At 37.3% G+C, this 144,179-nt stretch overlaps 2 protein-coding genes and 1 pseudogene across 5 annotated transcripts in view; all 3 read left to right on the plus strand.

The window, feature by feature from the left end:
* Nucleotides 1-3,009: 3,009 nt before the first annotated feature.
* GOLM2 (golgi membrane protein 2) lies at nt 3,010-109,513 on the plus strand. 2 transcript variants are annotated; one of them, XM_080807884.1, is made up of 10 exons: nt 3,010-3,644; nt 37,035-37,089; nt 43,339-43,441; nt 45,169-45,259; nt 49,185-49,329; nt 49,842-49,922; nt 65,314-65,412; nt 67,447-67,617; nt 99,571-99,738; nt 107,415-109,513. In XM_080807884.1, exons 1-10 carry the CDS (start codon nt 3,318-3,320, stop codon nt 107,483-107,485), a joined length of 1,311 nt encoding a protein of 436 aa, XP_080664010.1. In that variant the 5' UTR covers nt 3,010-3,317; the 3' UTR covers nt 107,486-109,513. The 2 variants fall into 2 exon arrangements, with proteins under 2 accessions (XP_080664010.1, XP_080664011.1); XM_080807885.1 differs by lacking the exon at nt 99,571-99,738.
* Nucleotides 87,589-91,430, plus strand: LOC308346042 (elongation factor 1-alpha 1-like; annotated as a pseudogene). Its single transcript has 2 exons — nt 87,589-87,712; nt 90,071-91,430. The product of its transcript is annotated as an elongation factor 1-alpha 1-like (transcript).
* Nucleotides 109,514-117,410: 7,897 nt separating the features above from the next.
* Nucleotides 117,411-144,179, plus strand: part of CTDSPL2 (CTD small phosphatase like 2) — a 76,907-nt gene continuing 50,138 nt past the window's right edge. For both annotated transcript variants that reach the window (XM_080808202.1, XM_080808203.1), the window contains exon 1: nt 117,411-118,018. The gene's annotated coding sequence lies outside the window, so the exon portion shown is untranslated. The remainder of the gene's footprint in view (nt 118,019-144,179) is intronic.

Below are 144,179 nucleotides of genomic sequence, written 5' to 3' on the forward strand. Positions count from 1 at the left end.
ACAGAATTCCTACATACCCCACATCCATCTCCCCCATTATCAACATGCTATATGAGCATGGTATATTTGTGACAATTAATTAATATATTATTATTAAATGAAGTCCATATTTTATTCAGATTTCCTTACTTTACCACTAATGTTTTATTTGTGTTGTTGTTGTTGTTTTTCTGTTCTAGGGTCCTATCCAGAATGCCACACTGTATTTAGCAGTTACGGCACCTTATGATTCTTTTGCCTGTGGAAGTTTCTCAGATTTTCCTTGTTTTTGATGACCTTGATAGTTTGTAAGATTACTGGTCAGACATTTTGTAGACTGTGCCTCAACTGGAATTTGTGTGATATATTTTCTCATGATTAGACTAGAGTTATGGGTTTGGGGAAGGAAGACCACAAAGTGCTATTCTCATCATATCATATCAAGGATATATAATAATAACATTATTTATCGGGGCACCTGGGTGGCTCAGTGGGTTAAGCCTCTGCTTTCGGCTCAGGTCATGATCTCAGGGTCCTGGGATTGAGCCCTCCACTGGGCTCTCTGCTCAGCAGGGAGCCTGCTTCCCCCTCCCTCTCTCTCTGCCTGTCTCTATGCCTACTTGTGATGTCTCTCTCTCTCTCAGTCAAATAAATTTAAAAAAAAATCTTTAAAAAAATAACATGATTTACCAATTTTGTTATGAATCTCCTTCCTTAAGGAATTGACTTTTACTTCCATTTATTTAATGCCTAACCCAGAACCATCTTTAGGAGAGAACTCATACAGTGTCTTCTTGATGATATGTGGATTGGGCTCTTTTCATAGGGAGAATAGGTTGAAGAGGTAACCACAATGGAATAAAAACTTTTTCACTGGGGGAAGAGTGGAAAAAGGACTGGTTTTCAAGATTCAGCCCTGCCACCTGCTAGACATGTAACTTTGGACAAGTTACTTTTGCATCTGTAAAATGGAATAATGGAATAATAACTACCAAATAGTTCTTTTAAGCATCTGCAGAAAAAAATGTATGTGAACGTGTTTTATAAAATATTAAACTTTTACAGGTCAGAATCCCATATAAAAATGAAAACATTTTTGAAAGAGTGACATCTTAAGCAGTTAACACTACTTTATAGTTAATTTTCAACTGCTGGCTACACAAAGCAAGGCCATTATGAAGTTGAGGAAAGGATACATGGGAAGGCTCCTTACAGTCAGTGATTTCCCATTATGGCTTTGTTCCCTCTTGTCAAATTCTGTTTGCCATTTGAGACTGGAGGGGGTTTCTTTGATCTCATTATTTTTTTTTTAAGATTTTATTTTTTATTTATTTTTTTGAGAGACTGCACAAGAGCATGAGAAGAAGGAGGGGCAGAGGGAGAAGCAGACTCCTCCCTGAACTGGGAGATGCCTCAGGTGTCCTGATTTCTTTGATCTTAGGAAACCAGAGCAAAAGGCTCAAGTGTGATGTGAACTAAAGATTAATAATTTTGGTGTTACTTGTTTTTCTGTATCTATGAGAGAGAAATCATCATTTTTTGAAGGTGCAATAAATCTTCCAGGCTACTCTGGGACCATTAGACAAGTAATTTCATTTTTTTTTAAAGATTTTATTTATTTATTTGACAGAGAGAGAGATCACAAGTAGGCAGAGAAGCAGGCAGAGAAAGGGGGAAGCAGGCAGAGAGAGGGGGAAGCAGTCTCCCTGCTGAGCAGAGAGCCAGACGTGGGGCTCCATCCCAGGACCCTGAGATCATGACCCGAGCTGAAGGCAGAGGCTTAAACCACTGAGCCACCCAGGCGCCCCAAGTAATTTCATTTTTGAAATGGACAGGAAGCAAAGAATAATTATATATATAAGTCTTCTTTCCTCAAAACCATACCACTCTGACTTGAATGAAAACACCAGAGCTTTTTTGTTCTTGGGGTTTTATGCTCATGGAAGTTCTTGAACCTAAAGTTTGAAAAATAAAGCAATTCCATCTCCTTAAACAGGACAGAGCTAATGACTTCCAAATTTTTTTATGTCAGGACAAAGGAAACCTGCAGGAAAAAAATAGAATGAGGGGAGTTTTTCTGTGTCATTATGATTAATGCTGAACATCTAGCAATGGTTAGCCTGGTATAATGCAAAAAGCAATGAAGTTTGAGAACAGTGATCTGCATCCAAGCTGAACTCTGTCTCAAACAAGATATGGGACTTTGAGAAAGTTTCTCGAACACCCTGTGTCTTGGATTCCTCACGTGTAAAACTGTGTTGAGAGGGAACATGAGAGCAGGCATGCAAAAATAATTTGTAAAAGAGCTGTTATTTCTAACCCAGAGTGTTTCAGCTGTCAGTAACAGCATTAGTTACCATTTATTGAGGGCAGGTTCTGGATTTTCTGTTTGGAAGTCTGGCTCAAAGCAAAAGCAGCAGTAAGTTTAAGAACAGAGCTCACACATTCTTAAGTTCTTCTCTTTCTTGAAAGCAGTAACCTTGGAAACCAGGCTGGCACCACCCTCTTCAGTCATAAATCTTAGTTTCTCTTGATTTTTCTCTGTAATGTTGGGGGCACGCTATTTTATGGTCTTTTTTTGTTTACTCTCCATATCATGAGCACAAACGAGAACATCTCTTTTTACTGAATTATGTACAAAACCTTTCTAGTCGCCCTTTCTGCCCGCACCTCACCTACGGTTTTCACTACAAAGCGGTCGCAGCCGCAGATGTCTTCGAAGACAAAAACTCTCACTAGGACCACGGTAGGGCTGACACTCTCTAAACCCTGGGTCAAAGGAACCGAGAGCGCAAAAACTGAACCGACCGGAACTCCGTTCCAAGAGCCAACACAAAGCGCCAAAATTAACACAACACTACCCAACAGCGATAACACTCGCGAGATAAGAATGCAAAGGGCGAGAGAAACTCACTATCTCGCGAGAAGAGGGGGCGTCGGCGGAAACTAGGCAATGGCCCCCTAAGCGACCCGGACCCAGCCAATGGGCGGAGCCAGAGTTAAATCCGCCTCCTTCCGGCACCTTTCCCCGCCCCCCAACTCTGAGGTGTTGGGCTCCGGGTGCGGGCAGCTGGGTTCTCCTGCTTCCACCCGGCTGGTGCGGGTCGTTTTCAAAGCCTAGGGAACGCGCTTTGGCCGGATTTGAGGAGGGGGGGCGGGGAGGGGCCTGCGGCTTGCGGCCCCGCCCCCTTCTCCGGATCGCCGGCTGGCAGATTGGCCCGCCTCCTCCTTCGGCCGGCCCTGGGGCCGCGTCCCCCAGGCAACTCAGCTTCTGAGGCCTGAGCTTCTGCCCGCAGGTGTCGGCGCCCAGGCCCCCGGGCACAGCCTAGTTCGACCCCATGGTGGGTTTTGGAGCTAACCGGCGGGCCGGCCGCCTGCCCTCCTTCGTGTTGGTGGTGCTGCTGGTGGTGATCGCGGTTCTCGCCTTCAACTACTGGAGTATCTCCTCCCGCCACGTCCTGCTTCAGGAGGAGGTGGCGGAGCTGCAGGGTCAGGTCCAGCGCACCGAGGTGGCCCGCGGGCGCCTGGAGAAGCGCAATTCCGACCTCCTGCTCTTGGTGGACTCGCACAAGAAACAGATCGACCAGAAGGAGGCCGACTACGGCCGCCTCAGCAGCCGGCTGCAGGCTAGGGAGGGCCTGGGGAAAAGATGCGAGGATGACAAGGTAAGGACGAGCCCTCTCCTTTCAAACCCCATAGTTTCAACCCCGGGGTTGGTGGGGGGGAGGGGTGTTAGCCCGCCGCGGCTGCTTTTTGCCTTCCAGGACCGCAGCCCTGGAGGCTCCCCTTACCGTCAACAACCCTGTTTCTGTCGGACTTTTCCCGGTTTATCACTGCCACATTCTCCAGTCTCTGCCAGACGAAACTGGCCGTAAGTTCTGGTTTTCTAGAGTGGCCTGTGTGTGGATGCCGCCTTTTCTCCAGGCTCAGCTGCTGAGCTGGCAGTAGTAGTCATCTGGCCTATGTGGCAGCCTTAGGTTTACACAGACACCAGTCTGGAGATTGCCAGATTTGGTGTTGGTATTGTTGCCTTATCCTTATTCCGTGCATACAGATCAATATTAATTTCTTTAATTAAAGAAGTTAATTAAAGAAAGAAACCTCTAACTCCTGTTCTTACATATTTTTTAAGCAGTTATGACTTTTCTTAAACTGTGTAGGTTGGTATGTTAAGTAGTTGAAGAATCAGATGTTACTACATTTTTTGTGATCAAAGGGTTATAGTAAATGGGCTCTGGAGCCACATATGAGCCACAATTGTGATTTGGACATAGTTAATACAAAATTATGTACTCAATTTGAATTGTTAGTGAAATTAGCCAAAAAGGTAGAATCTATAATTATGTTCTAAGCAACAGAATCTCATGTTAGTGTCGTTGTTGAGAGAAATAAACATGAAAATTTTTATGCTTAAGTGGCTCTTAGGGTTGGTGTGGAAAGCCATACAAAGTTTAAGTTTAAAAAGTTTGAGGTTGGACTGTAACTAGACCTGCTACTGAGTAGTCTTTTTTCTCACTCACCAGCATATTGGAGTTACATTATTAATTTATGACTTATGCAACTTCTGTTGGTACAGTAGAGTTGTGAAAATTTCTGGGTAGGCTAAATAGATGCCTTTTTTCTGGACACTTCTATGGTAATCTTCACATTTTTTTTGTGATCCTATTGTTATTGTAAGTTTTTATTTTGTATGTCAAAATCATATGTACCAAGTCATTATAAATTGGAGCTCCAGCTTCCTTCTTTTCATCCTCTTCCACCTGACTTACTTCATGCAGATTGGGGCCCTCAGGTAACTGCTGCTCTATAACCCTCTTCTTTTGCCCATAACACAGACGTCCTCTGAGAGGAACAACATATCATCAAATTTATATACATGCTACACACTGAACTATAAAGACTGAAAAATTCTCTTGGGTGGAGTATGCAGAAATCTGTGAAATTTTGGAGTATTAAAATAAGGTCGTTAGACTTGGCTAGGCATTGCTCTTCAAATTCTCTCCAATCTAAGAGGAAAGATAAGTTTTTTCTAGTCATTGTACTCTGTTCCATTTCTTCCAACTACTGGTCTGTGATTATGTTTCAGCATGTTTTCCCTTTTACCTTCAACCAGGTACAGGTGTCCCCCATTCCAAATTTTTTTTCATTCTACTATATACTGCCTTTTTCCAGCCAACTAATTTCTTTTTTTTTTTAAGAGTCATTTTCACTTAAGGATGTCTTTTTCTTTCTTTCTTTCTTTTTTTTTAAAGATTTTATACATTTATTTGACAGAGAGAGAGCACAAGCGGGGGGAGCAGCAGAGGGAGAGGGAGAAGCAGGCTCCTCAAAGCTGGGAGCAGTATGCAGGGCTGGATCTCAGACCCCAGGATTACAACCAAGATGAAGAAAGACGCTTAACGGACTGAGCCACCCAGGCGCCCCACCAATTTCTCTTTTTTTTTTTTTTTCCTTTCACTGCTAACCTATAGTTATTGGTGGTCTAGAAATGCTTCATCTACTTCTTTTTTTTTTTTTTTAAATATTTTATTTATTTATTTGACAGAGAGAGCAAGATCACAAGCAGGCAGAGAGACAGGCAGAGAGAGAGAGGAAGGGAAGCAGGCTCCCTGCTGAGCAGAGAGCCTGATGCGGGGCTCGATCCCAGGACCCTGAGATCATGACCTGAGCTGAAGGCAGAGGCTTAACCCACTGAGCCACCCAGGCGCCCCTTCATCTACTTCTTTTATCATTTCCATCCTGATCTTTTTTTATTATGCTTGCCAGCCTTCTTTCCTCCCCTTTTCTGAAGCTGTTCTCTTAAAGGTCACAAGTGACAGTTTTCCTAATCCAATCCAAAAATTTTTTTTATTATCCATCTATTTAATCTCTCAGTAGTCTGGTTCTGTTGACTCTTTTTAGAAGCCATCTCCTTTCTTGCTTCTATAATAATGAACTCTCCAGATTGCTTCCTACCTTCTTCACTGTGTTTCTTCCAGGTCCCTAATAATGGACTCTGTTCTTGGGCCTTTGCTTTCCCTGTAGAATAGTGTTTCTCAAAATGGTGTTAAACAGAATACTCTCCTAAGAATTGTTTATAAGTGGTCAGGATTAAAAAGGAAAACTATTTTGGAGGGAAATGTTAAACATTATAAGTAGAATATACTCTTCTTGGAGTTCATAATGCCTGCTAGCATATAAAGGCTCTCTTGGTAAATAAGCCTATTTAATTTTGTTTAACCTAATCTCTCAGTGATCACAGATTACTATTTTCATGGCCTACTTGTTAGCATGGTACAGAAAAATCCAGCGAAGCACAGTAGTTTGGGTAATATTACCGTAGGTGTCTTAACTACTTTTGTTTCGAAAATTTATGCAGCTGGCTCACGCATCTAAATCTCTCACTTGTATGTCAGTTCCATATTTTGAGCTAGCTACAGCAACTTTGTTGGAGTGTTTGTGCATGTTTGTTCTTGGGGTTGAGGGGGCTTTGAGCCGCTAATAGGGTAGTTTTGGTCTAAATGAGCTATAGGTGAAAGTTCTCTTGGAGGTGTTTCCTTTATATATATCTGGGGAAGTGTATGGTAGCTTAGAAAACATTTCAAGTTTTGAAGACTGCAATATAGTTTAGAATTGTAACTCAGTTTCTAGCTATGTGATGTTGGGCAATTTATTTAACTACTTTGGGTTCATTTCCTCATCTGTAAAATGGGGATCATAATACCTACCTATGTATTGTACAGATCTGAGATCACATATATGGAAATATCAAACTTGACACATTACAAATCAGACTGTAGAAAAAACAAAGCCCTAAAGCTTTATTATTTTCTATAACTGATGTAAAAATTGCTCTGGGTGGTGATAGTGTTGGAGGAAGAAGTAAATTAGTCAAAGAAAAGTATCTCGTTCATTTTAAAATGACTTGTTCATTTAATGTAGTCTCTTGAATAGAGGCTCTGCCTTTTAGGATTTTTACCTATAGACACTGGTGGTGGCCTGCTCAGTGTCCACTCACACCCCACTTCATTTTTGCAGACCAGCCCTATTTTGTCTGATATATATCCTTCCCTTGTGACTCAGGGCTAAGTCCTGATAGATCTAAACTGATTATAGTAATTTCATTTTTCTTCCTAGTGATTAATTTAATGAGGGGCTTTTGATGTGGCTGGTGAGTTGTGAGGGGAAGTTTTTCTTGCTCCTTAAAGAATGACATTCTAAAATATTCTTACCCCAAATCTAAAATCCCCAGTCTAATCATGAGAAAGCATCAGACAGATTCATACTGAGTGACATTCTGCAAAATTCCTGACAAGTGCTCTTCAAAAGAGTCTCACTTAAGCGCCTGGCTGGCTCAGTTGGTTGAGCGTCTGCCTTCAGGTCAGGTCTTGATCCTGGGGTCCTGAGATGGAGCCCTGCTTCTGGCTCCCTGCTCAGCGGGGAGCCTGTTTCTCCCTCTGCCCCTCACTCAGCTTGTGCTCTCTCCCTCTCAAATAAATAAATAAATAAATAAAATCTTAAAAAAAAAAAATCCCAAAACAAAAAAAACAAGAATATCACTTGAAGAGATGGGCTCTTCTTCTGTCAGATGTTTCTTCTGCATGTGATACCTGAAATGGAAAGGTCAAGAGTGCCAGGAGAGTTAACCTGAGGAATGGCTGAGGCACTGAAGGTTATAGGGTAGAATATTGTAATAGAATAATTGGCACTTGTTACTTGAGATAAAAAATTTTCCTATTGTTTTAAGTCAGTCAAATTGAGATTTCCTTAACTGCATCCTAAGGTGTTCTAGTAACATTCTTATTGTCATGGTAGTCTGAAGTGTAGGTTAAGTTTTGTATGTTCCCAGGGCAGTGTGGGCAGTGACCTCAGAATTGCATGTCATTTTGGGGGTCTTCTAGAGTCTTTTTCATAAGTATCAACAGTGGTGTTTGGGTGCCTGATGAGGCATTTCTTTTATAGTCTTTTGGAGACCATGATCCTATGGAGGCATCACGCCCTATATGCCCACCTCCTTCCAATGGATGTTTCACACCAAAAATCCCTTTGCCCTGCTCAGTTGCTTTAGTTAGTATGCATGTGTAGGGGGTGTTGGCAAGGCAGTTCTTGCTCAGGCTTTTTCTTTTCTTTTTTTAAATAAACTTTTAGAGGCGCCTGCATGGTTCAGTTTGTTGAGCAGCCTACTCTTGGTTTCAGCTGCGGTCATGAACTCTGGGCCTCTCAGAGTGATGGGGTGGGGCCCCCTCTTCAGGCTTCACGCTCAGTAGAGGTCTGTTCCCCCTCTGCCTCTGTCCTTCTCCCCGCTCACCACTCTCTCTCTCTGTCTCTGTCTCTGTCTGGAATAAATAAACAAATCTTTAAAAAAATTAAATAGGGCACCTAGGTGGCTCAGTTGGTTAATAAGCGTCTGCCTTTGGCTTAGGTCATGATCCTGGCATCCTAGGATGGAGCCCGGCATCTGGCTCCTTGCTAGGCAGGGAGTCTGCTGCTCCCTCTGCCACTCCCTCTGCTCGTGCTCTGTCTCTCAAATAAATAAATAAAATCTTTAAAAAAAAAAATAAATAAACTTTTATTTTACAACAATTATAGATACATGAAATTCCTGCAAAGATAGTACAGAAAGGGCACCTGGGTGGCTCAGTGGGTTAAGCCTCTGCCTTCAGCTCAGGTCATGATCTCAGGGTCCTGGGATCAAGCCCCACATCGGGCTCTCTGCTCAGTGGGAAGCCTGCTTCCCCCTCTCTGCCTGCCCCTCTGCCTACTTGTGATCTCTCTCTCTATTAAATAAATAAATAAAATCTTTAAAAAAAAAAGTACAGAGAGTTTCCATATACCCCACACCTCGTTTCATTATTAACATCTTACATTAGTATGGTACATTTGTCATAATTAATGAACCCCTGTTGATACATTGTTATTAACTAAAGTCCATACTTTATTCCAGTTTCCTCATTTTTTCCCTAACATCCTTTTTCTGTTCTAGGATCCCATCCAGAGTACCACATTACATTTAGCCTCATGTCTCCGTAGGCTCCTTTTGGTTGTGACAGTTTTTCAGGCTTTGTTTTTGATGACCTTGGCAGTTTTGAGGAGTACTGGTCAGGTATCCCTCAGTTGAGTTTTGTCTGATGCTCTTCTAAGGATTAGATTAGGATTATGGTTATTATGGTATTTGGGAAGAAGACCACAGAGGTAAAGTGTCATTTTTATCACATCATTTTAGTAGTACATCTCTCAAAATGACTTCTCACTGTTGATGTTAACCTTGATCACCTGGCTTGAAGTAGTGTTTGTCCTGTTTCTCTCCCATAAAGTTACTCTTTTTTTCCTCTTTTTCCATACTGTACTCTTTGGAAGGAGGTTACTATGTGCAGCCCACACTTAAAATGAATGGTGGGAGTTATACCCTTACCTCCTTAAGGTCAAAGTATTTGTATAAATTATTTGAAAACCTTCTGCATGGACCTTTGTCTCTTTTTCCTTAATTAATTAATTTATTTAGTCATTTATTTATATTAGTATGGACTCATGGATATTTATTTTATACTTCAGGTTATAATCCAATGTCACTTTATTTTTTTGCTCAAATTGTTCCAAGTTTGACCATTGGGAGCTCTTTGAGTTGCTTCCTGCATCCCTTTGATATAATACCCATTGCTGTGACATGCCCCTTCCTTACTTTCTGGCAATAAAAGATGCTCCAGGTTTACCTTGTAGATTTCCTGCCCTAGTCCTCGAATCAGCAATTTCTCCAAGAAGACTTGGTTTCTTTCATTGAAAAATGGTACTAGAGACGAAGATCTAGGTGCTAGGTGTGCTACTGTCAGGGTAGCTTTGGGAGTCCAGAAATCCCAGCTCCAAAGGAATCAGAAAGGTGATATCGGACGTCTTCCAACTTATTGTACTGTCCTGCCATTTTCAATCTGTTACCTCTGTTATCTGAGCTGTTAGAACACAGAAATAACTTAAGAGAGCATAAGTTGTCTGGGAAGGTAAGAAACAAGGCCCATTTCTGTGGGATTCCCCCATATTTATCTTATTTTTTGCCATCCTCTAAAGGAGTTTCCCCAGAGGGTTCTGTTAGTTTGCTAGGACTCCCATGCAAAATACTGCAGACTGGATGGCTGAAAACAACAGAAATTTTATGTTCTCACAGTTCTGGAGACTAGAAATCCAAGGTTGAAGTACCGCAGATTTGTTCCTTCTGGAGCCTCTCTCCTTGGTTTGCAGATGGCTGCCCTCTTGCAACTTTGTTATCACATGGTTGTGGTCCTCCCTCCCTGCCTGACCTGCTTTGCACACAAATCCTTAGCGTCTCTTCCTTTTCTTATAAGGACACGAGTCCTAATGGATAAGGGCCCCATGCTAATGGCCTCATTTTAACTTAATCACCTCTTTAAAGACCTTATTTCCAAATAGGTTACATTCTGAGGTACTGGGGTTTGAGACTTCAATATGTGGATTTTAGGGGGAACACAGTTCAGCCCATCAGAAGGGGAATCTATGATACGCACAATACCTTTCTTTCCCCTTTGCGTCAGAAAGGACTGTCCTTCTGTTTCCCGCGTATAGGGTATTTCTCTTATCTGACCTTGAATTCTTCCTATGTGTATCTTATATTAAAGCTGTGTGGTCCACATGAGCCAAGTCAGGTTCTTGCAAATTAAAAGGAGCTGTTAGAATGTACTCCCCCAAATTGTTGCGTTATTACAAATGCAAAAAAAAAAAAAAAACCACACAAAAAAGTCAGTTTTGAGGTTTGGAGCTGAACAATAAATAATCTCTTTTGCCTTTAACAACCACAGTCTTCCCTGAGGCAGTATATACCTGTGGTTAAATAGGGAAAAAATTATGTGCCAGAAAGGAGGATGGGAAGCATATTACCTTTTTTCCCCCCAAATATGCTCAGTGTGTGTGTGTGTGTGTGTGCACGCACGTGCGCATAAAACCTTGGCACACAGTGGATATTTATTGCTGTGGACTCAAATCCTGGTGCTGCCATTTAGTTATATGTGTAACTTTGGGCAAGTGATTTCTCTCTCACTCACTTTCCTCATCTGTAAAATGAGGATAATAATGGTTACCTCTTTTTCTTATAAAGTTTAAATGAATAAATTTATTAACATGTTCAGAATAATGCATACCATATATTAAGAAAGAAAGAAAGAGAGAGTGAGAAAAAAAGATAGAAAGATCAACAGATAGATAGATTGGTTCAGTAAGTGTTATACTAGCTATTATTCCATAGCTACATCCTGTCTTCTTCCCAGGATGTAGAGAGTTCTTGCCTAGAACTGATCCCACCTCCAGCCTACTGGCCTCACCCATTGCCCCTGGTTGTTTGACTTTTTTTTTTCCTCCCCCATTTCCTGGTCCATATTTAATTAGGTTTCATTGACTCCTCCCATATTTTTCTTAGCTGACTGCCCTGGAGCCTGCCAGTTCCTCTGTGATTTGAGGATCAGCCTTCTACAGTTCTTGTAATATGCTGCACATGATAATTCCTGCCTTGGCCTCTGCCTCATCAGTCATAATCTGGCCAAATTCTAGCTGTAATTTAATTGCTACCTCAAATTATTCATAAACCATACAAAATTCATACCTCTTCTCCAAACTGTATCACTTTCGTATTTTCTTGGCCATGCAACCATTATTAAGACTGAGGTTAGGGGCGCCTGGATGGCTCAGTGGGTTAAAGCCTCTGCCTTCGGTTCAGGTCATGATCCCAGGGTCCTGGGATCAAGCCCCGCATCGGGCTCTCTGCTCAGCGGGGAGCCTGCTTCCCCCTCTCTCTCTCTCTGCCTGCCTCTCTGCCTACTTGTGGTCTCTCTCTCTGTCAAATAAATAAAAATAAAATCTTTAAAAAAAAAAAAAAAAAGACTGAGGTTAGATGGGGCGCCTGGATGGCTCAGTGGGTTAAAGCCTCTGCCTTCTGCTCAGGTCATGATCCCAGGGTCCTGGGATCGAGCCCCACATCGGGCTCTCTGCTCAGTGGGGAGCCTGCTTCCTCCTCTCTCTCTGCCTGCCTCTCTGCCTGCTTGTGATCTCTGTCTGTCAAATAAATAAATAAAATCTTAAAAAAAAAAAAAAGACTGAGGTTAGAAATTTTGGTGTCGGGGCACCTGGGTGGCTTAGTGGGTTAAAGCCTCTGCCTTCGGCTCAGGTCATGATCCCAGGGTCCCAGGATCGAGCCCCGCATCGGGCTCTCTGCTCAGTGGGGAGCCTGCTTCCCCTCTCTCTCTGCCTGCCTCTCTGCCTACTTGTGCTCTTTATCAAATAAATACATTTTAAAAAAATTTAAAAAAAATTTATGGTGTCATCTTTGATACCTAGCATCAGAGGTGTTCCTTGATCAGACTGTGTTAAAAAACATCTTCCTGGTTGCAGAATAGAGAATTGACTGGAACGGAAACAGCAGTAGCTTCCTAGCTAGTCTCCTTGCCCAGGTCTGTATTTCTTTCAGTCGGTTCCTACCCCTAAAGCAAATCTGATCTTCCTCAAAACTTATATTGAGTGGCTGTTTCACTGCATTAGTTCTGATGTCTAACTTTTAAGGTCTTCCATGGAGTGGCTTGAGTGACCTTTGGCTCCCATGATCTCCTGACTCAAACTGTGATCCAGACATGTTATTTTGTTTCCTTTTGTTTCCACCTGCCTCTCTGTGTCATGTTAATTACTGTTTTGTACTTTTGTTCCTGGTGTTTGACTCTTAGTGTCTTACCTCTGTTCTGTATACATATTTTATCCATCTTTTACCCAGCTTAAAAAAAAGATTTTATTTATTTGACAGGGGTGAGAGAGAGAACATGAGCAGGGGGAGCAGCAGAGGCAGAGGGAGAAGGAGGCTCCTGGCTGAGCAGAAAGCCCGAGGTGGGGCTTGATACCAGGATCCTGGGATCATGACCTGAGCGGAAGACAGTCTCTTAACCAACTGAGCCAGCCAGGCTCCCCTTTACCCAGTTTTTTTTTTTTTTTTCTATGTCCAGGAATTCTGCCCCAGAGCATGCTTTTCCTTCCTTATATACTATTTACACTTAGAATATGAACCACACTAATTTGTTTTCTTTTTCATTTTTCACTAGTAGCTTCTTATATGTTAATGTTGTCTTCTCAAAAAAAGTTTAAATTCCATGAGGAAGGACCATATTGTAAATCTTTCCTATGAGTTCTTAATAGTCCTTAGTGCTGATACAAAGTGTTATGGGTTACTGGATTAGTATGGACCCTGATCCACTGTCTTGTATCCTTATAAGAGGACGTTTGGACGTGGTTACACAAAGACACACAGGAAAGAAAAGCATGAGACAATGGATGCCTTGACTGGAGTGATGCATCTGCATGCCAGGGGATGACAGGGATTGCTAGCAACCACTTAGAAGCTAAGAAAGAGGCAAGGAGGGGTCTTGCCCTAGAGCCTTCAGAGAGAGAGCATGGCCCTCGTAATTTTGAACTTTTAGCCTCCAGAACTGAGAGAGAATAAATTTCATTTGTTTTAAGTTTTAGGTACCACTGAGTTTGTGGCACTTCGTTACAACAGCCCTAGGAAAAGACTAATACAAGATTCAATAAAAACTCCAGTAGGCTTTTTTATTATCGAAACTGACAAACTGATTCAAAAAAGTATCTGGAAGTGCAAATAACCTAGAATAGCCAAAGCAATTTACCAAAAAAAAAAAAAAAAAAAAGCTGTAATGGAGAAAAGAAAGAGAGAAAAGTCTTTTCTACCAAAAATATTGAAACAATTCAATATATTGAAACAATTTCAATATTTTTTATTTTTAACTGCCACCTTATAGCATGTGCAAAATTAACTTGGGGCGCCTGGGTGGCTCTATCAGTTAAGCGTCTGCCTTTGGCTCAGGTCATGATCCTAGGGTCATGGAATGGAACCCCGCCTTGGGCTCCCTGCTCAGTGAGGGGTCTGCTTCTCCCTCTCCCTCTGCTGCTCCCCCTGCTTGTGCTATCGCTTTCTTTCTGTTAAATAAATACATAAAATATTTAAACAATAACAACAACAGAATTAACTTGAAATAAATCACAAACCTAAGTGTAAAAGGTGAAACAATCTTCTAGAAGATAACACAAGGGAAAATATTTGCAATTTAGGATATGAATGGATTTTTGAGGACGCAAAAAGCATGAGCCATAAAGAAAAATATTGATAAATTGGACTTTCAAAATTAAAAACTCAAAAAACACTACTTTTTAAAAGAAAGTGAGACATAGATTGGGAGAAATATTCACGGTACAGAATATATAAAAGCTTTCTAAAACTCAGTAATAAGAAGATAACCCATGGAGAAAATGGGTAAAGAGGATTAGGAGGTACAGGCTTCCAGTTATGGAATGAGTAAGTCACAGAGATAAAATTACAGCATAAGGAGTATAGTCAGTGGTAGTGCAATACCATTGTTTGGTGACAGATGGTAGCTACACCTGTGATGAGCGTAGTGTAATATATAGAGTTGTCCCATCATTATGTTGTATACCTGAAACTAATGTAACATTTTGTGTCAACTATATTTTAATGAAAATAAATAAATAAGACAATCTAATTTTTGAAAATGAGCCAAGGATTTGAAAAGACACTTCATCAGAGAAGACTGAATGGCAAATGAGCACGTGAAAAGATGCTCAATATCATTAGTCATCAGGTAAATGCAGATTAAAACCACAATGGGGCACTGGTACAGAGCCATTAAAATGACTATCATAAAAAGACTTAAAATACTGAGTGTCAGTGTGGAGTAGAGAAACTAGAGTTCTCATGTATTACTGGTGGGAGTATAAAATGGTATAAACATTTTGGAAAACTGCTTAGCAGTTTCTTATAAAGTTAAATATATATCTATCATATGACCCAGCCATTCCACTCCTAGGTTTTTACTGAAAAATAAAAACACATGACCACAACAAAAAAATTTATACACAGACATCCATAGCAGCTATATTCACAAAAGCCCCAAACTGGAAAAACCCAAATGTCTATCAACAGGCGAATGGATAAACAAAATGTGATAAATCTGTAGAGTAGAATATTTCACAACAATAAAAAAGAATGAATTACTGATACACCCAACAACATAGATGAATCCAAAAACCATTGTGCTGGGTAAAAGAAGCCCAACTAAAACAGTACATAGTTAGGATTCCATTTATATAGTTTTCTGGAAAAAGGAAACTAATCTATAGTAATAGAAAACAGAATTGTTGTCACCTGAGGCCAGAGATAGAGGAAGGGATAACAAAGGGACAGAAAGGAAACTTTGAGGGGGTGGTAAAAATGTTCGCTATCTTGATTGCAATAGTGGTTACACAAATGCATAAAGCTATCAAAAGTCATTAAATTGAATGCTGTAAATAAATGCGGTCTGTTGTACGTAAATTATATATCAATGAAGTTATTTAAAAATAAAAATTAAGCATGTCATAAAAGGAGATGAAGAAGCCAGTCAATTCCTTCCTATTGCCCTAAACATAGCTTACAGATCTTTTCACACTCTGACTCTAGCCTTGCAGTCCAGCATCAGATATTATTATTCTCCCTTTGGTTCCCTCCTCTGCACTACTGAACTTTTATATCCTCTAACACTCCATGGTTTTTCCTCTTCTTGCTTTGAAACATGAAGTGTCCTCCATTTGGAACTCTCTTCTCATCTTTTCCAAGCTTCTTATTTCTCCAGACCTCTCTCTTTTTCTTTACCTCACTAAAACCTCATCTTTTTTAGGACTCAGCTAAAACTCTCTTTCTCAAGAATGTCTTCCCCAAAACTCTTAAATTGGGTTAGGTCTCCCCTTCATATTCTCTGCTCAATTGTAAACTCTATAATCATGTATACTGTATTTGCTCTCATTCTCTGATTCACTGCTGCAACCATAGTATATAGCATAGGTACTGCTCCAAAATAGAAACTCAAATGTATTTGATGAATAAAGTAATGAAATTAGGGTTAAAGATGGAAGCACAGGATATATAAACATTCAATAGGAGACAGATATGATGAGAGAGGAGTAGGTGTTATTAAAGCCAAGGGATAAAAATTTGAAGAAGGAAGGAAGGGCAGGGCAGATCAGTACAAAATGCTAAGTAGGGGGGCACCTGGGTGGCTCAGTGGGTTAAAGCCTCTGCCTTCGGCTCAGGTCATGATCCCAGGGTCCTGGGATCAAGCCCCACATCGGGCTCTCTGCTCAGCGGGGAGCCTGCTTCTCCCTCTCTCTCTGCTTGCCTCTCTGCCTACTTGTGATCTCTGTCTGTCAAATAAATAAATAAAATCTTTAAAAAGAAAAAAAAAAGCTAAGTAGGGTCAAGTTTAAGAGTGAAAAATGTTAGTTGATGAGGTTTCTGTTAATCATCTAATGAGAAACAGTTTTGCCCCGAGGTGAATTTAAATTATATATATAGGATTGAAATTATAAGGTGCAAATATATCATTTTATATTAAATAGAAAAGGCTTCCTGTAGATAAGGTTTGAATTCATCCTTATGGGAAGGACCTAGTTTGCCAGAGACAAAGAATCAGACATGGAAGGTAACAGGCAACATTGTTCAAAGGAGGACCTACCTGGCCAGGAAGAAATAATGGCAGGAAAGTTAGATAAAGTTATTTAGGGATCAGAAAGAGAACCTTGAGGCAGTGGGGGAAGCTGGAATTACTGCATACCTAGCTAGCTGTGTCTAAAGGGAACCTTGGACTTTCAGTCAAAGGAAATACTAATTTTCATCCAAGGAAGAAGCTAAAATGGGGGAAATTTAGGTCTTAAGCCACAAAAAATTAGTTCTTCTTGCTTAGTGAAGTCACAATCTACAAAGTTCTCCTTATTACTCAGAGGACAGGTATCATACCACACAATTAAGGATTGTTTCTCTTCCTCTATCAAGCAGGTGGAAGGAAGCTCCTTGAATGTCCTTTTACCTTTTCTCTGCATAACTAAATCGTAGCCATCAGTTTTCTTTTCTTTCTTTGTTTCTTTTTTTTTTTTTTTTTTAAGATTTTTTTATTTGTTTGAGAGAGAGAGCATGCATACCCAATTTGAGGGGAGGGGCAGAAAGAGAGGGAGAAAGCAGAGTCCCCACTGAGCAGGAAGCCTGGATCAAGGCAGACACTTAACTGAGCCATCCAGGCACCCAACGTAGCCATCATTTTTCAAGGATCAATTTATGATCTCCTTGGAACCTCCTGGGGATCACTGTTCCTTAATATGGAAGCAAAAGAAAGTGGAGAAATACGAAAATAAAGGGAGACAAAGAAGAAAAATGGGGACAGGTTTCAAAGATCTTTTTAGTATAGAGTAGGTGCTCAATATATTTTTTTGTCAGTTTAATTGATATATTCAGGCTTAAAGAGAACAGTACAAGACTAACTATACCAATATACCCAGGAAAAAAAGGAACTAACAATACTGAATGTCAAACTCTGGACTGGACAGGTGTTAGCATATTTTATTTCATTATTCTTCTCATTTTATGAATGAAGAAACAGGCTTAAGAGGTAAGGCAGAATTCTAAACTCAGGTCTTTGATTACGACAACGCTTGCTCTTTCCAGTAAACTGTGTTGCCACACAGTATTTTATATGTATGTTTATAAGTATATAAAATTAGGGGCACCTGCGTGGCTCAGTTGCTTAAGCCACTGACTCTTGGTTTCGGCTCAGGCCATGACATCAAACCCCGCACTGGGCTCAATGCTTAGTGGGGAGTCTCTTCAACAATTCTTTCCCTCTACCCCTGCCCTGTCTCTTTCATGTGTGCGCCCACTCCCTCAAATAAATAAATAAATAAATAAATCTTTTTTAAAAAGAGAAAATGTAAAATTATATATATAAAATATATTATGTGATGTTATATAAGAGCAGTATCTCACCAACAAATTAAATAACTTTAGAGTATTCACTATGTGTATTAGTTGCTTAGGACTATAACAAAGCACCACAAACTGAATGGCCTAAAACAACAGAAACTTGGGCTACCTGAGTGCCTCCAACTCTTTGTTTGGATTCAGGTCATGATCTCATGGGTGGTGGGATCAAGCCCCATAGGGGAATCTATACTTAGCAAGGAGTCTGCTTGAAGAGTCTCTCCCTCTGCCCCTACCCCACTTTCAGTCTTTCTCTTTCTCTGTCTTCTAAAATAAATAAATCAATCTTAAAAAAAAAAAAAAAAAACACCCAAACTCAGAAACTTTAAAAAAAACTCCAAAACTTGTTATCTTACAGTTTTGGAGACCGGAAGTCCAAAATTAAGGTGTTGTCAGCATCATATTCCCAGTGGAGCCTCTAGGGGTAAGATTCTTCTAGCTTCTGATAGCATCAGGTGTTCTTTGGCTTATGGCAGCAGAACTTTGGTCTGTGTCTGCGTCTTCTATAGCTGTCTTCCCAATATGTCTATGTATCTTTGTCTCTTCACATGGTGTTTTCTTCCCTAATTCTGTTTTCTCTTCTTCTAAAGATACTGGCCAAATTGGATTAAACTCTGCCTTAATCCAATATGACTCTGTTTTAACTTGATTACATCTACAGTGGCTCTCTTTCCAAGTAAGGGTCATTCACAGGTACAGGGAGGTTAGGACTTCAACATATCTTTTTGGGCACACAATTCAGCTCATAGTAAATCTAGAAATCAATTTGGAGTGAATTGAATCTTAATAAGATAGAATATTTCAATCCATGTATGTGGTGTTTCTCTGTTTTTTAGCCTTCTTTAAATTCTTGCAGCAGCGTTTTATAATTTTTAGTATTTAGCGCTCCTGCATATTTTACTACATTTATTTCTAAGTATTCTGTGTACTTGATGCTATCAAAAATGAAATTATATCTTTTATTTTACTTGTTCTTTGCATAGAAATGCAATTAATTTTTGTATATTGATTATTTCTGTGCATTAGAGCTCATTCTAGTATTAATGGAATCCAAGGAATTCTAAGGAATCTACCAGTAAAAAGCCACAATACTCATTAAATTCTACCAGTAATTAATTTAATTTAATTTAATTCTACCAGTAAAAAGCCACAATACTCATTAAATTCTAAGCCTGCTTAGAATTTGGAATTCTTTAGTGTATCATCGTGTCATCTGCATATAATTCCTTTTTTTTTTTTTTTTAAGAGAGGGGGAAGGGATGGGACAGAGGGAGAGGGAGAGATAGAGAATCTTAAGCAGTCCTCACATCTAGTGTGGAGCTTGATGCAGGGCTTGATATCACAACCCTGAGATCACAACCTGAGCCGAAATCAAGAGATGGATGCTTAACCGACTGAGGCACCTGGGTGCCCCTCTCCCCTTTTCAGTTGCGTGATTTTTATTTTTCCTTGCCTTACTACAAAGGCTAGAACCTCTAATACAATGTTAGATAGAATTGGTGAGATTGGATATCCTTGGAGAAAATGCATTTGACAAAATTTAATACCCATTTATGATAGGAAACTCTTAGCAAAATAGGAATGAAAGGAAACTTCTTCAGATTCATAAAGGGTATCTATCAAACCCCCAACAGCTAATGTTATATATATATATATATTTTTTTTTAAAGATTTTATTTATTTATTTATTTGACAGACAGAGATCACAAGTAGGCAGAGAGGCAGGCAGAGAGAGGGGGAAGCAGACTCCCTGCTGAGCAGAGATTCCCGATGCAGGGCTCGATCCCAGGACCCTGGGATCATGACCTGAGCCAAAGGCAGAGGCTTTAACCCACTGAGCCACACAGGTGCCCCACTAACGTTATATTTAATGGTGAAGGACTAAATACTTTCCCCTAAGTCCAGAAACATTGTGGATTTTGAGTTATTACTTGATCAGATTAAGCTTAAAACATTTATTCTGGCTGCAGAATAGAGAGTTGATTGGAGGGAAGAAAAAAATAGATGTAAGGAAAATAATCAAGGTTTTTATTTAAAATTTTTTTTTAGTAGTGCAGATAAGAGATAATGGAGTCTTCAGCTAAGCATAGTGCAATTCTTAGCCTGGTCAGTACTAGCCTTAGGGAGCATTTTTATTAGTATTAATGACAGGGGAGCATTAATGGCATTTAGACATTGAGGTAGGAATGGTAGATGTTCTGTATTGCAGGAGCAAATTCCAACAATGAGGAGCTGTCCTGCTTTTATACAATTAAGATTTTATAATACATTTGATGTGTGATGGGGATTCAAAGATGAATCCCTTGATACTGCTTTGTGCAGCCCAGCTGATGGTGGTGCTATGACCTGAGGTAGGAACCTTAGATTAGAAGTTAGTTTGAGAAAAGTACAAATTTAGGTAAGTTGCGTTTGAGGAATCTATGAAATATCAAGTAGGTATTGGAAATACACTTCTGGAACTCAGTAGAAACGATGGGTTAGGGACAGATTTAAATCTGTTATGGTTGTTAAAATCATAGGAATGGTAGGCTATAGAGGGACATGCATATATAGTGCAGAGCTTTGCAGCAGATAAAGGTTTAGTAGAGGAGGAACAGGTTTAAATGATTGAGAATGATTAGCCAGACAGAAAGGAACGAAAAACCCCGGATACTGTGTGTCATGGAGGCCAAGGGAAAAGAGTTTTGAGAAAGAGTTGTCAGTGTTAATCGCCATATTTGTTTATTGTAATTGTCTCTCCATATCTAGACTGTAAGCCAGGCATGGCTGTATATTCTGTTCATCTGTGTATTTACACAGTTCTTGGCATAACATTACTTAATAAATGTTTAAGGTTCTTGAGGGCAGGGTCCATTTCTTTTTATCTGCTGTGTTTAGAGTATCTGGCTTATACCCACTTAATAAATAATTGTTTAATGAGTGACCAGATCTGCATGTTTATACGGCATGTCCTTTTTTTTTGCATCTTTTTTTTCTGTGTCTTCCAACTTTATATTATGAATTTCTTGACTATAAAAATCTAGTCTAAAGCATGTAAACATGTACATATTTGGTATTGTACCCTATAGGTATAATACTTAAATAAGTAAATATTTGGTGATTGATTGAGTAGTTTGCACTGGCTCTCAAAGCGTGCATAAATATGTGCTAAGGCTACCATAGATATCCATATACCTGATTACACTACTTTTCTGGAAGGCATGGTCAAAATTGTCTGATGTAAAACTACTCATTATTAACTAATTTTCTTTCTAGACAGAATGTATCTTCTCTTTGTAATGTATGCTAGTACATTTAGATTAGTATTTTGTTCCTGTAAAAACCCCAAAATACTTTTCTGGTTTAATTTAGCATCTAAAAGAATAGAAGAAAACCTTGGGATTAATTTAGTGGGAGTATAAAGAAAAAAATTATTATATATTGCATATCTTCAGGGACTTGTTTTGTAAACTGGAAGCTAACTTGAATAAATTCACAAAGAGTAAAATAAATAAGTCCTTTTCCTGACATAGTACTTTCTGATTTTTTCAAAGCATGATATATACATAAGTCATTTATTTGGGAAAGTTGAGTGTCTACCATGGGCTCGGTGCTAGGCATAGAAAGATGGTAAGATTCAGTACTTGTTCTTAAGGAACTCAATGTAATTGAAGAGATACGCATCAAGAAATAATCCATATGCAGTAATGCAATAATCCAAATGCAATAATCCATAATGCATTTTTTAAATGCTACAGTAGAACTATTTACGAAGGGATTTGAGAGTACAAAGGAAAAACTAACTGCTTCAGGAAGTCAAGAAGGAAAGGATTCACTGAAGAATGAATCCTGATGAATGAAGAGTAGTTCACCAAACTTAGAAAGGGGTAAAGCCAAAGAAACATAAGTGAAGCCAGGAAAGATTGAAAGTCTGCTGTACCTTCACAGGTGAGGCAGTTCAGTAGGAGAGTGGCATGCAGGGTGGTGAAAAGGAAGGGAATTTGTGGCTGGAAATAAAGCTATTTAGGGTCAGACTTTATCATCATTTTTTTTGTTGTGGTGGTAAAATATACTTAACATAAAATTTATTATTTTAGGATCTTAGGAGTGCTTGGGTGGCCCAGTTGGTTAGGCGTCACCTTTTTTTTTTTTAAGATTTTATTTCATTTATTTGACAGAGAGAGAGAGAGAGCAGGGAGAGTGGCAGGCAGAGGGAGAGGGAGAAGCAGGCCCTCTGGGATCATGACCTGAGTTGAACGCAGACACTTAACCGAGTGAGCCACTCAGGTACCCCAAACATCCAGCTCTTGATTTTGGCTCAGGTCATGATCTCAGGGTTCTGAGATTGAGCCCCACATTGGGCTTCATGCTGGGCATGGAGCCTGCTTCAGATTCTCTCTCTCCCTCTGTCCCTCCCCTCCTCCCTCTTTAAAAAAATTTTTCTATTTTAACCATTATTTTAAAAGATGTTATTTATTTATTTATTTATTTGACAGGGAGAGAGAGAGAGAGAGAGACTGTGAGAGAGGGAACACAAGCAGGGGTAGTGGGAGAGGGAGAAGGAGAGGGAGTAACAGGTTTCCTGCTGGGCAGGGGGCCCAGTGCGAGGCTGGATCCTAGGACCCTGGGATCATGACCCGAGCCAAAGGCAGACGCTTAATAAGTGAGCCACCCAGGGGCCCCTGTTTTAACCATTTTTACGTTTATAATTTAATGGCATTAAGTACATTAATGATGACAAATAACCATTGCCACGATCTATTTCTAGAACTGTTTTTATCATTTCAAACAAAAACTCTGTACCCGTTAGGCAATAACTATTCCCATAAACCAGCCCCAGATAACTTCTATTTTACTTTAGTCTCTATGAATTTGTCTATTCCAGATTCTTCATACAACTGGAATCATACCATATTTGTCCATTTCTGTTAGCTTATTTCACTTAGCATAGTGTTTTCAGGGTTTACCCATGTTGTGGCATGTATCAAAACTTAATTCCTCTTTATGGCTGAGTAACATTACCATCTTTTTCTCTCTGTATATATATATCATTCTGTTTATGCATTTATCTGTTGCTGAACACTTGATTTGTTTCCACCTTTTGGCTATTGTGAATACTACTACTACTTTGAACATTGATGTAGAAGTATCTCTTTGAATCTGTTTTTAGTTCTTTTGGATATTTACCTAGGAGTGGAATTGCTGAATCATATGGTAATTCTATGTTTAACGTTTTGAGGAAGCACCAAACTGTTTTTCACAGTGCCTGCACAATTCTACATCTTACCAGCAATGTACAGGGGTTCCAGTTTCCTTTTATCCTCATCAACATGTTTGTTTGTTTTGTTTTTAATAATAGCCATTGTACTGGGTATGAAGAGATACCCCATCGTATTTGCATTTCTCTTAAACGATGTTGAATATTTTTTTATGTGCTTCTTGTCATTTTTATCTTTGGAGAAAGATCTGTTCAAGTCTTTTGCCCGTTTTTAATTGGATTATTTGGTTTTTGCTAAGTTGTAGGAGTTCTTTATTTACTCTAGATGTTAAACCCTTTTCAGGGATACCCGGGTGGCTCAGTCTGTTAAGCCGCTGCCTTCGGCTCAGGACATGATCCCGAGGACCTGGTATGGAGCCCCGCACCAGGCTCCTTGCTCAGCAGGGAGCCTGGTTCTCTCTCTGCCTGCTGCTTTTTCTGCTGTGCGCTCCCTCTCTCTGACAGATAAATAAAATAAAGTCTTTAAAAAAAAACCTTTTCAGATAGATGATTTGCAGATATTTTCTCCCTTCAGTATGTTGTTTTTTCACTCTGTTGATAATATCCTTTGATGCACAAAAGTTTTTAATTTTGATGGAATCCAGTTTCATCCATTTCTTTTGTTGACTTTGCTTTTGGTGTCATAGTTAAGAAACCATTCCCAAATCAGAGGTCATGAAGATTTCCCCCTGTATTTTCTTCTAAGAGTTTTATAGTTTTAGCTCTTAAGTTTAGGTTTTTGATCCATTTGAGTTAATATTGAGTTAATATTCCATTTATTTCTCAAACGTTAACGGTTCCTGGAATGCTTTCAATTCGAGATTTGAGTTAACAGCATAATGTCTGTATTTTCCAAATTGAAAATCAGGACATCATGTCTGAAAAAGAAAAAAAAAAAAAAAAAACTATGGAGAAAAACTGCATAACATAAAATTGACCATCTTAACCATTGTTAAGTGTACAGTCATGTTAGCAATATGCATATTGTTGTGCAACAGATCTCTAGAACCTTTTCATCTTCAAAACTGAAACACTGTACCCCTTGAACAAAGCTCTCTTTTTTCCCTTCCCCAGCCCCTAGCTGAAAGAGAATTTTCTTGATTTGAGAAAAAAAATTTAAAAGCTATTACTGTGGGGGTGCCTGGGTGGCTCAGTGGGTTAAAGCCTCTGCCTTCGGCTCAGGTCATGGTCTCAGGGTCCTGGGATCGATCCCCATATTGGGCTCTCTGCTCAGCGGAGAGCCTGCTTCCTCCTCTCTCTCTGCCTGCTGCTCTGCCTCGTGATCTCTGTCTGTCAAATAAATAAATAAAATCTTAAAAAAAAAATCTATTACTGTGGCATGAAATTACATGTTTTATTGCACATATAAGGAGTCTCTTTCATCAACAGAAGGAAATTATATTAAATTGGAACCTTTAGAAAATCTAGGACATATACTCACTCAAGGTGCTGAGGACTGAAGTGAGCTTTCTAGTACAATGACTTCTGGGGAATTAGTATCAGAAAACTAAGGGCTGACTCCACCACCATCAGTTTTTTTTTTATTTTTATTTGGAAGTAATGAGTATGATCACTTGAGATAACTTTCATAGAAAGTGAGGCTGAAACCCAGTTTTGGTCTTCTGCTAAGGAGGTTGTAGAAGGATTATTGCTGGAAGTAAGTCTGGTAGCTTATTCTGAAAACAACAACATATTCCCTTAAATACACTCTAATCAGGCTTTTGCCCTCATCATACCAACTGTGGTCCAGTATTTGAGTTTTGGCTAAATCCAGTTGTCAGGTCTTAGTCATCATTTTACTTCACCTATGAGCAGCATTTGATACAGTTGTTTACTTCCTCTTCTTCCTTGAACCATGTTCTTCATTTGGGCTTACAGGAAATACTGCTTTCTTTCCACCTCACTAGTCATTCCTTCTCATTCTGTTTTTCTGGTTCCTCCTCAAATAGAATACTCCAAGGCTTAGTCCTTGAACCTCTTCTTTATCTACATGTAGTCCTTTAGAGAGCTCACCCTGCCACCTCTTTTAATACCATTTATATACTGATGATTTCCAAATTTATATCTCTAACCCAGACTGTTCTAAGTTCCAGCCTTGGTATTTAACTCTCTACTCATCATCTTCTCCTGGATGGCATATATGGTTTTGGACGTAACCAGTCTAAAGCCAAATTCCTGATCTTTCCCCTTCCTCAAAACTTCTATGCATAGTTTTTCCTAGCTCAGTTTTTCCTAGATCTTTCCCCTACCTCAAAACTTCTATGCACAGTTTTTCCTAGCTCAGTTAATGGCAACTCCTTCCTATCAGTTTCTCAGGCCAGAAGCTCTGGAGTCATTCTTGACCCTTTCTTAGCCCCACATCCAGTTTGTCAGCAAATCTCGTTGGCTTAGCTTCCAAATAAATCCAGCATCCAGACACTTCTCTCTACCTCCTTTACTACCACTCTGATCTAAATTGTCACCATCTCTTGCCTAAATTATTGGTGATAGCTTAACTAGATTGCTTTCTTCTTGTTCCTTGCTCCTACTTCAATCTGTTTTTAACATAACACTATGTTAAAATGCCAGTTAGGTTATATTCCTTACTTGCCTAAGATGCTCCAGTGGCTTTCATGTCAATTGCAGAAAAAGTCCCAAGTCTTTCCAGTGGTCCACAGGCCCTAGACCCTCTGCTTCCCTTACATTTCTCTGACCTCTTACTAGCCTTGTTGCTCATTTCATTCACACCATGCTGGCTGTTTTGATCAGTTCTTTGACGTATCAGTCATTTTCCTGTGATGATGCTTTTACACTGTTATACTGGCTATACCTTCTGTCCTGGACCCACTTTCCCCACGTAGCTTCATGGTAACTCTCATTCTTAAAAGTTTTCATTTAAATGACAGGTTTTTGTTAAGGCCTTCCCCCCTTTTCCATCTCTAATGTATTTTCTCCACAGCACTTACCACTTTCTGTGCTATTGTAAGACTCCTTTGTTTATTATAAATAACCTTATACATTAAATATTATAATCTTCTACAAGAGCAGAGATTTTTGTCTTTTGTTGTGATCTGCTATATCCCTAGTGCTTAGAACAGTGACTTGCGTGAAATAGCTGCTCAATAAATATATGTTGAATAAATTAACATAAGAAGAAATTAAATGCACACTTAAAACCTAAAAGGGAATTTGACAATGGTGTTGGGTAGTCTTGGTAGGAGGTGGCTGGGATATGACTGAGTTAGAGGGGACCTGGAAGTGGATGTTATGACTAGGGCCTAATAGCATAAAAAATGGGGAACATGTTGGAAGGATGGGAATAGTGAATATAATGAAATTCTTAGTTATAGAAATTAACATTATGATATTGTAGAATCAGCTTAAGTCTTGGTTTTTAATTTATAGTAGTAAAAAGGAAAGGAAAGGGCATTCTGATGAACCATGGACATAGGAAAAAGTAGTTTAAATTAGAGATGGTTAAAACTAGCTTGACTATGTCAAGGAGATCATTTTTGATAAATGGATAAAGTGGTTCCCACCTTTTGGAAGGCAGTAAATGCTTGGTAGAAGAGTTTTAGATTTCACACTATGGGTAATAGTATTCTATTATTGGATTTCAACTAGAAGAAAGATTTTTATGGAAAACAAGTTTTTGCCAAGATGTTTGTCACTACCATATGGAAATAGATAAAAGTGGGAAAAAGACTGGTGATAGGTTAGATTTCTTCATTTATTTATTCTGTCACAATGTCGAGTGCCTGAATTGTGCCAGGGGATAAGGGGTGACCAATCGAATAAGATCTCTGCTCTTACAGAGGTTCTGTTCTAGTTCAGCTAGATGAAAATAGTCCTTGTAGATTAAGGTGGTTGCCATGAACATAGAATTAAGGGTCAGATCTGAGAGAAATTGCAAAAGAAGAATTGGCTGGACTTGGTGAAAGCTTGTGTGGAGTGTGAATGCATGCAGTTCTAGGCACTAATGGGCTGGTTAATAAGATGAAGAGAGGGAAGAGGCAGGAGAACCAAAAGACTGAAGGTAGTGTGGAAGCTGAGAAGGGTTGCTAGTTTGTGGAAAAACTCTTTTTATTTTTTATATTTTAAGTTTTAAGGATTAGTGAGGTGTGTAAGTAGAAATGCTTTATGAACTGGAAATGGCAGATGGGGAGGAGACTCTTCCTCTCATACCTTAAAGTATGCCTTTCTTTCCCTACCGACCTCTCCTCTCCTTTCTGTTTCTTAGTCCTCCATCTGTATCATCTTATGTGGCTTAAAATTTATCACTGACTTGGGGTACCTGGCTGGCTCAACTGGTAGAGCATGCAGCTCAGTCTCAGGGTTGTGAGTTCTAGCCCCACATTGGGTGTGGAGCCTACTTAAAAAATCAGCTGGTTAAGCATTTGACTCTTGGTTTCAGCTCAGGTTGTGATCTCATGGGTTGTGGGATCAAGCCCTGCTTGGGGCTCCTCTATCAACAGGGAGTTTGCTTGAAAGAATCTCTCCCTGTGCCCCTTGCCCCACTGGTGCACACTTTCTCTCTCTCCTCAAAATAAATAAATAAATCTTTAAAAAAATTATCACTCACTCAACATGCTCTTTGTGGTTTGACTGAAGGTACTGCTCTACATCTTCCTCATTCTAGGAACTAGGCAGGCGGAACAGCCCCCATCTGAAACATCAGTTGCTATGGTAGAATGAGAGAGTGATGAATTATGCTCCTTATAATTTCTTATATTTGGGAGTGGTTCATGTCATTTTGCTCATATTTATGCAACCCTTGATCTTGGGATTGTGAGTTTGAGCCCCATGTTGCATGTAGAGTTTACTTAATTAAAAAAAAATTAAAGTTTGTGAACTTCAGACTTGCATATTCTTGGGAGAATATATCAAAAAGAAATTGGGGGTGCCTGGGTGGTTCGTCAGTTGGTGGAGTGTCTGACTCTCAGTTTTGGCCCAGGTCATAATCTCCCAGTTGTAAGATTGAGCCCCTTGTTGGGGTCCACACTCAGCATTGAGTCTGCTTGGAATTCTTTCCCTCTTCCTCTGCCCCTCTTCCCGCTTGCTTGTGCACTCCCCCCACCCCCCAAATGGGTGAATAAATAAAATCTTTAAAGAAAAAAAAGAATATTAGAACTGCCGATGGACTATATTTGTTTTTCAGCTTCACCTGGACCACTTATCCTTTCCTTCTTTTCCAGCAGACTTGTTCATTCTTCCTACCTATGCAGCTAAGATTCCGTGGTCGGTTGTTTCAGTTTAGTTTCTCTCTTGTACATGCCATTATTCTCTCTTGTACATGTCTATTTCAAGCATAGCTGGAGAAGAGCATATAACCAGACTGGTACTTGTAGAAATTTATGTTCAGCTGCCCCAAATGGGTTTTCAGCAGCCGTTACAAATTACAATACTCTCTAGACAGCCTTATCTATTCCAATAGCTTTCAAACTTCGACCCTCCTCAAGCCTTCCCCACCTTCTTTCTCCCATTTAAATTCCTCTTTCCCTTCCTACAGCCCAGCAGATGATCTTGTCTCCTTTTTGACCAAGAATTGGACAGGAACTGATAAATTTTTTTTACCAAATCTGTAGGCATACCTACTTCTCTAACCATATGTTTTCCCTCCTTGTTGGGGTTAAAAAAAAAAAGTTCCTACTTTCTCTAGGACCAGCCTCTGTACCTGTTTTCTGGATTTAATTCCCTCCACCTTTACAAAGACCTTGTAATATTATTAATCCAGTCTCCCTCTTATATTCAACTTCTCTGTCTCTTCTTGCTCCTCGGCACTTAAAAAATGCTTGCATCTTTTCTTCCTTTCTGAGTTACATTTCTTGAAAAGAGAATTGTCTTTGTTCACATTTGGATTTTCTCTTCCTACTCCTGATATCTCACCATCTTTTCACCCAGCTCTCTGTGCTCTTGGCTTCCATGACACCAGACTCTTGTTTTTCTTCTCTCAGTTCTTTCATCTTTAAAGATTTTATTTCTCTATTAGAGAGAGCACATGAGCAGGGGCAGAGGAAGAGGAAGAAGTAGCTCCCTTGCTGAGCAGGGAGCCTAGTGTGGGGCTTGATTCCAGGACCCTGGAATCATGACCTGAGCCTAAGGCAGACACTTAACTGACTAAGCCACCCAGGCACTCTGTGAAGTTTATTTACTTCTGATCTAGTATATGCACAGTGTCATGAGCACAGACTCTTGTGTGGCACTGCTTGGGAGAATATTCAGAATCTACTGTAGGCATATGAAATAGAGTATAGTTTCCTTATCTGTAAAATGTAAAGTCTACCGCATAGGATGTTTGTGAGAATTAAATGTAGTGATACTTGTAAAACACTTAGCACAAGACCCAACACAAAATAAACATTAAAAAAAAAATTTACACCCATCAGTTTGTATCAATATCCCATTTTGATCCAGCTGGTATAGGTGCCGGCCAAAGACATACTATAGATTACTCAATCACTAAACCTGGCTGCTTATCAGAATCACTTGAGCTTTTAAAAAAAGATTTCTGGGCCCATTCCCAGACTACTAAATCACATTGGAGTGAGGTGGAGGAGGCAAGAATATGTATTTCTTACGGCTCCCTAGGTGATTGTGAGCATGATCCAGGTTTAGCAGTTACATTACAGAAGATAGAATTGCCTCTAGAAATCATCTGAGTATGAGATATAAAGAAAAATGTTTCTTGTGTGGAGAAAAAGGAGCCAGAAATGACATCTGTAAAAAGCCAATTATATATAACCTTTGGGATCAATGGTCAAAGTTGTGCTGATTGCCCAAGAACAGGTCATAATGAAAGTGAAGCATGCACAGCTGAGCCATTTTCAAGGTCCCAGAATGAAAAGAGAAGCAGAGCAACTGATCTAGTAACAGCTGCCAAAATTAATTCAAAGTAGCCATGTGGGATGGGGAAAGCACTAAAAGAGCTTCAGAAAAAGTTGGTAAAAATATAGAGATTAAGTGTTAGGTATTGGAGGAAGAAAGATTAGAGGAAAATAGATGAAATAGCTGGGGATGAGTGAGAAGTGCTATAGGAAACTATCAGAAGATAATTGTTACTAAAGAAAGAGATAAAGAACATATGTCTTGGAAGAGAGAAAAAAAAAGGTTTCAGGAATGATAGTAAACACATTTTAAGAGATTAATGTGGGAAAGGCCAAAGAGAGCGTGCATAATCCGCCAATTATAGATCGACTTCAAATCCCAGAGAAGAAAGCATTGCAGAAGAGGAGAGGGAAACTAAGGCCTATGGCAATGAAGTTGATAACAAGGGGAAATAAATGAGGGAGTTTAGAAGTCTTGGAGGATAATTAGAATTATACAAATATGAATAAAGTACAATTTAAGTAGAAAACTATGTAGTACAGAGAGTATGGAGCATGAAAATCTAGGGAGTCATTCAGCAAACATTTACCGGGACGGATGCACAGGGATGAGTGAGAGACACAGTTACTGTTCTCATGGAATTGTCATTTCTGATAAACCTTGGGAGTAGAAGACAAACAAGGTGACATTCTTGTTGGAAATAGGACTGTGTGTGATAAAAGAATGTTTAGTTTTTGACAGGATTGAATATGAGGTTCTTACCAGTAGCCTTGAGTCAGGCAAGGTATTTTGAGTATTGTGGGTTTTTGAAGGATATGTTGGAATCCAGGTTGGAATCTATCTGATAGATGTAAATTAGGCAAGGGCCTGGAGCTGTGTTTGTGTGCACACGTGCATCTGTGTGTGTGCATGTCTAACACATACCTCTCATCCCCAAAGAAATTTGATAGAGAAATTATTTGAGATCTTGCATATTGTAAAAAAGGGAATTTTGGCAAAAGTCTGAAAGTGACCAAAAGGGACCTGTATAGCCAGACAGTGAGAGTCCTTTCATAAAATAATGATTAAATAATACTTCTTAGAGTTTATGTACTATTACCTGTCTGGAATATATTTAGGGGGAAAAAACGTATTCCTATAGCATTGCCAGTTCCAACAGAGTTTTGTGGTAAAATGAAATGTCTTTTTCTGATCATGCAATAGTGAGAACTTAAATTAGTTTCAAAACAACTGGGAAGTTTTATCAGAGTCATTTAAAGGTAAGCAAATTCATGTTAGAATACCAGAAAATTAAAACTATGAGGAGGAATAATCAGAAGGGAAGCCAAGCTTCCTTTTGAAGATGATGAGATGGTAGAAGTATTAAAAGAAGTGAAGACTCTCAGAGGGTTAAAGCCAAAGGAGTTTAAAGAACTGATTAATGAGAAGCTTAAAAGAAAGGAAGACAAAGTTGAAGAAATTAGTGCAAGTAAAAAAAATAGAAACCAAATAGGAAAAGTTTTCATAAACAGACTCAAGATGGTGGAAAACATAAGATTAAAGCCAAAATTAAGTCATTGCTTTATATTAGATTTTGCAAGAATATAAAAAAGTTTCATGTTAGCTGAAAACACATTCACTTGAAAGGATAACATTGAATGTTAGAAGGATTCTTTATGAAAACATTTTAGAAGCTAGATAAGAATTGGAGGGGGTGATGAGGTATATATGGAGAGAAGAGAGATCAGACGCCTATGATATTGCAATGTCAAAAAGATGAACAGATTAGTAGCAGACATCAAGAGTCTGAAAGTGAGCAATACAGTAAAATTGCTGTAGAGGGAAGAGAACTTCTGGGTTTAATGATCTACCAGCTGGGCTCTGCTGAGATCTTTGAGCAAATCCTTGGCACCTCTGTTCAAAGGCATGTGGAAGGTGTGATAACTTGCACAGTGAAACTACTCTTAATAGGAAGTGAGAGAAATTGGGAACTGGTACTTGCCAGTAATACTAAACATTAAATATAAGATTATTGTGAGACTTCTGCTGGAAAGATTGACAGGAATAATAGAGAACACGAGATGCTAAGGGAGCAATGTGCCATAAGGGGGTGTGGGGTCTGAGAAGCTAACTGAAAAATTCTTCATGGCAAAGGAATGGGGTAGAAAATTTATTATGCTTGGAGTAAGTAAAGACTTATTTAGACAAGCTATGATTTTTCTCTTTAATACCATGTAAAATACATCGTTCCAGAGCAGCTTTTGAAATGTGAGGACTTGATATATAAGCTATTGGGATCACCATCTCCATTCTCAATAAAGAATATTGAAGGGAAAATTAAAATGATAAGAATAAAGCAGTACTGCTCATATAATCCTGTATTATTTTTGTGGTCTATAGACTGAATTTCCCTTCCTCCATTAAAATTTTTTTTAAAGTATATAAGGATACAAAAGAGGCAGTTTAGGGAAGCTGAGCACTCATAGCCTAGCATTTAAGAACAGCATCTCTCTAGCAATTTAAAAAGCAAGTAAAATAGAGTGTAGAGAAGTTAGAATAACATCATAAAAATGGATTTAAAAAGTCATGCTAACTTGTTGAAAACAATAAAAAAAGATGATTATGTTCTTTGGAGTGGCAAAAAATGCAAAGAAAAAGGAGGGGGATCCTGAAAATAAAGGAAGTGAAAATAAAGGAATGTAAACAGAGGCTAATTACAAATGATTGGAGAGTAGTTCTTAGTGATCGGCTGCAGGAATTGGTATCAGTTTCTCCTGCTACCTTTGCAGCTTTCCATCAGTGATCTCACCACAGTTCCCTTGGCTTTAATTGCCTTTCATATGCTAATGAGCCTCAATTCAGTGGTGCAGAAGCTCCAGACCTTTTCTAGATCTCTTTTGGGGTGTGTCACAAGTGGCCTTAGGTTCAAACCTGAAAAAAATCATTCCCCCACTTCTTCCCACCCCAAGTCTATTTTTCTTGCTTCCCTATTGGGGTGTATTCCAGCCTTACTCATTTAGTGTCCTACTTTAGAAATCTAAACATTGTCCCTGGTGTTTCTTTTTTTACCGCTGTTATCTAATCAGTCAGCAAGATTATTCATTCATTCTCTTTCATATTTCCTACATATATTTATTTCTCTATTATTCTATTAGTTTAGACCAGAGGTTGGCAAACTATTTTTTTCCATAAAGGGCCATATTGGAAATACGTTAGGCTGTGCAGGCCATATGGTCTTTGTCACAATCACCGTAGCTCCAGCCAGAGATAATATGTAAATGAATGGATGTGGCTGTTTCCCATAAAACGTTATTTATAGACACTGAAATTTCCATTTCATTTAATTCACAAAATATTATTCTTCTTTTGATTTCCCAACCATTTAAAAATGTATAAACCGACAAACCATAAAAGACTCAATCTCAAAAAACAGACTGAGGGTTGCTGGGGGAAGGGGGGATGGGAGAGGGTGGTGGGGAAATGGACATTGGGGAGGGTATGTGCTATGATGAGTGCTGTGAAATGTGTAAACCTGGTGATTCACAGACCTGTACCTCTGGGGATAAAAATACATTATATGTTTATTAAAATAAAAAAACATTTAAAAAAAAATGTATAAACCATCCTTAGCTTGACATCCCTCCCAAGACAGGAAGCAGGCCAGATTTGGCTCACAGGCCATAGTGTGCCCTTCCCTGGCCTAGACCATCATTTTCTTACCTGAAATGCAACAGTGGTCTCCTGTTCTCCTACTTTCCTTACCTGGTCTCCCTCTCTCGTCTTGTCCCTCTGGTCCATTCATCACACTGAAACCAGGTTGCAAATTGGATCTCTTTACCTTGCTTGAAGTCCTTTAAAGGTTGACCATTGCCATTGGAATGTATCCACATTTTTTGGCAAGACCATTCATAATGTGGACCTTGCTTACGTTTGCATATTTCTTGCTATTTCCTTCTGTCTGTTACAGCTTCTTAGAACTGTTTGAAGCTTTTGTAATGTGTGGTATTTTTCACTTCAGAGTTTGACACATGCCTCGAATATCTTTCCTCCTTACCCTCAGCCCACTTCTACCTGGCAAAACATTACTCTTCCTACTGGACATATTTTAGCTATCATCTCCAGAAGCTACCCCTCATTCCCCTAAGGCATTTCATCCTCTAAGGAGTTAAATGTTTCTACTAAATTTTCCTGTCATGTCTGTAGGACCTAATAATAGCATTTATTTTACTGTATTAAAATTGACAAGTTACTTGACTGCCTCTCCTAAATAATAAACTTCTTGGGTGCCTGGAGTTTGTCCATTATTTTATCCCCAGTTTCATATCCAGTCCCTGTAATACCTTTGGCATTTTCATTTCTATTTCTTTGCATTAAAAATTTGAGATACAATTTTTATATCATAAAACTTAACCTTTTAAGGTGTGCAGTTCAGGTTTTTTTCTCCAGTTCAGTTTGGTTTTTAATAAATTCACAGTACTATGCAGCCACCACTAATTCCAGAACATTTTCATCACCACCAGAAGAAACCCTATGTTCTTTTGCAACTGGCTTCTTTTACTTAGCATATATAATGTTTTAAGGTTCACCCATACTCTAGCATGTACAAGTACTTCATTCCTTTTTATGACTGAATGTCAACATCATATTTTAAACTTCATTCTTCAAAGCTACCAGGACTCTAGGGGAAAAAGAAAGAGGGACTCCTAGATTGCCACTTCTGTTTTGACTAGAACAGGTATGCTTTCATTAGTTATTTGTTATGGATAAACTTTCACTTGAAATTTGAAAGTCACTGGAAGAGTATACTCTTCTTAGGGCTGAAGGACTTTTTTCTAATCTTCTTTCTCACTGTTTTTTTCCCTTTATTATGTGCTATAACCAAACAGTATTTTGATCAGGTCTTCATATGTGCCTCATGCTTGCTTGCTTGCTTGCTTTCCTTCTTTCTTTTTTAAAGATTTTATTTATCTATTTGAGAGAAAGAGAGAGAGAGCGAGAGACAGCACAAGTTGTGAGGAGAGGGAGAAGCAGACTCCCTGCTGAGTGAGGAGCCTGATGCGGAACTCAATCCAAGGACCCCAGGATCATGACCTGAGCACCGAAGGCAGCATTTAACAGACTGAGCCATGAGGCACCTCATGCCTCATGCTTTCTTTGCTCTTTAACTCTTCTTACGCAATCCCCTCTATCTAAAATGTCTTTTTCTACCAATTTACAATTTTACTTAGCCTTCATAGCCTAAGTCAGATAAAATCCCATCTAGAAAGTTTTCCCTGATCGCATCAGCTAAGATTCATCCCTGAATTCCTACAGTAATTATACTGCTTTAGGTGCTGCCTTGTCTACTGATTCCTTGAGGCTGCTCTCATGTTTTCCAGTTGTTTTATATTCTCTCATCCAGTACCTTGGCATAGTAATTTTTTAAAATGTAAATGAAAGTGACATGGCCTTTAGAAAAGGAGCAACCTCACTCCTGGGCATTTGTCTCAGAGAAGTGAAAACTAATGTTCATGTAAAAATCTGTACATGATTTTTCATAGCACCTGTATTTGTAATTACTAAAAAGTAGAAACCACAAAAATATACAGTAGTTGAATTTTTTAAAAAAACAGTAGTACATTCATATCATGGAATACTACTCAGCAATAAAAAGGAATGAACTGTTGATATATGCAATAATTATGTGTTATGCTGAGTAAAAAAATCTTAAAAGATCACATGTTGGGGAGCCTGGGTGGCTCAGTGGGTTAAGCCACGGCCTTCAGCTCAGATCATGGTTTCAGGGTCCTGGGATCGAGCCCCCAGTTGGGCTCTCTCTGCCCAGCAGGGAGCCTGCTTCCCCCTCTTTCTTCCTCTGCTGCTCTGCCTACTTGTGGTCTCTCTCTCTCTGTGTCAAATAAATAAATAAAATCTTTTTTTAAAAAAAAGATCACATGTTATATGATTCCATTTATATAAGATTCTTGAAATGACAAAGTTGCAGAGATGGAGGATAAATTAGTAGTTACCAGGGATTAGAAATGGTTTGAGGAAGGAGGATAGATTTGAATATAAAGGACAGTATGAGGGACATCTTGGTGATGATAGAGTATAGAGTATTCTGTATCTTGGTTTTGGTGGTGGTTACATGAATCTATACATATGACAAAATGACATAGAATTATGCTTACATGTTGTACCAATGTCAGATTCTTGGTTTAGATGTTATTCGTGGTTATATAGGATGTACGCACTGGGGGAGTTGTGTGATGGGTACATGGGACTTCTCTGTGTTGTCTTTGCAATTTCTTACAAATCTATAATTATTTCAAACTAAGAATTTTAAAGCTTTCTCTTCAGAGATTGAGGAGGTATTTATCATAATCATTTTGGTACTCATGGTGCTGCTTCTGATCAATATGAATCTGTAAAGTAAAGTTACTCTTGAGAGTGACAAGGGAACCTGTTTGTAGCGATATTTTAGTTGCATTTAACAATTCAATGAAGCCTTTTTAAGCAAGAACTGGTACAGTAGTTCTTTGTGGATGAATCCTAGCTCTCCAAGGCCTTTTTAAAAAATTTTTTAAAATTAAGTGCTAAGCCTGGGGTGTCTGGCTGGCTCAGTTTTGGTAGAGCTTGTGACTCTTGATCTCAGGGTAGTGAATTGGAACCCCATGTTGGCTGTAAAGATTACTTAAAAAAAAAAAAAAAAGATTTAAATGAAGTGCTATGCCTTAATTTGAGTCATATTTTGGTATACTTCTAAGTTCTTACTGTTCTTTTATACTGGCTCTCAAAGGGCAGTGACCACAATTATAGGTTTTGTGTAGTATATGTTATCTTATGGGAGCTTAATAAGCATTAGTTATTTTTGATTTGCCATTAATAATTAATTCTTTTCTTAATACAGAGTTAATAAGAGGTCTCTTCTGGTAAGATTTTGAAAAATCCCATTAAGCAATATTCAGCTCAAACTTTTAAATGTTTGAAAGTTATTAGACTATATATTAAGTAAAATGAATATTCTTTTGCAAATTTAAAATGAGTATTACAAAATCAGAATTTATCTCTTAATTCTTTTTGTAAAGAGGTGGGTTTATATAAGTTAAGGATTTTTCTTTTGCATTTATGATCAAGCTCAAAGTGAATATGAGCCAAAAAAAGGAAATATGAGCAAAACTGTATATTCTATAGTAAAATGAAACTTAATTTTTTTTTCAGGTTAAACTACAGAGCAACATATCATATCAGATGGCAGATATACATCATTTAAAGGGTAAGAAACTTAATTGCAGATGAAAGATAAATAAAGTTCACTAAATGTCTAAAATCCTCAAGAATTAAATAGTTAGCTAAATGAAATAAAATTTTTTGAACAGAGCTCCTGTGATGGCAAGGCATTTATCCTCTGTCTTAAGATAGAATAAAAGATTATAATGTTGCTTTATATATAATAAATACAAGTTAAAATTTGCATTTAAATCTTGCATGGTAGACTGGTTTCATGCAATGAAATGTTGTTAAAAGAAGCATCAGAGAAAATTGAGCTGTAGTTTCAGAAGCTATCAGATTTCTAGGGAAAAGGTTAAGGGATAATCCCTCTGTACTGTTTCCAGCTGCTAAAATAATCCATTCAGGTCTAGAGGAGCTTTGGACAGGTCCTCCATGCTTAGTGTTTTAGATACCGTGGGAATAGAAAGAAATTTAGAACAGAAAGAAAACTTGGAAAGAAGGAAGCCAGGAAGGAAGCATCTGGGTGATTCAGTTGATTAAGTGACTGCTTTTGGCTCAGGTCATGATCCTGGATCCCAGGATCTAGTCCCACATTCTGCATCAGGCTCCCTGCTCAGCAGGGAGTCTGCTTCTCCCTCTGACCCTCCCTGCTCTTATGCTCTCTCTCTCAAATAAATAAATAAAATCTTTAAAAAAAAAAAGGAAAGAAAGAAAGAAGCCAGGAAGAAACCTGGAGATATATATATATATATATATATTCCCCCTTAGGTGAAATAATATATCACTAAAGCTTTTATAAAAAATAATAATTGTTAAGGAGAATAAACTCTATATACTTTCCTTACATTACTTCACACCATCACTGGCCTTTGGAATTTGGGGTCTGAAGAGCACCCCCCTGTCCCTCTCACCCTTTAGTTACAGCACTATATTATTTTAAAACTTTGCAACAATGACTCTAAGATTTTGTATGTGGTTAATAAATGCTTTGTAATTTCAAAAATATATCTTTATTCTATAACCATTTTAATACTCTTTAGGTAGAATTAGATGTTACATTTTTTTTTTAAGATTTTATTTATTTATTTGACAGAGAAAGATCACAAGTAGGCAGAGAGGCAGGCAGAGAGAGGGGGAGAAGGAAGCAGGCTCTCCGCTGAGCAGAGAGCCCAATGTGGGACTCGATCCCAGGACCCTGAGATCATGACCTGAGCCGAAGGCAGCGGCTTAACCCACTGAGCCACCCAGGCGCCCCTAGATGTTACATTTTTATTATCCACTTGAAGAAGCTAACCTGAGCTGGCTTTGTAGTTTATTGAAGTTTTGCTCTTCACCTAGCAAAACCATCATTTTGTGTGTGTGTGTGTGTGTGTGTTGTAACTTGAAAAAAAAATTATTTTTTACTATCTGTGATTTAGAACAGCTTTGACGTTCTCTTAGAAGTTTAGTTCCTGGGTGGCCATATCTGTTTTTGTTGCCTTTGTGTCCATGTTTTACTCTTTTTGACTCACAGCAGTACATCAGGAAGACACAGAAGATGCCACTCTGTCAGTGCTGCTTTCTGCTTGCTATTTTTTTTTAAGATTTTATTTATTTATTTGACAGAGATCACAAGTAGAGAGGCAGGGGAGAGAGGGGGTGGGAAGCAGGCTCCCTGCCAAGCGGAGAGCCCGATGCGGGGCTCAATCCCAGGATCCTGGGGTCATGACCTGAGCTGAAGGCAGAAGCTCAACCCACCAAGCCACCCAGGCACCCCTCTGCTTGCTATTTTAACAAATGATTCTGTTTGTCATCAAAGTACTTTCCTATTAAATAATCATAGATCAGGTGAATAAGAAGTCCAGTGGCTTCTGCTAGTCAATGCCAAAGTAAATGACAACCCATGTGACTGAGTAAAAATCTTTATTTATTGTATTGTGTGCAATGAAGTAGATCTTGAGATGTTTGGAAATTTTCTGTGATAATCTTTAGAAAGAAAGGTAAGAAAGGCTTTGATTTGAACTCATAACTGTACAACTTCTGGTCTTCGTGCAATTACTGAAGTTTGGACTCTTAGGAGTGAATATTCTTTTAAATGGACTTTTTGCACTTTAGGAACTATTTCTACTGAAACAACCTTCAGATCAACTATAAAATTCAAATTGGACTATTTTCATTGAAATTAATAGTGGGTGTAATGGAATTAATACTAAGACTCTAAAAAACCTTATGGTAGTTAATATTTTTTGGGAAATGAAAGGAATGAGAGTTGGTTTTTAATCCCTGAGATAACAAAGTAACATTTTAGTATATACCCACTTATCTTGAATAGCTCACCTTATTTTTATGCCTATTACTAAAAGGAAATTTGAAATAAAAATTTTCTAGGAGTAATTTTTTTTTTTTTGCCTTAAGTGTTGGTTCTAGGCAACCCATTTCTTAACTACATCCCTCTTGAAGGAACATGGCCATGCCTTTCTGTAATATACCCTGGTGTTACTGTCAGAAGTAGAACATTCTGCATGATCAGCTGTGGACCTGATCTCTTGTTAAGTTACTCTGAGAATCCTGCTGTGGTTTTCAGGGAGAGCCACAGTAGACACAGAGTATCTTTGGGTTTAAAATAAAGAAAACAAGGGTGCTTCGTTGGCTCAGTTGGGTAGAACATGCAACTCTCAATCTTGGGGTTTGAGTTTGAGCCCCATGTTGAGTGTGGAGCCTATTTAAAAAGTAAAATAAAATATACTGCAAGAAATGAAGTAGAATAAAGACAATTAAAAAAATTTTAAAAACATGGCCATTGGCTGAAGGTAAAATTGAGATATAGGAAAATTTTTCTTTAGTTTTGCTCTCCGATCTATTTACTTCTCCCCTTTTCAGGTCTTTGTGTTAAAGCACCAATTAGCTCCCGGCTTTATAATCCTTTCCCTGTATTCAAACAGAAAAGAATCTGATATTTTACATGGACTGGAACTCACTGATGTTTTATTTTTCTTTGGCAATTGTATTTTAAGCCTTTTATTTCCAGTTAGAAATAAAACTTTACTTCTTTATAAAGGAATTTCCAATGTTGTTAGGGAAAAACTGTATGGGGAGGAGGAGAAGCCATCCCAAATCTTTTTTTTTTTTATTTTTTAAGATTGTATTTATTTATTTGACAGAGAGAGACACAGCGAGAGAGGGAACACAAGCAGGGAGACTGGGAGAGGGAGAAGCAGACTCCCCGCTGAACAGGGAGCCCAATGCGGGGCTCGATCCCAGGACCCTGGGATCATGAGGGATCATGATCTGAGCCGAAGGCAGACGCTTAACTGACTGAGCCACACAGGCGCCCCACAAATCTTGAAATCATACTAAGCCTCAGTCTCATTCTGAAGATAAACTTAGCTACTTCAATTATTTTACTGTGTGGGGGAAAAGAAGCCTAAAGACCACCAGTTGAAGTACATTCTCTAGTGGCTAGCTGCTTAGTGGTGCTCATTTTTTTTAATTGCAATAACTTCTCAGTTTTAGAATCTTTCCTGCCTGAATACAGGTTCACTGAACTGGCTGACCATACATCTACAAGGCTTTTTTGCCTCTTGCTGAGATCTCTTTGTCTCTGTAGAATCAACATCCATAGCTGAGGCCAGAGTTTGTCCTACCTCTAGTCCTCTGTGTCTTAGGAGATGGGGCCAGGGGTCAAGTAATAAGCAGAATGTGTTATTCAGGGATACCTGACATCTGATTTGCTATTTTTATCTGACGTGGTTGTAATAGGTGAAAAACTATGAAGATCAACCTTGTTTACACATTGGAGAATTAATAGAGTAAAAAGAAAGTTAAAATGTGGCTTAACTAAACTTACAGAAACAGAATGGAATGGTGGTTACCAGGGGTTGAAGTTGGGGTGGGGAAAATGAGGAGATGTTGGTCGAAGTGTACAATCTCTCAGTTATAAGATGAGCAAGTTTTGGGGATCTAATAAACAACATCGTGATTATAGTTAAGAATACTGTATTGTGTACTTGAAAATTGCTAAGAGAGTGTATCTTAAATGTTCTCACCACAAAAAAGAAGTGATGATTATGTGAGATGATGGAGGTGTTACTTAATGCTTTAGTGGTAATCATTCATAGTATATAAGTGAATTAAATCAACATGTTATACATCTTAAACTTATACAGTGTTCTATCTCAAAAATATATTTTTTAAAGATTTTATTTACTTACTTGACAGAGAGAGACAGTGAGAGAGGGAACATAAGCAGAGGGAGTGGGAGAGGGAGAAGAAGGCTCCCCACTGAGCAGAGAGCCCAGTGTGGGACTTGATCCCAGAACCCTGGGATCATGACCTGAGCTGAAGGCAGATGCTTAATGAGTGAGCCACCCAGGTGCCCTCAAAAATTTTTTTTAAATAAAAAACGTGGCTTGAATATATAAACATAATTATCAGTTACAAACATTTTATGTGAATCATTAACTTTTCACCCCTGGTTATTATACTATAGTATAACTATTAATATGCATGTTGTTAAATGTTTTATTTATATACTTCAGCAAGTGTCCATCTGACTTTAAAATTTTTATTTGTTGTCATTGTCACAGTTATGATTCCACAATAAAATTTAGAAAGTAGAGAAAAAAATATGCTCAGAATCCCACCACTAAACATGATCACTGGTAGCACTTTGATATGTTGTTATTCTAGTCCAGTTTTTTACATGTATATAATTACATTATAAATATATTTTTACCTCTGCTTTTTGAAAACTTATATCCCAAGCATTTTTGGAGTGCCCTTAAAGTAATAAAACTAATTTTAGAAGCCTTCCATGAGAAGTAGATGTTATAATATTGGTACATTATGATTAGATATATTTAGTCTTAAGAGATGTTACTTTATATAGAAAAGACTTCTATTGCCATTTATAAAAATTAAGACTTTCTTAACTACTACTTTTGCTTACTGCTAAGGCTGTTAGCTAATTTTTTTAAAAAAAGATTTTATTTATTTGAGAGAGAGAGAGAGAGAGCATGAAAGGGGTGAGGGGCAGAGGGAGAAGCTGGCTCCCTGATGAGCAGAGGGCCTGATGTGGGACTTGATCCTGGGACTCCAGGATCATGACCTGAGCCGAAGGCAGTTGCTTAACCAACTGAGCCACCCAGGTGCCCCAATTTTTTTAATCCTCCATTTAAGAAACTGATGTTTCTCTTCTCTGGCTGCATTTCTTTTATTTGTAGGGTCACGTGAAGAGGGAGCAATCTACAAAATGTGGGGCCAGTGATTGTGGATTAAATGTGAACAAAAGAGTATCTGGGGCACCTGTGTGGCTCAGTCAGTTAAGCTTCCAACTCTTGATTTTGGCTCAGGTTATGATCTCAGGGTTGTAAGATCAAGCCCGGCAGGTTCCCACTCTGCATTGGGCGTGGTAAGATCTCTTTCCTTCTCTCTCTGCCCGTCCCAGCCTCCCTTCTCTGGGGGGACAGGGGGTGGGGAAGAGCATCCAGTCCCACTTTTAATCTACTCTTCAGCTTGGAATTTCATGGTATTCATTACAACTAAAACTTTGAGCTCTTGTCCAGGAATTACAAGCTTTGAAAATATAATTATAGTATATGTGAACCTAGCATTAGTAGCAGAACTAGAAATGAGATCCATAGTGATTGGCATTTAACTTGGGAGTCAAATGTGATTTAGAATGAAAAAGAAACCGTGAATTCTCTATCCATAGCCAACACATTGATTCCCTGCTCCTCTTTTATTTATTTATTTTTATTTTTTTTTAAAGATTTTATTTATTCATTTGACAGACAGAGGTCACAAGTAGGCAGAGAGGCAGGCAGAGAGAGTGAGGGGGAAGCAGGCTACCCACTGAGCCACCCAGGCACCCCCCCCTACACACTCCCCTTTTATAAAGCAGATAGATTTAAAGAGTTAGGGTTTTTTTGTTTTTGTCTTAGTTGCTATTAAGCATCTGACTCTTGGTTTCATCTCAGGTCACTATCTCAGAGTCAAGAGAAGAGCCCCTATCTTGGGCTCCTGCTTAGTGCAGAGTCTGCCTGAGATTTTCTCCCTATTCCTCTCCCTCTGTCACTCCCCCTGCTCACTCTCTCCCCCACCTTAAATAAATAAATAAATCTTAAAAAAATTTTATTGCCCATGCTTGTGTTATAAAAGACAATTAAATGTGGTACTAATTATATAATTTAACTGCCCGAGAGTTTGAGTAAATAAATTGAGAAGTGTATATAAATTTTTAAAATCCCGTAATTTCTTGATAAGAAGCATTAGAGTGAGTAAACAGTATTCCTTTGATTCTTTCTGTGGCTAGAGCAACTTGCTGAACTTCGTCAGGAGTTTCTTCGACAAGAAGACCAGCTTCAGGACTACAGGAAGAACACAACTTACCTTGTGAAGAGATTAGAATATGAGAGGTAAGATGCTATATGCAACAAATAGTTATGAATCTGGAATATTTGTCCAACTTTTGGACAATTTCTTTCTTTCTTTCTGATTCCTGTTTTTTTCTTTTATTTCCTTAGGTCTTTTAAATTCCTTTTCTGTTGTCTTCCTTTGCCTCTTTAAAATCTACTCTCTTTTATTTTGGTATGTTAAACACCATGAAAATATCTTTTACAAGATATGTTTAGTCTGCCCATATAGAGGAATTCATTGTCAGCCAGAAAATCTTGCAAGGCCTGAGTTTCATTGCATTAGATGTGCAAAGACTGACAGGAAAATCTGTGGTTCTCTTTGAGGGGCATCCAGAAGACAAAGCCCATGCTGGGAGGTGTCCCCAGAATGGCTGAGGGACTGAGTTCCAGCAGCTCCTGCTTTGTATTTCAGTCCTCTTTTGTACACCTCTACACTCAGTTGGTGAGGAGGTCAGGGAACCTCTTTCTAGCAATCACTCTTTAAAAATTTGTTATTTCTTTAATCAGTTTTACAATGAAAGGTATCTTTTGGATCTGCATACCCAAAACTAGAAAGATGAACCATATTTTAAAGCACCATGTATCCATTTCTGACTTCCTACTCTTGTAGGTAATCAGTATGCATCGACTTACGTACATGTATTTTAACCCAGTAGTATTCAGTAGTTTTCAGTTTATCTATAAAATTAGAGAGTTAGCATATTCAAGGGTAATATATTATTCCAGCATGTTAGTGTACCAAATTGTTAGTGTACCAATTGTTAATCTCTCCCAATTGCTGGACTGTTGTAGTTTTCCTTATCTTACTGTCGTAAACACCAGCTATAGAAATTTTAATGCAAAAAGGATTTCTCTCTCTTATGTTATTTCACTGGTATATCTCACTGGTATATTTCACTGGTATCTCAAATACAGTATTCCTGAGACAAAATGTTTTATTGGTTTTGTTTGTCTCACATATATGAAAAATCATTGTACTAATTTATAATGTAAATATTTTCCTATACCCCTACCAGTGTTGGCTTTTATAATTCAGTCTTAATTTTGCTAGTATAGGAATAAGGTACTATCATATATACATATAAGAAGTTTAATTGTACTTTTAATGGTTAAAGTTAACATTTTTCTGTATATTTTACAACTATTTGTTCCTTTTTGCATGAATGATATATTTGTATTCTATGACCATTTGTCCAGTGGAAATTCCCAATCTTTATCTCTTCTGTTCCTTCACGTTTTTTCTTGATGGCTCCATTCTATCTTATTTATTGGTTGCTTCCGTTCTTGTTCTTCTTATGGTTTAGACTCTTACTGTTGTGTTGAAATGCTATCTTTTGGATGAATCATCTGCTCCTATTCCTTATCAACTCATAATTCTTTGTTTTCTCATCTGTTACTATATATTGGTCTCATGGTTTTCATTGTAATGTTTTTTCTCTTCTGTGTTTGAAATTGGCTTTGATAGTTGTTTCTTTATAAATGTAATTTATAAAAATAATTTTTCATCTTTCTAATTTCTGTTATTTTAATTAGCTTTATAGTATTCTTTATCCTAAATATTCTCAGAATTTTGACTGTGAGCTATTTTTATGTCTTTTCTTTGTCCTGTGCCCACCCTCTTGCTAACTGAATACTTTATCTTAGTAAATGTATGTTTTCAACTTCTAGACAACTTTGAGAAGTCAATCCAAGATAATATAGCTTAAAAGAATGACTCTGTGATTTAGTTTTCAGTGTGGACAACAGATCAAGGAGTTAAGAGCACAACATGAAGAAAATATTAAAAAGTTAGCTGACCAGTTTTTGCAGGAACAAAAGGTAAATTTAAAAAATACTTAGAATACATTCTTGTTATAAATCTTGTAATTTAGAAATTAAAATATGTACTTTTGTCATAAAGCATTATATTTTTAAGTATTCTAGCTTGCCAGTATCTAAAATTGACTTGCAGTGTTTTTATTGCTGAGTAAATTAGACATTTGCAAAAATATAACCTCAACTCTTGTAACTAATTTTGCGTTAAATATTTTTTATCTGACTTTTAAAAATAAATTTGCTATTAATATATTTCTCAGATTGTAAAGTGGATATTCCATCAGTTACTTCTTACTTTATGCTTTTGAGAAATAGAAAAAACTTGAGATACCTGTTCATAAAGTATTAATCTCTGTTACTTTAAATTCTTTTCTTAGAACACAGAAATGAAACATTAGTCATTTTGATTCATGTTTTTGGGGGTGGCAATTTCTTTTATTAATTTATCCATTTTCGTTTGCTATATATTATGAAGGCCCTGCTAGAAATGGAAGGAATTTGAAAATTACTAGACATTAGGACATGCATTTTTTTTGCATCTTATAATCTTACCTGATTAACCATGATTTGTAAAAAGTCTTGGGATTTAAAGAGAGATGGAATAGTGAAAAGTGTTAACATCTTACCTACAGGACTAGAAGTTAAGGAAACCAGGGGCACCTGGGTGGCTCAGTGGGTTAAGCCTCTGCCTTCAGCTCAGGTCGTGATCTCGGGGTCCTGGGATCGAGCCCCGCATCGGGCTCTCTGCTCAGCGGGGAGCCTGCTTCCTCCTCTCTGCCTGCCTCTCTGCCTACTTGTGATCTCTCTCTGTGTCAAATAAAAAAATCTTAAAAAAAAAATAAAAATAGAAGTTAAGGAAACCAGATTTGTTCTTGGCTAACTCACTATTTTATAGCATAATATCGAGGGCATTGTTCTTTCTGTTTCATTTTTTCAATCTACAAAGTGGAGTAGCTGCTGCTCATCTGCAGTCTGCCTTGAAGAAGTGTGAGCATAGATTGCTGGAAGATGACAGTGAGTGACTGAGTGAGCTACCATCTTAGCATAGAGGCATTGAAGGCAGCCAGAGGTATTATTGAGACACTAGATGGCTAGAGGGGCATAGTAGAACACGAAAGAAAGAGAGGGGTTTGCTGTTGCAATTGAATTATTATAAGATCAATATATCAGTAAGGGGATAAATTTACTCTCTTCTGTTCTCCCAAGAAGCACAGATGAGAGCTTTTCCTTTTTTCCAGGCAAGTGTGTACTAGGCTATTTTTATATTATTAGTTAACTAATGTTCTCTCCAGTTCTTATTTACCCTTATTTTGCCCTAAATGGAACAAAGAGGGGAGGAACTTCTCCTTTCTAGGGTAGCGCACCAGCCCTTACCCTTTGGCCAGCTGCTAGTCCTACTCCCTATCCTTCATTCCCTGTTCTACTACCTTAATAAATTGATTCTTTGAAATTTCAGTTGTTTTTCTCATTGGAACAACTCTAATGGAAACTGTATGAAACAAGCATAAGTTGTATTCAGGGATTTTTTTTTTTTAACCAGCCACATGCCTACCTTAGAAATTACTGTGATGAAGAGGTCTGCAAACTAAATCCAACCTGCTGCCTGTTTCCATACGACCCATAAGCAAAACATGGTTATTACATTTAAAAATGGTTGAAAAAAACCAGGGAATATTTTATGACATTGGAAAATTAAAAGAAATTCATATTTTAGCATCTGTAAATACCGTTTTTTTGAAACACAGCCATAGTCATTTGTTTACTGCTTTCATGCTATAAAGTAGGAGCAATTGTTGTAGAGCAGAGAAAACTAAGGAGACCTGAGGGCTTAAATGAAATACAGTATTCTGGATTGGATCCTAGAACAGAAAAAGGGCATAATGGAAAAAGAAGTGAAATCTAAATAAAGTCTGGAGTTCTGTTAATAATGTACTAATGCTGGTTTCATAGTTTTGCAAATGGACTGTGCCAACATAAGATGTTAACATTAAGGGAAATGTGGTGAGGAGTAGTAACTTCTCTGTAAGTCTAAAATTATTTCAGAATAAAAAGTTTTATTTAAAAAACATTTAGGTGGCCCTCACCAACATTGCATTTAGAAAGCCATCTAATTTTATTAAGAATATTTGCTATTGGGCGCCTGGGTGGCTCAGTGGGTTAAGCCTCTGCCTTCGGCTCAGGTCATGATCTCAGGGTCCTGGGATCGAGTCCCGCATCGGGCTCTCTGCTCTGCAGGGAGCCTGCTTCCTCCTCCTCTCTCTCTCTCTCTCTCTCTTTCTCTCCCCGCCTGCCTCTCTGCCTACTTGTGATCTCTATCAAATAAATAAATAAAATCTTAAAAAAAAAAAAATATTTGCTATTGTCCAATCATATCAAGGTACTATCTTTAATAATTCATCTTCATTAACTATTTTAAATGGGAAAGTATTTTTGAGCAGTAATTTGTTGACTTTAAGTTTTGCTTAGTATTAATTGTTTTATCCACCTCTACAAGGAGTACTATAGAAATAGCCTTATGATATAGCATTATAGTGAAATGCACAGAGATGCAGCCTGGCTCTTCAGGTTGTACCTCATGGATTTTCTTACCCTCAGCCTTCCTATTGACATGTTCAAAAATTTCAGTGTTATTATTTCACTCATCGAATATTAAGCTCAGAATTGGCTCCCAGGAAATGTGAGGAAGACTGTGGTTTGAATCCTTTCTCTGTAACTCTCTATCTTGGTAACCTTGGATAAGCTACTGAACTTCTTCAAGCCTCAGTCTGACTTCATTATTGCCAAAGCTGTTCACTTTACTAGAGGATAGATTTGAAAGCAGTTTGTAAACTATGAAGCACAGTGCAAATGTTTATTGTTAATTTTATCTGCCAACCCCACTGGAATACCTATACCTGATTGTCAAAACACCTTTTCTTCTTTATTGTGACAGGTTTTTATAATTTGACTTGTTTTTCTAGATTTCCTTTAGATATTTTGGTACTATTGTTTTTTATTGATTTCCTTTAGATTTTTTAGTACTATTGTTTTTTTATAACGAATTTTTATAATTTGGCTTGTTTTTCTAGATTTCCTTTAGATTTTTTAGTATATTGTTTTTTGTAACATTGCATAGTGCTTTAGAGTTGACAAAGCATCTATATATGCATTAAATATTAAGTAGAAGGACCTAGGTGGCAACACAAGTATGTGTATTTATAACTCCTTGCCTCTCTCAATTTTCCACTGAGGTCACTCAACCAATATGAAAGGCAAAACTGACCCACCAATAGAATTGAGTCAGGCCTAACCAGGTATCTGAAGATTCAAGTTTCCAAAGAGATGATTGGGTTAGAAGCATGTTAGAATACACTGACCTGTGTATTGTTCTGCCATTACTTCCTATTCTTGGGTGGCCATTGCACCTAGAAAGAAGTCTGCCTGTTTTCCACCTTTGCTGTTTCTGCTTCTGGAAAAGCCTGGCAGGGTCACTAGCCATCTGTCACACTTGAGGGGGCACCCATGTGCCAGCCTTCTTTAGTCCACCATCCTGCTCGATCACACCATAGGCCTTTAGAGAACCCATCCTGCCCGTAGCACCTAGGATAATGCCCAGCTGTAGTCCTCCACAGCAACCTACAGTGCTCAGCAAGACTATCTTGCAGCATCACTCCCTCAGCATGGCCAAAGAAAATTACCTCTGCCTAACACTTTAGACCAATTACTATAATTAGAGACTTTAAAAAGTGTTATTCTTTTATTTCATATTAGGTCTAAAAACTGAACAGAAAATAGTATTATATCCCACATCTCCAAGTGTTTGGAATTTGGACCCATAGTATATGCTTCAGAAAATGAACTGTTTCAGAACATTTAATTGGTAGTTGTGTCAATTGCTTAATCTTTTGAACTGAAAAATATTTACTGTTACCAAATCTTTATTTAACAGCAAGACTCAAACAACTTTGAATCAAAAGATGAAAATGATTTGGGTATAAACAATCATGCAGTACCTAAAAACATTCCCAAAGTAGCTGAGAATGCTGCAGATAAGAACGAAGAACCATCAAGCAATCATATTCCACATGGGAAAGGTATTACTATTTTGTTTTGTGTTAATAGGATATTAACTTTTTCTATTCACTTTGAAGTGAACATTTTCAGTCATAAAGAATATTGCTTGATTTTAGCTCCGCTATGATTAGGTGTCAGTGTTGTTTCAAATTTGGATTTTTTGATAGAAAAGAAAAAAGAGTAAATTGTTTTAGAGTTACAACTGTGTCCAAAGCAAGATATAATGATATGCAGTCAATGTAGCCTATTGCTTTAGAAACTGATTATTACATTTGTTCAAAACCTTTTCAATTATGTAAGGGAACAAAAGAATTATTGGGGTGGCTCAGTTGGTTAAGTGGCTAACTCTGAATTTTGACTCAGGTCATGATCTCAAGGTCACGGGATCAAGCCCTGTATCAGCTCCACCCTCAGCGTGGAGTCTGCTTGAGATTCTCTCCCTCTTACTGCACCCTTTCCCATGGTCTCTCTCTCGTCTCTAAAATAAATAAATCTTATTAAAAAAAAATCATATCTTTTGTTACCTGGGCAGAACAAATCAAACGAGGTGGTGATGCAGGAATGCCTGGAATAGAAGAGAATGACCTTGCAAAAGTTGAAGATCTTCCTACTGGTAAGTAAAAGTTATCAGAGTATTTACCCTACCCTCTTTTTTAGTAAAAGTCATAGTCATTTGAGAAAAGTCATAGATCTCTGGAAGATTATATTTTCTGTTAATTAACTACCCATTAATTGCCAGGACTTGTTTAGGATCCAACTGTTTTGAAAAATCTTGCTAAAATTTTGCTAAAGTACTGTTTTTGTGTTGATAAGAGTCAACTATATTTGAACATTTTCTTAACTCAGAGTTATTGCTCATGACAGTTACCCTATGTTAGAGTCATTTGTGTTTACTAAAAGTATATATGGCTCATATCTTTGAGACAAAATGTTCCCAGATTGCTGTATTGTTGGTGTGCTTTAATATGGCATGGTAATATCCTTATATAGGCTTTTAGGACTTGGCTTGTCCTTTCAGTTAATTACCCCACACTTTAATAGTTTATTCCCTACTTTTCTTTTTCTTCTTTTATGGCCATTGCTGTTCAGTGTCTGTTTCTTTCTTCATTAATGTGTCTGCTTCTTACCATTTCCACTTGAAGTCACTTCTGGGTGACTTCTAGTCCTGTTCAGTGGTTGTTTTTGTTTGTTTGTTTGTTTACATGTCTCTTTGTTTTTCTTGCCATTTCTGTTTCTTGGTTGTCATAAGCACCCCTTCCTGCTGACTCCAATTTATTGTGGTGAAAAATTGGAAGTAACAGCATGTCTTTTATTCTTCCTGGCTATTTTGATTCCTTTTCCAATCTTAGGAATCACTTCTTTTGGTTATAGCTCATTGTGTGTGGCTCAAATTGCCAAGTGTCCGAGGTCCAAATGAATGAATATTAGTCCTTTTATTTGTATAGTTTCGTCATCTTTTCAAATTCTTTTATGTCTTTTCTTTTGGGTTTCCACTTCACAGTATATGCCTCTAAAATAAAGGCAAGGACAAGAGCAGTAACAGGAATTTAAAAATACAGAGTTAGTATGAGCATGATTTGTTTGTGAAGTAATGAAGTCATCCAGCAATTCTTAAAGTGTGGTCCTTGGACCAGCAGTATCAGCACTACCTAGGAACTTGCTAGAAATGCAAATTCTTAGGTTCCATTTCAGACACTGAATGAGAGGTTCATGGGATGAAGCCCAGTAATCTGTGTTTTCACCAGCTTTCCAGGTGAATCTGATCTATGCTAAAGTTTTAGAACCACTAACTCAACTTTAACTTAATATTGAGAACACGGACCATGTATTATTCTGAATTTTGCAGCACTTACTCCAATCCTAGACTTACTGAGCTTTAGCTTGATTAATCTCTTTCACATTGCCCTTGATTGTTTTTTAAGTTTCACCCCAAATTTTGCAAAGGATAAACTGTAGGTTTTTAGTATATAGAAGTACCCTATTCAGATATGAACAAGGGTTGTTTACCAACTTGCATGCATTTTCTTTTGTTAACATATAATGTATTATTTGCTTCAGGGGTACAGGTCTATGAATCATCAGCCTTACACAATTCATAGCACTCACCATAGCACATACCCTCCCCAGTGTCCATAACCCAGCCACCCTATCCCTCCTCCATTCCCACCCCCCAGCAACCCTCAGTTTGTTTCCTGAGATTAAGAGTCTCTTATGGTTTGTCTCCCTCCCTGGACCCATCTTGTTTCATTTTTTTCCCTCCCTTCCCCCCACGACCCCCCCCCACCTTGTCTCTCAAACTCCTCATATCAGAGAGATTGTATTAATATTGTCTTACTCCTATTGACTTATTTCACTTAGTGTAATACCCTCTAGTTCCATCCATGTCATTGCAAATGGGAAGATTTCATTTTTGATGGCTGCATAGTATTTCAGTGTGTTTGTGTGTATATATACATATATACATATGTGTGTATGTATATATATATATGCACATATACACATATGTGTGTGTACACACACACACACCACATCTTCTTTACCCCCTTATCTCTTGATGGACATCTAGATTCTTTCCATAGTTTGGCTATTGTGGACACTGCTGCTCTGCTATAAACGTTCAGGTGCATGCGCCCCTTTGGATCACTACATTTGTATCTTTGGGATAAATACTCAGTAGTGTGATTCCCGGGTCTTAGGGTAGCTCTATTTTCAACTTTTTGAGGAACCTCCGTACTGTTTTCCAGAGTGGCTGCACCAGCTTGCATTCCCACCAACTGTGTAGGAGGATTCCCCTTTCTCCACATCCTCTCCAACATCTGTTGTTTCCTGACTTGTTAATTTTAGCCATTCTGACTGCTGTGAGGTGGTATCTTGCTGTGGTTTTGATTTGTATTTCCCTGATGCCGAGTGATGTTGAGAACTTTTTCATGTGTCTCTTGGCCGTTTTGATGCCTTCTTTGCCTGCATGTGTTTTTGATGTCATATATATAAAAAATATGTTTGCATTGAAATTTATAATTTTTAACCTCTTTTTGTGTATAGTTTTCAAGTTAAAATTATATAATTGCTATTCTAAGTATGTAGTGTCTCCATTTATTTTCTTATTGGTCCACTATCATAATTTATTACCTGGCCACCAAAGAATTCCAGAGTTAGAATTGTATGATATGAAAATGCAAGAGGTCTTCAGGATCTTATCTTCACCATTTTTAGGTATATTGTGCTTATCAGACAGTGGTTTTCAGATGTCTTTCATACACGAACCCCTTTAGTAGGGCAAAAATCCTGTCTTGCTACTTGTGCTTGATTACGAAAATCACACAACCATTTCATTAGAATGAATAGAGATGAATAATGATACTTTTGATGAGATGCCAACAAATTCTTGTCTGATTTTTACAGTATGAATTTGCTATCTTGATTCATATAATGGTTGTAGCACTATAGCTTAGAACTGGGAAGAACACCAAAAAATGGTATACGTTTAATATAAATTTAGCATTAATGCCAAAAATACCTGTATATGTAGACACTGTCTACACTGTCGTGGCCTATTAGGGATCTTCTTCTGGATTAATTTTTCTTTATATTTCATTTTCTGTAGTTTGAATGTGATATGCTTTGATGTCGTTTTGGGGGGGCACTTATTATGCTTGGTGTTCTCTGAGCTTCCTGGACCTACAGTTTAGTGCCTGACATTAATTTGGGGGAAATTCTTCATCATTATTGTTTCAAGTATTTCTTCTGTTCTTTTCTCTGTTCTCTTTCTAGTATTCCCGTTATGCATTATGTTATACGTTTTGTAGTTGTCTTAGATACTGGCTTTTTTCCCCTCATTCTCTTTGCTTTTCAGTTTTTTTGAGGATTCTGTTGATAGATCCTTTAGCTCACAGCTTCTTTGCTCAGCTTTGTATGGTCTACTAATGAGCCCATCAAAGGTACTCTTCCTTGCTGTTACAGTGTTTTCTTATCTCTAGCATTTCTTCTGGGTTCTTTCTAGGATTTCCATCTCTCTATTTACATTGCCTATTTGTTCTTGCATGCTATGTACTTTATCCATTAGAGTCTTTGGCACATTAATCATAGTTGTTTTAAATTCCTGGTCTGGTGTATTTCCTTCTCTGATGCTAGGTCTATCTCTTCAAATTGTGCTTTTTTGCCTTTTGGTATGACTTGTAATTTTTTTCTTGATAGTCAGACATGATGTACGAGGTAATAGTTATTGCTGTAAGTAGGCCTTTAGTAATGTGGTAGTGAGGTATGAGGTAGTGGAGAGTCTGAAGTGTTCTTTAGTCCTATGATTTCTGTTCTTTTAGGGCAAGTCTGTGTCTCTGGTCTTTGAACTTCACAAGTTTTTTTCAGTTTTTTTCCTTCCCCTTAGGTGGGACAAGATGCCTAGAGTGGGCTGAAGTTGGGTATTTTTCTAATTGTGGTCACTCGCTCTGATAATACCCTAGCAAATTAGGCTCTGCTTACCTAGTTTCTCCTGAGGGCAGGCCTTGTTAAGAACAGAGTGCTCTGGTGTATTTCAAAATGGTTTCTTTTTCCTTTCCTCCTGCCTGAGGGGATTCTGCCTACCCCCGCCCCAGTATTTCCTTTGGGAATATAGTTGAGCTCCTGGAGGTAAATCTCACAATATTGTGGGGAGCCTCCCTGTAACTGAGTCCCCCTGGAATTTTTAACTCTCTGAGTTACCACACTGAGCCTCCAGTGAGTTGTTCACACTGAACATCAATTACAGTTCAGGTTTTCCTACCCTGCCACTGGCTCCTGTGGCACTTTCTGCTTATGAGTCTTTTTTGCAGTCTGTGACTTCCTATATTCATTCACCTTTCTGTTTCTCCATTCTTAAGAACAGTGGTCTGCGCTGTGTCCTCTTCTCTCTTATCCAGGAAGAGTTGTTGATTTTTCAGCCTGTATAGCTTTTTACTTACTAGGATAGTGTGGCAACTCCTAATCTCCTTTCTTGTAGAACCAGAAACCAGAAGTACTATAGATTAATTTTTGAACTTCATTAAACTGTTGGTGCTTTGCTTTAAAAATCACTGTTCATGACAGTTACCCTTAATTATTTAGATATGTATCTTGAGTATAAAGATTATTTTGATATAGTAACTGTTGAAAAGAAACTTTGAGCTGTGTAGTCAGTCAGATGCACACAGAAAGGAAGTCATGTGATATCTTTGTACCTTGAGCTCCTAGCTTGATGCCTTAGACGTAACAGGGTCCCAATAAATGTGTCTGCTTGAATTACCAGAATATCCCCACCTAGATGGGACAGTGGTATCTGGAATTAAACTGCCAGGATTCAAACCCTTGGCTCCCATCTTTTAATAGGTGTGTGATGATCATTTATTTGCTCTTAACATTATCTGTAAAATAAGATAACAACAGTTCCAACCTTGAAGCGTGAATGTGAGATTTCAATGTGAAGCAGGTAGGACAGGGCCTGGCTTATTGCTGCAGCTATATAAATCTTAGTTACTATTGTTATTATTATGATTATTGCATATCATTAGAAACATATTCTTGTCATTCCTTTTACTGAGTGTTGTCTTTTTCTTTCTGAAGTAGTCTGTGCTGAAATTCTTAATGCCAGTGCAAGTTCTGGTGTATATGTGGAGTCCCTAATGGCTGTAGAGGTAGTAACCCCACAGAAGAAGTTGAGAAAAGGACACATCCTTGTCATTTTAAAGTAGATTTTTATCTGTTAATGACTGTTTTATTTATGATAGCCAAGACTCTACCAGAAACTATAACAAAGCAGGGCTGAACTGTCTTAAAATGTAGCTCTGAAACAGTCAAGGGGCATATAACATGTGACTATGATTAACATGACATTTCAGCTTCTGAGCTCCCTAAACCATAGAGCCAAACCTCAGTGGATTTTGTTTGTTTTTAATGTTGATTTGAGTTAGTCACCAAGATTTTATGGAGTCTTAGAATTTAATCCTTTACCAAACCCTTACCTGGATATTTACCTTTATGCTGTTTTAGGCACCTGTTATGCTAGACAGCTATATATTTTTATATCACAAGTTTTTAAAGCTTTTTTAGATTAAAAAAAAATCCCAAAATACAGAAAAACAGGATAATATGATAAATAGCCAAGTACCTACATCCCCCCAAAAGAAAGCCACAAAAATAACATAACATTTTGCCACATTTGTTTCAGATATTTCTGTTATTGATGTTATTATTAAAGAAATAAAACATTACTGATAAGTTGAAGCCTCCTTGTGTACCCTCCAGATCCTATTCCTGTCTCTTCTTCCCCAGAGGTAACTACTATGCTGAGATTGGTGTGTATCAATTTCCATACATGTTTTTAGACTTTACTGTATTTGTAAGCATCTGTAAAACTATAAAGTATTGTTTTGTTTGCTGCCTTAAGCTTTAAATAAATGGTGTCTTATTGTGTATATTATTCTATAACTTGTTTTTCCTCCCTCAGTTTTATGCTTTTGCAACTTACCCGTGTCATACCTGTGGCTTTTCAACAGTTATAATTATTTCATTGTATAAATATATCATGATTTATTATTCACATATAATAAACATTAAGACTGTTTTTAGTTTTTTGTTATTTCAGACAATACCACAGTGGATGTTCTTGTTTACATCTTCTTATGCACATGAGACTCTCTGGATGCTAATATTTGAATAGTATATTGAGTTACAAAGATGAGCCTGCTACTGGCTAGAAAACGTGACTAGGGATCTACCTATCCTCAGTCACAGAGTTGTGGGGATCAATAGCTCAGCACACTGGTAACCCATAAACAATTCTCAGCACAGTGGTTGCAAAACTGTGTATAAGGGTATGAACTTAAAAGTGGAATGCTTGCATGATAGAATATCTTCAACTTCAGTAATATCAGTTGACATTTCTTCTGGTAATATAGGACAGTATCTGTTTATCCACATCCTCACTAACATTTGGGTTTGCTATATTTTAATTTTTTGCCATTCTGAAAGTTATAAAATGCTATCTTATTTCAACTTAAATATGCTGTGGTACTAGTGACATTAAGCATCCCTTCATATATTAGCCATTTTGGTTGTTGCCTTCTATAAATTACCTGGTAGTCAATTTTGCCCAATTTTCTCTTGGATTGTTGGTATTTTCCTTATTGATCTTTAAGAGTTCTTTAGAAGTATGTGATGCAAATGTCTTCTCCATGTCATGTGTGTCAACAGAGAGAAAAATCTTATTTCTTACATGGAAATTTTTTTCTAGTTAAGATCCAGTTACTCTTGTAGTAAAAATTGCCTCTAATGATTTACTTTGGGGAAAATCCTGATAGATACAAAGATTTTTAGGTTCCTAAACAATTGGAAGTTCTTTTCTAATAATAACTTAGAAAGAAAAAATTACTCCTTTTGGTTTATACCTGTGTATTAGATAGAGCTACTCTATGTGTAAGATATTTAATTTTCTGAAATAGAGGCTTTTGACCTTGGCTGTATATTGGAATCATTGGGGAGTTAAAATAAAATTATGTCTTGGTCCCACTCCAGAGATTTTGATATGTTTGGTCTGAGATGCAGCTTGGGCACTGAATGTGCAAGTGTTCTGTAGGTGATTGTATTATGTAACTAAGGTTGAAAAACACTTCTCTTGGGGGAATTTTCTAGATCTATACTGTCTAATACTGTAGCAGCTGGTCACATGTATTTATTTAATTTCATTAAACTTAAATAGAACTAAAAAATCAGTTCCTAAATCTAGAGATACTTCAAGTGCTTAATGGTTGCCTGTGGCTAGTGGCTACTGTACTGGACAGCTCAAGTATAGAACATTTTCATCATTGCAGAAAGTTCTGTTGAACAGTGCTGCTCCACATGATAATAGTGATTGATTACTCTTGGGAAAGAAGACTGAGGACAGAGATTAAAAGGTGACTAAGTTTTCATCATACAGTCTTTCGAACTTTTTGGATTTTGGTTTCAAAATTTTATAAGGTAATTTCATAAATTACCTATTAAAAATAAATATTTTTTAAAAAATTAAAGAGAGGTAATTATAGTGATGTTTGAGAGGAGAAAAGAAGATTTTTTTTAAAGATTGTATTTATCCATTTGATTTTATTTATCCATTTTTCTATGATGTTTAGACTATTTTTCAAAGCCTATCCAGTGATTTTTTATTTCAGACATGTTTTGAGTTCTAGAATTTCTATTTGGTTCTTTTTTTTAGTTTCCATTTCTCTACCCTCTATCCCAAGCAGAGGGAGTGACAGGCAGAAGGAGAGGGAGAAGCAGGCTCCCCGCCAAGTGGAGAGCCTGACATGGTGCTCAATCCCAGGACCCTGGGACCATGATCTGAGCGAAAGGCAGATGCCCAACTGACTGAGGCACCCAGGAGCCCAGAAAAGATTATGTTCTAAAGAAGCAATGGGAGCACCTGGGTGACTCAGTTGATTAGGTGTTCAACTCTTGATTTTGGCTCAGGTCATGATCTTGGGGTCTTGAGATCCAGTGCTGCATCAGGCTCTGCACTGAGCATGGCGCTTGCCTGGGATTCTTTCTCCCTCTTCCTCTGCTCCTCTTCCCCTCCCTCTCTAAAAATAAATAAGTAAATAAAAAGGAAGGAGGAAAGAAATGATGTAGTTACTATTATTATTATTTATTTTGGTGAAGTTTCTTAAATGATTAGAGCTTTTAGAGGAAATATCTATATTTATAAAAATACATTAAAAGTTTTTTCAAATAAGTGTAGATATACTTAATTTTTTCTCTTAGGCATCCTTTAAGACAGTAGTGGGACACTGTAACTTTGTTGCCTGTTTTAATAAACCATTTATTGAAACATTACCTTGCTTATTTATTTGTATTTTGTCTATGGCTGCTTTTGCGCCAGAACAGTTGAGTACGGCCTCCAACCCTAAAATATTCACTCTGACCCTTTAAGAAAAAGTTTTCAAAGAAACAAGTTATATAAAATTGGGCATGGTTTTTGGGGGTAGGAAAAAAATACTTAAGTTAGCATAATATCAAATTCTATTACTGGAAATTGCTACTAAAGATACATAAACTTCTAATGGTACATTGGTTTATAATTTCTTTCATTGTCATATTTTATAGGGCCACAGTTAAGAAAAAAGGAATCAAAATAGCGTCTTGAATTAGAAAATACCTAGGGAGAGTAGGATAGTTAGTACTCACTGGGTTTGAGGGTTTAATTGGTGTCTGTTTCTCTCGCTTTTTAAGAACTATACTTAAAAAGTTCTGTGTTTTAGTGGTTTTTCCAGGGATTACTATATGCATCCTTTCTATATCAAAGTCTACTTAGAAATAATCTTGTAGTCCTTCATGTGAAATATAGAACTTTACCGAGGTGTGATGCCATTAGCATTGCCTCATCTTTTGTTGTGTATTTTATTTATATATAAATCCTAATATTTTTAGTATTATTTTGCTTTAAAAAGCTTTATTTTAAGAACATAAGAGAAATGGGATCGGGAGGGAGACAAACCATGAGAGACTCTTAATCTCACAAAACAAACTGAGGGTTGCTGGGAGGAGGGGGGTAGGGAGAGGGTGGTTGGGTTATGTACATTGGGGAGGGTATGTGCTATGGTGAGTGCTGTGAAGTGTGTAAACCTGGCAATTCACAGATCTGTACCCCTGGGGCTAATAATACATTATATGTTAATACAAAATTAAAAATTAAAGAAAAAATAGGGGAAAAAAAAAGAGAACATAAGAGAAGAATATATTATGGTCTCTTGTATTTACCATATTCTTAACCTTTTCTAGTGCTCTTCATTCCTTCCTAAGGATTCTAGTTTCTTTTTTTTTCTCTTTTTCTTTCTTCTTTTTTTTTTTTCTTAAGAGGGAGAGTGAGAGAGAGTGTGTGCGAGTTGTGGGGGCAGGGGCAGAGGGAAAGGGAGAGAGAGAGTCTTCTTTTCTTAAAGATCTTAAAGATCTATTTATTTATTTGAGAGAGAGAGCAGGGGGAGGGGTAGAATGAGAGGGAAAGAATCTTAAGCAGACTCCTTGCTGTGTGTGGAGCCCCACTCATGGCTCGATCTCACAGCCCTGAGATCATGAGCTGAGCCAAAACCAAGTGAGTTGGTTAACTAACCGAGCCACCCAGGTGCCCCTAGGTTCTGATCTCTATCTTGATCATTATTTTCCCTTCAGCTAAGAGAACTTCCTTTAACATTTCTTGAAATGCAGGTCTTCTAACAACACATTTTTTTCAACTTTTGTTTATCTAAAAGCATTTTTATTTCATACTCATTTTTGAGGTATGTTTTTACTGAATATAGAAATTCAAGAAACCCCTGGGTGACTGGCTTGGTGGTTAAGTGTCTCCCTTCGGCTCAGGTCATGATCCCAAAGTCCTGGGATTGAGTCCCGCATCGGGCTTCCTGCATAGTGGGGAGCTTCCCTGTACCTCCGGCTGCCTGTACTTTCTCTCTCTGACAAATAAATAAATAAAATCTTTAAAAAAAAAAAAAAGAAAGAAAGAAAGAAAGAAAGAAATTCAAGTTGATTTTTTTTCTATCATTTTAAAAATACAATTCCACTGTTTTATAGACTTCGTTGATTCTGAGCTAGCCATCATTATTTTTGTTGTGCCTTTGTATTACTGTGTGGTGGTTTTTTTTTTGTTTTGTTTTTTGTTTTTTAAGTAAGCTCTATGCCTGTGTGGAGCTTGAACTCATAACCCTGAGATCAAGCATTGTGTGCTCTACTAACTGAGCTAGGCAGGTACTGATAGTATGCTTTTTTTTTTTTTTTTTTTGTAACTGCTTTTTAGGTTTTTTCTATAGCTTTGGTTTTCATGAGTTTCACTAAGATATACCTTGAAGTGGTCTCCTGGGTTTTTTTGTATTTGTCCTGCTTGAGATTCCCTGAGGTTCTTCAATATGTGGGTTGATGTTTTCCACCAAATTTGGGAAATTTTCAGCCTTCATTCAAATTCAGATATTATTCAAATTTTTTCTGCCCTGCTCTCTTTTTTTTCCTTCTGGAATTCAAGATACATGCATTTCAGACTGCTTTATATTATCCCATAGATCACTGAAGTTCTATTCAGTTTTTTTGCAGTACTTTTTCTCTATCAGTTTGTTTAATGTCTTTGATCTGTCTTCAAATTCATTGACCCTTTTTCTACGGTGTTTAGTCTGTTGTTCAAAACCCATCCAGTGTATTTTTCATTTGAGACGTGTTTTGAGTTTTAGAATTTCTGTTTGGTTCTTTTTTTAGTTTCCATTTCTCTACTGGATGTCTCCATTTTTTTCCTTTAAATTGTGTGTGTGTGTGTGTGTGTGTGTGTGTGAGAGAAACAGTTGTTTACAGGTCCTTGTATGTGGTTTCAGCAGGTGGGTCATCTTTGAGTCTGTTTCTGTTGATTGCTTTTTTCTTTGATTATGGGTATTATTTCCTTCTATGTCTAGTAATTTTATTGTGTGCTATATGAATGCTATAGTATAGAAGTATGGTTTTGTTTTTAAAGGGCGCTGAGTTTTATTCGGGCAGACAGTTAAATTACTGGTGAATGCTCTTGATTCTGTCAGACTTGATTTTATGCTGTCAGGACAGGTTAGTTTTGATTTTGTTTTTCATCTGAAGGCATGGCCCTTAACTATACGGTATGGTCCCTACTTCTAAAGTAGGCCTTGTAGCATCTGATCTTAATGCCCAGGATGGTCAGTAAAGATTCTCTATTGTGGCTGGCCCAAAGATGCATTGTTTTCAAGTGCTTTATGACCTGTTTCTTTTCAGCTCTCAGCCCTGCAGCAGCAAGTGCTTTCTGTTAGCCCCTCTAGAGTCTTATCCTGTGTGTATATTAGCTGAGGCCTCAGCCAAAGACCCAAGAGGAATATCCATGCAGATCTCTCTCCTCCATTTCACCCCACACAGCTTCTTTCTCTGTAGTATTCTGTCTTACAAATTCCAACCATCTTAGCAGCCCAAACTCTGATGATCTCTGCCTCCTCTGCTCACTGAGATTGCCCATCTCATGTGTATAGCCCTTCTTTCAAGACTTAGTCTTGTGCTGCTGGTTGTCCAGTGCCTGAAAACTGTTGTCTTATATATTTTTGTCCATATTAAAAGAAGTTTGGGGTGTGAGAGGGTTAAGTCCAGTACTGGCTTCTATGTCATGGCTAGTAGTGGAAATTTGTGTTGCTCTTTTGAAATTATATAAATGGATCTCCAAATTTGAAGGATGTGGAGTTCACAGGCCAGGTCTTACGAGCCACATGAGAACATCATTTTAATAGTCTCTTTAGATATGTATCTGTATTGCTCAGAGGGTGGGGATGGTTCTACTGGCTCGTATTTGAACAGTATGCAAGCATGTTATATCTGTTTGTATATGCAGAACAAAGGAACATTAAAATGTTGTATCATTGTTTTATATTTAATGTTCATACTTCAAGATGATTAATATTTTTATGGGCACTTACCAATTAGAGTTTCATAACTCTACTTTACTTATATTACTGTAAGTAAACATTCATCAGGATCCCCTGAATATGAGCAAACTATGTATTCATGAAGCTCAATATATTGGCTAGGGCCAGTAGTTCTACATTTAAATGTTTTTGTTTTTTCAGCATGAATCTTGGATTCTTTTTTCATTTAAGGATTAACACTTAACTTTGACAACTTCAGTATATATTGAACACCTACTATTTTCTAGCTTATATCATAATTCATTAGTTAATATTCTTACTTAGCCTCCAAAACAATCATGCAGGGTAAATGGCATTATTCCTGTTTTTCAGATGAAGACTAGGGCTTTTAGAAGTCACTAACCCAAAATCATACAGTTAATTACAGAATCGTGATTTAAGTCCTGGTCTAATTCCAAAGCTTATGCTTTTTATTCTGTCTTTTATTCTCTTGGCTATGCAGCAGAACCACTTTTGGAGCTTTTAATGAATATAGATACCTGCGTACCACCCCCATATGCAGTATGTCCGGGGTGGTATCTGTAATGGCACAGTGCTTCCAGAGTTGAGGACTGTTGCTTATTAGTACCATGTAACTTCTCGCTAGTCATAGTCACTGGATTGTGATGCCCTGTAAGACAAAAACTGGAAGGTTTGAACATTTTTGAGGTTGTAGCCCTGTTGTTGGAAAAAGGAAATGCGGACAGTTCTTTTTCGGCTCTCAGAGTAGGGACTGCAACTGAGGTCTAATAGAGAAGTGAAGGAGGATTAACCCTAAACCTTCTATCACCTTTCATAAGCATCTCAGTGAGTTTCTCCAGAAATGACTACTTTGAATTTTTAAATCAAGTGAAATGTATATCTTCTGTCATGAGTTTCAGTTTCCTCATCTGTGAAAGGCTTATTTATCTCACATAGATTTGAGGGTGACATTAGTGCCTGTTTTATACCAAACAGTCAGAAAATAGGAACTACTGTTATTATTAGCAGTACATTATTGCCTCCTTTGGAATTGCCAAATGTAGTCCCAGCCATCAGCCCCCCACACCCTAACCAATTATTCCTAATATTTTAACTGTTGTGTCTCTAATATAGATCCTTCTTTCTTCTCTGACCTCCTTTCTAACACTTCTCCCTCACTCCTTTCTTTGCAGTTCCTCAGATATGCTATGTATCTCCTGTCTCAAGGCCTTTGTGTGAACTTGGTGGTCTTTGCCTGAATGCTTTCCCTCCGTGTTGGTTCAAACATGATTTAAAGTGATTTAAACACTCTGCTCAAATGTCTCTTCTTTGAAAATGGCTCTCCTAAAAAAAATAATAAATAAATAAAACAAATAATAATAATAAAAAAAGAAAATGGCTCCCCTGACCAAGCTATATAAAGTAGAATCTTCCACCACTCTCTGTCATATCTCCCTGTTTTACTTTATACATAGCACTTTTCACTCTGACATTTATATTTTATACATATTCTTGTTTACTTATTATCTACCCAACAAGAATGTAAGCTTCATGGGGACAGTAACTTGGTCTATTTTGTTCACTGTTGAATCTCCAGCTTTTTATAACAGTGCCTAGCATATAATAGAGACTTAATAGATATTGTTGAATGATTGAATTTTCATACAGATAGCTCTCCTTTATAAAAAATATAAAACGCAGAACCTGAGTAGTAGGGTAAAATCTCTGTGCCACAATTTTGTTTCCTGTGTTTTGTCTTTATCATAACTAGGCTTTGTCATTTTATCTTTGGTACTTTTCCTTAATAATGGCTTTATCAGTGATATATATTTTTTAGTAGCCTAGGTGTTAATATTATCTGATAGCAGCCTGGTATTATCTGTTGATTGGTATACTTTCCCCTGGCTCTTAATGATCCTCAATGGAGAGGACCAGGGTAAAATACATAGAAAGTTAGAAATGCTTTGATATAAATTATTGTTTGCTCTTGCCCTACTGCTTAGTACTTCCCTGAGAATTTACTCTATCATGTAGATGTAAAAAGGCATAACACAAAATTGTTTATAATGACAAATTGAAAGTTATATGTGTTAATTCATTAAATTTATTATATCCGTAAAGTATGGTATATAGTTGTTAAAAATGATAATGTTGAACTGTATTTATTAACATACAAATATATTTATGATTTTTTAAATGAAAAAAGCAGGGTACAAGAAAGCAAGTATAATATCTCATTTTTGTGGAATAAACATTAGATACTTACATGTATATAGAAAAAGAATTTGAAGAACTCTGTAGAAATTGGAGAGTGAGATTAGCACTGTCACTTATCTTCAAGCCCACTAGTAGTTTTCTAGGTCATCATTTGTTCTGACCCCTGGGGGAAGTCTCTAACTGTCTTGTCCTAGGTCATGATCTCAGGGTCATGAGATTGAGTCCCATGTCTGGCTCTGTGCTGAGCATGGAACCTGCTTAAGACTCTCTCTCCCTCTCCCTCTACCCCTCCCCGCGAAAAAAGAGAGAAAGAAAGAATTCATCAGGTGTGTTATATTAGCAAACAACCCCCCAATTGCAGTCACTTTATTTATTTATTGTTCATTTTACAGTCTGATATAGGTTGGATGATTATCTTGTAGCTGTCCTCCAAGTAGTGTCTCTCTCATTATTTGATAACATTCATCTTCACATGTAGCATTCTGAGTTGCAGCAGGGAGGGAAGAGAGATTGTGGGTGATTTGCACAGATTTTATTGCCATACCTGGAAGTGGCACATACAGTTTTGCTTATATGCTCAGATCAGAACCTAGTCATATGGCCCCTAACTGTAAGGAAGGCTGATCTTCCTCTGATGAGATAAGAGCACATTATCTCTGCCACCAAAGTTTTAGAAGAATAAAATGTGCCACTAATCATATCTTACAGATGGGTTCTCTGTTTTTTTCTTCTTACCTGTTTCCGTTCTCTCTAATTTCTTTGCTTTCTTGTTTCTATCTTGTTAAGCTGCCCAGGGAAACTATAGCGTTAGTGATAGTGAGTGGAAAATGATCTTTCACTGTTGCCTTCATTTCTTAAGGGAGAATAAAGTCCCCACTAGAAGTATGTACATCTTTCTTAGTAAAGCTCTTTGTACAAAATATAAATTTTCCCTCTTCAAAAATAAAATGCATTGTTCCATCAGTCATATTTAATTTTTATTTAAAATCTGAGCAACTTAGAGTAGCATATTCTCATTGCTTTACCTAATCTGTAAATGTCGATTTTTATTTGTACTATCAATAGAAAAAGATCTTGCTGTATCTGAAGAGATTCATTTATTTTTTCATTCATCAAATCTTAGTTGAGCTTTTGTTATGTGCCGTTTATTCTGGGTGATGGGGGTATAGTAGTGTCCAAAACATATGAGTTCCATCTATTTTATATCCTGGTCAGATTTATTGGTCACCAAAATCTGTGATGGATAGTACAATGTATCACTTAGTAACCGTAAGTTAATTAGTTAATATATCAACTATAAAGATTACAAAATTAAAATAAGCATCATAGGATTAGTGCAGTGCAGATAGATTCATGGTGGTTGGTTTTTGGAAATCATATTGTCAGGAATAATATGGATCTCTTTTCTTTTAGCTCTAAGGAAACCCTCTATTTCCGTTTCTCAATATGAAAGTCATCAAGCAATCTCCCATATTCCAACTGGACAACCTCTCTCCCCAAATATGGCTCCAGGTATGAAGTCTAATTCTTAAAATTCCATTTGAAAACCAGTTTACTGGTCAAGTGTTATTAGATAGTGAATAAAACATGTCATTTAGTAACATGGTGAAGTAGCATTCATTCTTCTAGTTAATGTTGCATATTTCCCAGTGATTGATCAAAGCTCAGGGATAAATAATCCTTTAAAAGTACACTTTGTCTGAAGTGTTCTGAAGAGCAGAAGAATTATTTGTTCTGCCTGTCTGGACTATGTTCCCTTTCATCTCTGCCAGTCTGTTTGTGTTTACCCTTTTCAAAATGTGTTGAAATTTATCTCACAGAGTCCTATTAACAACTACATCCATCTGTATTCAACTCCCTACTCCTTACTTATAAACGTATCTGTCTTCTACTGAATATGTATTTGATTTTATAGAAATGTTCCTCTAAAATGAGAATTGATATGATTAAAATTAATTATAGTAAGGATCTAAATCAAGGCTTTGATGAGGAAGAAAGGGAGTGGGGGGAAGGAAAGTTTTATCCAGGAGTTAACTAATAAGAAAGAATCAAGAGTTAGCATGGGGGCCTGGCAGGTTCGGTCAGTAGAGCCTGTGACTCTTGGTCTCTGGGGTTTGTGAGTTTGAGCCCCAGACTGGGTGTAAAGATTACTTAATAAAACCTTTATGGGGTGCCTGGCTGGCACAGTCCTTTAAGTGTCTGCCTTTGGCTCAGGTCATGATTCCAGGGTCCTAAGATCCAGTCCCACATCGGACTCCCTGCTCAGAAGGAAGCCTGCTTCTCCCTCTCCCTCTGCCTGCCACTCCCCCTGCTTGTGCTCTTTTTCTCTCTGTCAAATAAATAAAATCTTTTAAAAATATTTAAACAATCTTTAAAAGAGAGAGAAATAATCAAGATTTAATACTGGCTTACTCAGTCAGTAGAGTCTATGACTCTTGATCTTGGGCTCCTGAGTTTCAGCCCCACATTGGGTGTAGAGATTACTTAAAAATAAATAAGTGAAAAAAAATTAACAGTTCTGAGTCACTGTGTAGATGAAAATGAGATGGGATGCCTGGGTGGCTCAGTTGGTTAAGCATCTTCATTTAGCTCTAGTCATGATTCCAGGGTCCTGGGATCAAGTCCCACATTGGATTCCTTGCTCAGCGGAGAACCTGCTTCTCTCTCTCCCTCTGCCTTCCTCTCCCCTGCTTGTGCATGCACACAGTCTCTCTCTCCCACCCCCAACAAATAAATAAATAAACGCTTTAAGAAAGAAAAGAAAATGACTTAGAGACCAGAGATTTCTGATAGCAATACAGAGTTTGAAGGGAGAAGAAGATACAGGTCTTTTTTCTTTTTCAATTTTTTAAAAGATTTTATTTTTTTATTTGACAGAGACATAGTGAGAGAGGGAACACAACCAGGGGGAGTGGGAAAAGGAGAAGCAGGCTTCTCGCTGAGCAGGGAACTCATGCGGGGCTGGATCCTAGGACCCTGGGGTCATGATCTGAGTCGCAGGCAGATGCTTAATGACTAGGCCACCCAGGTGTCCCAAAGATACAAGTCTTTTTTTTTTCTTTTTCAAAGATTTTATTTATTTATTTGACAGAGAGATAGAGAGAGCAAAGTAGGCAGGGAGGAAGGCAGAGGGAGAGGGAGAAGCAGGCTTTCTGCTGAACAGGGAGCCTGACATGGGTCTCAATCCCAGGACCCTGGGATCATGACCTAGGCAGATGCTCAACCAACTGAACCACCCAGGCGCCCCCAAAGATACAGGTCTTAATCCCATTTAAATCTTTGGGTTTCTATTATGTATTTCTCTGTTGGATACGTCTATAAAATCAATACTAGAGATACTTACCTAGAAATGATTAGTGAACTTCTCACAGCTAAAATCACATTAGCTGTCATATTTGATTAAAGAAGTTAGAATAAACCCTCCTCCCCCCAAAAACCCTACCTGAGTACTCAGTTTCAAACAACAGTTGTCTTACCTTTTCTAAAGCAGGTCTTGTGAAATTCCTCAGCAAAGTATGACTTTGGTTTGATGTTTTTATGCTGTAGATTCTCATGGACATCACAATGGAAATGCTGGAACTTCAAAACAGAACCCTTCCAACCCTCTTCAGCGTTTAATTCCAGGCCCGAACTTGGAGAGTATACCCAGAATTCAAGCAGATATACTAAAGCAGGCTACCAAGGATAGAGTCGGTGATTTCCATAAGTTGAAGCAAAGTAAGAATCAGTTGATGAATGTTATGCTGAAAAGATTTAAATATAATATGTTTACAAGGATTAGTTAAGATCTTCATTATTATAGTCTCTAATGAGTGTGAAGTTATATGCATATAGAGAGAAGGTATGATGGTGATGAAATTAAAAGGAAAGCAAGTTTTAAATGGATAGACACATATTAAAGAAGACTTTAAAAAGCTTCTCATGTTTTCCATTATTAAATAATGAACTTCAGGTGAGTTGATTTTTTTAAAATGCTGTTCTTATGACTATAAAATTTTTTTGAGAAGTGAAAAAAGATATGTTTTGTTAGGCTAATGAATGAAAACTTTGCTTAGGAGGAGAAGATAAGTAGTTTTGATAAATGGATTCTCGGAGATATGCAGATCTGGGGAGACTGCCATAGTAGAAGGCTCAATGCTGCTTCCTTTTCTGTTCCCTCCAGTTGCAATTTGCTTCATTTAAGTGTTAGGAGAGAAGTGAAAGAAATTGAACACATTTGTAGTACCATGTAATGCATTATCACTGCTTAATTGTTTCAGGGGTATCAACTTTGATAAGTGGACAGTAGCTGTTAATCTGTGTAACTCTCTAATTGGCAGGTTCTTAGGAAGTGCGAGAAATTCCGGTAGTAAAGTTTGAACAGGACATATCTCTTAGGTCAGTTTTCTTAAAGTATACTTTTCACTACTTTTGCTTTACAAAGCTTTTTCCCTTCAACTTCTGAACAGACAGAATGTCTCAAAGCTGCAGTTTGCCTTTGTTGGCTTTTTATGATGGCTTCTATGGCAACAACTGTTCAGAGCAGTGTTTAGGCAGGTACTTGTGCACAGGTTCCTTGTACAGTGAGGACTGCACAGTGTTATATTTTTAAATCTATTCAACATATTTTTATTGGTCTCTTGACAGTTGTTCATATTTCTTCATCTATATGAATATATACTTTGCATATATTATTTCCTTGGTCTTTGGTTTTTTTTTCCCTAGTGATAGTTTTTATTTATTTATTTGTTTATTTATTTTTTATTATGTGCACTGGGTGTTATACTTTGCATACATTTAACTCATTTTCTCCTTCCTTGATATTTTAAAGTGTATCCATGTAGACTGAATGAGGTATCATCTGAAAAACATTTTTTTAAAAAGTCTTGCTTATTTTATTTTTGGACACACGTCAGAAAGAGAGATTGAGAGAGAACGAGTGGAGGGAGAGGAGGAGAGGGAGAAGCAGACTCCCCACTGAGCAGGGAGCCCAATGCAGAACTCGATTCCAGGACCCTGGGATCATGACCTAAGCCAAAGACTGATGCTTAGCTGACTGAGCCACTCAGGCACCCTGAATTTTTATCAAACAAATGTGGCTAATTTTTTTTGAAGATTTTATTTGCAGGTAATCTCTACACCCAGCCTAGGTCTCAAGCTCACAACCCTGAAATCAAGAGTTGCATGTTTTTCCGACAGAGCCAGCCAGGTGCTCCTAATGTTTAAATACAATGAAGGGCGCTTGAGTGGCTCAGTTGGTTAAGAGTCCGACTGTTGATTTCTGCTTGGGTCATGGTCACAGGGTCGTGGGATCGAGGCATGACCCTCTGAAATAAATAAATCTTTAAAAAAAAATACACTTAGAGGAAAATATTTTCCTCTAAGTCTTGTTGAGGAATTGGCCTGAAAACTTTTATCTGAACAGAAAGAGATAGTAAGCGTAAAACAAAATACCTTTATTCAATATCTTAATTCATTTAAGACTTTATTCTAAACTTATAGTTTATCCTGAAAAACTTTTTATTTTTCCCATATCTGTATTTTTTTTTTTACTGATCTTTGAGTAAAGAATGTGATTGGAAAATAATTGCCAGGAAATTAGTATTCTCTACAACTTATTTAAAAGAGCCTGTTGAATTTTAAAGTCTTATTCCAAATTCTTTTCATTGTATATATAGAGTTGAAATCAATGGGAGCACTATTTTGTGCTTTATATTAGCATTATCTTTACATACATTTTAACCTATCAAATAGTTACACAGTTGTCGTATTAAATAGATACATACATATACACACATGTATAGACACATACATTCCATTGTGCTTAAGCAATAATAAAAGTTCATTTAGCTTAACTCTTTTTTATTGACTATTTAAATTATGTCATATTTTTTCATGTTAGTTGTCATGGCTGTCAATATCTTATCTTCATATTATTTCCTGCTTCTCCTACTTTGAGGATATTCCTTTAAAAGTAGTCCCCAAACTGAAATTCCTAGGTCAAAGTACCTGACAAGCTTCTTTATAGTTCCAGTTACATATTGTCAGATTGTTCTCCAGAACAGTTTCACTATGTCACTGGAGATTTTTTTTTTTTTTAAATAACTGTATCCTTTAATGGCAATAATACAATTATTGGATTAAGAGACCACAGGAGAAAGGGCAGGTGTCACCGGAGATTTTAAACTTATTTATTTCCCTGTGGCCTGACCACATTAGCTTTTTAACTCTTTTATGAGACATTTAGAATATAATGATTCCTTAAAAATGTTTTAATAAACATTTACTTCCTAGTAGCTTCTCCATTTTTATGTGAGGAATTTTACTGTAATTATTTCTTGGTATATAATCTGTGTATCAGTTTGACCACTTAGCCTGATAACTTTGGATATTGATCCTATATCTTTGTGTCAAATCTTTATATGTAATTCAGATATTAACCTTTTAAAAATTACCTTTGCCACAGTTTTACTCTTCCATTGCCTTTCCTGATATGAGACTTTATTATATTTTATCATGCAAGAATTTTTTTAATTAAAAATAATTTTTAAACTGTGGCAGAATGCACATAAAATTTACCAAAGTGTACATTTTGTGGCATTTAGTACATTCATAATGTTGGGTGATCGTCACAATTATCTAGTTCTAGAACATTTTCATCACCCCAAAAGAAAAACCTGTATCCATTAAGCAGTCACTCCTGGTTCTCTCCTACCCACAGTCCCTGGCAAAGATTAATCGCTTTCTGACTTGAGGGGTTCACCTATTCTGAATCTTTCATATAAATGGAATCACAATATGTGACCTTTTGTGTCTGGCTACTTATACTTACCATGATGTTTTCCAGATTCATCCTGTTATAGCATGTATCAGTATTTTATTTTTATGGCTAAATTACATTCAGTTGTATGAATACTTTTTGTTTATCCATTTATCTGAATTTCAATTGTTTCCACTTTCGGCTGTTATGAATAGTGCTCTATGAACATTGATTTGCAAGTTTTTGTTGAATACTTGTTTTGATTCTTTCAAGTGTATACGTAGATATGGAATTGCTGGGCTATATGGTAATTCTATGTTTAGCTTTATAAAGGAACTGCCAAACTATTTTCCAAAATGGTAGCTGTACCATTTTACAGTCCTACCAGCATGTAAGACAGTTATTTCTCCACATCCCTGCCAAAACTTAGTACTTTCTGGGGTTTGTTGTTTTATTTTTCACTGTTGTCATCCTAGTGGATGTGAAGTGGTATCGCACTGTGATTTTCTTTTCTTTTTTTAAAGATTTTGTTTTCAAGTAATCTCTGCGTCCACTGTGAGGCTCAAACTTACAACACTGAGATCAACAGTCATATGTTCCACTGTCTGAGACGGACAAGTGCCCCTCATTATGATTTCCATTTGCATATCCCTAATGACTAAGGAAATTGAGTATCTTTTCATGTACTCATTGGTCATTTGTATAAATCTTTTCGGGAAAATGTCTATTCAAGTCCTTTGCCCACTTTTTTTTTTTTAATTAAAATATTTTATTTATTTATTTTACAGAGAAAGATCACAAGTAGGCAGAGAGGCAGGCAGAGAGAGAGAGGGAGAAGCAGACTCCCTGCTGAGCAAAGAGCCCGATGCAGGGCTCGATCCCAGGACCTGAGATCATGACCTGAGCTGAAGGCAGCGGCTTAACCCGCTGAGCCACCCAGGCGCCCCCGTTTGCCCACTTTTAAATTGGGTTGCTTGTCTTTGTTGTTGAGTTTTGAGCATTCTCTCTTTTTTAATTTCTATTTTTTTTAAAGATTTTAAACATTTATTTATTGGACAGAGACAGAGAGAGGGGGAGCACAAGCAGTGGGAGCACAAGCAGTGGGAGTAGGAGAGGGAGAAGCGGGCTTCCTGCTAAGCAGGGAGCCTGATGTGGGGCTCGGTCCCAGGACCTCAGGATCATGACCTGAGCTGAAGGCAGACATCCAGTGACAGCCACCCAGGGGCTCCTTGAGCATTCTTTTCTATATTCTGATACTAGACCCTCATCAGATACATGATTTACAATTATTTTTGCCCATTCAGTGGGTGGTCTTTTCACTCTTTGGTAGTGTCCCTTGATGCACAAAGTTTTTAATTTTGATGAAGTTCAAATTATCCCTTGTTTTGTTGTTCATGGTTTTGGTGTCCTATCTAAGAAACCTTTGCCTAATCAAAGCTTATAAAGATTTCCTCCATGTTTTCTTCTAAAAGCTTTATAGTTTTGCCCTTTATATACAGGTTTTGATCTATTTCTTATATTATTTTTAATCTAAGTTTTATATATGATATGAGGTAAGGATCCAGCTTCATTCTTCTGTATGCAGGTATTTGTTGTCCCATACTATTTGCTGAAGAGACTTTTCTTTCTCCATTAAACACTTGTGGCATCCTTGTTCAAAGTTCATGTTTGAGTTTATTCTGGACTCTCAATTCTGTTCCCCAGATGCCCCTACCACACTGTTTTGTAACTTCGTGTTAAGTTTTGAAATCAGGAAGTATGAGTCCTCCAACTTTGTTCTTTATAAAATTATTTTGATGATTTGGGATCTCTTACAATTCCATATGACTCTTAGGGTCTGCTTGTCTACTACTAAAAAGGCAGTTGGCATTTTTTTTTAATTACGTAAGCTCTATACCCAGTGTGGGACTTGAACTCATGAACCTGAGATCGAGACTCACATGCTCTACTGACTGAGCCAGGCAGGTGCTCTAAGGCAATTGCTGAATCTGTAGATTACATTGAGGAATATTGGCATCTGAACAATCGTTAAGTTTCCAGTACATGAAAATGGGTGTCTTTCCATTAATTCAGAGTATCTTTAATTTCTTTCAGCAATGTTTTATAGTTTTCAGAGTACAAGTCTTGTGCCTCCTTGGTTAAGTTTATTCTTAAGCATTTTATTCTTTTTGATGTTATTGTAAATTTAATTCTTTTTCCCTTTCAAATTATTCATTGATAATGCACAGAAATAAGACTTTTTTTCCTTGGCTTTTGAGGTTTTAATTTTTATGCAAATTTCTAAAAATATGTAATATTTGGTTTCATCTTAAAAATTTAGAATGGTATTTTATCTTCATTATTGTAGCAATATAGCTCTGGATCAGTGTTTTTATATATATTATATGTGATATACCTATGTCATACATCAGCATATATAAAGATGTGTGTGCATGTATATATATATACACACACAAAGTCAGTACTTTGAATATGATTCAAAATTTTTGTGCCTATTTTCTATCAACTGCTTTTGTTTTTTTGTTTTGTTTTTTATGTTTTGCCCTCCTTTACCCATTTTTCCCATCCCAACTTCCACCTCTGGCCAACTACCAATCTGCCCACTCTATCTATAAACTTGGGTTTTTTCCTTTTTAAAAAAATTTATAAGAGAAATCATATGGTATTTGTCTTTCTCTGACTTATTTCACTTAATATAATGCCCTCGGGGTACATCCATATTGTCCCAAATGGCAAACTTTCCTTCTTTTTTATGGTTGAATAATATTCCATTGGATATCCGTTTATCCATTGATAGACACTTAGATTGTTTCCAGCTCTCCCTTTTTTAAAAAAAGATTTTAGTGGAGAGAGAGTGCATGTGTGTAAGTGGGGGAGGAGCAGAGGCATAAGCAGATTCCCACTGTGCGTGGAGCCCAGCATGTGGCTTAGTCTCACAACCCTGACATCATGACCTGAGCTGAAATCAAGAGTTGGACGTTAATGCACTGAGCCACCCAAGCACCCCTCCATCTGTTGAGTATTATAAATAATGCTGCAGTGAACATGGGGGTGCATATATCTTTCTGAATTAGTGTTTTCGTTTTCTTTAGATAAATACCCAAAGTAAAATTGCTGGATCATATGATAGTTGTAGTTTTAATTTTTTTTTAAGATTTTATTTATTTATTGACAGAGAGAGATCACAAGTAGGTGGATAGGCAGGCGATGGGGGTGGGGTGGGAACAGGCTCCCTGCTCAGCAGAGAGCCCGATGCACGGGGCTCAGTCCCAGGATCCTGAGATCATGACCTGAGCTGAAGGCAGAGGCTTAGCCCACTGTGCCACCCAGGCACCCCTAGTTTTAATTTTTTGAGGAAATTTCATACTGTTTTCCATGGTGGCTATACCAGTTTACATTTCTACCCACAGCGCTCAAAGATTCCCCTTTCTCCACATTTCTCCAGTTATGGCTGATTTTTGTTTGTTGATCTTCTATCCTGCACCTTACCTGAATTTGATACATTAGGTTTTTATTTGTATGTATTCAGGTATATCCATCTTGACTTTTATGAGAACCTTCATTTCTTTTAATCATCTATTCTTTATCTGGGCATAATATACTCTACTCAGTCCAGGTTGTTGTCTGTGCTTCTGACCAACTGATAGTAGATCTGAGGTTCCAACAACCCCTTCCATAAATTCGATTAATCTGGTAAAGTGGCTCACAGAACTCAGAAACATTTTATTTCCTAGATTACAGGCTTATTATGAAAGGATAGAACTCTGGAATAGCCAGACAGAAGAGATGTATTGGAAGGTATGGAGACAAGGTAGAGTTTGGCTTTCCTCGTTTAGAAAATTCCAAATATTTTAGGAGCTCTCTGCCAGAAAAGGGATGAAGACAAATACATATTTCTTAGCACAAATCAGAATATCACATATGGGTTTGAAACTGCTTTATAATAATTTGAACTTAGAAACTTAAAAAAAAAGTCTAATTTTTTCTCTATTCTTCCAGAATAATTTCACTACATAGTCCTCAGTAACCTTACTGTAGGGGTACCCAGGTGGCTCAGTCACTTAAGCATCTGACTTGATTTTGGCTCAGGTCATGATCTCGGGGTTGTGCAGTCTAGCTGCGGGTAGGGGCTTCGTGCTGAGCATAGAGTCTGCTTGGGATTTTCTCTCTCCTTCTGCTTCTCCCACCCCTTTCCCTCTCTGAAAAAATTAAAAAACAAACAAACAAAAAAAGAAACTGTATTATTTGCTATCTTTAGTCTTTACATCTAAGCCTCCATTTATTCATGCTTTATTGTAGTCTTATGCTTTTCTTTGAATAAATATCTGACTTCCCAAGTTATATTGATGTCTGAATATGTAACTGTTTTTCCTCATTATTTAAAAATGGGATTGTTTTTCTTTATGTTTTCAAATTGTACATCACTATTTTGTAGATTATAATTTACTTTTTGGTATTTCTTATTTCTTGCATCTTTAAATTGCTTATTCAATATGTCCAATAAATTCTTTTTATGAAGATTTTGAGAGATATATTATCATGGTAATTGTGAAAGTGATTTTATTAAATATTTATTTTTCAGAGAGTAAACACTATTTAGTCATAAAGGAAAATTACTTTTTAAGTATAGTTTTGCCTTATAGTTTTCTTTCTTTTATTTTTCTACCTTGTAACTTTCTTGTTTAGTTTTATCCTTCTCAAAATCATATTAAAATCAAATTTAAAAATTTCAAAATAATAGAAAAATGATTTGAAATAAACTTCTAAGATACAAGGAACCTGTAGAGATGACCTAATGCCCTATTACACGAAGTATATAGATCAGTGACCAAGAGCATCCATATCACCTGTTAGGATTTCAGATCTTACCCTAGACCTTATTTATTTATTTATTAAAGGTTTTATTTATTTATTTGACGGACAGAGATCACAAGTAGGCAGGCAGAGAGAGAGGGGGGAGCAGGCTCCCTGCTGAGCAGAGAGCTCGATGCAGGGCTCCATCCCAGGCCCTGGAATCATGACCTGAGCCGAAGACAGAGGCTTAACCCACTGAACCACCCAGGTGCCCCATAGACCTTATTTATATTTACATTATAGTTTGAGACTCTTCTCTAATATGTGAGTCTCTCATTTCCCAGAAAAGAAAAATTAGGTCCAGAAAGTTTAATTTGCTTAAGATAAATAGTGGAACAATCAGGACTATTATCTGTCTTTAGGTTCACTGTTTTTCTGCTTTATCACAGCACCTCCTCTACTTTTGAAGTTTTAGAGAAATTCTTCAATATTTCCTTTTCTTGTTCTTTTTCTAAGAAGTTCCTAATCATACTTTAAAGCCATGCTCTGCTGTCACCTGTTTGGTAAAGTCCTTCTTCATATTTTTACTAATCTTGACCATGTTAATTACTCCTTTCTCATATTTTTTTCAATCTATTGAACATACCTTCATTAGTGTATTTGCCACACTTTTCTGTAATAAACTGCTGTAGGGGAGGAAAAGTTTTCCTTGACCTTCTTAGGGTCTATGATCAGGTCTGAAATTTAAACTGACAAATACTAACGAGAGGAAAGCATACAAATTTATTTAATGTAAATTTTAATGATGCAGGACACTTCATAAGAAAATGAAGACCTGAGAAATGGTTAAACCTGAGTGTTTTTATGCTAGGTCAGATGAAAAGTGGAAAGTTGTGGAAAGATGTGATAAGACAAAGGGTATGAGGTAAGCGTAGTAAGCTGGGGGAAATGTAGCAAGGTCTATTTGTTCAGATTCTTCTTGGTGTTGCTCTGTCTTGGATATAAAAATGTTCCTTCCCTCTAGGTCCAGGGAGGGTACCTTTCACGTGAGGGTTTTATGACCTGCTTCAGGAAAGGTCAGAAAGTCCTTCCTTCACATACCATTTCTCATATTCCTTCAGCTTAAAATATTTAATATGCCAAGGTATTGTATTTGGGCGTGGCGTGTTCTGAATCCTGTCATTCCCCCATCTGAGACTTCAAGAAATATCATTCCAGAAGCTGAGTTGGTAGACTGTCCCATAACCCATTGAACCTGTCTCTGTCCTGAGACAAAGACAGAGTCTTTCGTTTCAAGGGAAACGAGAGAAAAATAACAGTTAATGATTGGAACCAGTTTTTAGCCCAGAAGACAGTCAGCTAAGAAGATTTTCTAGATATTGGACTTGAAGCATGTTCAGGTGAAATAAGGACAAGGCACTGGAACTATGACATATTTTCCTGGTTTACACTTGGAATGTCTCTGACAGTGTCATCAAGTGATCTGGAGAATTTTCTTTCTTTTTTTTTTTTTTTTCCTTTTTAAAGATTTTATTTATTTGTTAGCCATAAGCAGGAGAAGAGGCAAGCAGAGGGAGAAGCACACTCCCTGCTGAGCAAGGACCCCACTGTGGGACTCCATCCCAGGCCTCTGGGATCATGACTTGAGCTGAAGGCAGACACTTAACTGACAAAGCCACTCAGGCGTCCCGATCTGGTGAATTTTCAAGGTGACTCACATAGGAACGCACAAAATTTTTCTTTTCTTTTCTTTTTTTTAAAGACCCTATTTATTTATTTGACAGACAGAGATCACAAGTAGGCAGAGAGGCAGGCAGAGAGAGAGGAAGGGAAGCAAGCTTCCTGCTGAGCAGAGAGCCCGATGGAGGGCTCGATCCCAGGACCCTGGGATCATGACCCGAGCCGAAGGCAGAGGCTTTAACCCACTGAGCCACCCAGGCACCCCCCCAAAATTTTTCCATATATGAACTGTTGTGGTGATTTCTCTGAAGTTTACATTTAAGTTGTCCAGCTTCAGTTTGCACGGCTTTGGGAAAAGGACACTTTCAATTTTTAGTAATTCAAAGTCAGAGGGTGGGGAAAAATTAGAAACTAGAAGAATTCAAGATGCGATCTGGTTAACAAGTAGGTAATCTTTTTTTAAAAGATTTTATTTATTTATTTGAGAGAGAGAGTGAACAAATGCGAGCTTGGGATGGGGCAGAGGAATAGGGACAAGCAGATTCCCGGCCAAGCAGGGAGCCCAACACAGGGCTCCATCCCAGGACCCTGGGAGCATGATCTGAGTTGAAGTCAGATGCTTAACCGACTGAGCTATCCAGGTACCCTAGTAGGTAACAAAATCTTAAAGACAATGAACAGGATTAGAATTAATACCCATGAAGGTGTGCTATAGTTTTTTATTGAAGCATCATTTTTTCCTCTATAGTCACCACCATTTCTATCAAAGTAAGACTAATCCGTTTGCAAAATAAAGCTAGTCTCATTAAAATTGATCTGATTATTTATATAAGTACAGCAACAATAGTGATTGCCCACATAGGTCTTTTGAGTTTGTTTGCTGGGACTTTTCATAAGAAATCTCAGATTCGAATTTTAAAAGCCTTTAGAGGTTAGGAAGCCAAGCCAAGGAAAACCCAATAAATAAATACTAACACCTGCAGTCAACCTTAGATTTGTGAAGCTGGTCATACTGAATTTTATGCATCATTCTGAAGTATGATATTTAGTCAGATCCTTGGTAATATAACTAAAGTTTCCAAATATGTCCTAATAGCAGGAGAACAGATTCTTACTGAATTTTCCCAACTAACTATATTGCATGAAAATGAGATTACTCTGTTTCTGAATTTTCTAGTGATCAGGTAGGGGGAAAAATTACTTCATCTTTATTAACAAAGGTATATTTTTACAAACTGCTGTAAGTTATAGATTGCTTAAGAGAAAAGAGAAAAATTTTTCCTTAAATCTGAAAAGCAAAACCAGCAACGTTGGATAGTGTGTCATGAATCCTGTAACTATTCATTTACCCGCATTCTTTATTAAAGTGGTAACTTGTTGAGAACTGTCTTACTCTTTTTTATTTTCTCAGACTTCATATACATAGTGAGCATTTGTTAAATACTTGTTAAACTTATTGTATCAGTTTTGTGATTTTTATTTGTAGATAGTGACAATCAAAATGATAGCTTGATCATAAATTATATCAATATATAGTTATAAGAATTTCCTAGTTTTAATTTCTTTATTCTAAAATTCTTAGTCCTAGAACTATTGTAGTCACTCTTTTTTATTTTATTTGTTTTAAAAGATTTATTTATTTATTTATTTGACAGGCAGAGACACAGAGAGAGAGGGAACATAAGCAGGAAGAGTGAGAGAGGGAGAAGCAGGTTTTCTTTTTTTTTTTTTTTTTTTTTTAAAGATTTTATTTATTTATTTGACAGTCAGAAATCACAAGTAGGCAGAGAAGCAGGCAGAGAGAGAGAGGAGGAAGCAGGCTCCCTGCTGAGCAGAGAGCCCGACATGGGGCTCGATCCCAAGACCCTGGGATCATGACCCGAGCCGAAGGCAGAGGCCTTAACCCGCTGAGCCACCCAGGCGCCCCGAGAAGCAGGTTTTCCACTGAGCAGGGAGCCCGATGTGGTCCTCGATCCCAGGCCCCTGGGACCATGACCTGAGCCAAAAGCAGATGCTTAATGACTGAGCCATCCAGCCTGCCTGTAGTTACTCTTTTTTTTTTAATTGTAGTTTATCAGCTGTTTAAATTCTTCTATTTTTCTAAAACCTGACTACTAATTTTGCCACTGTGTAATATTTTTAAAGATTTATTTATTTATTTTAGAAAGAGAAAGCGCGTAAGAGCATGGGTTTTGGGGCAGAGGAAGAGGGAGAGAGAGAACCTCAAGCAGACTCCCAACTGAGTGCAGAGCTCGGGTTTCATAGCAGGGCTTAATCCCATGACCCTGATATCATGGCCTGAGCCAAAATCAAGAGTTGAATGCTCAACTGACTGAGACACCCAGGTGCTCCTGCCACTGTTTAATTTCTAATCTATCTTATACTTATTTTATTCTTTGCTATTTTTTTTTAAGTTTTTAGGTTTTAAACTTTAATTTTTAGTTTTAGATACTTAAATCTTTATATTTCTTTTTCTTACTAATACATTTAAACTAACTTTTCTTGAATGCCTGTTAGGCAGAACCTTATGCATTTATAGCTATAATTTTTCCTGACTAGATATGGGAGGAATAATCTTAGATTTTATGCAATAATCACCACAAAAATTTTGGCACTTTAAAATTTAGTATTTTTTTGTTTTTTAGGTTAGCATATCATATTTTTATTGATGTATTTTTATAAATTTAATTTTGTATTGCCACATCATTTGGAAATGGCTGTGTTGGCATGTTTCATTAAATTTGGAAGATCTCTTTGGGTTGGTTTAATTTAAAATGTAGAATGTAGGCTATATTGTGACATAACATGGAGTCTAGGGGATATTTCAAAGTATCCTGGAGGCATACTCCAAGGAGGGAGTCAGATATTCTCCAAGGTAGTTGAAACTGAAAATTCATGTAAGGCCTACCTGTTTGCCAGTAGGAAGGACATATCCTGTATATTTAGATGCCTTGAATAGAAAAAACTGTTCTTTTTAAATGTCAGCTTTATCCTGAAAGTCACAAAGACAGTTACTCAAAACAGTAGGCAATGATCAGGCTGCCTTTCATATGGTTTTTTTCTGTATAGCATATGTCAGGGTAAGTAACAGCAGGAGTTCGTTTATTTAACCAAGGTTAATGATTCTCCTGAACAGCACTGGAGAGACAAGCTAGAGTATCAGAGAGTATATCATTTTTCTATATATGTATATTTATGGATTTTTTTTTTAAAGATTTTATTTATTTGACAGACAGAGATCACAAGTAGGCAGAGAGTCAGGCAGAGAGAGAGGAGGAAGCAGGCTCCCCGCTGAGCAGAGAGCCTGATGCGGGGCTTGATCCCCACTGAGCCACCCAGGCGCCCCTATATATATGAATTTTTTTTTTAAAGATTTTATTTATTTATTTGACAGACAGAGATCACAAGTAGGCAGAGAGGCAGGCAGAGAGCAAGGAGGAAGCAGGCTCACTGCTGAGCAAAGCCTGATGCGGGGCTCGATCCCAGAACCCTGAGACCATGACCTGAGCCGAAGGCAGAGACTTAACCCACTGAGCCACCCAGGCGCCCCTATATATATATATGAATTTTTAAAAGTACTTTTCAACCTCTGATCCTCATGGTTTAGTGAGTTCGCCTTTGATATATCCACTCTGCTCACACATGGTAAACAAAAATATAAAAAAGAGGGCTAAGAAGTTACAGATAATCTCAAAACAATGCTAACATTTCTGTGGTCAAGAAACAAAAATACTAGATAATGTAAAGAACTGAATTATTGCACTTATGATGCTCAGGTCTGGAAATGTAGGTTTCTAGGAATTCAGCTTTTAAAAGCAACCAGAATGATACAGGAGCCTCACTTGTTGCTTAAAGCCAAGACCTGGTTATTGCTCCATTTCACTTGGCAAAGGAAACAGAAAATAAAGCTGTTGCTGGCTGTTATCAACATTATCTGGTATCTGATAGTATTACTGCTATCAGTATTTAGCAACCTGAAGGCTTACGGGGACAGGAATTTGGGGATGCAGCCTTGTAACCATGCTACATGGTCCTACCACACCATCATTGGTTTTATACTGAATTTGTGCTATCCCCAGTAGCATCATGCAATAGAAACTCTGAAATGTCATTATAAATCTCATTCTAGACTGGGGAACTGGGTAAAAATATCTTTAACCTTACCAGATAATATGAGTTGACATAGAGAAGGAAAAAGAGAGAAGATGTGAACAAATACCCCACCTACATGGAAAATCTGTCAGCAAACCAAAACTCGAAAATGTATGAAAATATTAATGCTAAGGGACATAGCCACCATATCAACAATTGAAATGTGAAAACAATTTTATCTAACAGCCTGCTAAAAACAAAATATATTTAAGGATGCCCAAAGAGGTAAATAAAGAGATAATTTACTAAAAAAAGAGAGAAGAGGGGTGTCTGGGTGGCTCAGTGGGTTAAGGCCTCTGCCTTCGGCTCGGGTCATGATCCCAGCGTCCTGAGATCGAGCCCCGCAAAGGGCTCTCTGCTCAGCAGGGAGCCTGTTTCCTCCTCTTTCTTTCTCTGCCTACTTGTGATCTCTGTCTGTCAAATAAGTAAATAAAATCTAAAAAAAGAGAGAGAGAGAGGGAAGAGATTAAGAAAGAGGCAGAGGTAAAGCAAAACCAGATAAATATAAAAGCCAGTTTTACATTTTAGAAAGTCAAAATATAATCACTGCAATAAAAATCAGTCTATGAGATGCTAGACCATGAAAATAATTGACTGAAATAAGTGATTTGGAAACTTGTACTTAGATTTTTTTTTGAGGATTTTATTTATTTATTAGACAGAGAGAGGAAACATAAGCAGGGGGAGTGGGAAAGAGAGAAGCAGGCTTCCCACTATGCAGGGACCCTGATGCAGGGCTCAAGCCAGGACCCTGGGATCATGACCTGAGCCAAAGGCAGACGCTTAACCAACTGAGCCACACAGGCATCTGTGTATTGAGATATTTACCAGGAATATAGCACAGAATGGCAAAGAGGTGGATTTAGAGACAAATACGTCATATGTATATATGACAGATGTTAAGACGAAAGATATATGTATATCTAATAAGAGTTTCAGGTAGAGAATGGAGGAAATGGTAGATAATCAATACTTGAAAATAATTTTGAAGAATTTGAAGAGCTCAATTTTTGCAGTTGAATAAGGACATGCATGTGTTCTCAGAACAAATGTGCCTATTGAGTGTCAAGTAGGATAATGAAGAAAATCTTTGCTTTTAGGCATTGTAGGGAAACTTCAGAGTATCCAAAAATAAAGGGAAAAAGTCTTAAATGATACCAGAAGATATAGATTATTTCCAAGGAATGACAGTTATATTGACAGTAGACTTTTCATAAGCAACTCAAATGACAAAAGATAATGGAATAGTATCTTCAGTGTGGTGAGTGGAAAATAACTACCAATGTAGAATGTACCAGCTAATAAGGATAAAGAGGATAAAATGAGGACATATTCAGTTGCACAAGACTGAGTGTACATCTCATAAACAAACTCAATGAAGGATAAAACTTATTCTTTAGTAAAAAGAAAGTTGAAGAGTGCTAATAGTAACTACAAAAAAATGGGATATCAAATTGATCAAACCTATTGGTAAATTTATTGACTTAAAATTATTTTTGTTTTAAGACAGCACAAACAGCGAATAAGGGGCGCCTGGGTGGCTCAGTAGGTTAAGCCTCTGCCTTTGGCTCAGGTCATGATCTCAGGATCCTGGGATCGAGCTCCGCATCAGGCTCTTTGCTCAGCAGGGAGCCTGCTTTTCCCCCCTCTCTCTGCCAGCCTCTCTGCCTACTTGTGATCTCTCTGTCAAATAAATAAATAGATAAATAAATAAATAAATAATAAACGAGAAGGTATTCAGGGGTAAAGTGAAAAGGTTCATGTCCTGCTCAGAAAGAGGATAGAAATATTGAATACTTTGTAATGTTTAAAATATGTATAAATTATGTATGTTTAAAAATTAAGGGTTAAGGTGCCTGGCTGGCACAGTTGGTAAAGCATGTGACTCTTGATCTCAGGGTCATGTGTTCAAGCCCCATGTTGGGGATGGAGCCTACCTAAAAAAACAACTAATTAAAAAAGAAAAACTTAAAAATCAAGGGTAATCACTTAAAAAAATAGAAATACAATGTACTACTTCCATCTATCAGTGGATAGAAAAAGGGAAAGGAGGTAAATTTGAAAGAAAGAAGAAAATTTAAGGGCGCCTGGGTGGCTCAGTGGGCTAAGCCTCTGCCTTCGGCTCAGGTCATGATCTCAGGGTCCTGGGATCAAGCCCTGCATCAGACTCTCTGCTCAGCGGGGAGCCTGCTCACCCACTCACCCTCCCCTACCCCCGCCTGCCTCTGTGCCTGCTTGTGACATCTCTCTCTCTGTCAAATAAATAAATAAAATCTTAAAAAAAAAATTTTAAAGAAGAAAATCTAAACAGTAAAATCAAAGAAATAAGATCAAATATTACAAAAACTATGATAAAGATAAACAGGTTAAATTTATCAAAAGAGATCATTAAAGGATACAAAAGCAGAATCTAGCTATAAAAGGTTTACAACTAAATCTTAAATACACACAGAAAATATGAAGGACTATGAAAGCTATTTCTCACTTCTTGAATATGAGCAAATCTTTGCTCAAGTTCCTTGTTTTCTGTTCTTGGGAACTTGAGCAAATATTTGTACACACGTATTCATAGCAGCATTATTCACAGTAGCCAAAAGGTAAAGCAGCCCAAGTGATCATTGCTGAATGAATGGATAAACAAAATGTGGTTTATAGGTACAATGGAATACTACTCAGCCAAAGAAAAGAAGGAAATTCTGATACATGCTACAACATGGATGAACCTTGAAGACATTATGCTAGGTGAAATAAGCCAGTTAGGAAAGGACATTATTATTATTCTACTTATTTGAGGTACCTAGAGTAGTCAAATATACAGAAACAGAAAGAGTGGTAGTTGCCAGGCCTTGGGTCAGGGAGAGGATATTACTGTTTAATGAACATGGAGTTTTCAGTTGGGAAAGATGAAAAAAGATCTGGACATGGATGGTAGTAGTGGTTGCACAGCAGTGTTAATGTATTTAATGCCATTGAACTGTACACTTAAAAATGGCTAAGATGGTAAGTTTTATGTAATGTATGTTTTACCTTATTTCAATAAAGATACTCCTTAGTGAAAACTAAAGAAAGTCGATATAAAGTATTAAACAAATGGTGGTGGATATTATGGAGGGCACGTATTTTATGGAGCACTGGTGTGGTACATAAACAGTGAATTTTGGAACACTGAAAAAAAATTAAATTTTAAAAAGATACCACTTAAAAAAAAGAAAAAGAAAAAAAAAGTATTAACATGACAAAATAGATTTTAAGGAAAAAAGAAAAAGGTTACTCCATGATAAGAGGAACAACTATAAACTTTTATTTATTTATTTTGAGAGAGAGAAGAAGAGCACAAGCCAGGGGGAAAGAGGGAGGGGGTAAAGAGAGAGGGCGAAGCATACTCCTCTCTGAGCAGGGACTGTGACTTAGGGCTCAATCCTAGGACCTTGGGATCATGACCTAAGCCAAAGGCAGACACTTAACCAGCTGAGCCACCCAGATGCCCCTCCTTTATCTTATTTTATTTTTAAAGATTTTATTTATTTATTTGACAGACAGAGATCACAAGTAGTCAGAGAGGTAGGCAGAGAGAGAGGAGGAAATAGCCTCCCCACTGAGCAGAGAGCCCCATGTGGACCCTGCAGTTATGACCTGAGCCAAAGGCAGAGGCTTTAACCCACTGAGCCACCCAGGTGCCCCTAGGTGCCCCTATTTTTAAAAAGATTTTATTTATTTATTTTAGACAGAGCGGGATGGGGGAGTGAAGCAGTGGGAGAGGAACAAGCAGGCTCCCCACTGAGTGCAGATCCCCACTTGGGGTGTGATTTCAAGACCCCAAGATCATGACCTGAATGGAAACCAAGAGTCAGTCAGAGGCCTAACCTACTGAGCCACCCAGGTGCCCCAGATCCCTACATTTAGTAGAGAGACTTTTTAAAGTGTACATGGAACAATTACAGAAATTGGCTAGATCCTAGGTCACAGAGAGTCTTGATAAATTTTAGAAATTTATATCATGAATAGTATCTTAAAACCCCTATATTATAAACTTAAAAGTATCAGTCAAGAACTTTTTTTTGAGGGGGAATTAATAATCAGCACTTTAAAAATTGAACGGTAACATAGTATCACACATATCAAAATGTGAGAAATACATACAATAAATTTATGGCCTTGAAAGCAGTAAGAAAAAAAGCCCTAAAAATTAAATGAGTTGAGGGGCATCTGGGTGGCTCACTTGGTTAAGCCTCCAACTCTTGGTTTCTGCTTAGGTCATGATCTTGCAATTGTGGGATCGAGGCCCAAATTAGGCTTTGTGCTGAGTGCAGTCTGCTTCAGATTCTCTCTCCCTCTCCCTCGCTTTCTCTCTCTCTCTCTCTCAAACAAATAAATAAAATCTTAAAAAAAATTAAATGAGTCAAATTCAAAATAGTAATAATAGTAGTAGAGGTAGAAGTAGTTATCCTGTTACTACTACTAATGATGATGATAGTAATATAATAGCTAACATTGGAGTGGTTAGTATGTGCCAGTTTTTGTTCCAAAGGTATTTGTATGTATAAACTCATAACAAATCAGTGTGTAGATTTTATTCCCATTTTATAGACTGGAAGCAGACACAAAGAAGTTTCATAGTACTTTTAAGATTACTTAGCTAGGGGCACATGGGTAGCTCAGTCAGCTAAGCATCTCCCTTTGGCTCAGGTCATGGTCCCAGGGTCCTGGCATCAAGCCGCACGTCGGGGGTTCTCTACTCAGCAGGAACCTGCTTCTCCCTCTCCCCGCTGCTCCCCCTGCTTGTATTCTCTCTCTGTCAAAGAAATAAGTAAAATCTTAAAAAAAAAAAAAAAAGATTACTTAGCTAGTAAATAGCTGAATCAGGGTTAGACCAACCCTGACCTCAAAGACAAATCTGACCTCACAGAAAGGAGAAAAAGAATAGCAGCAGATATGGGAAGAATGTAGAAGAGAGGGAAAAAAATAGTAATAGCAATCATAAGTGAAGTGGAAAATAAAGAATAACTAGGAGCAAAAATAAAAACAAACTAGATAAACCTCTAGTAATACCAACGAAAAAAATAGAAAAGATAAAAATCAGTAATATTAAAAAAAACAGAGATTAGGGGCACCTGGCTGGCTAGGTCAGAGGAGTGTGTGACTTGATCTCAGGGTCATGAGTTCAAGCCCCATGTTGGATGTAGAAATTACTTAAAATCTTAAAAAAACAGAGGGTATACTTCAGATCTTTAAATCACAAGAAATTTTTATCTAAAACTTGACAATAAATTTGAAAACTTAGATCAAATGGGTAATATTCTGGAAAATTAATTACCAAAATTGGCTCAAGACAATTTGAAAACCTGAATAAACTGATGACCATTAAGTAAATTGAATAATCAAATCTCACCACACCCCAAAAGAGACTAGTATAACTAATAAGAGAGTTTAGCTAGATAACTAAATTCAGAATCACTATATGAAATCAATAAAACTGAAAATTGGTTCATTGAAAAGACTAGTGAAAAGAAGGCCTCTAACACAGATCAAGACAGAAAGAGATGGCACAAATTATTATCAGGAATGAAAAAGAGCATCCATATCAGCCCTACAAATAATATTAGAGGATATTTAGTGAAGTATTATTATGAATTACTACCAAAACATTGGAAAATGTAGAAGTGGATAGTATTCTAGAAAAACACCTTTATATAAAACTGACAGAAGAAGATACGGAAAATCTGAATAGTTCCGTGTTTATTTAAGATATCAAATCTGGGGCGCCTGGGTGGGTCATTTGGTTAAGTGCCCAACTCTTGGTATGGGGCTCAGGGCATGATCTTGGGGTAGTGAGATCCACTTAGGGCTCCACGCCCTGCACTGGGCTCTGCGCTCAGTGGGAATCTGCTTGTCCTCCCTCCCTTGCACACTCATGCTCTCTCTCTAAAATAAATAAATAAAATCTTAAAAACAAAATAGATATTGAATCTGGGGACACCTGGCTCTCTCAGTTGTGACACTTGATCCTGGAATTATGGGTTTGAGCCCCAAGTTGGGTGTAGAGATTTCTTAAAAATAAAATCTCTTTTAAAAGATTTTATTTATTTGAGAGAGTGAGCAAGAGAGAAAAGGAGCAGGGGAAGGGAGAGGGAGAAGGAGACTCCCCACTGAGCAGAGAGCCCAGCGTGGGGGTTGATCCTGGAACTCTAGGATCATGACCTGAGCTGCAGGCAGATGCTTCACCCATTGAGACACCCGGGTGCCCTTAAAAGTAAAATCTTTAAAAAGAATAGATCCTTAATCTGTAATTTAAAACCTTCCCTTAATGAAATTTTCATGCCCAAATGGTTTCATGGTTGAATTCTTCCAAACACTTAAAAGAAGAACTAAAACCAATCTATCGTGAACTTTTTCAGAGAATTGAAAATGAGGTAGCACCTCTCGACTCATTTTATGAAGCCAGTGTAAGTTGGATGGCAGAACTAAGTATTTTATGAAAAAGGAAAATTACAGGACAATTCCTGCCAACATAGTACATCTAAAAATACTGAAAAAAATACTAGCATATCAGATCCAGAGATAGATAAAAATATATACATGATGACCGTGTTGTGTTTATTCTCAAAATGCAAGGTTATTTAATATTTGAGAAGCAGTCTATGTAATTCACCATATTAACAAAATATATGGGACAGGTTGAGTAGGTGCATCTCAATACGTGCAAGGAAAGCATTTGAAGAAATTCAACATATATTCATGATAAACAACAAACTCTAAGCAAACTAGGACTAGACAGTAATTTCCTTAATCTGATGAAGACTATCTACAAAAATCCTATAACATCAGTTAATGGTGAACTATCAAAAATTTTCCTTTTGAAATCATGAACACCAACATAACCTCTATGATCATTTATTTTCAGCTTTTCACTGTAGGTCCTAGTAAATGATATAAAAGGAGAAAAAATAAACAGTATAGAGATTTAAAAGGAAGAAATAAAACTGGTAAATTGATATTATTTGCAGGTATAATTGTATATGTGGAAAACAAAACAGTCTACAAACTATAAAGTAAATAAGAAATAAGCATTTAGCAAAGTTATTAGAAGACTAATATAAAAAATTAATTGTGTATGTCAGCAAAAAAAGTGAAAATTTTAAAAGAAAAAACTTTTTTTTTAGTTTTTTTTTTTTTTTTTTTTTTTGACAGAGAGAGAGATCACAAATAGGCAGAGAGGCAGGCAGAGAGAGAGGGGGAAGCAGGCCCCCTGCCGAGCAGAGAGCCCGATGCGGGGCTCGATCCCAGGACCCTGAGATCATGACCTGAGCTGAAGGCAGAGGCTTTAACCCACTGAGCCACCCAGGCGCCCAAATAAATAATTTAAAAAAAAAAAATCTAAAAAAAGGGGCGCCTGGGTGGCTCAGTGGGTTAAAGCCTCTGCCTTCAGCTCAGGTCATGATCTCAGGGTCCTGGGATCGAGCCCCGCATCGGGCTCTCTGCTCGGCAGGGGGCCTGCTTCCCCCTCTCTCTCTGCCTGCCTCTCTGCCTATTTGTGATCTCTCTCTCTCTGTCAAGTAAATAAATACAATCTTTAAAATTTTTTTTAAATTATTTATTTGACAGGGAGAGACACAGCAAGAGAGGGAACACAAGCAGGGGGAGTGGGAGAGGGAGAAGCAGGCTTCCCGCCAAGCGAGGAGCCTGATGTGGAGCTTGATTCCAGGACCCTGGGATCATGACCTGAGCCAAAGACAGACACTCAACGACTGAGCCACCCAGGCTCCCCAAAAGAAACTATTTTTTATAAGATTTTTATTTTAAGGGGCACCTGGGTGGCTCAGTGGGTTAAGGCCTCTGCCTTAGGCTCAGGTCATGGTCCCGCGGTCCTGGGATCAAGCCCCGCGTGGGGCTCTCTGCTCAGCAGGGAGCCTGCTTCCCTTCCTCTCTCTCTGCTTGCCTCTGCCTACTTGTGATCTCTGTCAAATAAATAAATAAATAAAATCTTAAAAAAAAAAAGAAAGATTTTTATTTTAAGAAATCTCCACACACAACCAGCAGCCCAAACTCACAACTCTGAGATCAGGAGTTGCATGCTCCACTGACTGAGCCAGCCAGGCGCCCCCCCAAAACTATTTTTAATAGCATAATACATCAGATTCTTGAAAAAAATCTAACAAAATATTCGCAAGAACTTCTATAAACTACAGAACATTATTGACAGATATTAGATGATATATAAGTAAATTCATGTTGATAGATTGGAAGGCTCAATGTTGAAGATGTCGGTTCTTCTCTGATTGATCTAGAATTCCAGTCCTATCCCATTCATTATCCACATTTTTTTTTCTTTTTGGTGGAAATTGGATGGAATTTGGTGGAAATAAAGTGATTCTGAAATATATATGGTAATGCAAAAGACTAAGAATAGCCAGGACAATCTATAAGAAGAATGAAACTTAGTGACTTCTACTATCAGACATCAGGATTATTATAAAACTATTATTGATGAGGTAATTAAGACAATATGGTATTGGCACAAGAATAGACAGGTGGACCAGTGGAACAGATTGAAGAATGAAGAAATTAACCACACATATATAGTCACTTGCAAAGTTGATAATATAATGCAATGGGTGAAAGGATAGTCTTTTCAATAACTAGTATTGGGTCATTTTCATAGCCAAATGGGAAAATACTAACCTTGGCTCTCCTACCTCCACAATATACAAAATTAAAATCAAGATAGATGGCAGAGCTTTTTCACAACAGGTATTCTGCCAGAAAACAGGTGTTGTGAAAACCACCGCTAAACCTAAACCAAAATAGGAAAGGAAAAGACTCACATCAACATCATTGTCATTGGGCACGTTGATTTAGGCAAGTCCACCACTACTGGTCATCTGATCTACAAATGTGGGATTGACAAAAGAACTATCGAAAAATTTGAGAAGGAGGCTGATGAGATGGGAAAGGGCTCCTTCAAGTATGCCTGGGTCTTGGGTAAACTGAGAGCTGAACTTGAATGTAGTTATCACAACTGATATCTCCCTGCGGAAATTCAAGACCAGCAAGTATTATGTGACCATCATTGAAGCCCCAGGACACAGAGACTTTATCAAAAACATGATTATGGGCACATCTGAGGCCGACTGCTGTCCTGATTGTTGTCGCTATGTTGGTAAATTTGAAGCAGGTTTCTCCAAGAATGGGCAGACCTGTGAGTGTGCCCTTCTGGGTTACACACTGGGTGTACAACAACTAATTGTTGGTGTTAACAAAATGGATTCCACTGAGCCACCCTATAGCCAGAAGAGATAAGAGGAAATCGTTGAGGAAGTCAGCACCTACATTAAGAAAATTGGCTACAACCCCGACACAGTAGCATTTGTGCCAGTTTCTGGTTGGAATGGCAACAACATGCTGGAGCCAAGTGCTAACATGCCTTGGTTCAAGGGATGTAAAGTCACCCGTAAAGATGGGAATGCCAGTGGAACCACACTGCTTGAAGCTTTGGATTTCATTCTGCTTCACCTCGTCTAACTGACAAGCCCTTGTGTCTGCCTCTCCAGGATGTCTACAAAATTGGTGGAATTGGTTCTCTCTCTCCCTGTGGGCTGAGTGAATACTGGTGTTCTTAAATCTGGCATGGTGGTCACCTTTGCTCTGGTCATTGTTAAAACTGAAGTAAAGTCTGTTGAAATGCACCATGAAGCTTTGAGTGAGGCTCTTCCTGGGGACAGTGTGGGCTTCAAGGTCAAGAACATATCTATCAAAGGTGTTTGTTGTGGCATTGTGGCTGGAGACAGCAAAAATGACCCACCAGTGGAAGCAGCTGGCTTCACAGCTCAGGTAATTATCCTGAATGATCCAGGCCAAATTAGTGCTGGATATGCACCTGTGCCGGATTGTCACATAGCTCACATTGCTTGCAAGTTTGCTAATGGAAGGAGAAGATAGATCATCCTTCTGGAAAAAAGCTGAAGATAGTCCCAAATTCTTGAAGTCTGGTGATGCTGTCATTGTTGATATAGTTCCTGGCAAGCCTATGTGTGTTGAGAGCTTCTCTGACTATCCTCCTCTGGGCCCTTTTGCTGTTCATGACATGGGACAGTTGGTTGCCGTGGGTGTCATCAAGGCAGTGGACAAGAAGGCAGCTGGAACTGGCAAGGTCACCAAGTCTGCCTAGGAAGCTCAGAAGGCTAAATTAATATCATCCCCAATAGCTGCCACCCCAGTCTTAAATCAGTGGTGGAAGAATGGTCTGAGATCTGTTTGTGTTAATTGGCCATTTAAGTTTAATAGTAAAAGACTGGTTATTGATAACTGCATTATAAGACCTTCAGAAGGAAAGGAGAATGTCTTGTGGACCATGTTTTGTGTGTATGTGTGTGTGTGGCAGTTTTAAGTTGTATGTTTTTATTTCTATTTTATTTAAAAGATTTTATTTATTTATTAGAGAGATAATGAAAGAGAGAGAGCACGAGATGGGGGAGGGTCAGAGGGAGAAGCAGAATCCCCACTGAGCAGGGAGCCTGATGCAGTACTCAATTCTGGGACTCCAGGATTATGACCTGAGTCGCCCAACCAACTGAGTCACCCAGGCACCCAAGTTATATGTTTCTAGAATCAGTTCTTTTTAGTGGAAACAACTTGACCAAAAATCTATCAGCTATTTTGAGACCCATTAAGACAAAAGTTTAATGAGGAAAAAAAAGATTGCACATTTAAAATTAAAACTAATAAAACCTCTAGAAGAAAACAAAATGGTATCTTCATAACATGGGATAGGGAAAGATTTCTTAAACCAGATTAACCTCCTCTCCCCTAAAAAAGCTAACCATGAATTTAAAAAATGATAAATTGGAGTTGATTAAAATTAAGAACTTTTGTTAATCAGAACATCAATCATAAGAGTGAGAAGATGCACATACCCTACAACTTAGTACCTAATATGTACTTTAAAACACTGTACAAGAATATTCATTGTTTATTACATTAAAATTGGAAATGAATATTCATCAGTATGAGAATGGATAAATCATTGTGTATACAATGGAATTATACATATGATGGAATTATATATAGGAATTCATATGAATGAACAAAACCACATTTATCAACATGAATAAATGTAAAACAGATACATTATGCTATGTTGGAAGTCCTAAGATCATCCTCAGGTTTGATGATTGACTAGAAGGGCTCACAGGACACAGAAGAATTATACTCACAGTTACGGCTTAGTACAGTGAAAGGACAGAGACTGGAACCAGCAAATGGAAAAGGCTCATGGGGCAAGATTCAGAAGAAAGCTGATGTAAGCTTCCCGGTGTCTCCTCCCAGTGGAGTTGCATGGAGATTTGTTTAATCTTTTGAGTGAACATTTGTGACAAAACGTGTGAACTGTTGCCAGCTCAGGAAACTCACTTGATCCTTGGGGTCTAGAGTGTTTATTGGGGGTCAGTCATGTAGTGCCCACATGTCGTGTGATGCCCTTATGACTGAGCTCATACTCTAGCCCTTATATCCTCCACCTAGCAAGAATAAATATACACCATAAGTTGCTTTGTTAGGATAAACTTATCTAATCATACTGGTATAGCATGGCCCAAGACCTCAGCCATACAAAAATGCTTATCAGGCAGAACATTCCATAGGCTCAGAAGTTATCTTCCAGCTACCAGCCAACCACCAGTCCCAAAGACAAACCTTTCTTTGGAATGTACCAGGTTTGAGCAAACCAGGCATGCCAAGTTGACTCTTTCCTGCCCAGATGCTGTGTATTTAAGATTTAGAGGCTGGTGAATCAATACTACTTATTAATGAATACATAAACTTTCAAGGGATGTTTAACACTCAGTTTAAGATAGAGGTTATCTTTGGGATAAGAGGAGAATACTAGGGAGAGGTCCTGGGGAACTTCATGTATCTGTAATGTTTTCTTTATTGAAAGTTCTAAAATATGTCTAAATTAGACAAAATTCTAGATGATGGAAACATGGATATTATATTCTCCACACTTCTGTGTATATCTAAAAATATTTAATAATGAAAAATAGAAAAATCTGTCAAACTTTTGTAAAGTATGGAACATAGTGCTATATTATAAAGAAAAATTCAAAACAAAACAAAAAAAAGAAAAAAAAATTTTGTAATGGCGCCTTGCTGGATTAGTTGGTAGAACATGGGGCTCTTGATCTCTGAGTTCTGAGTTTAAGCCCCATGTTGAGTAGAGAGCTTACTTTAATTAAAAAAAAGAAAGAAAGAAAGAAAAATTTTTCAGGGCACCTGGGTGGCTCAGTAAGTTAAGCATCTGCCTTTGGCTCAGGTCATGATCCCAGGGTCCTGGGATTGAGTCCCACATCTGGCTCCCTGCTGAGCTCCCTGCTTTTCCCTCTCCCTCTGCAGCTCCCCCCTGCGTATGTTTTCTCTCTCTCTCTCTCTCAAATAAATTAATAAAATCCTTTAAAAAACTATTAAGAATATTTGAATACCAAAGCTGAAATGAAGTGTCCAACTATTTAATGTATGTGAGATTAAAGTACTTGTCATAAATATGTTACCATGTGCCTGGTAAAAAATTAGCAAATTTTTTTCTGAATAAAAGTAATTACTTCTAATTACTTACTAAAAAATTAGCAAATTACTTCCTGCCTCTGGCTCCTGTATTTTAGGCTGGTTCTGAGACTAGTCCAGTAGGTTTGGTGGAGGATAAAAGCAAAAGGTAAAGGAGAAGAGCGTTTGACCTCAATGCAAATCAAATTGTTTCCATTCTCTTCTTCTCCTTCCCCCTCATAGAATTAGTCTTAAAAAAAAAAAACAAAAACGTAGCCTATGGGTAATGTAAAGAAGGGGAAAGAGCAGTTGAACCTCTTTCCACTGGGAATGGGAGTGAGGGAGTGATGAAGGTCGAGTTATTCATATGCTGTTAGACATAATTTCCAGCTACCATGCTTCTTTCATTTCCCTGGTTTCTCTTTACCTTCCATAAGTCCACAGTCAATTAACAGATTCTTTCCTGTGCCTACTACATGCATGTCCTATACTTTGAGATGTAAAATAAGTATGGTCTTTTTGCCCCCTAATGTGCCTCGTAATGAAGTCAAAGTAAGCTGTTCAAAAGCCATTTGGTAGTTTTCCCTATGCATTGCTTGGTGGGGAAAGCCTACAGTAACATTTTTATCCAGTTTGCACACCCCACTCTTCCAGCATTCAAACTCTAACTCATGTCTCAACAGATTATAAGTTATCACATGCCAGGGACCCTCAAGGATACTTGAAGTAGTCAAAACTGTAGGTGTCATTTGAATGTGTTGATTTCCAAATGAATGGTACAAAGTGGATACCAGAAGTAGATAAAGGCTAGAAAAAGAGGTTGCCTTCCCTAGAGTAAAATTTCCTTTACTTTCTCTCTGGAGTTACTATGACCAACTCAGATTGATTCATTTTCTTTATAATAGTGATAACATATTAAAAGAATGACTAGAAAAACATAAAATCTGTTTTTCATACAATAGTTGAGAAATTGAAACCTATAAGCAATCCTTGAGCTAATGAAGCAAAAAAGTGACTTATCTTGGTTTGATTTCCATTATGGGATTAAAATTTATGTTCTCTTGATTGAAATGCCTTGTGATTGAGAAATGTTATCATTATTTGTTGTCAACCTTTCGTTTTCTACTGGTATTGCAAGTTTGCAGTTTGATGTTTAAGGAGTTTTATAGAATACTTGTCATTCTGTATGAAGTTCTGTTGTATTGTTTAAAGTGAACTGAAAAGTGTATCAATAATCTCTTAGGATTTTTTTTCAGATCTTGATACCACCCAAAGACTTTTCAGTAGCTAGAGTGTATGTTGCTTCTTTCTTCATGTGCTTGTGTTTAAACTGTTTGAGATGGAACTAGTATCTTGTTACTGATGGGCTGTAAGTTAATCATTTTCAAGCAGCCACCAGGATGAAAATAATATTCAAGTACACAATTGAATTTTGCAAAAATATAAGGCGATTTGGGGATCCAAACTAAATATAATTACTGTATCACTCACCTACCTGGGCACAGTTTTAGCATTATGGTTACTAAGAAATAGGACAGAATTAAAAATCTTTAAATAGGTAAAATGCTTCAGAGATAAAATACAATATTTAATTCTTGTTGAATATATCACAGTTTTACACCATCGTGTGATGACTTTACCCTCATTACTTCCTTTTCCCCTTCTTAAATTCAGTCATTACCTAAGATCACTCCTTCAATTTATAGCTGTTGTCTGTGAATATTCATTTCCTAATAGAAATTATCTTGCCATAATTTAACTTGTCATTTTTATATTTATGAATCTTAAATCTATACAGCTAGCCCTCACTTTGTGCCCACAGTCTAGTTCTGTATTTCCAGACATCTATAAAATACTTTCATTTGGACATCTTACTGTAACCCTAAGTTCAGTATACCAAAAGCATTTGCTTTCCCATACATTCTCAGTTGTTCCATTTGGGTGCAAATATCTTTATTTTTAGTTTCCAGGCAGGATTATAAACTCATTCTTTGAGTCTTCCCATTCCATTGTGCCATGTATTCAGTTTGTCATTTTTAAATCTATTTGATTCATTCATTCCTAACTAATTTCTTTTATATCTTCCTAGTCTAAGTCCTCATAGCTCCTTACCTGAATAGATAGTGGAGTTGCTATGGTACATAAGCCAGATTAGATTCCTGTTCTCAGAGAGCTTAAAAGAAATCATGACGGGGCACTGGGTGGCTCAGTCGTTAAGCATCTGCCTTTGGCTCGGGTCATGATCCCAGGGTCCTGGGATCGAGCCCCACATCGGGCTCCCTGCTCCACGAGGAGCCTGCTTCTCCCTCTCCCACTCCCCCTGCTTGTGTTCCTTCTCTCACTGTGTCTCTCTGTCAAATAAATTAATAAAATCTTAAAAAAAAAAAAAAAGGCATGACAACTGGCTATTGACTCCTGCATAAAGTCCAGACTTACTATCCAGTGGTGGTGATAGTCTCCATGTTCAGATGTCACTTTCTAGGTCATTGGGTATAGCACACACAACATTGCTTTCTAAATATTTGTTTACATGTTTGTCTCCCTTACTACAATAGATGTAGAGATGGTAAGTTTATTTTTGCATTAGAGTGCCCAGTACAATACCTTTCACATACATTAGTGGGTCTTTGTTGGATGAAAAAGCATTGTAGATAATTTCATGTACGTTGTCATTATTCTAACGTGGACCTTGTGAAGTGGATATAGTAGGCCCTTTAAAGTCTCTAACTGTAAAGGTTTTCCATAATTATTCCTAATTTTCTTGTCTAAACTTCCTCTTTCTACAGTCTAATATAAATCCAGTCAAATTAATCTCTCTACTCTCTCCTGAATACTTCATCTACCTTCTTAGCTTATCCATTGAATATTTCTTTCCTTCACTCTGTCATGGTCCAGTATATTTGCCTCTTTTTTGAAACCTTCCCTTCTAGCTCCAACCCATACAGATTTTTCCCTTATATAACTCTTTCTGCAGATATGTTGCCTGACAATCATACAATTTAGCAGCCTGTTCTATTTATTATTGTTAGGCATTTTTATTTATACTTCATATCTATTCACTGTTTAATGTGAAGTTTGATGTCCCGACTTGACTGGCAACATTGTTTAGCTGGTTCTTTTTTCTCTATTGTTTTGGCTATCATAGTGTTAGAAACCCTATATGAAGGGTTAGCTCTTTCTCCAAAGATGAAAATTCTGTATTTATGATAGCACAGATTACTTATTCAGCAAAGGACAGTGGTGTGGTAATCCATTCTTTTTTTTTTTTTTTAAGTAATCTCTATGCCCAAACTTAAAACCTCGAGATCAAGAGTCTCACACTCCATTGACTGAGCCAGCCAGGTGCCCCTGTGGTTGATTTTTTAAGCATTCTTATTATTGATTTTCTGGTTGTCTCTGTCTAGTGTCTCATGTCACTAATTGTAGTATTATAATTTTAGGAGTGAATTCACTTTAGTCAGATCACCAAACACCTATAAAGGAAAGAAACTGTAAATTGTTCTGTTGGAATATTATAATAGGTATAGGAGGACGATTTTTTTGGTTAGTTTACCATGTCTGATAATATTAACTATATTTCACAGTAACTTTAGACCAATTTTTTAGCCTTCTATATTTTATAACTTATAAAAATAAAAAAAATTCTTAGAGGAAATGGTATACCTTGAGAAATTTACAGGTAACTACCATATTAAAATGTTTATATATAAAACAGCAGTTTCTTACTGCATAAGGATGATTTAACTACTCCAGGTACTTAGATCGTAATAAATATTATATTAAAAAAAAAAGAAGGGGCACCTGGGTGGCTCAGTGGGTTAAAGCCTCTGCCTTTGGCTCAGGTCATGATCCCAGGGTCCTGGGATCAAGCCCACATCGGGCTCTCTGCTCAGCGGGGAGCCTGCTTCTCCCTCTCTCTCTGCCTGCCTCTCTGCCTACTTGTGATCTCTGTCTGTCAAATAAATAAATAAAAATCTTAAAAAAAAAAAAAAAGGAAAATATAGGGCGCCTGGGTGGCTCAGTCATTAAGCATCTGCCTTCAGCTCAGGTCATGATCCCAGAGTCCTGGGATCAAGCCCCACATCGGGGTCCCTGCTCTGGTGAGCCTGCTTCTCCCTCTGCCTGTTCCCCCTGCAGTGCGCGCTCTCTCTCTCTCTCTCACTGTACAATAAATAAACAAAATCTTTTTTTAAAAAGTAAATACAGATCTCTATAAATCTCCCTTTTTTCTGCTTACATTGCTGTCATCTCTTTTATTGTTAGTGAAAGAAATAATAACAAAAGCCACCCAGATGTTTTGTATTACTATCCTTAGGAGACAAGATGTCTTTCTCACAAATTAGCTTACATATTCTTCTTGTTTCTGGTTGTTGTTGTTTTTTTTTTTTCCTTTTTAACTCTTTTATATCCATTTCTTTAACTCTATTTTATCAACGTTTCCTTTTTTTTTTTGTTTTTGTTAAGTGTACATATCCAACCTTATTCTGGAATAGATGTAAGATGACTTTGTGCTCTTTTTACTGGCCTCAATTACTTAAGTCTCCTGTTGTAAACATGCCCCATCCTTGAAAGCCTATGTAAGAGTGACTTGTTCTTTAACTATTTTCTTGATTAACTCTTTACCCAGCAAATAGAAATATATTGGCCTAATGATGTGGTGAGCTATTTATAGACTTGACCAATATCTCCATAATTCTTTCCATTTGTACTTAAACTTTCTTTCCAAGCAAAAAAGTCATTAATTTTTTTTCCTGAGTGTCTCATTGCAATGTAATTCTTAAAAATATAATTCAAAAATTTTTAGACTTATCATAGAAAGTTTTTACAATTTTTTAAAGTCTTAAATTCTTTCATTATCAGTAAGTTGCTGTTATTTCCATTTTAGGGTTTGGAATAAAATTTACTTTTATGCTACTTAAATTTAATGTCAAATTAGAGATTAACTTGTGTTTGTGAGTCAGATCTTTGTGTGCCTAACATTTTTATTTTCAGTATTTAGTTATTGAATAGCTTACTACAGTAGATGCTATTTCTATTGCTCTTTTTTATTTATTTTTCTGAATGTGTGCAATGTAACAATCTCACGTAGGTCAACTTAAGCTTCCTTAAGCTTAACAGGACTTAAAAGTCTTGTTTAGGATATGGGAAATAATAAATCAGAATTAAATGGGGTGTTTTTTCAAAACACATACCAGTAGGAATTCTGATGGTTTATTCTTTCTGCCATCTCTCCTTGGAAATCCAAAACTATAGTGAGTCACTGTCACTGAAGAAACCTGAGATAGCCCTCAGTTGTGTTAGTCTTAGCATCCGAAAAGAAGCTAATCTGCATAGTACTTGTTTATTTTTACAAAAAAAGTTATCAAAATTATTTATAGAAAGTGGTATTTTATAAGCAATAAATGACTAGAGATTCCAAATATGTATTGTATCTAGTAATAAAATTATTTATTATTCTTCTAAAGTGGTAAATTAGACAAATACTTATATTGGAGAAGTTGTCGGTTATTAGGAAAACAGTTCTGAAAATATTCAAACCTTAAGTAGCAAGTACTAAAATTAACACAAAAGAAATTATTTTAAAAAAAGTTTTCAATCTTCATTCTTATTTCTTTTTTGTCTTGGATAACCTTCACAAAATGTATCTTTTTTATAACCCGTACCCTCAAAGTTGCCAGGTTTCACTTGTCTACTTTCTGGTCTGCCTCCAGTGTAGGTCCCTTCTTTTCTTCTCTCTTTACTCTTGAATTAATCCTCTACCTACTTCACAGGCCGATTCTTTGATGAGAATGAATCCCCTGTTGATCCGCAGCATGGCTCTAAACTGGCGGATTATAATGGGGATGATGGTAACGTAGGTGAGTACGAGGCAGACAAGCAGGCTGAGCTGGCTTACAATGAGGAAGAAGATGGTGATGGTGGAGAGGAAGACGTCCAAGGTGAGCGTGGGCCCGGCCTCCATGCTGTGACCGTGAAAACCACCTCTAAATTTTTTGGTTGAATTTGTGTAGAATTTTTCCCACTTACTAGTGGCATTACAATCCTAATACAAAGAGATCCTGTGTAGTTTTTCAGTTTTATTTTGAAAACAATTTTATGATAGTCATATTTATAAATCTTAATTATTTTAAGTATTTTCATTTTAGTTATCTTAAATATGTTATTGATATAATTTGAAACTCAAGAGTATTCAGAAATTTTAGATTTAAATTGCTTGAAATAGCTCTAGAGTTAATCTGAGGCAAATACTCCCAGTAAATAATTCTCATCTGAAAACATTTCATTATTCCAGGTACAAATATTGACCAGACAACCTTTTTGTTATAAGGGAAGCCCCAAAAGTAATGGTCTCCTCCACAATGAAGATGATTTCACTACTGATTCAGTATAGGAAGGCTGTTTCTGAAATTTTTCTGAGCAGCTGAAAATTTATATTTAATGGTTTGTAAAGATTTGTCTGTTTTATGTTTAATACACAGATTCAACGTACTTTCCTTGTTAACTGTAACTTCTGAGCTTTTAAGTTACTAAAAGTTCAGAATTTACTTGTGTGCATGCAGCCCTACCCATGCATGCGTATCAGAGTATGTTGCATTATTCCAAGTTTTTAGGCTTGTTTTTTGCCTACTAATATCATTTAGTAGTATTTGTGGAACTTTTTCTCTTTTCTGTAAAAGTCAACCATGAACATAATGTCTGATGTATTTGATTTTATAATGTGCTGCATGAAATATTTTCCAATGTAAACTGTTTTGATTTCTTCCTTAACTCTTTTTTTTTCTTCCTTTATTCTTTTTAAAGTAATCAGATATTATTTAGGTTCATGACAAGGGTTGTTTTTATAAAAACTCAAAATATAGTTGTCCTAGAATACTACATTAGTTAATGGAAAAAGGGAAATTAGAGACTCAGTGTTCCACGCTGGCATTGTTTCGATAGTACATTCTAATTTTGGAAGAATGGTTGTTGTAAACAGAAAGAGATAATAATCATCTAGGAGTTATTTAAGGATGCATTAATGAGAACTCAAACACTGTTTAGAGCTATTGAATAAATTACATCACCTTTTCTATAATCTCATCCATTTTTCATAAATTTTACCATTTTTTTTCTTATTGCTTTGTGATTTGCCTGGATTATATTTTTTTGTAGTTATTTATAACATTGTTTTCAGGCGTTTTCGTGCATGTACATTATATCACCAGTTAGATTGTAAGCTCTTGGAGGGCAGGAATTTTCATTTCTTTTGCCTTATATTTTGTTTGTATCCTTTTCTGCCTTCACATTCACCCATCCACCCCCCGCCAAAGTACTTAGCATACATAGGGCTCTGGGTAAATGTTAACTGATAATTTTATGCTTTCTCATTGACTTTTTATTCTTATAACTGTGACTAGAATAATAACCTTTCAACTTCTGGTCTTACAAACTTAGTTTATACTTTGTCTAGTTTTCATTCATAAGAGCTGCTATCTATCATGTCACTGGATAATTTTGAGGTTGTTATTAGAGCAAATAATTTCAACTATAATTGAAAAGCATTTCTTATGTTTTAGGGTATCTTAAAGTTAATGACTTTGTCACAAAATTTCAGTTATTTTGTATGGCTTTTATCCATAGTAAGTACATTTATCTTCAGTGTCCTCTTTCTCTCTCCCTCTCTCTCTCTCTCTCTCTCTCTCTCCTGTTCCCTTCTCCTTCTCTCACCCCTAGTTCTCATTGCCACATTAGGTCTCCAGTACCCTAATGCTGCTCTGCTGCTTTTCCTTCCGCAAGGGAATAAATGCACCAGGTGTAAGGAATATGAGGAAATAACCTAAGATGATACTCTGAATGAAGTAGGGAGGGGATTGTTAAATTTTTGGGTTTCCTCATTTGCAGGTGAAGCTTACTTGCCCTGGGGGTTGCCACTTAACTTTTTTTTTTTTAAGATTTTATTTATTTATTTGACAGACAGAGATCACAAGTAAGCAGAGAGGCAGTCAGAGAGAGAGAGAAGGAAGCGGGCTCCTCGCTGAGCAGGGAGCCCGATGTGGGGCTCGATCTCAGGACCCTGGGATCATGACCTGAGCCGAAGGCAGAGGCTTTAACCCACTGAGCCACCCAGGTGCCCCAACTTAACTTTTTTATCCTATTTTGGGGTTCAGTAGATGACAGCAGCAGAAGGATGGGATACCTTTATCATAGGGAACAAGGATTCAGGAACATCAGCTGCAGCAAATGAAGGGGGATAAGTTTGAGTGAACTGACTGAAAAAGAATATTGTAGACCCAAATAATTTCGAACATGCTTTCAGGGATTCTTTAGGTGTAGTATTAACTGTCCAAAAAGTGGGAAGGGGCAATTATAGGTGTTGCCTTGTTTATCAACAATTTGGGTTCTTAGTGTTTATTGTTAAGTTAGAATATTTAGAATTTAAAGGCATTTCTTCATAGTTTTAATGCAGAAATAGTGGTTGGATTTCCAGGCCAGTTTGCACTTGTAGCCAAAGCAGGCAGTAGAACAGAAGGAATTTCTTTTCTAAGAAATAGGCGTTATTCTGAGTTAGGAGACCAGCTGTGTATTGCTTTTCAAGTCACTTAAACTCTGTGGGCCACAGTTCTTCATCTGTAATGTGACTGTTGAGCTACAATAGATGTTCCTTCTCAGTTCAAAAATTCTGTGGTCACATTCACAGTGGAATCACTATATTGAACACAGGTATCATGGGAAAATGTGTTTCAGATTTGAAACACATCTTCCTCCAAACCCAGGAGAGAAAGTGGAAACTTCACTACCACCATTGAGACTCTGCAGCTAGAGAGGTATCAGAAATTGAAACATGATGGTAACAGATGGTTCCTACACTTTGTGGTGAGCCTAGAATAATGTGTAGACTTGTGGAATCACTATGCTGTACACCTGAAACTAATGGAACATTGTATCAACTACACTTCAGTTAAAAAAACTGAAACATGCACTTCAGAAATACTACTAAAGTTCTAGCATTAGGGGCTCTTTTCTGCTTTTTCTAATATTAGAAGTAGTTTTTTTCTCAATCTGTTGGGTCCTTAAGATTAGAGATTCCAATTGTAGTACTGATGTTCTGGATTCAGCTAAGGACATTCTAGCTTTGGTGCCCCAAATTCTTGATTATGAAATGAAGATTTTGGCATGATCTCTGCCATTAGAGAGCTAGAGGGTTCCAGTTTTATCTCTGATGCTTGTTCATATGTATTGATCATTTGGGACAGTACTACCTATAGAGTGTTTCCTTGTAGAATTAAATGAAGCCTGTTTTTCCTGTGTTTATAATCCTGGTTTATTTTGATTTTTTAATTCCTGTTTTTGTGAAGCATTCTTAAAGAAATATTACTTTATTTGCTTTAGTGTAAGACATTATTTTTCCTGCCTTCTTTTAAGTGATCCAGTAAATAGATTAACTCTGGAAACTGTATACATCTGATGGATATATCTTTTAATTCATTCTTTATTGTAGTAAGGGGATGATGCTTACAAATTCTCTTTACTCTTATCTTTAATCCCATAGAAGTTCCAAGTTTGCTTAGTAGAATATGACCTGCATATAACAGGGTATATTTATGGAAGGAAGCTTAACATAATGCTTAAGTGCTTGGATTCTGGAGCCAAATTGCCTGGATTTGATCCTAGCTCCACCACTTAATGAGCTCTATGACCTTGTGAATTACCTAACCTCTATACCTCAATATCTTTATCTGTAGAATAGGGATATACTTACCTGTTGTGTGGATTATATGATTCACATATTTGTTCAGTACTTAGAACAAGTCTTCTGCACTGCAAGCACTATATGTTTGTTGAATAATAATTTTTAAGAAGTAAAAGCAAACAGAATATTTTTTCTTTGGATTGCCTGCTTTAGAGGATAACTGCACTTTGGCCTGTGGATTAATTTGTACATTTTAGTGGAGTCTCACTGCCTTATTACCCCAAGATGTTCTTGCTTGGTATAGCTTGCTTTATGGAGGTGGTCGTTTCTTGACTTCAGAGGGAATTTAGGAATTATTTAATAAATTATGAATGTTTTTCTATTCTTTTAATAGTCATTTTATGTTAATGAAGTATTTACAGATTTTGGTGCTTTGTAAAATGAAATAAAATATAATTATATTTAGTGGTTCTCTGTTCTGTATCAGATTTGGTAAGGTAATTTCATCAGACTTTACAAACACATGCAAAAAGTTCGTCAATAGAAATTTGAATTTTGGTTAGAATAGCTACACTGAAAATGTACTCTAGTTAACATAAATAATAGTTCAATGTAAGAAAAATGCAATATTCTAAAAGTCCTGTGGAATTTTAAAAAATAATGTGAAGGCACCATATTAAAATTTGATTTAAAGCATAACTTAATAGAATCAACAAACTCTTTATATTTATAGAAGACTTTGGAAGTAAAGACTGCCTTCATATGCAGTATTTTATTTTGAGATAGGAAAAACAGTTGCTATCTGTACTCTACTGAGAAGGTAATTAAAGGTCTAAAGAGGTTTGGAAACTAGCTCAGGTTTGTGCATAAGTGCCTGGGTCAGGACTAGAATTCAGTTTTTCTATTCCTAGAGTTTTGCTCTTATTGTCTCTTTATAATCAGTCACTTAAACATCCTCCAACATATCTCCTTTTTACTTTTAGTAACTTTTCTGTTAAATTTCTAGGAATTCTCTTTTGTATAGCTGCTTTCCCCACTGCTCCCCAGTGATTAAGTCTTCGTTTAATTACTGAAGCCCTGAAAGATGTATTTATAGCCATAAGGTGATGTCCTATAACATGGATCCTAAGGAGAGCTTTGTGCCAGTGACTATTTTCCTTTTATTTTATTTTATTTTATTTTTCAAAAGATTTTATTTATTTGTCAGAGAGGGCTCGCATACAAGCATGGGGAGTGGCAGGCAGAGAGAGCAGCAGGCTCCCCGTGGAGCAGGGCACTGGACTCGGGACTACATGGTAGGACCCTGCAATCATGACCTGAGATGAAGGCACATGCTTAACCAACTGAGCCACCCATGTGTCCCTATTTTCCTTTTATTTTTTTTTTAAGATTTTATTTATTTATTTGACAGAGATCACAAGTAGGCAGAGAAACAGGCAGAGAGAGGAGCAAGCAGAGAGCCGGATGCGGGGCTCCATCCCAGGACTTTGGGATCATGACCTGAGCCGAAGGCAGAGGCTTTAACCCAATGAGCCACCCAGACACCCCAACCTATTTTCCTTTTAAAACCAAAGATAATTTGGGGGCACCAGGTGGCTCAGTCATTTGAGGGCCTGCCTTGGGCTCAGGTCATGGTCCTAGGGTACTGGGATCCAGTTCCACATCTGGCTCCTTGCTCCGCCGGCAGGAAGGGCAGGGGAGAGGCTGCTTCTCCTTTTCCCTCTGCCTGTGGCTCCCAGTGCTTATGCTCTCTGTCAAATAAATAAATAAAATCTTTTAAAAAAATGATAATTTTTAAAGTATAAAGAGTTCTATGATAAGAGATTGATTAGCATATTTTCAAAATACAGATGTGATTATGGATACAGTTTCAGCCTTTACTTGTAACAGATTTGAGCTTATCATACCTAGTGGCTTACCTATTGGAGATGTGAGATCATTTTGTTAGCTTATGATGCAAAATGGTTGCCTACAATTCTATGTGAGAATTTCTATAAGTTTAACAGGAAAGTTATTGGAAAGAAAAAAGAAGGTTGGTTTATTTGGCATTTTTTTATGAATAAACAAAGAAGAAATAACACATCATTATGTGAGGTTCATACATACTACATACACCATATGGCATCTTTCTTGGACAAAATTTTACTATAGGATATGCTAGAGAAGCTGAGAGTAGAAAACTTATCAAATCTAAAAGAACAGATTTCAGAAAGTTATAGTATACATGTGAATTTGAATTCTAACCTATAACTCTTTTTTTTTTCATAACTGAGTTTTTATTGGTTGTTCTGAGGATCAGTACAGACATTTCAATTTGTACACAATTCCTAACGTACGTACCAAAAATCTAAAAAATCACGTAGTTGTGATTCTTTTCTAAAAGTTATTCCAGTGACCTTCCAGCTTAAAATTTGGAGGCAATTTTTCCTTAACTATATATCAAGTACCAATAGATTCAAATGCTGATACACTATTACAGTGTTAAGTCCCATTAATTCACAATTTAATATCATATACACTACATACTCAAATTTTCAATCTTGCATAGCACATTAACAGAGTTAGTAGGAAAACTGGACTACCACAACCAAGATGTTACAGAGTGCACAAGAATTCTGACAGGGAGAGCCAAGACCTAGGAGTGGTTTTCTTTAGGCAACAATTCTACCAAAACAACATGGGAAAAGGAGTAACCTATAACTCTTTAAATTATATGAAATTATATTTCCAGACAATTATGATAGTATCACCTCAGTCTATCAAAAACTAAGCTGTTGGGTAATTGTTTTTTTATTTTATTTTATTTTATTTATTTGAGAGGGAGAGAAAGAGAGCACAAGAGGGGGAAAGTCAGAGGGAGAAGCAGACTCCTTCCCGAGCAGGGAGCCCATTGAGGGACTTGATCCTGGGACTCCAGGATCATGATCTGAGCCGAAGGCAGTTGCTCAACCAACTGAGCCACCTGTTGGGTAGTTGTAACTGTGGACCAGAAAGTATGAAAAATCATGTTTTAAGGCTGTGGAGGAACCAAAACATGTCATTAAATATGTCATTAAGGCCTTATACTAAGAAAGAAGCCTTTTACTTTGATTAAATTACTTTTCATTCTTGTTCTAACATAATTTTTGTATTCTGAGCAGTCTTATTTCAAAACCTGTAGTTTATAACAAAATTAGAAAGGGATTGCTACTGGCAGATAAGCTAACAGTAATGTGAAGTGACAGGTGATAACCAAGAACGACCCAGAAAAACCTGTCAATGGCTTAAATAAGTCAAACTCCAAAGTATTATAAGGAGTTGTTTAATATAGTTACTCATAGTGACCTTGAGGATCTTACTAACAATATTATGTAATAATTTTTTTCTTTTTGGTAAAGAAAAAGTTAAGTTTGGGTTAGTATATTTCATTTAAGAAGTTGCTGGTAAGCTCTTTGCAGAGGAGCAGAGCAGTTCACTATAATGTTAAATACTGGGATTCTGAGTGATTTTTATTTTCCTATCTTTTATTTTCTAATTTTTATGTGACGAGTATGGATTCATTTTGTAATTAGAAAAAAAAAAAGCTGTTTTTTAAAGGCATGAAAATGTATACAGAATGGTTTCTACCAAAACTTTAATTTAAAGGACTACTTCATCTAGTGGAAATAATATACTTGTGGGTTCCTAAAGTTTTGCTAACTATATCTAGCTCTACTTCTTTCTACTTACATATCTGACTACCATCAAAAGATTTATTAAAATTAAGTAATCTTCCAATATACTGGAAGACAGACTTTTCACTGTTAAGCTAAACAACTAAGAAATAGAATGCTATTTTAGAAGGCATAAAATAACTAGCAGAAATCTACCCTAAGGCCGAGAAAAAAAAATGAGGCATTGTTTAATTGGTTTTCTGCAAATGATTTTTAAAATAATGTTCTTGATACATAACTGTTTCCCTTACAGATGATGAAGAACGAGAACTTCAGATGGATCCTGCAGACTATGGAAAGCAACGTTTCAATGATGTTCTTTAAGCCCTAAAAGAAAACTTCAGAAAACCTAAAGTGCTGTAAAATGGAATCATTTATACTCTGTTGTTTTTGACTTTTGTTGTAAAGATCAGTTGTAAAGATACATGAGATAGATTTAAGGAAAAACTTTAATGAAGAAATGTACCCATGTACATAGGTGAACTTTTTCATATTGTATTATTAAAGCAAAGACTTTTTTTGGTTATATTACAGTTGAGCCAAAAAATAAGCAAAACTGTAATCTTTGCGTTTAACATGAACTAATGTATATTTTACATTTTATCGAGCCCATTTCTTTCCACAAATGAACAGATAGGAAAAATTGGTTGTACAGTTTATATGTTGCACATAGCATAACCCCAGTGAGAACAGTTACTGTAACAGATGAAAAACTTTTTATTCACTAATATATTCTTGCTAGCCCAACAACTGTTCTGTTCTGTCTACCCCTCATCTCATACTCTTCATGGAGTTATACCTAGAATAGTTACATAAAAGAGGGGTTGGAACCTAAAAGCCAAACACTGGGCAGCATGTGTGCAAATCATTTCCCTACTTCTTTTATTTTATAGAGTACTGATGTGTTTCAGCAGATTAGCTTTCAGCTGGTGCTTGATGGAAGTTGAGGTAACCTGAAAAGACATAATATTTATGAGTTATGCCTTACTTAATTCATGAAATTGTGAAATGCATGATTGACAATATACTTCCAATTTTTATTTTTTCCACATCATACTAGTACTGTTTAACTGTCATTGGCTAAAATTTTTATATTTTCAGAGTCCAAGTTGGTGAAAATATTCATGATTTAAATGCCAGATTCTGAAAGAATATAAATCAACTTTGAAACGAATCTGCAATCAGTATTTCAAAGCTTCTCTGGTAGTTATAGTGATCTTATTTGACTAGAATTTTTCAGAAGTACTAAATAAGGAGTTTTAACAGGTTTTTATTAATGCACAGATAGGTAGAAGTACAGTGAGGTCTACAGCCATTTTATTAAAATAGCTTAAAAGTTTGTAATAAAGATGAAGAATCTTTGTAATTAATATGTTGTTAAGAACCCATAAACCTCATATTTGCTAGACTTACAAAATTATTTTAAGTCCATTTGTCTTTTTTGACACTATTCCATAAAATGCATAAGCTAGTTATAGTTAATCCCTGCTTTTGGATTTAAATCTTTTAAATTTTATTCCCCACCACAAAATAAAAGCTTTGATCATAAGGAGAAATTTAAGGTTGTTAGCTCTGCTTTTTCAGAAAGACTACTGGTAATTGCACATAAACATGAAATCCACCCCCCGCCCCCGCCACTTTGTGCTCAGGTTCTAGTAAAAAATTCAGACTTAAAGAGGTAAAAAAGGTGTTCGCTTAGTAGAGGTGCAAAAATTCTCTGACTTCAGTTTGAAATTATTTACTGACCAGGAAAAGATACAGTGATTTACTAAAATTATTATTTCTACCAAATCAAAGTAAGCAATTTCATGCCTTTGCTGAGTATACTCAGGCCTATAATGAATAGGTATGCTAATTCACAGAATTTTTAAAAATGGAGTTAAAGGGAATTGGTGTACACCGTTTGGGCATTAGGCTGGGAAGATGAATCTAAAACATACTTCTAGTAATACTTTATATTTAATACTGTAAAATCTTTTCAAATGAAAACCGTGAAATTTCCTGCCTTCGTTTGTCATAAAAACAGTCACTTAATTATATGGTAGCTATTACTTATACAACAAAATTTCTTTAATTAATCTAGACATTTTATAAACTGAGAAATCTTGGACCAATTGATAATATTTCTGACTGTATTAACATTTTAGTGCTATAAAATACTATGTGAATCTCTTAAAATTCTGACATTCTACAGTCTGTAATAGACATGCCGGTTTTTATAATATTTTACTTCTGCCTTAAGATTTAGGTTTTTTACATGTATTTTTGCCCGGAATTAAGTGTTAATTTGATGGAAACTCTGCTTTTAAAATCATCACTTACTGGGTTCTAATAAATTAAAATTAAACTTGTTTTACTATTTTGCTGATTCTGATACATATACACATATCACACTCATGTGATGCAAATAGCTACACTTTAACACTAAAATTTGAGCAAATTTAGAATACATTTTAGGCTAAGCTAAATGAGAATGGCAGAAAGATTTATATCGGGGTTGTTTATTGTAGTGCTAATATATTTAACAAATGCTGAATGCTTCCTATGTGCCCAGCATTGTCTTATATAATAATACTGTAGTGGATAAGATAGACCAGGTTTCTGTTCTGATGGAGCTTTGAAGTTGGAGCTGTCAGACAATATATAAGTAAACACATGAACCAGCTAGTTTTAAATAATGATAAGAACTATTAAAAATAAAACAATGTTCCAAGGTTTCAAGGTCTCTAAGTTTCTAAATAATTAGGTTTCCACTTAACTGAAACATTATAATTGTGAGGCTAGAGTATCATGAGTAAGGAGAAAGAAATGTGGCTAAAGAGGTATGGAAAGGGTATAGGAGGGAGAACCTTGTTAGTTCAGGTCACTTGCTACTGACCCATAAAGAGAAAATGTAAAATAAAGTATACGTGGAGGGGTGATTCTGGGGAAATGTAAATATGACTTCAAAATCATTTCTTTAATATGTAACTTTATCTTAAAAAAGTCTTAAGATTGTGTGCCTTTTTTACTTGTCCTATATATGCCTGTAACAAAACTTGCTAGAATGAGGAAAGAGAATCTGCAAGAAAACAAAATAAAACAAAAACTGCATAGTTATGAGGGGAATAGTTACTTCCCATAATGGCTAGCCTTGGAAACTTCTGTTCCTTTACATACATATCTGACCCTATATTTTCAGTAAGATAATCAAACTGTGTGACATTAACATATTCCCAACATCTAGGCTATTGAGTCTTCATATCAATATTCACTTTTAACTGGGCTATACCCAATTCCTTTTAAGACTCTCCTCACTAAGGGTTCCAAATGAAAATTAAACAACTATCCCAAAGAAAGGAGGAAATTTAATGGTGCATGCGAGCAAACTGCATTAAGGACAGGAATCTCCTGGATCTGTGGATAGTTAACACAATTAAATGCTGCTCACTTTGTTTCATCAACTCCCATTTCTGCCTCTACTTGCTATTTTCTCTCATGTAGACCCAGCTTTCCCCTCACACCTCTAACCATGACTTCCAGCAGGTCATATTTTCTTAGTTGGTCACTTGCGAGCAGCTGCTCCTCTTTCCTTAATAACACTCCCAAACAATCTGAGGGAAGGGAGACTTGTTTCTGGCTATGACTGAGTAATTTGACTAGCTCTCCTGAATTAGTAGCAACTATGAAACTGGACAGTATATAATAAGTGACTGTTTTGGGGTAGCACAAAACTGAAACTTTTGAAATAAGGGGAATTAAGCAATTGACCCCCACAATCACCCAGCTTGTGGTGTAAAGAGGCTGAGCTGAGAAGACAGAGATCATGGTGGAGAGCAGCTGAAGCAGTTAGAATCAATGGGGTTGGGCATCAAGAGGGAGCTAAATGGTTGGAATCAATGGGGTGAGCATCAAGAGAAAACTATACAGAGAGGTAACCCAAGAAATCCTTGGGGATGCCCACAAATCCATGGCTGAGGGCTGAGCTATACATAATTAGAGCCAGACCACCTAATGCTTACCAGATAGCAGTTGCCACAGAGTTGAGAATGGAATGTAGATACTAGAGGTCAAGAAGTGTTGGCCTAAAAGCAGTAGTCAGGGGCACCAAGTTTCCGGGCCTGCCAAGGTAGAGATCTCTAACAGTTGTGGCATCAAGCAGAAACATTAGAAAGGTTGTACCTTGGGAGTAATGCCCATGCCATAGTGGAAGACCTCCCTAGACCTGCCCTAACAAGCTCTGACAAGATTATAAGGGGAGATAGAGTATGGAGATTGAGTCCTGCCTGCCAAGTTAGAACTTAATGAAAGTCCTTGGGCTTCTCATAGATAGGAACTAATAACAAAGTGTAAAACCAAGTCTGTAGTTGTTTAAGTGATCACTCAGTAACTGAAGAATCTGCTAAAACAAGAATCATCACTTTTCAGAAGATAACAGAATCCAGAACCTCTACAACATATACACAATGTCCAATATTCAATAAAAAATTACTAGACAAAGACTTGAAATGTGATCCATAGCTAAAAAAAATAGATGGTTATTGTTATATTGTTATGTTAATACAAGTTTTAAAAGTTATGTTTAAAAATCAAATGAAAATGTTTTAAATGAGTGAACAGATAGAGGATTTCAGCACAGAAATGAAAATTATAAAAAACCTAATGGAAATCCTAGACCTGCAAACTATAATAGTTAAAATGAAAAATTCATTTGTTGGGTTTAATTGCAAATTGCAATGGTAGTAGAATAACTGTGAAGACATACAAATGTAGTTGGACTACAGATATTTGAAAATAGAGGGTTGAAATGTTGAGATACCCAGAAATGTGGATTTGGGGTTCATTCAATATTTGGTGAGTGCTCAAGATGTCCACCCCACCCCCAACACATAAGCCTAAAGATTCCATTATGAAAGAACAATGATCTTTCTTTCAATTAGTTATTGCTTACCTAATATGTATGGAGAATCGTTTTGAGTACTAGGGTTACAACAGTGATAAAGTCTCTGCCTTCATGGAACTTACATGCCAGAGGGAGAGATCATTATTTTCTAAACTCATATTGATAAATTCAAAAGAAAAATAAATCAGAATAAAGGAATAGTGATGGAGGAGTGCTATTTTAAAAGATTTTACTTATTTTAGGGGCGCCTGGGTGGCTCAGTGGGTAAAAGCCTCTGCCTTCAGCTCAGGTCATGATCCTAGGGTTCTGGGATCAAGCCCGTTATCGGGCTCTCTGCTCAGTGGGGAGCCTGCTTCCTCCTCTCTCTCTCTCTGCCTGCCTCTCTGCCTGCTTGTGATCTCTGTCTGTCAAATAAATAAACAAAATCTTTAAAAAAAAATTTTTTTTTAAAGATTTTACTTACTTTAGAGAGTGGGAGAGAGAGAGAATGCAAGCCGGGGGAAGAGCAGAGGGAGATAATCTCCAGCAGACTCCTTGCTGAGTGCAGAGCCTGATGCAGGGCTTAATCCCACAACTGTGAGATCATTACCTGAGCTGAAATCAAGAATTGGACATTTAACTGACTGAGCCACCCAAGTGTCCCTAGAGGGCTGCTATTTTAGATAGGATCATCAGGGAGGGCCTTCCTGAAGAGGTGGTAAGAGAACAAGCCATGTGAATGTCCTGTGCAACACTATCCAATAGAAATATAATACAAGCTACCTATGTAATTTTAAATTTTCCAGTAACCACATTTTATTTTTATTTATTTTCCCTCCCTGGCCCTCCCCTCCCTTTCTCTCCCTTCCTCTTCCTCTCCCTCACTTCCCCTCCCTCTTCCTAGTAACCGGATTTTAAAAAACTGATGAAATTTTTACATTTAACCAATATATCCAAAATATTACCGTTTTAATAGGTAATCAACATAGAATACTACTAATGAGACATTTTATATTTTCTTTTGAACTAATTCTGAAATCTACTGTATATTTTACATTTACAGTGCATCTCAGTTTGGACACTAAATTGTCATTGGAAATATTTGATTGGTATTTAGCATTATTAAAGTTTATGTTTGAATATGTTCACAATACTCATGTTCCATGCATACTTAAAAGTTTTCCAATAACTGAAACAAGTATTAAATTTTTTAATAGACTTTACTTTTTAGAGCAGTTTCAGGTTCACAGCTAATTAAGTAGTAAGTAGAGAATCCCCACATACCCCATTCCTGCACACACACACAGCTTCCTGCAGCAGTGTAAAATTATGTTAAAATTAATAAACCAACGACTGTACACATTATCAACCAAAGTCAGTTTACATTAAGATTCATATTTGGTATTGTAAATTCTATGTGGGTTTGAACAAATGTATAATGATGTGTATCTACCATTATAGTATGCAGAATAGTTTAACTGTCCTAAAATCCCATGTCTTCCACTTATTCCTTCCTTACCCCTACCCTGGCAGCCACTGATCTTTTTACTGTCTCCATAGTTTTATCTTTTTCAGAATATCATATGATTATAATCATACAGTATATAGCCTTTTCAGATTGGCTTTTTCCACTGAGTAATATGCATTTAAGATTTCTTAAGATATGCATTTATGCATATGCATATTTTAAGCATATGCATATTTAAGCATATGTATATGCATAGATGCATTTAAGATTTCCTTTTAGCTGATTACTATTCCATTGTATGGATATATCACAGTTTACCCATTCACCTATTGAAGGACATCTTGGGTGATCCAAGTTTTGGCAGTTATGAATAAAGCTGTAGACATGCATGTGTAGGTATTTGTGTGGACCTAAGTTCAGCTTCTTTGGGGAAATACCAACAAGCAATTCTTTTTATTGTTGTAAAATACACATAAAGTAAAATTTATCGTTGTACATTTACATGTAAAATATACAATTCAATGGCATTAAGTATATTAACAATGTTATGTAACCCTTGCCATTAACTAGTTGTAGAACTGTTTCATTACCCCAAAAGGAAGCTCTATTAATTATGCAGGTATTAATTTTAAAGTTTAAGCTAATTAGGGGTGCCTGGGTGGCTCAGTGGGTTAGGGCCTCTGCCCTCGGCTCAGGACATGATCCCGGGGTCCTGGGATCGAGCCCCACGTCGGGCTCTCTGCTCAGCAGGGAGCCTGCTTCCCCTCCTCTCTCTCCGCCTGCTTCTCTGTCTACTTGTAATCTCTGTCTGTCCAATAAATAAATAAAATAAATAAATCTTAAAGTTTAAGCTAATTAAAATGAAATAAAATTAAAAATTGATTTCTACAGCCACACTGCCACATTTCAAGTGCTCAGTACCCACACATGGCTTGTGGCTAGGGGCTGTTGAATAGCACAGGTCTAGGGGAAGAGAATTAGAAGCAGAGAAACAATAAATACAAAATCCTTGATACAGGAATATGTTTTTTCAAAGAACAGTTAGTTGGACGGTATGATGGGAATCCAAATAGCAAGAGTAGGGAATATAGTAAGGTAGCCAAGAGTGAGTGAATGAAGGGCTTCCCGTGTCATAATAAAGATTTTAGATTTTAAGGGTGATGGAAAATTTATAAAGAGGTTTAAAATGATCAGTTTGGGTATGTGTTAGATTGAAGGAGTTTCAAGAATGGAACAGGAAGACTTACAGTATTTCAGGTCAGAGATGATGGTCCTTGACCTAGGGAGATGGCTGGGGTGATAAGTGTTTGGATTCAAGATATATTTTCAAGGTTTAGTTTATTGCACTTAAAGCAGAAAGGATGAAATATGAAAAAGAAACTGCATTCTTTAAGATGGAAAATACTAAGAAGCAGGTTTAAGAGAAAAGAGCTTAGTTTTGACGATGTTATGTTTCACTTGATCATTGCCATCAAGTCATCGGAATATTCGAGCAAAATGGCAGTTCTGATATTTCAATATTTATTATGAGTATTACTTCCTTAATGAGTTGTAGTATGAGTGATAAAATTTATCTCATAGAGAATTAATATAGGAGTGGATTGTGAAGTACATATGCCTTACATATCCGATAAATGGTAAATATAGTCCATATACTGTGAAATAAGGGTCTCTTTGAAGGATTCTGTTGAATATCCAAGATACTTCTATCACATTGCTTAGTAAACATCATATTTCATTAATGTTTTCATATAGCAATAGTTACATATAGTTTAGAAAGCATGAATGTCACTAGGTTTTTGCATTAATTTTTTTCCCTATGGCTACCGCTTTGCATCTTAATACACTTCAGATATTTTTAAAGTTCATATTTTTAAACCTTTATTTTATTCTAAAATCTTGGACAAGATTTTTACTGAAGCTTAATGACAATAACAACCATCAGATAAGGAGCAAGGAAAACACCTTGTTAAGTGTTTCCCATAAATATCTTTTGATCTTCACAACAATCCACTTAGATATTGCAGAAAAGTGTCTAGTAGAGACTATTAGATGTAAATAAAGGTGAAAATCAGAACATAATAGTTATCCTCTGTGAAAAAAAGGCTGTTAAAATGTTAAATAAATTGCAAAGGTTGGGGCGCCTGGGTGGCTCAGTGGGTTAAAGCCTCTGCCTTCGGCTCAGGTCATGGTCCCAGGGTCCTGGACTCAAGCCCCGAATCGGGCTCTCTGCTCAGCAGGAAGCCTGCTTCCTCCTCTCTCTCTGCCTGCCTCTCTGCCTACTTGTAATCTCTGTCTGTCAAGTAAAATAAATAATAAAAAATCTAAAAAAAAAAAATTGCAAAGGCATTTAGACTTGCTACCAGCAGCCTTTCTAAACTTAACATCTAACAATAACAACATTGCCATAGGAGACAGTTGGATATGGTGTAATGAGCAGGAGAGCTTGACTCCTGATTGTGTTTCTTAACTAGTGGATTTTTTTTTTTTTTTTTTGTATAGGCATCTGTTTTTCCTTTTTTCTCCCCAACCCCACCATCAAAAAATTTCAGTGTTTTCAACTGAAGAGTTGGGGAACTAATATCACCTATTCTACTTATTTCATAGGGTTGTTGGGAAAATCAAATTGCATATAAAGGCATTTTATAAATAGCATAATTAAGTTTTAGGAGAGAACACTGGGAAGTTACTACTACTGGCAACATTTTTTTCCAGAAATATTTCCAATTTTTATTTAATTTAAAAATTATTTTGGTAATCAATAGGGTAATTGTTTAGTCTGTATTCTATTGCTTTCCATGATACAGACTGGATAATCAGTAACTGTTTGTTGATTTCCAATTAGTTTTTCAGTAATCTATTATTTTGTGGACTAATACCAGTTCTGCACGCTGTTACACCAGGGCTGTCAATCAATGTCTCATTCAGAGCATTCTTGTATTAGGAAGATACCGGGTGCAAATGAACTCTGGATCTGCAGTACATAAAGCTTTCAGGAGACAACCCACCGGCTCCACATTTTGAAACAAGGGTTCTCTGCTTACCTTCGTCTCATCTCTCTCCACTATCTTTCCCTTAACTCCTGTATCCCTGGTGCACAGAACTATTTCCCTAACTGGTCAATGCAATCTCATTTTTGGATTTTTCCATCTGTTTCCAACCGACACCCTTCCTTTGTAACATCAAATCCTCATGTCATCTCATGAAAGCCCTCCCAGACCCCCAGTTGTATGCCTGTCAAAACTTCTTGTGGTCATTCTAGCACACAGTATTTAAATTGTTTACATGTCTCTCTTAAATAGACTGTGAACTCTGGGAAGGCAGGGTCCGTGTCTGCCTTGTTGTTTCCCTTGCATCTAGTATGGTCCTCATACTGTTTTTTCAATAAATGTTTCTTGATTGAATAATGTGAATGGCCCGGAGTTTTAGTAAACAGATGATACTCTTCCAGCCACTACGCTTGGTATTCTGATATTCCACTAGGGCTGGACGCTTGGATTTACACATTTTCACCCCGTGAGGCTGACGGTCTTTAGACCCGGGCATGCAGGTAGGAACCCATTTGTCTGAATGATCAGACTTCTTGGCAGAACCACCGTCGACATCGTTTGAAGTCGTATGACAGATCCGCAAGCGACTGCAATGCTCTCTAGGCAGAGAGCTGGAAAGAGGACCTTAAAGGGCCGCCGGGATCCCTGGAAAGATGGAAGGATACATCTCATCACGGCCTCGGGCAACGCTCTCTGCACACTACCTTCTCCTGCGCGCCAAGGCGTTAGTCCCACCCCGTCCCACTTGGCTCCACCCACCTGGCGCGCCTGAGTTACTAAACCCTAGCCGCCAGGGTGAGCGACGCGTTCCTAAGCCCCGCCTCCGGGGCGAGGGCGCGCTCCCCCTCCCACCTGCCTAAGCAGTTCCGTTAGCCGCGGGAGGAAAAACCGTCCTTCGGGTCCCCGCCTCTTCACTCCCAACGCTTTACTCCCTACTCCCCCTGCAATCACTACACAACCAGCTACGGAGGCCCCTAAAGTACAAATAACATCCAGGCCCTGGCGTATCCTGATTGGTTTTGTCCTTGTTCCTCCATTCGGTCCTAAGGGCCTGCGTTCAATTTTTGTCGGGAATCTGGCTTGTGAGCTTTTTCTGGCGGCAGGAACTCCAACGCTCTTTACGGAAGTAAAAGTTGATTGTTTTTTGTTCTTTGTTGTTTTGTGTGTGTGTGTGTGTGTGTGTGTTTTTGTTTTGTTGTGTTTTTTTTTTTTGCCTCTGAGGCCTCCCGCATTCCTTCCCTCCCACCACGCGGAATTGTGGCGGGAGGGGGAGGAGGAAGTCAAGGCGCCTGCGCGGAGAGGCCGCTTTCCATCCGGGTCTCTGTCCGTGCGGTGCAGCAGGTCGGTAGGCGGGAAATGGCGACTGGCTGAAGGAGCTGGTTCTGTTGCTGCTGCGGGCTAAGCGGGAAAGACACCACACATTGCGCAGTCGGGACCATCGCCGGAGCCTGAGGACACTTCTCTGTCGTCACAGTCAGGTAATCCCCCTCGTCCAGACACTGCCGCTGCTTCCAGCCTTAGTCCTCCTCCTCTTCCAGGGCCGTCTGCCGGGGTCTCCTCCCCTTCTTAACCCGGTTCTCCGGCGGCTCCGGTGCCTTGGTAGGCATGCACTATTGGCGCCTTGTAAGTGCGCCTTGTGGAGCCGCTCTTCTCTGGACTTTCCCCTGGGAACAGAAAGGGAGCTCACTTCCCGCCAGCTTCAGCTCCCAGGCTGCGGCCTGTGTTGTGATTTCTGGGGTTAGATTTCACTTTGCTACCCACCCCCACCCCGATCTCACGTTCCTAGTCCCAAACCCTGTGGTCCCTTCGGGTAATTGGGTTAGATCAGCTTTTCTAACCTTGGCCCACCTAATGTTTTCGATATTTCATTCTTTCTAGTAGGGCGCTTTTAGGGGGGCGTTGCTCTTTCTCAGTTTTTATAAACATCTTTTAAGGATCTGGAATTAGAGATTTCATCAAGTTCTGTTTATCTTCTGTACTGATAAAATGTTGAGTTGACATTGTTACTTTCTCGATTCAAGAGTGGTAGTAAAGGACAGCCCATGTGGAAGGCCTGTGGTTTCTGTAGTGGTCAATTAAGGGTGAATCTTATCGGCCGTAGTATTCGATACTTTCTTTGGATGTTAAATGACTATGTGGATGTTTACTTTTTCATTCTTGACTAGAATTCTGTGGTAAATAATTGCATAAGTAAATCGTGTTTATTTACTTCTCACCCTAGTGGTGGCTGGATGTGTGAATGATGTTAAGCACTTTAGAGTACCTTAGGGAAGCCTGAAGAGATACTGCTCGTAAACTGCCCTAAGATCCTGAAATGAAATGTACTTAGTAAATGTTCCTCCAAGGCAAGGATTTATTTTTCTAGTGCTAATAAAGCAGTACCATGATTACTGCCCAATATGGGTATACGAATTAGTGGCTTAAATGATAGATTTATCTTAGTAGTTTTCAGATTGTAGATTTCTTTATATACAGTTTCCCCATTCTTTGCCAAGTTTTAAATTTTCGTTTGTTGTCCAGATGTAATCCTTATAAAAGCAAGGAAACTGCTAGTTAAAGCTAGTTTTATGCCCCCTTCCCCTTTTTTAACTTTGCAGACCAGTTGTCCTAAAGAGAAGAAATGAGGAGGCTGTTGGTGTTCTCAGAATTTGTTTTCCATCTTGCTGAATTTGGGGCATCGATAGGTTTTTTTCCCCTTTTAACTAGTCAAATTAAATTTTTTTTTTAGTCAAATTAAATTTTTAAAAATATGGTTCATGTTACACATCAGTCAACGTTTATAACTCAAAGGTTTTCAGTTCTCTAGGTTCAGTTTAGAAGACTTCACTAATGTTAGCATACTGGGGTTAAATTTCAGTGATAAACAAGAGCATGCCAACTTCGTTATAGTTGTCATTTGGTAGATTCCCCCCCAAGGTCATAAAGAAAGTCAAGGCAAAAGTAGCTCTTAGGTGAAGCAGTCTTTTAGGATTGACTTGAACCTCATACTTGTCTTCTAAGACCAAAAGAATAGGGGATGGGAAGTGAAGGTGAGGGCGTATTGAATACTTACTGAGCCTATTTGTTTAAAGAACAGGGCCAAATATGTGACTTAAAGTAATGTAAATTATTGGACTGGTGTAGGTTTTATCTCTATTTTAATGACCTTTTTGGGTAGTTTATAAAGCACCGTTTTAAGTAAAATTTGATTTATAGATAGCTGAGTTAAGGAAATAGATTTTGTAATTGTAAATAGATAGTAAATCTATTAAATAGATTAAATAGATTGTAAATTGTAAATAGATTTTTTTCTTCAAGAATTCTCCCAAATTGTTTTAATTCTGCATTCGTTCAGTACCTGTGCTCTTTTAATACTGTTCTCAGTATGGGTTGAAAGGTTGTAAGAGCTCTAAGTGGTATAGTCCTTAATCTCTGTGGACTTGTAGCTGTATAGAAATTCCAAATAGGATTGTATAGAAAAATAGGATTGGTATGTTTTATAATATTCTACATAATGTCTCCAGCATTTCATTTGAGCTAGTAATGGTATTCTTTTTCAACTGTTAAGAAATTAAGAATTGGGGAAATTTTTTCTCTCCCAAATTTATTTAAATATTCTCATGTTTGAGATTTCTGGTCTAGAGGTTTCTTCACAAGATTATTGCAGAACAAAATCCGTACAGTTCTGGTTTAAAAAAAATAACTTGGACCTGTTGTTCAGAAAGATGTACTAAGCTCTAGACTTGTAACTGTAGAATTAATTGCAGATTGAATGAAATGGTATTAAATTATCTCGGTCATAGGAGACTGTACTTTGGATTAATGCAATAAAGAATAAAGTGGTTTGTTAGAATTTGAAGTAAACAGTCTGTAATTATATTTGAAACTTACCAAGCTGTTGTGAAAAGCATAAAGCAGAAAAGACACTAAGTCATAAATATAAAATGTTCTGAGAGGGTCTCATATATGGTATGCTAAAGTAATTATTCTGGGTAGGTTAAAAAGTTATCTGACCATTTTAGGAGCACCTGCTTGACCCAGTTGATAGAGCATGCAACTCTTGATCTTGAGGTTGTGAGTTCAAGCTCCACATTAGAGGTATATAGAGATTACTTAAAATATTTTAAAAATTAAAAAAAATTACCTGACTACTTTAACTGGATTAACTACAAAGGGTCATTTGCTCTGCTTTGAAAATGAGAAGATTTAACAGATATAGGACTTACAATAAAACCATACAGTTGTAGTTTTAGTTTTCACTTATTTGACATTTCCTATGAGGTATATATCTAAGCCAGACGTATATTCAGTACTGGTTGTATAGGACTACATTAATTTTTAGTTTAAACTGTGTTAAATTGTAACTGGATCTACATTACAGATAGGTAGATTAGGTGGTCGACTGTAGTATGAGAATTGCCAATGCCAAACTTTGTGTCTCTACTGTGTGTTAACAGAATTCTTTTTTAAATGATCTGTTTAAAATCATAAATTCTCTGGGAGAGAAACTTTAAGCTATTATCTTTTATTGGCAATATTATCCCATATTAGTTTATCAAATAAACTTGCTGATACCACAAACAGGTGACGGTTCAGAGGCAGTGGCATGTAGAAGTAACCTTTTATGTACTCACTGATCAGGAGAGGTGTGGCATATAGGAGCACTGTCTAGCAGAGAAAGGCATGGTGGGGGTTGAGTTGTAGTGAGAAGCTTGGGTTTCTTGGGGTCCTTTAGGAATCTTGTGAATCTGAAAGTAATAAGGGGTGAGACTAAGTGTGGTCTAAAGAAGAATGGTAGAACCGTAAAGACAAATAGGCTTGTAGGTTTGGCCAGCCCTTTTGTTTGTTACCCTCATCTGCAGGTCCCCCAGTTAGTATGGTATTTTTAGAAGAGTGAAGGGAAACTATGGTATGCCACTAAAAAAAAATAGTGTTGTAAAATTTTTACATAATGAGTCTTTTAACTTTATTATAAGGTCACTGTAGGCCAATTGAGTATATTTTGGATCCCCTATTTTATGGTATTCATAAACTCTCCTGTATTAATTTAGGGAGATTGTAGGAAAGGAAATATGTCTAGATTAAACATAAATCATCAGCAGTACTTTGACTTGAGGTTCTAGCAATCAGGTTTTTGTAATAGCTGTAATAATTTTAGTACAAGGAAATGTATTTACTACTTTAAAGAAACATAAAGCTGTGCTATTAGAAGGCTCTTAAATACTTCAGAAATAATTGAGATTAATATTTAGTAATAGTTGCTTATATAGTGTAGGAAGAATTTTTTTTCTTTGGACTAAGTACTTCCATATCAAGAAATTCTTCGGGGGCGGGGAGCGCCTGAGTGACTCAGTTGGTTAAGGGTCTGTCTGCCTTTGAAGCAAGTCCTGAAGCCCGGGTCCTTGCTCCTTGCTCAGCAGGGAGTCCGTTTCTCCCTTTGCCTCTCCCTCTGCCCCTGCACTCGAACTTGCGCTCTCTCTCTCTCCAATAAATAAAATCTTTAAAACAAAAATTTTGGAAAAGTAAAAAATCAGCTGTGGCTAAAAGTAAATAAAGGGAAGATTAAGACCCTGTTAGCAGCATAACCTGATATTTTAAGTTTCTCATGTCGACCAGTTTAAGTAATCTTTAAGTAGGAATTTAAAAGTATCCTTATTTTTTTTAAGATTTTATTTATTTATTTGAGAGAGCACAATTGAGCAGGGCGTGGGGGAGGGCAGAAGGGGAGGGAGAAGCAGATGGGGGCTCAGTCCCTGGACCCTGGGTTCATGACGTGAGCTGAAGGCAGACACTTAACCAGCTGAGCCACCCAGGTGCCCTGAGTATATTACTTGTTAAAAATATCCAGAACATGTAAGTATCTTTTTAGTTGAGAAAAAAAACTACGATTATTTGTTCTAGTAATAATTGTTTTCTTCCTGGTATTCCCCAAATATGTGTGATTAACCTCTCACTGATATTACAAGTGCCTGCTTTAGTGTATTTTGTTAAATAAAATAATTATACAATCCTTTAATTTTCTGAGATACTGATAAGAATTTTTTGAAAAATATTTACAATCACATTTCAAACAATCATGCACTTTTTCCTTATTGGGAAATAAGGAAATATACCTTTTTATTTTATTTTTTTAGTCACAGCAAACAAAAGGTATCTCTGTTAGAGAATTAGGATTATACCTTGTCTTTGACTAGTTATTTGTTTATTTATTTACTTTTAAAGATTTTATTTTTGGGGCGCCTGGGTGGCTCAGTGGGTTAAGGCCTCTGCCTTCGGCTCGGGTCATGGTCACAGGGTCCTGGGATCAAGCCCCGCATTGGGCTCTCTGCTCAGCAGGGAGCCTGCTTCCCTTCCTCTTTTTCTCTGCCCACCTCTCTGCCTGCTTGTGATCTCTGCCTGTTAAATAAATAAATAAAATCTTTAAAAAAAAAAAAAGATTTTATTTTTAAGTAATCTGTGTCCCCAACGTGGAACTCGAACTCATGACCCCAAGATCAAGAGTTCCATGCTATACTGACTGCCAGCCGGGTGCCCCTATTAGTGATTTAAATAGAAATTCACTCTGGGTGCCTGGGTAGCTTCAGCCCATAGAATATGTGACTCTTGATCTTGGGGTTGTGAGTTCAAGTCCCATGTTGGGGGTGGAGTTTACTTTAAAAAAAAAGTTCACCCTTCATAGAGCTTGTCTTTAGTTTCTTTCCATCAAAATGACTAGTTTTTATGTGGTAGGTAGTATAAGAATAGTAGGAATTATTTAAGATACTATAAATGTATTTTGGGCAAAGGCCTTGGTGTTTTTACTACATAATTTTAAAGATTTTTAGTTATTTTCCTTTTTGTCAACATCTCATTGGTTCTTTATAAATTAATGTTTTCTGCAGGTTTCAGATTTCTACTGGCTCGAGAGTAGGTTTAATATAAAATTAATTCTGTTTAAATAGAAGTTTTAATCAGAGAGTATAAATAAGTAGCTATATTTTTCCTCTTTCCCAGTTTTGGTGAGAACTACTTAAATAAAAAGCACTCTTCGGAAAATACTGCTGAAATTAAATTCACTTTTTTTATTTTCCAATTTTCCTTGTTAATGTATCTAATGAGTACATTGTAATGTATATGTATACAGGTGACCCAGCAAATTAAAAAGCAAAAATGTTGGAATATATAAATGTTTTCCAAAGGAAGTAATATGGTGAAAAATGATAGAGTGACAAAATTCATATGTGCTTTTTGAGGAAAAATAAAAGTTTCTCATGAATATTATGGTACTCAATTATTAAGAATTCAGAAATTTAAAAAAATTCAGAAATTATATTTTTGTTAACACATTATGTTATAAAGTGTAATTTAGGGAATTTCTTTCATAACCATGTAGTTGAATGCCCTTTTTACAAGATGTTTAAAGTGTATTTATTGAAGGTAGTTAAAATTAAAACAATCTCCAGATTACTGTTCTATTAAAGATTAGGTTAAAGAAATAAAAAATGTTCTCAGCAGGACATAACTACCTCATGCTCTCCATAACATATATTGATTTTGCCCCAAGGGTATTTCTACTGGGGATATACTAGGTTTTAAGTTGGGGTACTGTTAGTAGTATTTTAAAACATATATCTGAAAAACTGTGCCTTAGTATTTTCAGTGATTAACAAACTGAATAATGCTCTCTATTCTCATAGAGTCTTTTAATCATCACTAATTTAACAATCCACATATTTTGTTTCTCCAGAGAAAAATAATTGAGCATGGATTTAGAAAAAGCATTCTTTGTTGTTATTGTTCATCAAAGAAAACTTTGAGAGGAAAAAAACATAATTTTATTAACGTAACTCAGCAGCTCTTTTATTTTTTGTATTTTCTCTGTATTTTGAGAAATGCTTTTGACTATAAGTTTATTAATTTTTGTAGTTTCTGAGGAATCCTATAATGTTAGCTAATAAAAAAAGACCAAGTCAGGGGTGCCTGGGTGGCTCAGTCGTTAAATGTCTGCCTTCAGCTCAGGTCATGATCCCAGGACCCTGGGATCTGTTCCTGAATCAGGCTTCCTGCTCAGCGGGAAGCCTGCTTCTCCCACTCCCACTCCCCCTGCTTATGTTCCCTCTCTTGCTGTCTCTCTCTGTCAAATATATAAATAAAAAATTAAAAAGACCAAGTCAGGGGGGCCTGGGTGGCTTAGTGGGTTAAAGCCTCTGCCTTCCGCTCAGGTCATGATCCCAGAGTCCTGGGATCAAGCCCCACATGGGGCTCTCTGCTTAGCAGGGAGCCTGCTTCCCCTTCTCTCTGCCTCCTCTCTGCCTACTTGTGATCTCTGCCTGTCAAATAAATAAATAAAATCTTAAAAAAAAAAAAAAGACCAAGTCATGTATAAAAAATAGTAATAACTCCAAAGACCACCTATCTTTATCACACACTTTTTTATTTTTATTTTTATTTTTATTTTTTAATTTGTCAGAGAGAGAGAGAGAGAGCAGGGGGCAGACTGAGTGGCAGAGGGAGAAGCAGGCTCCCTGCCGAGCAAGGAGCCCGATGTGGGACTCTATCCCAGGACGCTGGGATCATGACCTGAGCCGAAGGCAGACGCTTAACCAACTGAGCCACCCAGACGTCCCATCACACACTTTTTTAGAGAAGGATTTGAAGAAAACTCTCCTTGTATTGGAATTGATGCTTATATAATACCCTCTACTTAACTCCTTCTGCTCTAGTTGACTTTTGACTTTTATTAGGTGATAAGTGGGAGAGACAGAGAAATCTCTTCCTTCTCTGAAGTCTTTTAATGAAAGCTTAGGGAAGTAGTGGAGATTAAAGAGGACAGTTGTAATACCTGAAGCTGTTGATTTCAGCTTAGTCAGGCTAGAAATATAGACCTTGAAAACCTATGCTGACACTTTTGAAAGTGTTATTTGGTATCAATGAAGGTAGTGATTTTAAGCTTTTTCTTTCATAATATAATTTTTAATATAAATTTAGTAGTGATACCGTTGGTAATAGTATAAATTTAACAAACCCATAGAACTCTAGAGCTAATGGAGACCAAAGGGGTTATCTAGTCCAGTAAAGTCTTTGTTTTATTAATGATGAACTATTTTGAAGTTTTTTTTAACATGTAGTAAATGTTTGTCTTAATTAGGGTGCTGTGGGATGGATTGTATGTAATACAAGGATGAAAATAGCTCAGATGAATTAATGACTCATTTCCCATTTTGGCAGCCTTTTTTTTTTTTTAAATTTACATGTGGTGAAATGCACAGATCTGATGTCCGGTAACAATTTCTGCTGTTGAGGAAATGAAATGCTAGAATGATTGTATGACTTAATCATTGCTTGATCAGTGTCACAGCTAACTAATGATAGATTCAGGACTGGTACCTCCCTGTTACCCCTTCAGTATCTCCCTGAGGAGGCTATTCCATAACCTTGCATGCATTTATTCTTTATATAGTTGACATATTATTTATATTTACCTAAATTTTATGGGAAAACCCAGACTTTTCCTTTAAAGTTTGATTTCTAATGTTTTTAGTTTTCTTTATATTTATTACTTACTTTTATTTCCCTCTTCTCTGCTTTATTCAGCAAATACTTGTTTAAAGGATGTACATCCATTTAGTCCTAGCTGATTTGTTAGGAATCCTTTATATATGCAGTGTGCTCTTTTGTTGTTTTGATAGAAATTTGTGAACTCAAGACCTCAGTACAAATTATTGAGTTTATGCTTGTAACATTATTATAATCTTAACACAAGATAATTTGTAACTGTAATTGTTTGCTTCATATATTGCTTGGAATCAGGGATTTTGTGAAGAGGAAGGAAATCTTATGAAGAAGGGACATTTTTAGTTTTATTTATAGGCCTCTTTTTGGGAGCAGGAATTGATTGCTGCGGTGAGGATTGTTTATGTTTTAATGACAGTTTTTCCCCCCATTCTCTCGTCTCAGGAAAAAGAAAAATTATGGTTCAGTTCAACAGAGATTGAGTTTTCCTTTGTACTAGGTTATTGGAGTTACAGATAAGATCTTTACCTTCAAGACTCTTACAGTCTAGTGGAGCTAAAGATATTTGGGTTATTTCAGTAGGATTTGTGGAGAGCTTAAGTAGAGATAATCATAGGTTTACCTTAGGCTTAGAGATGTGGAGGTGTTTACTTACCTTACCAGGGTGCATGTTACTAGAGCTGAGCTTTCAGTGATGAAGATAAGAATTAGTTTAGTTGGAAGAATGTTTGAGGTAGAGAAAAGCAGAAGCAGGATACAGCACATTGTGGACAGGAAACTATTTAATCATTGGGGCACATAGAGTGGGGCAGCAAATAGCAATGAAAAAACACTTGGGGGAGGTGTATTGTATAGGGTTTTACATATAATACTGGAGTTTAATCTTTATTTTGAAGGTAGTTAATGAGAAGGAACAGGCAGATTTGTGGAGTGTGGAGGATGGATTTAAAGGGGGTCAAGACTAAGAAATGTTTCATAGATTAAATAATAAGGATGTGGTGATTGACATAGGAGACAAGAGAGAGGAGGAATGGGTGGGATGTTTAGGATGATTTCTGGTTTGGTTGATTAGGTAGATGGTAGAAGCATTACTTGTGATCAAGAATATAGGAGGAGCTCCTGGCTAGCTCATTCTGCAGAGCATGTGGCTTTTGATCTTGGAGTCAAGAGTTTGAGCCCCACATTGGGTATAGAAATTGCTTAAATAAACTTTAAAAAAAAAAAGGAATATAGTAGAAAATACATAGTAGGAAGAACAGGTTTGGGTTGGATGTGGGGGTTGGGTGGGAAAGTGAGTTCAGTTTTGGGTAAGTTGAATTCGAGGTGCCACGTGTTGAGTGTGTTGAGAAGTATTGAGAGAGCTGCTGGATGTGAGTCTGAAATATAAAGGGGGTAGAGAAACTAGCAGAATTAATTTTGTAATTGATAGTGAACATTTGGAATAGGCTTTCTCTGCCCCCACCCCCACTTTCCCATACCTTTTAGCTGGCCTGCAGGTAAATAGAAAGCAGACTTCATTGTCTAGTTTTAGATTGCTGAACAATCAGCTTTTTCTGTTCCTGTAATGAGGTCTGGTTTAAATGTTGAAAAAAGTGGAAACATTTTACATTATATACTCCCTCATCCCCCACCCCAACATCATGAGTTCTTAGGCTTAACTTGTCATTGTCCCCATTGCTATGTTTGTTTTATGATGTAATCTACTTAAATTGTACCATTTTCATTCGTTAGTAGTGGATTTATTTCCCTAGTGTACTCATTTCCCAATCTTTACTTGTTTTATTCTGTATTACTTATAATAGAAAAGAACATATCTAGTGGAACTCCACAGAAAACCTAGAGGACATATTAAATTATAACATAAATAAAATTACTGGGATGAAGCAGTATGTGCATGTTCAGAACTCTTCCCTTTATGTTTTAAGTTTAAATAATACAACTAGGTTATAGCAGGTGTAGTATTGGCAGTTTCTTATTGGTATTTGGCCAAATTAATATGTATCATTTAATTTTGTTATTAGGGTGATGCTGACCTCATAAAATGAGTTGAGAAGTGTTCTCTTCCTTTTTCTAAAAGAGTTTGTGTCACTTTGGTGTTTCGTTTTTGTTTTAAATGTTTGGTAGGACTCTCCAGTGAAGTCATCTGCACCCCTGTGTTGGACACTTTTCCTATAATTTCGATTTTTTAAAATAGATATAGGACTGGGGCGCCTGGGTGGCTCAGTGGGTTAAAGCCGCTGGCTTCGGCTCGGGTCATGATCCCAGGGTCCTGGGATCGAGCCCCGCATCGGGCTCTCTGCTCGGCGGGGAGCCTCCTTCCTCCCTTCTCTCTCTGCCTGCCTCTCTGCCTACTTGTGATCTGTCTGTCAATAAATAAATAAAATCTTAAAAAAAAAATAGATATAGGACTGTCCAGGTTACCTATTCTTTTTTTGTTGTTGTTGTTAAGATTCTATTTATTTATTTGACAGAGAGATCACCAGTAGGCAGAGAGAGAGAGGGAGAGGGAGGGGTAAGCAGTCTCCCCGCTGGGCAGAGAGCCCGACGTGGGGCCCGATCCCAGGACCCCGAGATCATGACCTGATCGAAGGCAGAGGCTTAACCCACTGAGCCACCCAGGTGCCCCTAGGTTACCTGTTCTTCTTTGAGCTTTGTTGGTTCATGTTTTTTGAGGAGTTTGACCATTTTTTCTGAATTGTTGAATATATGGGCATAAAGTTCTTTGTAATGTTCCATTATTGTTCCTGTAATGTCTGTGGGATGTGTAGTGATTTTCACCTTTCCATTCCTGATATTTGTAATTTGTGTCTTTTTTTTCCCCTTCAGTCTTGCTAGAGGTTTATCAGTTTACTGATCTTTTCTAAAAATTAACTTCTGGTTTCATTGACTTTTCTGTTTTTGTCCTCAGTGATTTTTGGTTCTGTTGAATGCTTTGACTCTTGACAGTGGGTTATATATTTCTTCTTTGTATGTCTTGCAGTATTTTAACAAATGCTAGGTATCATGAATAGGACAGTAGAGATCGGGCTTCTTAGTGTAGGGGGTCTGGATTAGTTGAGTTTTGGTTTTGTTGTTGCAAAAATTTTTTCTTTGCAAAGAATATTTTAAGTGCACCATTGATTTCAAACCTGTCTAGTGGTACTTTGTCCATTAGCTAGAAATTGAGACATGAAAAAGTGTTTCTTAGTTTACCTGATTGACTCAGTTTTTGGCTTTCCTTATGCATTTGTCCCTCTATGTGGACTGTAGATATTCCTGATTTTCTTCCAGTGGGAGATTACTGCTACGTTAATCTGTGCTTGCTCACCTGGTGGTGGAATCAGAAATATGTCTGTTGTCCTGGTCCAGTCTCAATGTAGGGTAGGCCCTATGTATCTGGACGTCAGGGATGGGGCTCTGTCAGTGATTTGCTGCTCTGTGCTAAATTAGGCTTTGCATTTTTTCAGGTCTTGTTTAGAAAAGTGTTTCCCAAGCCTTGCCTTAGTGGTAGGAGATCTCTGAAGGCAGTGATACTAAGATTCTGGGCCTAAAACTGTTTCCTGCTCCCTCCCACAGTGGTCGAAGGGTTTTTCTTTGACTCTACCCTTATTCTTAATAATGTCTTCACTTATGCCCTGAAGGTGACTGGACTTGTTGCTCTTCCCCCAGCTTTAAAATTTTCTTTCCTTAGGGGAGAAGGATCCAGTTAGGGCTTTGATATTTTTTCCCTGGTAGAAGCTGCTCTTCTCTTAAGCCCCGCTCCACAGAAGATTCTTCCTAATCATGTATTCCCATATATTGTGAGTACCTGGTGGAGGTCTGTGGCAAAGATTCTGCAAATATAGAGCCCTGTTGTGTCTAGGGCTCCCAGGAGTACTACATTCTATGCCAGCCCGCTTTGCCTTAAGGAGTTTATTAACAAATTTAGATGAATTATTTTTACCTGCTTTTATGGCCCTGCTGTCTTTTCCCATGCTCTGCTGTAGGTGAGCCAGCGCTTAGATCCTGGTCTTTCCTAGGAGCAAGTTGTCTTTTCTTCAATATTTATTTGGTTGTCCTGTGACCTTAGCTCTCTGATGGGTTCAAGAAAAGTTTGATTTTGTAGTTTACCCAGTTTTTTAAATTGTTAGGCTGGTAGCATTTTCCTCACAACTTTCTGTTGTATAGGCAGAACCCAATTAATGTATAAAAACGGATCTTTAGGCAAAACTCCACAATTAGAGGAGCTTTCCTGTCAGTCCTACGAATTCTTTGTTCTCAGGTTGCTTGGGATAAACTCCCTCTGCCTTTTCCATAGTTTAGTCCCTGTTGGGGCCCGATATTTCAGGGTCTGGTGCTGCAGGGTCAGCCTGATGATAGAACACTGTGATCATTGCTCTGACAGCCAGCGAGGGCGGAAGGTTGAGATGCCGGATGGAACATGCAGCGGGAAGAGCACATTTTTTCCTCTTCCCTAAATATTGCGGTTACCCCCAAACTACCTTATGGTTAGCCCCTCCTTTACAATTTTTTTAATCTTTCCCCCAAACCTGTCTTTCTCCCAATCCTGCTTATCCTTCCATTCCATTTCCTGTTATGAAAGGCCCAGAAAAACCAGGTAATACTAAAATTTTTTATCCCAAATTTAGATGAACTATTTTGGTACTTTGTATATCTGACAACCCACCGTTTTTTTGGTCTATGGGTTATTTTGTCAGTTCTTAAAAGTAGTAAATATATAAACAGCAGAGTATGAGGGCAGATTTTACTTATCCCCTTTTCTGTACTTTCCTTTCCCCTTTTCTGTATTTCTGTTCTTCCCCGTTTGTTGAAAGGTTAAAAAAAAAAAATAAGGGATTTTGTTTTCCTATTCCAGAGTCCACATCTCTCACCCTCTTGGAAACCTTTACCTTACATTTTCATAGTGGCTCAGAGAAAGGGATTAGATGGAGACCTGTAGGGTTTTACACCCCCCCCCCTTTTAGTTGTGGTAAAATATAGAAAACATAAAATTCACCTTTGAAACCTTTTTTCTTTTTTTAAGATTTTATTTATTTATTTGACAGAGAGAGAGAGATCACAAGTAGGCAGAGAGGCAGGCAGAGAGAGGGGGGGAAGCAGGCTCCCCGCGACCAGAGAGCCCAATGCAGTACTCAATCCTAGGACCCTGGGATCATGACCTGAGCCAAAGGCAGAGGCCCAACCCATTGAGCCACCCAGGTGCCCTTAAACCATTTTTAAATGTACAGTTCAGTTGTACTAAGTACATTCATCTTGTGCAGCCATTACCACTGTTTATCCGTCTCCAGAACTTTTTCTTCTTCCTAACATGAAACTCTGTATCTCTTAAATAATAGCCCTTTCCCTTCCTTCCTCCAGGCTCTGGCAACCACTATTCTACTTTTATCTCTATTGAATATCAGTAGGTATCTCATGTAAGTGAAATCATATATTATTTGTCCTTTTGTGACTGATTTATTTTCCTTAGCATAATGTTAACAAGTTTCATCTATGTTGTAGCATATTGCAGAATTTACTTCCTCTTTGGGGCTGAATAATATTCCATTGTATATTCATATTGCATTTTACCTGCTTATCTGTTTTTTTTTTTTTTTAAGATTTTATTTATGTATTTGACAGAGAGCACAAGCGGGGGGAGCAGGAGAGGGAGAAGCACGCTCCCCACCTAGCAGGGAGCTGAGTATGGGACTCCATCCCAGGACCTTGTGATCATGACCCAAAATGAAAGCAGATGCTCAACTGACTGAGCCACCCAGACACCCCTCCATTTCTGTGTTGATAGACACTTTTGCTTCCACTTTTTTGCTATTGTGAATAATGCTGCTGGTAATATGGCTATACAAATGTCTGTTTGCTTTCAATTCTTTGTAGAGTATATATCTAGAAGTAAAATTGCTAGATCATATGGTAATTCTATTTTAAATTTTTTGAGGAACTGCCATAGTATTTTCCACAGTGACTGAACCATTTTGCATTCTTACCAGTTCGCAAGAGTTCCATTCTCTCCACATCCTTGTTGACACCTCTTATTTTCTGGTTTTTTATTATAGCCATCCTAGTGGGTGTGAAGAGGTATCTCATTGTGGTTTTGGTTTGCATTTCCCTAATGATTACTGATGTTGAGCATTTTTTGATGTGCTTATTTATATATCTTCTTTGGAGAAATATCTGTTCAAGTCTTTTACCCATTTTTGAACCAGGTAGTTTGATTATTTGTTGTTGTTGTTGCTGTAGAAGTTTTTCAGATATATTCAGATATATAATATTCAGATATTAAGCCCTTATGAGATATATGATTTGCATATATTTTCTCTCATTTCATAGGTTGCCTTTTCACTGTTGATAGTATCCTTTGATACACAAAAGTTAACTTTGATGTAGTTCAGTTATCTTTTTTTTCTTTTGTTGCCTATACTTTGGTGTTATAGCCAAGAAATCTTTGCCAAATTCAGTGTCATGAGCTTGTCCTCTGTTTCTTCTAAGACTTCTATAGTTTTAACTCTTAAGGTCTTTGATCCATTTTGAGTTAATTTTTGTATATAATGTAAGGTAAGAATCTAGTTTCATTTTTTATTTGGATGCTCAGTTTCCCCAGCACTAGAGATGGATAGTTTCACTATCAATAGGCTTGGTGTAGAAATATGGAAGGAATATAGTTTTCCACACTGTTGGTGTAATTGTTTAGGTTCAAAATTTTTTTTCAAGATTTATTTTTAGAGAGAGGAGGGGAAGGGTAGATGGGGTGGGGGTAGAGAAAGAGAGAGGGAGAGAGAATCTCAAGTAGACTTCCCAATGAGAACAGAGACGGATTTGGGGCTGAACCCAGGACCTTGAGTTATGATTTGAGCCAAAACCAAGAATCAGACACTTGACAAACTAAGCTGCCAAGACACCCCTAGGTTTTTCTTTTCAGTTACACTGTGGGTAAAAATATGCCATAGGACCTACCCTGGAACTGTAATCCCCATTTTGTAACACTATTTCTATGAGAAATTTTATTTTGAGCCTCCAACTGCCAATTTGTAAACACAGCTGTTTGTAAGTTAACCCTATTTTAAGGCTTTGTATAGACAGGGGTTCAGCAGGAAAATCACTTATGAATGACTATGTATTTAGAAAAGAGCAGAGGGAAAAACAAACTTTAGAGGCTAACGGGAAATTAGAATCATTAAAATTTTTTAGTTTCTTGTTGGTGGTAAATAAACCATTGTCGCTTATTTTTATTGAAATTACATGGAAATTGTTACTTAAAACACTTCTGCCATTTTTTCCACCTCATTTCCACTTTATGTTGTTGAAAGATTAAAAGTGAAATAATGTATTAGAAAGCACTTAGGACAGTGCCTTGCACCTAGTAATTAATAAAGGACAACTGTTTGTTAATGTATTTAACTTTTTCCATGTTCAGGTAAATGTAGGTACTTTATTTTTTAAAAGGATAAGTTAAGGGTTGGTTTTCTGGAGTGGACAGGAGACTTGCTAGAAAACCAACACAATACTTTTTACAGTGCTTTGGTAGTGTGGTTGTTTGGATTATGTTTCAATATTCAGGTAAGCATGGGCATTTGAGCCTTTACTTTAGGATTTTAGTAATTTGCAAGAAATGCCAAGAGATTAAATTAGCAAATATTTATTGAGATATTTGGATATATAAGTGTTTTTGAAGTATTAAATATAGTTCCATTATTTTGAGGAGTTGAGGCAAGTAATATAAATATCTTCCTCTAAATTAAGCCATAATTGGCAAATAAAAAAGTTATATAAAAATTTTTTTAAGTATTAAAATGAAAAAAAATTTCAAGCTTTGGACTTAAAACAAGGAAAGTTATGCTTAGCCAATTGCTAGAGTTAAATTCTTCTTAAAAATTCTTCTCTATTTTGTTTATTTGTTTTCTAAGTAGGCTGTGGGCCCAGTGTAGAACACAGTGCGGGGTTGAATTCATGACCCTGAAATCAAGACCTGATGTGAGATCGGAAGTCGGAAGCTTAACCGACTGAGTTACTCGGGCGCCCCTAGAAATTCTTCTTTATTAAATAAGGGAATTATTGATATATTGCATGTTTTTTTTTTAAGATTTTATTTATTTATTTGAGAGATCGAGAATGAGAGAGAAAGAGGTCAGTAGGAGAAGCAGGCTCCCTGAGGGAGCCTGATGTGGGACTCAAACCGGGGACTCCAGGATCATAACCTGATCCAAAGGCAGTTGCTTAACCAGCTGAGCGACCCAAGCACCTAAGTATATTGCGGGTTTTATTCAGTTCACTTTAAAAGTTTTTTTGGTTAGAACTCATTTAACATTTTAAAATACTTGCATTGGGAAGTAGTGAACTTCATGTCTCCTTAAGTATTTGAGTACATTCTAGGTTATCTTTAGACAGAAAGACTACCTGAAAGATTACTGCTTTGGTTGGGGAAGTTGAACTAAAGTCTTTTTCAACTTTCGTGTTTTGATCCTTAAAGGAAAAAATGAGGAAAGGGCATACATAGGCATTTAGCAAAATGGGAACTAAAGGTAGCCTATACATATAATTAAAACATTTAACTTAACCAGTCACTATGACAATTTAATGTCATTTTTTACTTTCACTTAGCAAACATTTTAAAAATTAAAAAATTCTGATGTGCAAGATTCAGTATGTGGATAGGTGGGGCCCTCTTTGGTCTCTGTTGTGCATTTGTACTGCCTTGGCCAGAAATGTGATTGTCTGTTAGAGCTGTTGGCCCTCATAGTTTGCCTGCCATAGAAATTATTACTTATACCAAAACTGTCACTTACACTGGTGACCACTGAGTGTGGTCATTGCCCAGCTGCTTTAAATCTTGGGAGTCTCTTTTTATGGTGACCTCAAAGTTGGCAGTCCTCTCAGCCTGACAGACCATCTGAGCTTGGAGGTGGAGGATACAGGAATAGAGCAGCCCTAGATAAGAATGACACAGACTCCTAATGTTCTTACTCAAAGTTGAGTTTTATAAGCATTCTCAGAGTGTTATAGTGTTTTGATTGGTTTCTAGAGTACTGAAATGGTGGTTTTTGTTATTTTGTCCAACTGAGTGCTTGCTTTTTGGGGAGATTTATTGACCATAGGTCAGAATTCCAGGGATTTTATTTTTAACTTCCCCTCTGTCTCTTGTCTTCTTGTTCCATACTGTGTCTAGGTTCCTGAGGACCCAGTAGATGACAAACCTGGAATTAGAAATCTAAATACTAAATTAGATTTATCTCATAATAGTCTCACAATAGCAATGCCAGTGCTGTTATCCTATATATGATTATTGAAGCCATATATATACCCTTTGTTGTGTTTCTTCCTATTCCCCCCTCACTTTTTTAAATAGGTAAGTATATTTACATTGTCAGAGAATATACATACTATACTTTCTCTCTTTCAACCTTCATTTTATTTTTGCTGTATGAGTAACTACATACTGTATGTTTGATAGTCACCATTAGTTCTTATGCAGTATCTGTAGTCAATTGGGTTTTCTCAAATGCTCTGATTTTTTAGCAAGGGCTCCATAGGCACAGCATTCCTAGATGTTTTGCTTATTGATAATAGTTTGTGGCCATTATTCTTGTTATTTTTTTTTTTTTTTTAGGATTTTATTTATTTGCCAGAGAGAGAGAGAGAGAGAGAACACACAAGCAGGCAGAGAGGCAGGCAGAGGCAGCGAGAGAAGCAGGCTCCCTGCCGAGCAAGGAGCCCGATGCGGGACTCGATCCCAGGATCCTGGGATCATGACCTGAGCCAAAGGCAGCGGCTTAACCAACTGAGCCACCCAGGCATCCCTATTCTTGTTATCTTTGTTGGATATAAAATCCTGGGTTTACATGTTCTTTTCTTGATTATTTTAAATATGTTGCTCCATTCTTTGGCATAAAGTGTTGCTATTGAAAAATTTAGAGTAGTCTAATGTTTTTTTCCATTATAAAGTCATTTAGTGCATGCCTACATCAGGGTTCTGCATACTGCTGCTCATGGGCTGATTGCCTGTGTTTGTAAACACAGTTTTATTATATGTAGCAGCTGTGCTCATTCACTTACATACTGTTTTTGGATGCTCTTGCTGTGCAGTGCCATAGACAGTATTTAAACCAATGAGCATGGTCTAGACTGATATTTGAATTTCATTTAACCTTCACCCTGTGGTCTTCAAGCCTAAAATATTTACTGTGTTTTATAAGAAGAAGTTTGCCTACATCTGGCTTAGATGACCAAAGGATTTTTCCCTCTCTAAAGTTCAGTAAAGTTCTAGTAATTCGTACCAGACTATTTCTTCGCATTTGCTTCGCATTTGCTATTCTCAGGTCTGTTTCTTTCGATACATGGTTTCAAACTTTTTCTATTTCTGAAAAGTTCTCTTGTTTTTGAGTATCTGATCTATTTTTCAGTATTTACCAGTTTCTCTTGAATGTTTTTTTTTAAGTAATCTCTTCACCTAACATGGGGCTTGAACTCAACAACCCTGAGATCAAGAGTTGCATGCTCCACTGACTGAGCCAGCCAGGCACTGCTTAAATCTTTTTTAATGTGTGAAAATATTTTTCTTTGTTCTGTTCATTTAATTCTTTGTTCCTTCTTTATTAGTCTATTTCTGAAATGATTTTTTTCTGTTTTTTCACTTTATTGCCCTCTCTTCAAATCCTGGTTAAATGGTTTAGTATCAATGTCTTTAAGGTTGCTTGGAAATAGTATGTAGTTGTGATCTGTTTTTGTGGACTTATCTTTTATAGTCTTATTGTCTGTAGAAAGTTAGGGGTTAAAAAAATTTTTTTTTCAATATTTTATTTATTTTTTTAAAGTAGGCTCCACACCCAGTGTAGGGCTCAAACTCATGACCCCAGGATTAAGAGTCACATACTCTACCAACTGAGCCAGCCAGACACCCCCCAAAAGTTGGGGGTTTTATTCTGCTATCTCTCTCTCTCTTTTTGAGTCTCTCTTTTTTTTCTTATGACTGTATGGGATCTGACTAATTTCTGTTACTATTCATTCATTTATTTATTTATTTATTGACAGAGATCACAAGTAGGCAGAGAGGCAGGCAGAGAGAGGCCCCACGGAGCAGAAAGCCCGATGCAGGACTCGATCCCAGGATGCTAGGACCATGACCTGAGCCCAAGGCAGAGGCTTTAACCCACTGAGCCACCCAGGCGCCCCTTCTGTTACTTTTTAATGTATAATTTGTTTTCCTGAACTTTTAGGAGGATTTTTGGCTCAAGACAGTTTTTTGACTTAAATGGAGCTTTCTGTTACTTTCTATCTTCAAAAATATGGAGGATTGCTCTCTTGAGATTGCTTAGTTTATGTTCCTCTGCCCCCCTTTTCCTAGATGTTCTCTTTGCTTTTCTCATTTGATCCTGTCCTACTCTATTTTGACTTAATTCAGTTTCTTCTCAGTGTTGAATCCTGTAGGTAGCTCTGGTAGTCCAGGTTTTTGTTGTTGCTGCTGTTTTTTAATGGAAAATACCAAACATATGCACAAAGTAAACAGAATGGTATTATGAAGCGCCATATGACCATCACTTGGTTTGAGTACTTACTAACATTTTTGTCTGTCTTTTAGATCTGTATCCCCACCCGCTCCGACTTCCTGCTACCCGGTATTGTTCATAAAAACTTTCTGCACGTGTTTATTTTGGTAAAATTTACATAATTTGAAATAAATAGATTTTAGCTGTAAGTTTTGACAGATAGATCCACACTCCATCACATATATGTCATTTCTTTTCCCCAAGACAGCTTCTATTCTGATTTGTTTCTCCTAGATTATTTTTGCCTCTGACAGAATTTCTCTTCATTGGTGTATTCAAATATGTATTCTTTTGTGTCTGCCATTGCTCAGCATTATGTCAGGTTCTTTCAACTTGTTAATGGTAATAATAATTGTTTTCTGTTTTTGATTATTATCCTAATATGTGAAAACACCACAGTATTCACTTTTCTGTCTCTTTTTCCAGTTTGGGGCTACTGTAAATAAAGCCTGCCAGGAACATTTTTGTAAAAGTATGGTGTGGACATGTTTACATTTCTCTTAGATAAAAACTTGAAGTGAAAAAATTATTGGATCAAGGGGCAAGGTGTTGTTGAATAGAAATTTACCAAAAACCTAACATTCCCACCAGGAGAATATGAGAGTGCTTGTTGTTCCACATCTTTGCTACCATTTATTATTGTCAGTCTCTTTAATTTTTGCCTTTCAAGTAAATGTGGATTAGTATGCTATTTTAATTTCAGCTTCCACTTCTGATGGTGAATTATATTGAGCATCATTTCATAAGCCTGTGGCCAATCATCTAGCTTTTATGAAGTGTCTTCTCAGGTCTTTTTTTATTTTTATGAGGTCTAGTTATCTAGTTTTTGCTTTTGTGGTTTCTCCTTTTGTGTTTATTCGTACAATATCATGTCCTCTGGATATAGTTTTACTTTTTTCTTTCTAATGTGAATTTCTTTTATTTCTTCTTTATTTGTCTTTCTAATTCCATGGCATAAATCTCTAGTAAAATGTTGAATAAAAGTGGTGAGAGTAGATAACCTTGTCTTTTTCTTGACCTTAAGTGGGAAGTGTGTAGTTTTTCATTATGCAGTATGATGTTAGCTGTGGGGTTTTTGTAGATGCCTTTTCTCAGGTTTAAGAAGTTCTCTTCTATTGCCAGTTTTTTTTAGTATTTTTATTGTGAAAAGGTGTTGGGTTTGGTCAAATGCTTTCTTTATTTTTCCCTGCATCTTTTGAGATGATCATATGGAATTTTTTCTTTATTTTCTTAATAAGGTGTATTATGATTGATTTTTTCATAGTTAAACCAGCCTTGCATCCCTGGGATAAATCCCACTTTGGTCATGATGCATATTCCTTATACTTTTTTTAAACTTTTCTTTCTTGCTTTCTTGCTTTTTATTTATTTATTTTTTTTGATGTGTATTCCTTTTATAAAGCTGCTGGAGGGATGCCTGGTTGGATCAGTCAAGCATCTGCCTTCAGTTCAGGTCATGATCCCATAGTCCTGGGATGGAGTCCTGAATTGGGCTTCTTGCTCAGCAGGGAGCCTGCTTCTCCCTTTCCCTCTGCTTGCCTCTCCCCCCTGCTTATGCTCTCTCTCTCCCACTCTCTCCTTCTCTGACAAATAAATAAAATCTTTAAGAATAAAGAAAGGAAGAAAGAAAGAAAATTGATGAAGAAAAAAGGGTTTTTTGTTTTTTTGTTTTTTTTTTAATCTGCTGGATTTGGTTTGTTAGTTTTTTTGTTGAGGATATTTGCATCTATGTGCCTAAGGAATATTGACTAGTAGTTTTACTTTTCTTGTAATGTCTTTGTTTGACTTTCGTATCAGAGTAATACTGACCTCATAGAATGAGTTGGGAGGTGTTCCTCAATTTTTTGGAAGAGTTTGAGAAGGATTGGTGTTAGTTCTTTAAACATTTGATAGAATTCTCCAGTTAAGCCATCTGGTACTGGACTTTGCTTTGTAGGTGGTCCCCCCCACCCCTCAAGATTTTATTTTTAAGTATTTTCTGTACCCAAAGTGGAGCTTGAACTCACAACCCAGAGATCAAGAGTTGCATGCCAGCCAGGCACCGCTGGGAAGTTTTTAAAAAATTATCACTAATTCAGTCTCTACTTATTATGAGGCTTCGGATTTTTTTTTCCTTGAGCCCATTTTACTTGTCTTTATAGGAATTTATCCATCTCATCTAGGTTACTTAATTGTTGGTGTACAGTTGTTCATAGTATTCCCTTAAAATTGTTTTTATTTCTGTAGGGTTGGTATTAATGACCCATCTTTCACTCTTGACTTTGATAGGTTGAGGCTTCTTTTTTTTCTTGGCTCATCTAATTTAAGGTTGCCAATTTTGTTTATCTTTTCAAAGAACAAATCTTTGTCTTCATTAATTTCTTTTTGCTTTGTGTTTTATTTTTTTTTAAGATTTTATTTATTTATTTGACAGAGAGAGAGAGATCACAAATAGGCAGAGAGGCAGGCAGAGAGAGAGGGGGAAACAGGCTCCCCGCTGAGCAGAGAGCCCAATGCAGGGCTCGATCCCAGGACCCCGAGATCATGACCTGAGCCAAAAGCAGAGGCTTAACTTGCTGAGCCACCCAGGCGCCCTTGCTTTGTGTTTTAAATCATCTATTTGACTTATTTCTGCTTTATTCTTTATTTCTTTCCTTCTGCTTTCTTTAGGTTTAGTTTGTTTTTCTCTTTATAGTTTCTTATGCTGAAAAGTTGTTATTGCATTGAGGTCTTTTTTCTGATAATAAGCATTTACATAAATTGTCCTCTGAGCACTTTTTGGGAGCATCTCATAAGTTTTTGAATGTTGTGATTTTGTTTCATTTCATCCTGAAGAATTTTCTAATTCCTCATGTGATTTCTTCTTTGACACAGTGCTTACATATTTAGAGTTTGTTGTTTAATTTGTGCATATTTGTTAATTTCTCAGGTTTCTTTCCTTGTGATTTCTAATTTCATTCCAGTGTGGTTGGAGACCATATAGTTGTATGATTTCAATCCTTTTAAGTTTATTGATACTTGTTTTGTGTCCAAACATGTAGTCTATCCTGGACAATGTTACAGATTCTGCTGAGTGGAGTGTTCTGTATGTGTCTCTTCAGTCAAGAGAGTTGTTCATGTCTTTGATTTCCTTATTGATCTATTCATTATTGAAAATGGGACCCCACCCCCTACCTCCTGCCTACCTCTCTACCTACTTGTGATCTCTGTCAAATAAATAAATAAAATCTTAAAAAAAAAAAAAGAATGGGGTATTGAAATACCCAGCTATTTTTGTTGAATTGTTTATTTTTCACTTTTGTTTGACAGTTTTTACTTCATATATTTTGAGACTTTGGTGTGAGATGCATTTACCTTTATAATTTCCCTCTGAATGTTGATTATATCCTACACATTTTGATGTACTGCTGTTTTTTTGTTATTTTTTAGTCCAAAATATGTTGTATTTCCTTTGTGGTTTTCTTTTTTTCTTCTTTCTTTCTTTTTTCCTTTTCCTTTTTTTTTTTTTGACTCATGATTTACTTATAAATATATTTTAAAATTTTCAAATATTTGATATTTTTTAAGATTTTTAAAAATTTATAATGTGGTCAGAGAATATACTTTGTAAGATTTTAGTCTTTAAATTTATTTAGACTTGTTTTACATCTCCACATATGATCTGTCTTGGTAAGTGTTCCATGAGAAATTGAAAATTATATGTTCATCTCTTGTGTGAGTAGTCCATTTTGAAAGTTCATGAGGGCTTGACTGCTCCAGCCCCTATACTAGCCTTTTTAAAAAAAAATACATCTACAGGGTTTTTGGGGGAGGGGGGGTTGTTTGTTTGTTTGTTTGGCATTAGGGTTGAGGGGAAACAGATTTTTGGCTGAGAAATAAACTTTTTTGCTGAAATTACATCCTGAAAGTTTTAAATAAGTAGCAGAAGGGGAAGATAGGTAGTTGGTAAATTGGAGCATAAAGTTGCTGTCCTTTTTCTGCCACCATGACTTCCTATGGTAAACCAAATTATAACAGGGAAGGGAACTATTCTGTATTTTGCTTGTTAATGATCTAGACAAGAGTTGGAGGAGGAAATACCACTACAAGTTCCCAAGAACAAGGGGCACAGATCCATTCATTGTACTGCCTCTGTCTGAGGTGCAACATCGCTAACACCACTTTAAAGAGTAGAAGGTAGCTATATAGACTTGATTTGCTCCCAGGCTTTATCCAGAGCTTTTTTGTCCCGCTGTCCCTGATGAACAAAGCAAGTGAATACCAAGGCCACACCCACGATGGCCCCTTCAAATTTCTAGAATATGTGTTTTTCCATCAGAGCTGAGTGGCAGCTTTTGAATTCATTTCTCTTAGAAGAACTGCATATGATTTTCTCCACATACCCTGTGGTACCACACTTGGGTTGTTGTAGCCTGCAAATTAGAACACGGAACACATTCTTCTGCCACCACAAACTCTTCGACCCGCCAGCACTGTGCTCATTGATGGCTTCTCTGCCCGCACAAGGGCCAGTGCTTAGCAGAGCTTGAAGGTGAAAGTGCAGAGGAACCAGGAGAGGTGGCCGTCCTAGGAGGTTGTGCCAGTAGGCATGGAGTGCTCAGTGTCGCACCTGTCAGGTTGGAGGACCTGCTTGACTGGCCTTGTGCCATTGGCAGCCCTCTGGCGGTTCAGGGTCAGGGCTGTGAAATGTTGGAATTGCCTTTTAGGGCAAAGGCCTTACTGGCACATCTCCATGGCCATGGCAAGAAAAGACAACATGCCTTTGTTGGATCGGGCTATGAACTTACTTGTTCGCACCACACAGCCCTCAGATAAGGTGTATGCTCTGGCACCATGTCACTTCCAGGGCTGTCCCTGTCATGGCCATTTTGCCTCCCAGAGGCCTTTTAAAAAGATCTATCAAGTACACCTTTTACAATTCACTAATGGAATGGACAAAAACCTACTTTTCAGCTCCTTCTTTGAATGTCTTTCTTTCAAGTAAATGCCCACTGGTTATTTTTGAGTTTAAAGGACCTTTCTCCTAACCTTTCCTAGAACTGTCTTCACTCTTTTCATGTGGAGTGATCTAGGACTTTATATATACACTATGATATGTATACTTATCTGCCAGACTTTTTGATTCTCATGGACAGAGGTTATAGTTTTCATTCTTACCATTCTAGTAGCAGGTGACCATAAGTATTTAAATTTTAATCAGCCAGACTTAATAAGACTGGACTTACTTATATGCCTCTGGTCTTTTAAGACCTACTTTAGATCAATATATTATTTCATAAAGTTTTATAATTTCCATTTAATGATTCTGGGCTTAAGATAGATTAATTCTTGGGTATTTTTTTTTAAAGATTTTATTTATTTATTTGACCGACTGAGATCACAAGTAGGCAGAGAGGCAGGCAGAGAGAGAGAGGGGGAAGCAGGCTCCCTGCCGAGGAGAGAGCCCAATGTGGGGCTCAATCCCAGGACCCTGGGTTCATGACGTGAGCCGAAGGCAGAGGCTTAACCCACTGAGATGCCCAGGTTCCCCAATTCTTGGATATTTTTGAAAAAAGTTTAAAAATTACAGAAATTGATTAAACATAGTTTTGAGAAATTCCCCCCTTGCATTTTCTATATGGGAATTTTCCTTTTCTAAGGCATGCTGTACTCAATAACTAAGGAATTAAGGCAACATTTATCCACTCTAAATAGGGTTTTAAAGTAAATAATACATGCCTTGAATGATAAATCACTTTAGAAGTTAACGTGGACTCTAGGAGAAAAGGCAGTATTTTTTATTTTGGGATGACAGCTTAAAACCGAGCACCATTTGCTGCTAGGAAAAAAAACGGTTGTTTTATTTAGGGACTCCTCTGGTGAATCCTTTGAATTTGAGGTTTTTTGTTGGAGTAGATTATATTAACTTTCTAAAAGTTTCTAACTTTTTTTTTCTGTGACTGTTAACGTTGAACATTGTGTAAAGACACAATGTCTTAAGCTTCTTAATTGGTCAGTGAAGACCCTATCCTTTGGCAGGAATTTCTGCATCTTTAGGAGTTTAGAATGCTTAAATGGAGTTGGACTTTTCTGTGAATGCATTCACTGTTGTGAGTAGCATTATTGTTCTCTGCACTTTATAGCCTTTTCTAATTCCTTTTTCATTTTGAGGCTTAGGATGCTAAGATGAATATATTCTTTATACAGGTGAAAAAACAACTGACTGTAGTTTAGCTATGATTGAAATAGGATTTGAATTCACATTTCTTAATTCTTAGTTTGGTAATTTTTATATTTCTACTTCAGATTCTAATTTAGGGTGTGTACTTAACCACTTCTGTGTCTTTGTACAGTTATGCCAGCCATTAATTTTCTCATCCAGAAAGTGAGAGAGTTCTAAGTAAATTGCCTATTTTCTTTCTAACGTGAATTCAGTTTTTAAAGTTTCATTATGTGTGGTAAGATCGATTGATCATAATAAATTGAATGATCCAACTGCTCTTCTTACACTTTTATGATTGTTGATCATTAGAATCATGAGCATGGGGTGGTGGGGGGCGCCTGTGTGGCTCCGTGGATTAAAGCCTCTGCCTTTGGCTCAGGTCATGATTTCAGGGCCCTGGGATGGAGCTGGGATTGGGCTCTCTGCTCAGCAGGGAGCCTGCTCCGCCCCGCCCCCCCCCCCCCCCCGCCCTCC

This window comes from Martes martes (genome assembly GCF_963455335.1).
Source record: "Martes martes genome assembly, chromosome: 7".
Lineage (NCBI taxonomy): Eukaryota > Metazoa > Chordata > Mammalia > Carnivora > Mustelidae > Martes > Martes martes.

Bases quoted from the DNA above. Each gene is read 5' to 3' on its own strand.
- GOLM2 (XM_080807884.1), top strand. From the start codon at position 3,318: ATGGTGGGTTTTGGAGCTAACCGGCGGGCCGGCCGCCTGCCCTCCTTC. The intron at 3,645-37,034 runs GTAAGGACGAGC...TTTTTTTTTCAG, and splicing joins AAAGATGCGAGGATGACAAG to GTTAAACTACAGAGCAACAT. The intron at 99,739-107,414 runs GTGAGCGTGGGC...TTTCCCTTACAG, and splicing joins TGGAGAGGAAGACGTCCAAG to ATGATGAAGAACGAGAACTT.